Here is a 125,231-nt window from a genome sequence, read left to right as displayed (position 1 = left end):
TACAGACTTGGACTATAACTTACACCATCAGCTTTCCTGGTTGTCAGGCTTTTGGACTCAGATTGGAACTATACCATCAGCCTTCCTGGAACTCCAGCTTGCTGACTGCAGATCCTGAGATTTCTCAGCCTTCAAAACCAAATGAACCAATTCCCTATAATAAAATCTTAAAAAAAAATTTATACATAAAAATAGATATGTCCTACTGGTTCAGACTAATACATCCACATTAACAGGAAAACCTCTCTCTTCATTTTAATTGCTACATAAATTCCAATTACATGAGTAAATCAATGTATTCTGTTCCTCTTGTGAAAGATCACTGAGTGGCTTCCACTTTTTCCCTCTTATAAACAGCAGTGCAATGAATATCCTTGTACTAGTTTCTACAAAAGATGAATTACTAATTATTTAGCTTTTCTAGTTATCAAGTTGCTTTTCCAAAGTAGTTATGCCAGTGTTACTCTCATGGGCAACATTTCCTTATGCTGTTGGTGTAAAGTGGTTTCTATTTGTTTTAATTTACATATCATTCCAGTTAGGATGATCACATTTTTATTGATTATCCATTGGCATATTCACCTTCTAGGAATTACCTATTCATATCCTTTGCTCCCTCCCCCCTCCCCCTTTCTTGCTATTGGGTTGTGTTTGTCATTTCTTTAATTATACATACTCTGGATACTTGTATTTTGTTAGTTATACGTGCTGCAGTTTTGAGATAATCTTTTGGAATGTTTTTACTTGGTGGGGGTGGGGGTGGTGATGTAAGAATCCCACATTGTCTGCATCATCCTGTACAGGTCTTCCCAGCACAGTCACATAGATAATGGATCTGAGATCAATTCTCCTGCAAGTTCTTACCTGGGGATGGGGTTGGGGCTTGTGATGTTTCCCAGACCACACAGGAAGTATATACATTTAGGTTCTCAAATTCACATGGTGTGGGCCCAGGACTTGAAAAAATTCTCAAGAGCATCCTGACCCCACAAGCCCAAGCATTCAAACTTCTCTGCTTTCTCCTTTTGCCAAATGCATGAATTTTTGATGGTTCCCTCTTTTGCTGTTGCTCTTTCTGGGTCCCAGCTTTAACTGGAGGTCTCAGTTCCAGCTTTCTGCATGAGGCCACAGTCTTGTCTTTTGTCAGTGTTAAAACCCAAGTCCTTAGGTTATATTCTCCTTATCCCTTCAGTAATTGCATCAGTTGTTTTGCCTTCTGTTCTAGTTTTCAATTCCTTTGTGTCTTTTGTGTCCCTTTCTTGGAGGCTCAGCTGTGCACAGACAAAACCCACAACTTTATCCACCATTTCTAGATGTTTGTTTCAGGTTATTCTAGTCTGCATTAAGCCAGAACTGAGGGCTTTCATATACTCCCATCTCTTCTAAACATAACACCTTCCTGTTCCTGTTTTCCCGGGAAAGCTCTACTAATCTTTAATGGCCCAGTTCCACTTTCACGTTTTCCCCTACCTTGCCAAGAGTAATTTAGAACAGTTGTCATCACATTTTCCCCCCTTTCCTTACTGGGGTCTGAGCTCTCTGAAGTAGAAACCAGATCTTGTTCATCTTTGTGTCCCCAGCTTCTCTGCCACAGTGCCTATCGTAAAGTAGGCACTTAATAATGTTTTACTGAACTGAAAATATCTTCCTGCAGGCATGCTGGATCTAAAGTCTGAAGAACTTGGTTTAAAATCAGCATACTTTCACCCACTCACTAAACTCATATGATTATTTTTAGGATTGTGATAATGTGAAAGTTCATGACACATGATAGGCAATCTAAGATGTCTGTGTGTTTTGAACAACTTCTGTGACTCAAGTTTTCTCACTGTGGCAGACTGAATTTTTCAAAGGTGAATGCAACCATCCCTCCCATCCCTCATGCTCTTCTGCAGTTACCTTGCCACTCCTTCTAGAGGTAGAATCTATCTCACCATCCCCTTGTATCTAGGTGATTCCTTTGACTACTTGATCAACAGGATCCAGTGGAAGTAATGCATGCCAGTTCCAGTCAACATTCTCTCTCTCTTTTTTTTGGCCGTACCACACGGCTTGAGGGATCTTAGCTCCCCGACCAGGGATTGAACCTGGGCCACCACAGTGAAAGCACCAAGTCCTAACCACTGGACTGTCAGGGAATTCCCCCAGTCAACATTTTCAATTGGCCTAGCGACTTCTGCTGCCTTTTTTTTTTAAGATTTATTTTATTATTTATTTATTTTTGGCTGTATTGGGTCTTCGTTGCTCCACATGGGCTTTCTCTAGTTGTGGAGAGTGGGGGCTACTCTTCGTTGTGGTGCACAGGATTCTCATTGAGGTGGCTTCTCTTGTTGCAGAGTACAGTCTCTAGGCGTGAAGGCTTCAGTAGCTGTGGCACATGGGCTCAGTAGTTGTGGCACATGGGCTTAGGTGCTCTGTAGCATATGGGATCTTCCTGGACCAGAGCTCGAACCCGTGTCCCCTGCATTGGCAGGCGGATTCTTAACCACTGCACCACCAGGGATGCCACCGACCCCTTCCAGCATCATGGAATGCAACCACTTGAGCAAAGCCCAAGGCATGGAGAGGTCACGTTTAGGTATATTAGTTGACAGCCCCGACAGAGTTCCTAGGGAACAGCCAGCATTAACTTCTAGACAGACTAGTAAATCATCTTCAACATCCAGCTCAGTTGGGTCTTTACTCCATTTCAAGCTGCCATCTGACTGCAACCTCATGAGATATTTCTAACTGGGCTCATTCAACCAACCAAACCATGAGAAATAATAAATTGTTCCTTCAAGCCATTATATTTTCATGTGTTATGTAGTAATAGACAATCAGAACACTCACTGGGACTTCCCTGGTGGAGCGGTGGTTAAGAATCTGCCTGCCAATGCAGGGGACACAGGTTTGATCCCTGTTCTAGGAAGATCCCACATGCTGCAGAGCAGCTAAGCCTGTGCACCACCTACTGAGCCTGCGCTCTAAAGCCTTCGAGCCACAACCAATGAGCCCATGTGTCACAACTACTGAAGCCCGCACACCTAGAGCCTGTGCTCTGCAACAAGAGAAGCCACCTCAATGAGAATCCTGTGCACTGCGACGAAGAGAAGCCCCCAATCTCCACAACTAGAGAAAGCCCGTGTGGAGCAACGAAGACCCAACACAGCCAATAAATAAAAATAAATAAATAAAAAATAAATTAAAAAAAAAAAACCACTCACTAGTAATCCCTACTTTTACAGAAGTGTTCTGAAGTTCACTTTTTGATGTGAAATCATCTTCAAAGCAGTTAAGTACTATACAAACATTATCTTTTCAACAAATAATAAAGTTAAAACTTTTATAGTCAACTGAGGAGAGGTAATGCCTTGCTTCTCTTATAAATATTCCTAGTTCTCGGGTAAGGATGATGTGTCTGCATCTAACCTGCTCTCCACTGATTTGGGTCCCTCCTCTTAGGCATGAAACCCTCCCAGGCCATTTATCAAACTGGCCTCAGGACAGTCTTGCTGCCCCAGTTGACTATCATCTTCCAGCACTTATTGAAATTCCTAGCACCCTCTCTCTCACCTCCGGTTCTAGCTATATAGTTCCTCCTCAGAACAAGACCTTGTTCCTATAACTGACCCTAATCTCAATTCACTCATCCAAGGCTACTCTAATCAGTCTATGCCTCTGGCTACATGTTTCTTCCTCATCTGAAGTCTTGGGAAGTGTTACAGTATAGTGATTAGTAACAGAGACTCTGAGTTTGATTCTTTACTAGCTGTTTGAATTTAGGCAAGTTAACCTATTTTAATCATATGTAAAGTGCTTAATACAGTACCTGGCATGTCATAAAGAGCTATGTGTTAGCTATTATTATTTTAATTATTATATCACTTGGTTACATCTTTTGTCAGATTAACTGGGCCAACTAGTTCAGATCATATTTACAAAGCAATTGTTCAAATTTCAAAAGGCAATATACATATCTTGTCTGACTTTCAAAAGCATTTTCATTCATATTTCACAAATCCTAATCTACTCAACAACATGGCAAGTTGAGGAGCTAAATTTAAGAACTTAGTCTTTTAGTCTTCCTGACTAGCTCTGACCAAATAACTACATAAAATTTTTTAGAACTTAATTTTTCCATGCCCTATAGTAAGTCTTTAAAAAATCCAGCCACTCAGTAAGTTGTTTAGTAGGGTCAATATCCCAATGATTCAATGAACATCAAATGAGTATCTGATTCTTAGAACAATAACTTATTTCTTTCAATTTTTATCCACCTCCCTAACAATGAAGCATTCTACATGTCTTAATGTACAAAGAACATCTGGAAATATTTTGATAACCTGAATATTCACTAAATAAAAAACTATTCTAGGAGATGAATACTACTATTGGTAATTTTGCCTTGACCTCAACTAGAGAAAAATCTAGACTAGGAAGACTGTTTCTCCATGGGTTAAAAGAGAAAACAGAACTAAAAGAGAAAACATCTGCTTAGATTCATCGCAATCTTAAGATGTTAACTGGCAGTCTCTGTGTTCAATAAATGGGAAATACAGGAAATACTCAAGGTGTCTTAGCTTTTCAACCACAGCCTTTGTTGCTTCGGCAATATACATGCTTTTATTTGCTCAGCAATTTTTCTTATGATCACTACACATTTATTTTTTTCTTCAAATATAAAGCCCTAAAATGCAGGCACTCTCTTTCCAGCATGCACAGAAAGGAAAAACTTGGTGTCCAACAGCCTCTAGAATCAGACCTGGAAAAGTTCCTAATTAGATTATGGATTCAGGGAACTAGGGATAGAGTCACGAAAGAGGTTGAGACAGTAGATGAGGGTTGAAGCACTTTTAATCACTGAAGAGTAAACAACAGTATAAACCGTTAACAGCTCACCCAGTGGCTGTTGTCTTCCAGCCGTCAGCTCACCTGCTCCTCCCACCCCCTACTCCCTGCGTACCACTGAATAAAGAGCAGGGTATCAGCAGCTGTCCCTGTCACTACCAGGTGGCAGGAAGGGGATCTAGCTAGGGGCCACAGCAATCCTGGCCACCCATTCATGGTTGTCTGTTTCTATACAACTTCACGTGAAATATTCCAGCTCCAAAGGAGGAACAGTGCAGAAACCTGGAGCTGAACTTAGCTGCTCCATTCAGATGGCCAGAGCTTCAAGAAGCCATGGGCAACAAGGGAGCGGACACTCTGGAGCCAGCATAATTCAAGATGCAGCCAAATCTGGGATTGAGGTGGGTTCAGAGGGGACCAGGCAAGGCCTAATGGTCCCAGTCCAGAATTGTGCCCCAACCTAGGCAACAAAACTCACACATATGCACAAATGCACATGCACTCGCGCACACACACACACACACACACACACACACACGCACACACGCACACACAGCAAATAACATTACTGAAACAACCTGGAGGCTATTAAATACAAAATGGCAGATTAAAAAAAAAAAAAGTGAAAATATTTGCTTCTTTGAGTCTCCTCAGTGCCCTGCACACCCCCTGGTCACAGGACTGTAAATGTGTGAAGGCCCAAGAGGGGCAGGTTGCCAGCGGCCCTACAAGTCCATTTATGCTGAAGTCCCCATACCAACCACCTTATTCTTCAGCCCAGTAGCTGCCTCCCATGTGACCATTCACCCGATTGGCACCATTGCTGGGGCTGTGGCCACAGGGGCCTTTTGTGCTGGTGGTCATATCTTCTTCTTCTGAGCTGCTCTCCACGTCACTGCGATCATCCTTAGATACCTGGGTGGGATGGGGCCAAAAGCAGAAAAGGTAAGGATAGAACTTTTCTAGAATTGTAAGACAGAGAAAGCCCACAGAGCCCATGTCTGGGCCCTGTTTCCAATGTGGCCTACTTTCTGGTGGCACCTGACTCAAAATACTATCTGGATCATAGAGACAGTTGTGAATATCCTTTGCCTGCTTTCTGGGTTTCTCTCTCATCATCTCTAATTCTATTCTCAGTGGAATAAGTAGCCATCTTGGTAGAGGAGTTTATCTTTCGGGACCAGCCTAAAAGAGCTGAAATCATTCACCCAGTGCTGGTTCAGGTTTGAAGGAAACTCCACAGACACGCTTTATCCTCTTCTACCTCAAAAAAAGAAAAGGCCAACACAAACTATACATATGGCTGTCATCACTGCTTCTATCTTCTGGGGGTTGTAGCCACTGCAGTTTCGGTTATCCAGAGTTTTGCTTTATCCTGAAAGCTGTTCCACAACCGGGCCTTTTTAGTTGTTCTACTCTTCTTAGGCTCAACTATCAACACCCTATGACACTGTTTCTCCAATCTTCTCCCTTTTCCTGGTAGCAAGATTACTTCTCTTGAGCAACTTTAGCATCCCCAAGATACACAGTATGGTGAAAAGAAAAGTAGACCGGCAGTTAGCGAGAAAAGAATCTCAGTCCCAATCACGGTACTCTCTGCAAATCTTTACCTTTCAACCTCAGCTTTTCATTCTATCTTTTCAAATGAAGGATTTGGATTAGAGCAGCGTTTTCTAATCTAAACTATCCAGCATACTAAGCAAAGTATTTTAAATTCTCTACTGTGGACCATAAAAAAGTAAAGCAGAGAAACCCCGTGAGACAGACTATATCAGACTATTGCCCTCCAGAACTAAAGGATGATAAATGTGTGCTTTTTTTTTTTTGAAAGTAACTAAGAGAAGAGGGTGAGAAGAAAACACACTACAATTGCTGTTGCCAAGGGGTGGAGTACTTGCTTTGGTTAGCTCCAAGATTCTCTGGTTTATTATAGCTATTGACCTCTGAACCCAGATAACGAATTGATTATCTGATCTTTAGGAAATTTCCAGCAGAGGGCAGTGTGTCTATATTTGAGGTAAAGGGAGGCTCAAAAAGGATGGGCGGGGTGGGGGGGGGAGCGGGAAGGAAAGGAAAAATAGAAAAGGAAAAAAAAAAAACCAGAGTAGACTCTACTCTTGCCTCAATTTAGGAAAAAGAATCTGGTAACTTGAGCTCCATTCAACAATGGCCCCACAAGGTCAGGAGAGAGGGCATGCTCTGATACAACACAGGGAAACAGAAAGGAAAGCAGCAAGGAAGAGAAACACATTCAGACAGACATGCTTCACTGAACACTAGAAGCACAGATACACTTACATGCAAGAGATGAAACTGTCCAGCTCCCACCAGGCATAGAAAAAAGGAAGGAGGTGAGAAAAGAGTGGAGAGTACAGAGTCTGGGTCTAATCCTTCCTGGATAGGTCACCTGGTCAGGAAAGAAAAGCAGGGGAGAGGAGAGATGTCCCGTAGCTACAGCAAGATGCACAGGCACACTGAGCAAGTTCTGAAATCAATTGCAGCCATAAGGAACAGTGATACAAAAGATCATATATTCCTGGGAAACATTCCATCCCTTTGTCCTGAAGTCAGTGTATCCTCTACCAGAGCCTCTCCCCTTGGGATTGTATATTACTGAAGGCTGAATCTCTAGCCCCAAGGCTAATCACAGTCTGACTGCTTCAGAATTTGCAAAATTCAGTTATGAGTTTTACTGAATGACACCTTTCTTTGTACTTTTGGGTTCTTGGCATAAGAGAGGTATTTGAAACCCTAAAGACCCATCTCACTGAAGACCCCTGCCTCATACAACAGGAAGGCGAGGCTGGTACTTAGTCCCTTACATTAACCGTATCTTGAACATCACAGTGTGGCCCTCTTGGGGTGGCTTGTGAATTACCATACCACTCTTAGGCAACCTAACCTCTCTGCTTTTATACAGTTTATACCTTGGAACTCTGCATATGATTTCCTTTGAAAAAAGGCTCCCATGCTAAAAACAAAATAATGAAATCCACGAAGTAGGTACGTAAGGGGTAGGAAATGGTTGCGGTCATCTCCAAAACCTAATCCTGTTTATTATTAAACAACAGTCATTCCTAAGGGACAGGAAGAAGGCAGATCTTCCCTCTGACATCTAAGTCATGTTTTAGATGGCTAAACACTCATACTTAAAGAAAAGATGAAAACTTTGGAGCCCTAGGCTCTTTGCTGGGTAATACCTCTCTTCCCACCCAGCCCCAAAGAAAGAAGTCATCTTTCATCCTCACCTTTCCTCGGATCAAGGCTTTGAAAGCAATTCGTGCAATTAGGTAGGACCAGATGACATGCAGAATCTGTAGGATCAGGAGAAGGCCATTGAAGAGCCACCAGGAGGGATAGGGCCCGATCATCTCCCAACTCTCAAAGAGGGTCGTGTTCAGAATCCTATAAGAGGGAGGCCAATGGTCAGATTCTAGAGTCAAAGCCAGACAGAAAGAGATGAAGCTGAATTCCCTGGAAAGCAGAACCTTGTATTTTCTTCCCATACCTTCTATCAGCTGAAGTTTCAGGGATGTTCATCCACAGTGAGAAAGGAATAAAAGAAAGGGGCCCATGGAGTTTTCTATATTTAGGAATAAGGAAAGATATAGAAATCTTTGCAACTGATAGAATCAGTCATATCATCAATCACTTAAAATATGCAGAGTTTCCAGAAAGAGAAAAACAAATATCATATATTAACACATATATGCAGAATATAGAAAAATGGTACAAATCAACCGGTTCGCAAGGCGGAAAAAGAGACATTGAAGTAGAGAACAAACATATGGACACCAAGTGGGGAAAGCGGGCGGGGGTGGGGGGGATGTTGGGGTGGAATGAATTGGGAGATTGGGATTGCCATATATACATTACTAATAAGAAAAAAAATATCAAATTGTATGCTTCAAATATATCCAGTTTATTGTACGTCAATTGTATCTCAATAAAAGTTCTTGAAAAAAAAATAAAGTACTATATATGTTTGATCTCAATTTAAAAAAAAATGCAGAGTTTCACAAATGTGGGAAACCAATCTTAATCTAATCCTAGGAATTACTCAGATCCTCAGGCACATATAGGACAAGCTGGTAACTGATTCCCTCAGACTAAGAAGATTCTCCAACCCACAGAGTCAATGACTTTGTACAATAAAGTAGTGAGTGTAGAAGTGAGAGTGGTGTGTGTATGTTGGTTAGGGTGGGAGAGAGGGTAGAAAGCAGGAAAACAAGTAAGAGCCTGAAAATTTTGTAATTAGTGAAAAAGAAGCAAAAGGAATTACTTAGGCATAAAATGAAGACTGTTCCTTAGAGATGAGTCAGGAGAGCCACAGCTAAGTGAGTTAGATGTCTCAGTCCAGATCACAGCTCACCAGAAATATTGTGCAAGGGAAATGAGGTCCTTTGAGAGTCTATAAATGGTCAGGTTAGGTCGAGGAAAAAGCAGAGCAGACCTTGGTGGTCTGTTCCCTAAACTGGTAAAAGGCATCACATTTATAGCTACATATCTACCACAGCTCCACAGCCGTTAACACTTACCAGAATGGATAGATTCCTAGACGAGTCACGACAAAAACAGCACTGAAGATCACAAAAAGAGTGTCACAGAGACGTTGATACTTGGCATAATTGGCCAGCTTGGCTGCCTGGGGGAAAGGGAGATAAGAATTGAGTTGGGGAGAAAGCCAGTTCTCAGAGAGAAAGAAAAGGAAAGAAAGAGGAATAGTGAGGAAAGAGGGGTTTGAGTCTTACCTCCAGCAAGAAGTCTGAGGCATCATGTAGACACATGACCAGAGTTCCCACTCGAACCATGTTGTTGATGTAGGAGAAGGTAATGAGCCCAATGGTGGCCAAGTGATGCACAAACATGATCAGAAAGTCCTAGGAAGGAATGGAAATAGAAGAGGCAGGTAAAGGCAAGTCCATAGAGCTGCTAGCGAACTCAATGCCCTGCACTGTTCTCAAAAGGCCTTATCCCACCCCTTCGAAGTTCCATTTTGTTCAAATTCTCCCTCAGGGAGCTGCCTAACATTTGACCCAAAACTCTCTACATCAGTGACTGACCCATAACCTACATTAATATAGCTCAAAGCACAGAAAACAGAATTTTCTTTGGTAGTTGCAGAACATGAATAGTGTGGATGCTGAGCTGACACTTGGAAATAATTCCGCAGGGGGTAGTAAGCCATACAAGCCTTAGATATCTCAGATATCCTTGAGAGTCTAAGACTCTTCCGCTTTGATGAAGGAAATTTCAACCAAAGGGACCTAACAGAAAGGGGAGGTTTGTGGAGGGGCAAAGCTAAATTATTTCAAAACATTTCAGAGAAATGCTAAACAACCCATCTTAATATAAGCACTTCCTGCTTTCAGACTTAAAGATCTAATTTCCTCCTGGGTTCAAATGCTAAGGTCAGACCCAGAGAAATCTCTAAATACCTGAGTTGTTAGACATATCTTACAAATACTTCTCAGCCTAGTGAGGGAGAGAGGGTGGAAGAAAGCAGGTAAATCTGCATCAGAGAAGCAAGGATATAAAGTCTGTGCTCTCCACATAGGTAGACACAATGCTATGTTTAGCTCTTGAGCTGGGGATGAGTTCATGTACATAGTTTAGAATATTTTAAAACCTACATATAATATTACAAACTTTTTTATATGTGTCGTGTGTTAAAATAAAATTTTAGGAAGACCTGTGTCTCCTAACCGTAGTAGGGTGAAACACATCTGAATTGTGTATCAAGCTTCTAGGTTACAAAACAACTAATAACCCAGATTAATTTCAATCCATTCCCACAAATGCTAACTCTGATTTTCCTTACCAAAGATAACCACGAGTTAGTGACAGATGGGGGTCACAGCTGCTGGAACTGCATTATGTCAGGTGGATACCAATAAAAGGTGAAGATTCTGCCCTTTCTCTCTGCTTATAAAAAACTTAAGTCATTTCCAACTTTGCCACTCTGTAGGCAAGTCAGCTCACTTCTCTGAATCTTTGTTTCCTAAACAATAGCAAGAAAAGGGTAAACTAAATCATCTAAAACCCCTTGCAATTAACATTCTTTAAGTAAGTGGGGTCACCAAGAAGGGAGAACAGAGAGGGAACAAGGGCCCCGACTGCCAAACAAAAGCCAGATCTAGCTCTTCTGGAATCGAGGCTTTTCTTGGATCAGGGCTTACTATCCCTAAGTTCTGCCTAAGTTTCCTGAGCTTTATATATGTAAGAACCTTGGAGAAAAACAAGGAAAAGGGTATGCTTCTTAGCTGGTTAACTGTTTTCATCTTGGGCTGCCCTGAGTACCTCAAATATACTTCACCATTAGTTAGGTCTCACTTCTGAGAACATTACAAAGAGCTAAAAGTCCCATTAAACCTACTTTCTCCCTCTTTTGTGGTCCCAATGAGGGCAGAGAATCCATTCAATGACAATAATGATAGCTGCTGCAAAGGAGGATGCAGTAAGTCAGGGAGTTGAGGGAGCCAATGTCCTTACCTTTCTTTTAATGTCTGTAAACTGAGAAAACATAAGAGACCAATAGAAAGCCAATTCCATGATATAATAGTAATAAAGCCCACTTGTGAGAGGCTGGAAGAGAGAAAGAAGTAGTTAGAATACCAGCTAGTCAAACTCATTCCAACTCCCCAAGCGTCTGTCTCAGAGGACCTATACCCCAAATTATTAAATATCCTTCCTCTCCATCATCCTGCAAGATGTGCAATAGCTAACAGACTTTGGATTGCTGTGGAGGCTTAAACCTCTTCCCTTCCACATACACATCTTCAGCTGTCATCTTTCAGAGATCAGATAAGGTTAACATATACTATAGTGCAATCAAATCAGTGTGTCTAGAATTCTGGGCAATCAGTGCTTTTCAGAGGATTAAATACACTGAGGCCTTTCCCTCTTCTACCCTGTTAGCAGCCCCCTGATATTTTTATACTATAGGCTAGAACCAAGATGCTCTTGAGGGATCCAAAAGGGAAACCTGAACCAGAAAGCACTTCATTAAGTGCCAGGAAGCTGCTTTTCTTTCCAGCCCAGAGTGAATATAGGAACCTGGAACAAACAGGTCACTGGATTCAACTGCTTATAGGGACCCCAAAAATAGATACCCTGAATATATGACTTAAAGAGACTCAGTCCCGAATCCCTCAAGAATCACAAGGAAATGTGCCATCTGCCCTGGAACTGGCAATGCACTCTCCCCAACCCCATCTTACGCACACACATAAGGCCCCTGTCTTGAAAGGGCTCAGCCCCTACCTGATGAGGGTAACTGTGCCAGCACTGTCGGGTGTCCCAGAACCAAGGTGACTAAGAGAAAAACAGATAATTCAAGTCAGCCTTCAGAATTCTCCCCTTGCTCATCTATATAATCCCTTCCTCTCTATGCTTGGGACAAAAGAGATGGGAAAGAAAAAAGAATCCCTCTTGACAGAATATAAGGAATCCTTAAAGGGTAAACAGATGGCTAGACTTTTCTTCTAGAACAAGAAAGTGTAATTACAAAGAGAGAAACCATGCTTTGAGGTACATAAGAGCATAGAGCTCTAGGACAGTTTTTGGAAACATCACAACCTGGAATACACAGGGAATTGGGAGGCAGGAAGACAATGATTTCATTTAATAACTGAGACAGCGAGATCTCCATGGCAAAGATTCAAAAGTCAAAAGCAATCCTCTCTAATGGAGTTTCAATTAAGTCCATTTCATCTAAGTTGTTGTATTTATTACTACTAAATCATTCATAATATTGTCTTACTCTTTCAATGTGTACAGGATCTATAGTGATAGCCTCTTTTTCTCCCTGATATTGATAATTTGTTTTCTTGTTTTTTTCCCAAGGGTTTATCAATTTTAATTAAACCTTTCAAAGAACCAACTTTAGGCTTTATTGATTTTCTCCGTTATTTGTCTAATGCCTATTTTACCAATTTTTGCTTTTTTTTTTTCTTTCCTTTAACTTACTTTGCTCTTCTTTTTCTGGATCTAAAAGTGAAAACTTAGATCACTGATATTTATTTATTTATCTATCTATCTATTATCTATCTATGTGGCTGCATTGGGTCTTAGTTGCGGCACACAGGATCTTCCTTGCGGCACACTGGATTTTTTGTTGTGACGCATGGGCTCTTTGTTGCGACACATGGCCTCCAGAGCCCACAGGCTCAGTAGCTGTGGCACATGGGCTCTCTAGTTGTGGCAAGCGCATGCTCTGTAGTTGTGGCATGCAGGCTCTATAGCATGTGGGCTTAGTTGCTCCATGGCATGTGGGATCTTAGTTCCCTGACCAGGGATCAAACCCACATCCCCTGTAATGGATGGTAGATTCTTAACCACTGGACTGCCAGGGAAGTCCCTAGATCATTGATTTTAAAGCTTTCTTCTTTTCTAATATAAACATTTAAAGTTATAAATTTCCTCTTAAGTATGCTTTAGTTGCATCCCACAAATTTTGGTATGTTGTATTTTCAGCATCATTCAATTCAAAATATTTTCTAATTTCCCTTGTGATTTATTTGATCTTCAGGTTATTCAGAAGAGTTTTTTAACTTCCAAATATTTCCTAGCTATCTTTTTATTACTGATTTTATTTCTATTTTAATTCCATAATGGTCAGAGAACATATTTTGTAAGATTTCAACATTTTAAAATTTGCCAAGACTAATTTTATGGCCTAGCATATGGTCTATCTGAGCTGATATTCCACATGCACTTGAAAATAATATCTATTCTTCAGTTGTTGGTATAGTGCCCTATAAATGTTAGTTAGGCCAAATTGGCTGATTGTGTTGTTCAAATCTTTTACATCCTCAAGAGATTTTTTTTATCTAGTGATTTAGTCAATTACAAAGAGTATTAAAACCTCCAAATATGATTGTATATTTGTGTAGTCTCTTCCTTAAGTTAGGACTCTTTATGTTTCATGTATTTTGAAGCCTCAATTATTGCATTTAAAGGAAAATAGCGTGGTACAGTGAAAAAAAAAAACGACTCATGAATCAAAAAGCCTGAAATTCTTCCTTGAAGATTAACTGAAAAGCAGGAATAATAACTTGTTTTACCCACTTTAATGAGTTACTGACTTCATTTCTGTAACTATCTCCTCCTTGAAAAAAGAGGACTTTTGTCAAGTGCTTTGTAAACCATCACGTACTATGATGATTTAATTAATACTATTATTATTAACATTATTTAGGGGAGAAACAGTAGAGTCATGAGGTCACTGATGTCGGGCCCCAAACAGAAGACAATCTATTTAGCTTATAAACCTGGGCTCTAGGCATCACAAAGGAAAAAAAAATGGGGGAGTGGGGGACAAAGATCTAAAGGTATTTAATTCTTATCTCTAGGGATATAGGCATGATTATAACCCAAAAGAGAACCAGAGAAAGTTCAGACTCACCGACCAGAGAAATCTAATTCCGTAGCAGAATATACATAAATAAAAAGTGAATCTCCACCTGGATGGGCAAGGAGTAGTAGTTAGATAAATTTTCATTCAAAAGAAAGTCTTTGAGCTGAGGAAGTCAAGATAGCAGATTTGGGGATAAGACAGTTACTAGTAAGAAATTAAGTTCCCATAATAGGGATAAATACTGTTACCTAAAAAGGCAGAGATAAAAATCTTCCAGCCTCTGTTTAAAATAGATTCCCACAAGTGTATACTGGCTTTAGCGAACTTTTCTTCCATATCAGACTCCCTGATGATAGTGTCTATTTTTTTCTTTTTTGTATGACAATGAGAAATACAGTGCTCAGTGTCCAGAGGATAATCAGTAAAAACCCAGTGAAATACTATAGTATGTCCAGAAAAGGGATGCTTCCCACTAAGATGTCAATTTAGAGCAAGCTGGTTCTATCTCTACCAAGGTGTACAAGGGTGTGCATATCTACCTACGTAAGCGCAGGTACAGGAATTCAGTTCCAATTTATTTGGGAAAGAGGAACAAAATGGAACTACATCTTGCTTAGGGGCAAGCACATCCAAGAAACTAAGGGTGACCAGGCTTCCAGTTCTCTTCTTTCCAGCCTATAACAGAGTTAGCCTTTCACATCCATTGACTGTTATCCTAATAAGAGAAGTGATTTCCAAAAAGGAAACCTTAGTCCAGTCATACTCCACCCTTCTCCTCACTCCCCACACCTACTCCCCACACCCTTCCCTTTACTCCCATACCTCCTTCTGCACACCTACATGCTTTCACAGAATTTAGTGAGCGTTGGGGGCTTGTCTTGATTCCTCCGATGGCGAAACCAGCATTGGATTTTTCGGACATCCCAGTCCAGTTGCTTTGACAGGCCCTCCAGCCTTTTCTCATCAGGATACTGCAGAAGTATGATCAGAGTCAGAACATCCCCCTTTCTTCAAACCTCTCATTAAGTCCCTTTGATTAGTTGAGTGGCAAAGGGGTGATAACTATAGGGACTTAAGCAATGTTTTTCTTTCCAGGTTTCATCCCCAAAGTCATTTGCAGTAAGAAGTACTATTTTACACATCAAGGATCTTTACCATTCATCTATACACATCCTTGTTTGGTCTTCTACCTCCAGTCCAAGCTGAGTAAAAAAAAGATATTAAAAACCCACCTTCAAAGTCTATCAGAACCATCTCTATCTTGATTATGCAACTAGGTAATGAGACGAGCTGGAGCAAGGGAAAACAAAATCAAAATATAATGTATGCATGGGGAGAAGGGGTGGTGGCGGCTTTTAGGCCTAAAATGCAAATGTAAACTTCACTTATTTAAGGGATCCTGGCCCAAAGGTATTTCCCTGAGTGGATAAAGCTCTCCTAATAGCTCTATGGACTACCCAAATATGAAAGATCATCCCATCCTATACTTACCCTTGGAAATACTTGCTCTCTATCCTCCCCTGCCCTATGGAATAGACCCCCACACGAATCTTCCTGTTTCTTTGCCCACTTACCTTGGTAATAGATAAGAACACCTTTTCAAGGATGGCATTAGGTTGGGCTTCATAAGGATCACTGTCCTGGATGCCAACATGGAGCGCACAGGGTTTGGCAATAAACCTGTAACAGAGAAAACCCAAAAACCAATTCTGAAAAGGGTTTGCTAAGCAGGAAGCAAAGATCTGATTAGGGTACCTATAAGAGGAAAAAGGGGGAACACTTGGCTGGGAGCCAGGACTTTTTGATTTAGTCTTGGATTCTGCCACTGACTCATTTGAGAAGTGACCTTTTTAAGAAATACTGGAAAATAAGCTCTCTTTCCATTTTCCCCTGGCTTCACTTATCACATCTTGAGCTTCAGAGTCAGTAAGACCTAGATCAAATCACTAGTCTACCATTTACTGCCTGTATGAACTTGGGCAACTTATTTAATCTCACTAAACCTCAGTTTTTTCATATATAAGATGAAGATAATATCAACATTCTTGCTACTCATCATAAGGCCAACAGATAAACAGCATTACTGGCTTTTTTTAGAAGCTTTTTAGAAATGCAGAATCTTGAACCCCATCTAAGACCAGCAAAATCAGAATCTGTACTAACAAGATTCCCAGGGGACTCATATTCCCATTAAAATGTTAGAAGTGGGTCTACTTTACATGAATCTTGCAGGTACAATGACATAACATATATGAAGATCCTGACACAAGGAAAGTGCTTAATAAATGGTAGTTTTCCTTATAGCAAATGATCAAGAAGCTCTTAATTGGAGGGAAAAGTAGAACTGAGACTAAGCTCTTCCTGAACACAAATATCCTGGGTCATGGTCACCTTCCTGCCTAATCAAAAGATTATGGAAATACTTAGAACTTTCAGGAGCTCTGAAGAAAGAAACTGGGAAACTACAAAGAGTGGTAAGAGAGAATTACCTATTAGTTCTCAATTCTAGTCCCAGATCTATCACTAATAAGTCACGTAAACTTGGTCAAGTCACTTAATTCTTGGATTTTGGTTTTGTCATCTAAAAGAAGTTATATGAGATGATGTATAAGATTTTTTCTGTTTCTAAGATTTCATGGTGATATCATTGATTATAATTAATTTATAATTATAGATAATTTAGATCTTTGAAAATTGAGGAATTATTCCTTGATTTTTAAAGAAAGATCTCCCTCTTCTTCACAACCATAGATTTTTTATGAGCCTCAGCTCTAGGAAAAGCTTTATGTAGTCACTTTCAGAATAAATCAAAACCAGTTCTAGCTCTCTTAGCATTTTAGGGAGTCTCACGATAAAACCATAACTGCGAGGCATAAGATAGAGTGCTCTTGACCTATTTTCTTGAAATCCATCTGAATCCAGAACTTATCTCTAAGGGAGGGACTGAAAATAAGAAGTTTTGTTTATTATCCTTCTCTATGAAAACTTCTTTTACCTTTATCACCAAAGTTCCTGAGCCATGGGGAAACACTGATTCAGAGCACAAAGTAAGCCACATCTGTAACCCATTCTCTTCTCTCTTTTACAGAGGCGGTATAAAAGTTTCATTCAAATGCCAATGCTAATAGATACTTTAATTTACATTTCCTGGTATATAATTCGGTGTACAAATACTTTAAACCCCCATTCATGTTTAAACTCCTTGTGAACACAGAGAATACTGCTTTTGTATTTACCAAGGTTCTGTGCTCAGTAGTTGCTCAGTAATTGACAAGTGACAGCTCTAGCAAATTCCACTCGTGCTCTGTCGGAGCTCAGTTTGGACCCAGTAATGATCAGCACCCAGAGAGTAATTAAGGCAGCCATTCTTGGGACTTCCCTAGCAGTCCAGTGGTTAGGACTCTGTGCTTCCACTGCAGGGGGTGTGGGTTCAATCCCTGGTCAGGGAACTAAGATCCCACATGCTGTGCAGTGTGGCCAGAAAAAAAGGAAGAAAAAAAAAAAGGCAGCTCTTCTTTGTTGTTGAGTTGGTGCCATGTCAGACAGAAGCACTAAATCATTTCTCCCTGTCTCTTCTCACCTACATTAGTTGGATGAAGAGGTAGATCCAAGAACAAAAAAGTCTTTCCAATTCCTACCCTTACTCCCTGATCCAGGCCTCTTCCTCCATCCAGTCAGGTGACAAAAGGCCCTGGGGTTAGACAGATTTTACCAGCTAAGAGAATTTGTGAAAGCTACTCACCTACAGAATAAGAATAATAATATCTGCTTCACAGGGTTATTTTAAAGATGAAATAACATGATGCATGCCTAATCCTGTACCTGACACTTCGTAAACATTCATTAAAAGGCATCTATTATTATTTGTACTAGAAACAGATCAGTGTGCTCCCCGATGGTACCTCCAGCAAAGTGAGAAAAGCAAGAAACGCTCTTTTACACAACAGGGACAGGTTTGTACTCTGATCACTTGAGTGAAGCCAAGATAATTTTTTTATTATCTAGACTTTGAAGCAGACTTAATATCCTAGAGTTGTCATAAGCTCACATTCTGCTCTCATTAGTTCAGAGGTTCAATGAAAGACATAAAGCTACTGGCATCAAGTCAATGACAGCTGTACACCCTAAGAAAATTTATTTGACAAATATTTATTGGGCACTGATTTTGTGCTATAACATGAAGCACAAAACCACAAATAAGAACTTATGTTTGGAAAAAGTTTTTTTCTGTGACAAAAAAATTCAAATCAGGGGACTTCTCTGGTGGTCCAGTAGTTAAGATTGCGCTTCTACTGCAGGGAGCGAAGGTTGGATCCCTGGTTGAGGAACTGAGATCCCACATGCAGTGTGGAGTGGCCAAAAAAAAAAAAGAAAGAAAAGAAAAAAATTCACATCAGAACTTTGAGAAAGTTCAGACCTAGTCATATCGTCATTCCACATCACTCGCCTGGCATTTAGTTTAACTTATAAAATAGGTATCTAGGTTGGTCAAACTCCAAAGAGCCTAGCATTAGCAATCATCCTTTCTGTTAGATGGGCACTTCTCCAAGCATGGAGACCTCTTTGAGAAGAGAGGTCTTCTTCTCTGCCTGGAGACCTCTGAGACCTTTTTCAGGAGCTCTGCAAGGTCAAAATTATTCTCATAATAATTCTATAGTTTCATAATAATTCTTTTCTCATTCTCTAACGAGTGTACAGTGGAATTTTCACAGCTTATATGACATATAGCAACAGACTGAATGCAGATCTAATATGAGAATATAGCTGCCAGATACTAAAGAGACTCACAAAAAAGTAAAATAATGCTATTCTCACATTTTTTTTTTGCTGTTTTGGAAAAGTAATTTTTCATAAAATGTTAGTTATATTACCAATACAATCACTGTATTATTATTTATAAGTGAATTAATAAATACAATTTTGAAAATTTTCTATTTTAATTTCTAAAACAGTACATATTGATAGATATTATCCACACAAACAAAAACTCTCTGGGGTTCTTGATAATTTTTAATAGTGTAAAGGACTCCTGACACCATAGTTTGAAAACTGCTGTGCTGGATGACACTAAGTACTCAAAGTTATCCTGTGATCTTCTGTCTTCTCCAGGATCAATCTGTTGCCCAAGTTTTAAAATAATTTGTAGGGCCAGACTACCCTTTGCCTGCACATCTGAATAAGTAGGCATTTAGTGGTCTATAATGGTAAACTACTCCTTTCCACCGGTCACTCCATGAACATGAGTCTAGTGACCCAACCTGATTGTAATACATCTGTCCTGCTCTACAGAGATCATTTCATTCTGCCCCTTTCCTGCCCTCCAGATTCATGGCAGCAGCTGACCTAAGCCTGGGTTAATTAAGATGAAATTACTCACTGCTTTGCTTTTTCATATGAAAGATAGGAGCTATACCAACAATTCTATCTTCGTGACCCACTGCAACATCATTGACGGACATGAACTATACATAAATATATTTGAAAGCCTAGAAAGGGTTTCTCAACTAGTCTATCATGGGAAATAGATGGGCTAACTTACGTTGAGATACTGTTCTTAGCTGTCAGGGTAGTCCATGGGCTGGGGGTGGGTGGTAGCCAGAAACCCTGTCTATAGCCTTTGGCCTCATATACTCCACTGTGCATGCACTTATTATTTTCTATGTGTGCAGCAACATGATTGGGATGGGAAGCACTGGCTTAGATCAATTTCTGGAAAAACATGAAAATGTCAAAATTGATAGATGAAAAAGAAAAAACCATCAAAGAAATTAAAATAGAAAACAAGATGAAGAGGGAAAAAAATACAATAAAAGAGAAAGGTCTTATACAGATTGATGAAGATGGTATTATCATAAGGTGAAGAGTATTAAGTAACTAAATATTTTGAACCTGAATGCTCCCCAACCACTCTCCACACTCAAGAGACAGACAGACAGACAGACAGACACACACACGGAAAGAAGATAGCTGAGATATTTAGAGGCAAATGCGGAGTTCCATAGAAAACAGATTCAGAAAGTCCTTTCCCTTTACAATTAAATTCTTTTATTTTCCTTCCTTCCTTCCTTCCTTCCTTTCTCTGCACCACTTGGCTTGTGGGATCTTAGTTCCCCCACCAGAGACTGAACCTGCGCCCTTGGCAGTGAAAGCGTGGAGTCCTAACCACTGCACCTCCAGGGAATTCCCTACAATTGAATTCTTAATAAACCAATCACATTAAAAATCTGAGTACCTTCTATAGAGTTGAAAGAGAAGGAGAAAGTAAAAAGGACAGGCAGGCAGAGGGAACAGCATATACTAAAGCAAAGAGATAAGAAAGGGCTCAGAGAACTATGCAATGTACAAACTGGGGGTGGGGGTGGTGACAACGACAGCGGAAAAAACTACACAAGTAGTTAGGGGCCAGGTCACAGGTGTCTTAACACATGTTATGCTAAGCTTGAACTTCATCCTATATTTGATGGAGAGTCACTGAAAGGCTTTAGGCTATTGTAAAGAATCCATGCTATAAGTAATAAAGCACTGAACTAATGCTATAGAAATGGAAAGGCAAGGCTGGATTCAAAAGATGGCAAGAAACTGAAATTGATAGAACTTGGTGACTGGATAGATGTAGGAGGCAAAAGAAAAGGAAAAATCAAGGGTGCCTTCTATGTTTCTGGATTGGGAAACTAAGTTGATTACGGGGGCTCAACCAAGTAGAGAATTAGATAAGAAAAGCAAATCTGGGCGTGAAAGATAAGCTGTGTGTATGCTGAATTTGAAGTACCCATGGAACACTGAAATGAACCAGTCTAGTAGGCAAATAAACTTGGAAAGGGGCTTACGACGCACACATAGACACACACAGACACACACACACACAGATACAAAGATATTAGAAAGAAAAAAGAGAAAGAAAGAGAGTGAGAATGAGAATATAGGTGGTAACTAAAATTGTGAGGGTGGATGTGACTGCCTAAGAAAGGAATATAAACTAAAAAGAGAACCAAGGTCAGAATACTGGGAAACACCAAAATAAAGGGGGAATTTAGGGGGCAGGAAGGTCAGAAGTGGAGTCGTATCAAATGAGGCAGAGATCAAGTAAGACAAGGATTTCAGTATCCACTGGCTTTGGCAATTTGGAGACCAGTGGTAACCTTCACCAAAGAAATTCCAGTAAAATGGAGACTCTAAAAGATAGAAGTGAGTTATAGCAGTGAAAGATACAAAGAGGAGGAAGAAAGAAGTGGAAATAGCTAAGACTCTCAAGAATCTTGTTTGAGAAGAGAAGGGAATGCCTTTACTTCCTGCATCAGAAACACTTAATCTAAAACTAATATCCTGGGACTTCCCTAGTGGCACAGTGGATAAGAACTTGCCTGCCAATGCAGAGGACACAGGTTTGAGCCCTGGTCCGGGAGGATCCCATATGCCACTGAGCAACTAAGCCCACGTGCCACAGCTACTGAAGCCGGCATGCCTAGAGACCATGCTCCACAACAAGAGAGGCCACCGCAATGAGAAGCCCACGCACTGCAACAAAGAGTAGCTCCCGCCCATCAAAACTGGAGAAAGCCCGGGCACAGCAACAAAAACCCTACACAGCCAATAAAAAAATAAATAAAAATAAATTTAAAAAAATAAAAAATAAAACTAATATCCTTGTGCTGCTTTAGATCCATTCTCTTCCTGATCAGAAATTTCATCCTATTTATTTCTTTTTTTCTATTATCTTCAGCTTCATTCTCTACTTGTTTCTTCTCATCAGACCTTGAACATGCTCAAGTTTTCCCATCTCAGAACAGCTCTTCCTGTCCCTCACACTCTCTGGCTCTCATCCACCTCACAACTAAAGTTCTTGAAAAAGTTTTCTCCTCATGACTTCTAACTCCCACTCATTCCTCAACCCTCCTCTCTCTCTCTCTCTCATCTGGCTTCTGTCCCTATACTCCACTGAAGCTGCTCTTGCCAAAGTCATCAATGATCTCTTTATTGTGAAATCAAATGGATGCTTTTCAGGCCTGTATCTTACCTGACCGCTCAGTGCCATCTGACACTACTGAGCATGCTTTCCACCTTGAAATGCTCTTTTTCTCTTAGATTCCTTTCTGTAATACTTTTCCTAGTTTTCTCCCTCTATCTTTCTGGCAGAACTAGACTTCTTGGTATGCACTGCTAGTTCAGTCACCTTGCACAAGTTACTTAACTTTCTCTTTGCTTCAGTTTTCTCATCTGTAAAATGAGGATAACAACAGTATCTACCTACTTCATAAAGTTACTATGAAGGGACTTCCCTGGTGGCACAGTGGTTAAGAATTCACCTGCCAATGCAGGGGACATGGGTTTGATCCTTGGTCCAGGAAGATCCCACATGCTGAGGAGCAATGAAACTCATGTGCCACAACTACTGAGCCTGCGCTCTAAAGCCCATGTGCCACAGCTACCGAAACCCAAGCACCTAGAGCCCGTGTTCCACAACAAGAGAGGCTACTGCGCTGAGGAGCCAGTGCACCACAATGAAGGGTAGCCCCCGCTTTCTGCAACTAGAGAAAGCCCACACACAGCAACGAAGACCCAATGCAGCCAAATAAACAAATAAGCCATAAAAAAGTTATTTAAAAAAATAAGCTAGGAAAAAAAAAGCTACTATGAAGATTCAATATTTAGTACTTAGAACAGTGCCTGGAACAAAGTAAGTACTTATTAAATGCTAACTACTGATATTATCAAATACAGTATGGCTGTCATACCTCTTATCTTCTTTCGAGTTTCTTTCTTTTTTTGTTTTAATTAATTAATTACTTAATTTAGGCTGTTCCGGGTCTTAGTTGCAGCATGCGGTCTCTTAGTTGCAGCATGCATGCAGGATCTAGTTCCCTGACCAGGGATTGAACTCAGGCCCCCTGCATTGGGAGTGCAGAGTCTTACCCACTGGACCACCAGGGAGGTCCCTGGGTTTCTTTTTCCTCTGCCTTTTCCTAAAACATAATGTTTCCTCTGGGTTCTATGCAGATTCTCACCTTACTCTACACACTCACCCAGGTGATCTCATTCAATTATGGCAGAGGGTCTGTATGGTCCACAGACCCCAGAGCATCCCTGAGATACTCTCTGGGGGCTCATAAAGTCAAAACCATTTTTATAATAATATTAAGACATTTTTGCCTTTGTTATGGTGTTGACATTTGCAGTTATGATGCAAAAAAAGCAATGGGGGGTAAACTTATGGAACCTGAACACAAATCAGAGCAGTGGCAACAAACTGTAGTGGTAGTTGCTATTGTAGTCTTTCTTGCTATAGCCTTAGCTAACAACAACGACAACAAAAAAGCCAGTTTCACTAAAAAATGCCCTTGATTAAGCAATACAAATGATTAATTTTATTAAATGCCAACCCTTGAGTACATTTTTAAAAGGTATGCTGTGATAAAATGGGAAGTACACAGAAAGCAGTTTTATTGCATAGCAAAGGATATGGTTGTCTCAAGGAAATGCACTTGTTTGACTGAGCTGTATGCTGAACTAAATCACTTCTTTCAAAGAACACCATTTTTACCCGAAAGAATGACTGACAAACTATGGTTATTCAGGAACTGCGTAATTAAGAGACATTTTCTAAAACATGAATGAAATAAGCCTGTCACTTCAAAAAAAAAACATTCTTGCCATTGATAAAATTCAAGCTTTCGAAGTGAAAATTAGAATTTCAGAGACTTTATATCTGTCTTTGAGCTTGACAACGTCCCAATACTTCAAGGCTTTTCTGATGAGATTGTTACAATGAGATTAACTATATGATTTTTTAATACTGTATAATGTACTGTATTGACATTGAGGAGATCTGTATAACTTAGTGAAGCAGTATTTTCCAAGTGGCCAATACATGATATCCATTCAAAGTGTACACTAGACCAGTGGATTTTAACATGAATGAAAAGCTTATTGATATGGTTTCAGATTCCACAATACAATCAGCCTTTGAGAAACTACTCTTTATGTTCTGGTATAGTATCAAAGATAAAATACTTCCCCTTTCCAATAACATATCTATGTGAAGTCAGCTTTTAATTTATATACTTCAATCAAAATAACATATCACAAGGGATTGAATGTAGAAGCCAGCGAGGAGAATCCAGCTATCTTCTATTAAGTAAGACATTAAAGAGATCTGCAAAAAATCAATTTTTTCTCACTAAATATTTTTTTGTTTGGAAAATTATCTTTCAAAAACATGTTATTTATGTTAACGTGATAGGCTTATTTTTGTTATTTTTAATGAAATAATAAATACATTTCTTAAATTTCTCAATTTTAATTTCAAACATAGGGACTTCCCTGGTGGCACGGTGGTTATCCACCTGCCAAAGCAGGGGAAACAGGTTCGGTCCCCGGTCGGGGAAGATCCCACATGCTGAGGAACAACTAAGCCCGTGTGCCACAACTATTGAGCCTGTGTGCCAAAACTAAAGTCCGCGCATCTAGAGCCCGTGCTCTGCAACAAGAGAAGCCACTGCACTGAGAAGCCCACACACTGCAAGGAAGAGTAGCCCCCGCTCTCCACTAGAAAAAGCCCAAGCACAGCAACAAAGACCCAATGCAGCCAAAAAAAAAAAGAAATGCTTCACAGACACAAACTAATTTAAGACTAAGTTGTAGTTTTATTATACAGTAGCTAATGCATATTTTACTTGCTATAGAGCAGCAGTTCTCAAGGTATGGCTGGAGAACAGTTGGAGGTCCCTAGGACTCTCATTGTTTAAGAACTCCTCTCTTTTCCAACTACATACATACGTTTCTTTCATTAAACATTTATCCTCTTTTAAATGGGTAATTATACTACTTAAAACATTTGCTTAAACTAGAAACACACAAATGCATGCATGTCAAATAAGAGATGGATTAGATAAAAAGGTTAACAAAAAGCTCTTTCTTAAGAAGTTGTTACCATCCTTCACAATTCAAGAAACAAGTGTTTGCTAGTGGGACATTCAAAGCCTACATTTCAGTTAATAACTGTTAAAAGGAACTGAATCCACCTCTTCCAAATGACCATGACTTAACCTTGTGCATGCATTCATTACACTCTTACTTTAACCACTGGTTTCCTTGCCGTTTCTGCAGGTAGACACCATGACTTACTTTTTTACCCTTTGATATCTAGCACATACTAAGCTCTCAATAAACAATTGTTGAAGAATGAACAGCTGAACAAACGGGTAAAAACTTAATTCTCAACAAAAAGGTAAAGTGTTTCAAGGAAATGTGCCACCTGTCCTCCTGGGTCATCAGATAACCTACTAGCTCCACGTAGGAGGTCACTGATTTCTGGAGAATCAGTAGAAATTCACGTTAACTAATTTCAGTCTATAACTGGAGATATCCCCAAGTATTAAACATAATCACAACAATCTGATTTAGTTTGAGACCCTTTGTGTCTATAGCTGAGACTCCTTACAAATGCTTACACTACCCCAGAGCTAAAGACTGTAAGACACACCCGTTTTAAGAAACTCAATAGTTTTCAGAAGTATATTATACTGTGATTATTCTCATTGCCCTTTCAGGGCTGTGTAGCACCTCAAGTACAACTGAGAAGATATATGAGGAAAAACAAAACTACAGAGCAATGCTTGGCTAAAAGGCACTGTTGATCGAGAATTACTCAAAATAGACTATAGTCATTTAAAGCATTCAGAAAATGATTTATATTTTAAAAATCCCATTAGTACTGTAAGTTTTTAGAAAGCCCCATTGTTTAAAGCCTGGTCCAATATACTCAGGACTTATCACCTTCTGGTGCTAAAAAACTAAATCAAATATGTATCTACATTAAAATTCTCTTCTTGGTTATTAATACTTGTTTGAACCACTATCATCAACACTGCTCAATAGAAACATGAGCCACATATGTAATTTAAAATTTTCTGGGGACTTCCCTGAGTCTAGCGGTCAAGACCCTGTGCTCCCAATGCAGGGGGCCTGGGATCGAACCCTGGTCAGGGAACGGGATCCCATATGCTGCAACGAAGATCTCGCACACAGCAATGCAAATCCCGTGCGCCGCAACAAAGATCCGGCAAAGCCAAGTAGATAAATAGTTAAAAATAGTAAAATAAAATATTCTAATAGCCACATTTATTTATTTAAATTAATTAATTAATTTATTGGCTGCTCTGGATCTTCGTTGCTGCGCACAGGCTTTCTCTAGTTGTGGCAAGTTGGGGCTACTTTTCATACGGAATGTGGTTTCTCATTGCAGTGGCTTCTCTTGTTGCGGAGCATGGGCGCTAGGCTGGAGGGTTTCAGTAGTTGTTGCACGCGGGGTCTAGAGTGCAGGCTCAGTAGTTGCGGCACACCAGGATTAGCAGCTCTACGGCATGTGGGATCTTCCCTGACCAGGGCTCGAACCTGTGTCCCGTGCATTGGCAGGCAGATTCTTAACCACTGTGCCACCAGGGAAGTCCCTCTAAGAGCCACTTTAAAAAAAAAGTAAAAATAAAACAGGTGAAATTAATTTTGATAATATACTGTTCAACTCCATATATCTAAAATACTATCACGTCAATGTTAAAAACTGAGATAATTTACTTTTTTTTCCCCCAGCACTGTCTTCAAAATCCTGTGTGTATTTTATACTTAGAACACAGCTCCACACTGACCAGTCACGTTTGAAATCCCCAAAAGCTAGTAGCTACTGTAATAGCTAGCGGCCACTATACTGGAAATCACAGTACTAGATAATTTAGAGAGAATTCTTCATATCTAGGAACACTGCCTTTGTATCTAGGAAAACTGATTTCAGCTTTTGTTTTAGTTAGAAGTGACTATGGTTAACTCCTTTTCCAGAAACACCTCAATTAACGTCCCCAAAAATACGGTAGGAGTGGATTCAAGCACAAAGAGCCCAAAACTCAGTGAATTCTTTAGAAGGTAGTTTTATCTGCCTAAAACTACCTCTGGTAAGGAAGCCAAAATAGGTATATCTCCGCCTCCCCACTCTATAAGGAAGGTACAAACTTCACTTGATGGCTCCTCTTCTCTTCATTAATTTCTTCTTTATCCACCTAGGAGACCCTAATTTTCTGAATCAGGAAGTGGCTAAAGCAAAAATATCTGACATGTTTCTTTTCTGTGACAAATATAGTGTCTCCAGGGATAAGCCAGTAACCTGACCTCAATCATGACAGTATTCAGGACTGTCTGCAGAGCATCAACACCCACTGCACAGAAAGGGCTGGGGAAAAGCTTTCCAAGAGAGGAGGAACACATAAGGCTTCTTGATCATCTGGAGCTTAATAAGAGGTGGATTCTTAGATAAGGGCAGAGCCATGCGACCATCTTTTTCAATCTCACTTTGCGGCATCTGCAAACCTGATTTAATTCTGCGATTTACAATTCAATAAGGCCCAATAGAATACCTTCAGGGATGTAGTGGAACGGCAATCTTCCTTACAACCCAGTCAGCAGCTATGTCCATTCCTCCCAAAGCCTCTCTCCAGTCTGGAGGGGCTACTAATATTTGGTCACAATGTTGTGACACGACGTAGACTTAGGAGGAGGGCAGTAGGTCTGTCAGGAAGAGGAAAATGTTCTTCCTCCACCTGGCAGTAGAGGGGAAGAACAGGAAAAAAAAGAAAGAAAGAAAGAAAAAAAAAGGCAGCATGCAGCAGAGGTAGCAAGGCTTACAAAAGAAAGATGAAATGAGTGGTTAAGAATGTGCACAAAACAGTGAGTCAATGCTCTTGTTTCCAGTTACAGTGAGTCTGTTTAGTCCCCTGTGCCAGAGAAGGGTACTGAAAAAGTTCCTTAGACATGCCAGTGAGGTTGCCTTGGAAGTAATAGGAGAGAAGAGGGAATTGGAATAATGAATGAGCAGCAAGGAGAGCTCTAATCTATCTCCTGTATAATTCACAAAACAATTTTCTCCTGGCAACATTAGGCTCCAGTTGCAACACATATTCAAAATAAATGAGCCTATGTAGCTCTGATGGTATCAACATTAAGACTCAAGCCTACACTTGATCTCAAGGAATAAGTGCTCAGGGACCAGATATTAAATTTCAAACAATTTTATCTTTAAGATCCAATTTAAATAAGACATGGCAGACCTAGCTTGGAGTATTCATTCCCTCAGGTCTCAATCATCAATGTAATATTAAAAAGTTTTAAAGAACAGGTGGAAGAGTTTCTTATCTCTCTTTTGATAGAGTATAGGGTAGCATGAGTGTGTGCATGGTGGGGGTGGGGGGGAGACGTGGTGAAAAAGAAAAAGAAACTGCAGAGGGCTTCCTAGGTGGCGCAGTGGTTGAGAATCTGCCTGCCAATGCAGAGAACATGGATTTGATCCCTGCTCCAGGAAGATCCCACATGCTGCGGAGCAACTAAGCCCGTGAGCCACAACTATTGAGCCTGTGCTTTAGAGCCCGTGAGCCACAACTATTGAGCCCATGTGCTGCAACTACTGAAGCCCATGCGCCTAGAGCCCGTGCTCCACAACAAGAGAAGCCACAGCAGTGAGGAGCCCACGCACCACAACGAAGAGTAGCCCCCACTCACCGCAACTAAAAAGAAAGCCCGTGCACAGCAAAAGAGACCCAACACAGCCAATAAAATAAATAAATAAATAAATAAATAAAAGAAACTGCGGAAAGGTGTACAACAACAAATATAGTATGGTGAAATTTAACAACAGAAACAAAGGAATTATCTTTTTACAGTTTTGTCTCTCTCAGTCAAGCCAAACATCTATTTCATGTTGAAGATCTAGACTCCAGTTACTCCTTTGGGCATCTGAGTAGATGAGGGTGGACTCTTCTCAAACATTCAATTAGTATTTACTGACCACATGCCACATCTAAGGTATTTTGCAAGGTGCAGGCTACTGCAATGCAACCACTCAGCAGAGGCCCACAAAGGAAAGCCTCTATTCTTGGGTAGGTAATAATCTCCTATCTGCAGTTCTTTAGTGAAATAGCTAGATACATTTATTTATGGTCAGGTGGGTTTTCAAATCATCCCTATCAGATGAGGCTGCAGCTCTCCAGGAAATGTGGCAACTTAAAAAATAAATGCTCAGTAGTTAATGAGAAGAAAGAGAAAGTAATAATAAACTGTAAACTCTATATTTTTTTCTTTAGGATATTCTTAAAACAACACATAGATAATTTATCAAAGGGCACAGTGTAAGACATTAAAATATGCAGAACAATTTGAAGCAAAAAACGCAAAGTTTAAGTTAAACACATTATATTAAATAACCAAGAATAAGATGAACATGGATTTGTTCTCCAAATCCTAGAATACTAGGAACAGCAGGTTAAATCTTAACTCTTGAAAGGGCACTTAAGGAATAGGAAAAGTGGCCACATCATACAGTGGAAAGTGAATGGGGCTGGCGAAAACCATCTGGATCTTGCTTCTACCTCCTCCCCCAGGTGAGAACCCAACCTCTGAAAAGCCGCAAAATGTTTCTAAGCCTTAGTTTACTGTTTATTTAAAAGGAGGTTGGAGTTCTAGCTCTTACAGTCTATGATTATTATATGAATCACTTTCAGAAACTAAGTAGTTAGAATTTGAGAAAGGAGAAAATGTAGGAAAGAGACTAAGTGAACCAATATTTCTGATGTATCTTTTTCTATACTCTAAGTGGCTTCTATTACCTTTATGGAAGACCAGCATAGTAAGAAAGGAACTGGTAATCCAGCTGTATTGCTAACTAAAGTGGTAGGTCTTAAAGAGAAACAAAATAGCAAGACTGCTTCTAGGGTTAAACTTTCCTAAGATTAATCGTGAGATGAGCACATTACCTGTCCTTACAGCCAAGGAATATCATACTAGAATGCTTTCACATCAGTACTCCCACCCACCCCTTCTCCCCTGACACTGGAGCACCATATAAACACAGAATCCCACAGGTGAAAAGGATCCTTCCCAGTCGCTGTGCCAGGGGATATGTACGTCTTCACAGTCACCTGGGAGAACTCTGGAAATTTGAAGATACATGCAAGTTTATATAACATGAGTGTTTATAAGCAACAAGCTATTTCCTCTTAGCACTAACTTGGGGTAATTTCCATATTAGTGTATATTTATATGAAAAGCAGAGAATCTTTTCCTAGGACAATCGACTTTTTTTTTCTCTCCTGAATTGTGTATTTTCCTTTTCAGTCATTATACTGGCTTTCTCTTTTTTTAGCTCTCATACACAGATACTAAGGTGAAGAGTACCTGGACCTAGGTTACTCCTAAGAGGGACAAGTGGTTTGTGCCTCCACCCCAAGAATACTTAATGCATTGACTATACTTAAAAACCTGCAAAACCTAGTTCCTGAGGACCCAAAAAAGGCATTTAGATCTTTTGGTTTCATTTGCTTCAGTTAAGAGCGTCTTTATTTTTTACACTTGAACGTCTGGCAAAGCACTTTGATGACAATACATAAACACTGTGAATAAATGGATGAATGGTGGGAAACATATAACATATTTTTTGGGAAAGATTTTTGTGTCAGAAATAGTAGGCAATCAAAGAAGTAATCCAAAACAGATAATATTAATTTTTCAGACAGTAGCAGAGTAGTCCATCTGCAATATATTCCCATCCTTGAAAGGGCATTTCTGCTCTAGATATAGGCCAAAGGAACAAAAGATGTCAAAGTGCCACCCTCATTACCTGAGACCTATGCAGAAAGAGGTCCCCTTTCCCGGGGTTTGAGTAGACTTGATGGAAATCACCCATAGCTATTAAGTGCACATTGTAAAATCACCACCTCAAGTCCTCAGTGAATAGCTTTATCTTAGCAGACAGGAGCCGCTCACTCAAAGAGAAGTGAAAACACTTGTCAAGAACACACGGTGACTTAGAAGCTGGCTCAATACAGCTGTTGTCTTATAAATTATAAGCCCTAAGGCTCTCCATCCTTTCAACATGATCACTCCTCCTTCCATTTCAGGCCTCCAAAGCCTGTTCTGCAACTAATGCGACACCTTTCCGTACTCTGGAAGCGTTAGACTCCACCACACCCTATCTCTACCAGCTTTCTACTCTCTTACGGGCTCTGGCAGAATTTTATTGAAACACACACACGTCCATGAGCTGACTAACCAAGGCTTAGGGCCTAACTAATCCTGAGCCCCGCGACTCTAAGAAACTGAAGTGTCCTCACAGGTTAAGCGCCTTTGGCTTGGAATGTCTGGCTCTTGCGTTGACCCTTGAGCTTCCACGGCCCCAACAAGTTCTCGTTCTCTTACCCCTTTCTTGTTTCCCGCCTCGGGTTCTCGACCGCAGCTCACACTCAACCTGTTTCCTGGTCTGCAGAATCCTTGGAGACTGGGGAGAGGCCTGTGAGACACTACACCCCCCCCCCAACGTAGTGACCTCGGGGCTCTAAAACTGAATGGGTCCAGCGTCCCCTTCGACTTTCACTCTTTCAACGTTCAAGCCCCAAACCCCGTCTTTACCTAGGCTCCACGACTACCTCGGCCACCCTCCGAGCATCCCGCGCGCGGCCCAGGCTCTCCCAGCGCCCTGCTTCCGGGCTTTCCCTGCAGTTCGTCTTCCGGTCCTCGACCTCCGCCTCTCCCTACCCGGCCGGCTTCACCAGCCCGAGCCCCCGGCCCTACGCGCCGCTCGCCCGCGGGCTCTCACCGCTCGAAGAGCAGCCTCACAGAGAACACGCCCGCCGCCAGTGGGAACACCGAGAGGATGTGCCGGGCCCGCGGGTAGCCGTCGCCGTCGCCCGGCCCCTCGAGGTCGGCCCAGCTCACGTTCTGGGGCAGCCAGAAGCGCTCGTTCCATAGCCAGCCCCACAGCAGGCCCAGGGCTCCCGCCGCCGCTGTCGCCATCTTACGCCCGCCCCGCGGCCACCGCCGCCACAGCTTCAGCGGCCGCCACAGCCTACGGAACCCGCGGGGAGGCGGCCCCGGGGAGGGGCGGGGCCGGACCGGCGGCCACCCCCTTCCGGCCCCTTCTTGTCCCAGGCACGTCTCAGCCCGCCTCCTCTGAGGGGCCGGGCCTCTTCACCGCCCATCTTTCCTCCCCGCCCACCTCCCTCCCCACCGCCTTCCCGGAGGCCTGTCCCCGGGACCCCGCCCCTGCCCCCAGCCACGCCCCCTCGCTTTCCCGCCCCGCCTCCACCCAGCCCTGGCCCCACCCCCCACAGGCCCTCAACTCGGGCCCCGCCCCTTTGTGCTACTGGTTTCTGTCGAGCCTTTCCTCCTCTCTCACTCTCCCGTGCAGCGGCGGCTACACCCTTTATTTCAGGCATATCTCCCTTATGGGGACAGTCTTCTCAGTTCAGCCAGCTTAAAGCTGTTCCTGCTCCCTGGAAGGCCATGCCGCTCTGTCTCTGTCTCTCTCCATCCCCGCCACCGCGCCCCGCCAGCCCCCATCTCTCTCTAGGGTTTATTTGCCGTCTCAGCTGGTCCCGCCAACTAGCAGCGTTCTTTTTGCTCCCCACCCTTTTTCTCCCTTCGTGCCCGTCCATGATCTCAATCCTTTTTCACTGTGTATCCCTCAAAATGGAATTTAAAAATCCTTTTATTCTTCTCGTGGGGAAAAGGAAATGGAAGATATCCGAATGAAAATATACAGGAAAAAGCAAAGTAGACGATGGCCAATGTTTAGTGAGGTTTACTATATGCCAGGTACTGCCCTGAACATTTTACACACATTATTTAACTTCCTCATTCTATGAAGTAGGCGTTTTCTTTACTATTTTATGGATGAGTAAACTGAGGTCCAGAGAGCACCTTGCCCAAGGTTATACCAACAAGTGGTAGAGCTGAGCTTAACTAGAAAGTCTTTACATTCCAAAACCCTGAGGCTTTATCCTATAAACCTCATTAATTTTAGATTTCCACACTGAACTCTCTTGTGGGTCTACACAAACAGGGAGGGGAGCCATAGACAAGAAACCCTCAAAATACTAAACTCTAAATTGTCCCTCAACTGCTGGAGAACAATTAACCCTGGGTGCCATCCGTTCAAATCTGGCTACAAGGTTAATTTCCACAGGCTACCTAGAATGATCTGAAAAAAGATTAAAGAACTAATCTTATTCAAGGACAGATAGAGATTCTTTACACTAGTAGGCATGCTTGCAGCAGAAGATAAGAGTTTCAAAGGGAGAGAAAGAAGGAAAAATAGGAGCCATCTTAAGGAGTAGATGAGTAGGTTTGCTTTAGTTCAGTGGTTCTCAGACTTTAGTGTGCCACAGCTCAGCCATTAGCTTGTCCCATCTCCCACATGGAGAGTTTGCTAAGTTTTCTGGGCTCCATCCAAAGAGATTCTGGTTCAGGAGGTTCAGGGTAGCCCCATGAATGTGCATTTCTCATTTCCAGCAAATTCAGAAGTCACGCTGCTGCTGTTGGTCAGAGAACCACTGCCTTGAAGCCATTTTTGTCCAAACCCAGAATAACTACCTGATATTCAAGATACTGATACATTTTAAAAGAAGTAAACTCACCGGACTTACCTGGCTGTCCAGCGGTTAAAACTCTGCGCCCCCACTGCAGGGGGCACGGGTTTGATCCCTGGCTGGTGAACTAAGATCCCCCATGCCCTGTGGTATGGCCAAAATAAATAAATAAAAGTAAACTCTCCCTGATCCCATGGGAATTCAAATCAGAGCCCCAAGGAACAAAGAACATGCTAACTTGGCATGCAGGGATCAACATACAATGATCTTGGTCTCAAGATTTATTCTCAGAAAAACACATTTGTACCATTTCTCAGTCTCTTGACTGTTGGAAAACATATTACTGATGAAATATGTAATGAAAGCAGACTTAGTACAGGTTTCACTTTGGCGAAAAGTGATCTGACCAGCAAGCTGGTAAAAGTACTAAGTTGGTCCCTGTAGCAGTCATGAACAGTCTCCTTAACCATCTCAAATCCCAAGCTGGCCCCTCTTCCTGCTTCACCAACAGAAAAATTCACATCATCCTATTGTCAACACTGACATAGTCCAACACTTTGCCTTCGTTGAGAGAGCTGAGAGAATAAATGACAGGCACTTTTTGTTTGGCTGTAGGTTCCTTTGTTTTCTAAGAATGTTTAGTGTTATCCGGTAATTAGATAAGAATATCCTTTTATTATATTGATTATGGAACTAGTTCTTGTCTCTACTCTCTGTACCTATGTCTATCTTAGCCCTTGAAAGGCACAGAAAAGAGTTCTTCCAAGGGTAATCTCAGTCCCCATGAACCTGATATATGGTGACATATGCAACTGATACCCATAAGTGCCAGCCATAGGCACTCAGACTTTTTGTATAAGGTTAGTAGATATGGTGAGTGCCATGTGGATGGGTTAGAGCAGCAGTGAGTCACAGAGTGAAGGTAGCTAAACTCAAGCCAGGATTGGGTATTTTATAAATGTCAGCAGTAACTTCTGGATTAACTGTTCAGTGAACAGGGCTTTCTAAATGACTTCAGCCTGTGTTGGGGTCAAACGCAGATAGTAGTACCCGGTCATCCACTTAGAAGACCAGGCAAGACCCTGGAACACACAATGACCCTGGAAAATGTTAACAGATGACTCAAAAAGGATTTCTATCTCCAAGGAAATCTACACTCCCATTAAAAAAAAGCACCTTAATAACTGGGGCAGTTGCCTCTGCAAGCAAGGAAATCAAACAACCAACTATGCCTCTGCCCAGAGTAGAAAACAAGTCCATTTTCAGCTGAGGCATTTGGAAATTCCATTTAGCATTTAGGCATAACTGTAAGGTAAATTATTAAATGCGGAATACAATTAACAATAAAAAACAACCACTGCATTTTGAATTGGTAAAACAAACAGCTTGTTTTGAACGTACACAATAATTCTCTGGCCAAGCTGCTTTCAGTTTTCAAGAAAAATTTGTCTTCTAGGATGAAAGCCTAAGATTAGCCCAATAGCACCATCTAGTGGTGAGAGGTATACATAGCGCTTCTCTTCTCTTGAAACCCATCAGACCCACTTGCCTTTTCTACCCACACTGCTAAGGTAAAAGCATGTGCTGAGAGACTGTAACAATGTAAAATAACAATGGAAAAGAAACACTGAAGAGTTCAAATGTAAATTAAAAGCTTTATTGAATAAAAATGTTTCAAAGTAAGCAAGACTGTAAGAAAGCAGAATATTTTACATCTCTAAAAAATATCAGAGCTAAATCTCTAAAAATGCAGTATAAAGAAAAGCCTATACCTTAAAAGCCCTGTCTCCCCCTGCATACAATTTGGAATATCAATGACGTACAACAAATGTACTCAAGTTTATATTGTTCCAAAACCTTAATACTAGAAAACCATCTCCCAAAAAAGGCCTCTAATTGGTTTAATTGCACCCTAGGAATACTGTCTGCCATAAAAATCAATCCATTTCAGAGCTTATAAGTATTAAAAAACTAGTGTTCCAGAAAGGGGATATCAGAAGTAAAATATAGGGTTTGGTGATCTGAGTTTAAGTGGTTTAAGGCATTTTTTTTTTCATTATTCCTTCTAAATGCATTACTTTGCTCTAATATGCAACATGGCAAATGGCAATACAAAAGATCTTATAAAAATATTGCAGCTTTCAGTAAATTATGAGAAGCACAGATACCACCAGAGAAGAAAGCAATCACTTGGGGTATAGTCAAACTCACTGGCAAATACCATAGCTTATTTGGGACACAATGAATCTCTCCAAGCACCAAGGGTGCTCAAAAGGTGCTCCAAAAAGATGGTTGTGCTATATCTCAATAATCCAGTTCAGGAGGTGGTTTAGAAAGCAGGATGCAATAAGTTCCCCATATACATCAGAGTAAGAAAATTAACCTAAATTTTTTTTAAAAGACTAAACATTTGATCTCTTAACAGAATACTAAACAATAAATTGGTATTCATGTAGAAATATACAAACTGTGCCCTTTATACTAAAGTGCATTCAGTCATAATGTTTAGGCCCCTAAATCCCTTCTGCGTGTTTCATAATTCCATACTTGAATTTTTAGTGTAACAATGTACAGCTAATCATCTATTTTCATGTTGTCTTTTGGGAATACAGTGGAATCTGGACCATATCAGTTGGAATATCTCCCCCCCCAAGACACACACACACACTCCCACCCCCAAAAGACCTTAAAGCAGTTGTGTATATCATCATTGCTAAAATAGAGATTTAAGTAATGTTAGCTCTAGCATTGAGAATTGGTTCACTTAAGCTGCAGTATGGGATTTTTATGAAGCAAGATCTCTTTTCCAAAGTTACTTCCACATAAATTACAGTTCATGCTAAGACAGCTGCCTGCGTGCATCACTTTGATAAAGGGCAGCGGCTCACTAACACTAACACAAATGGAAGGCCCAGCATCACTGCAATTTGTTATTCCTCATCTTCATCCTCATCATAGTACCGATTTCTCTTTATCTGTTCCTCCACAGACAGCTCTTTGACTACTTCTCCTTCCCAGAATTCCACATCCTGGGATTTCTGATTCTGAGTAGTGAATTCTCTAGTGGAGGTGTTGTCTGCAAAGCTAGACCAATTTTTGGACTTGGGTTCTAGTGGAGACTGCTGTTTGAGAAGGTTTCTATCACCTTCATCTAAGTTTGCACCATTTTCTATAAGATTTTCACTCCCTATCTCAAAACTGTGAACTTCCTTACTTCTCCCTGCCTCTCCTCCTTTAGATCCCTTTGACCAGGTTGTTTTTCCCACACTCTCATTCTTCTCGGAGTTGCTGGCATTTTCCATGTGTTTCCTTTCTGCTTCTACACCTCCTCCAAACTCCTCACTCTGCTCTGACATGCTCCAGCCTTTCCTGATAGGCGGGGACAAGGTTTTTGGGCTCTTGACTGAAGAGGTTCGAAATGAAGCTGCTACAGTGAATGGCCGACTTCTCTCCCTCAGTGAAGAAGATCGTCTTAGCTTCTTCAGATCCAGATCTACATCCTCAGGAGCTTCAGGCTTGCTGATTTCCTCCTCAGGAGGCCATTTAGGCTTCGATACTTTGATCCCTTCCTCCAAGGCACTTCCTGAACTGCCAAGTTCAGTGGGGGGCGGCCAAGCGATCCTCAACTTCTTAGTTTCAGCTGGCTTGTCTTCTTTCTCCAATGGGGAGGAGGCCTTGGCTTCCATACTTGCAGTCAGCAAACCCACCTTAGCAATGGGGGCATCTTCCACCCCTGGGCTCTGAGGGGTCTCCCCTGCATTTGGCAGCGGGGCCGGTCTCTCCAAAGTCTCTTCGTTTTCATTTTTGCTTGCCCACAGATCCTTGTGTGGTCTGTGTCCAAAGCCTTCATCATAGTTGCCTTTAGATTTAAAGAGTTGATTGAAGTGAGGCTTGCAATAGATTCTCCCATGTAAAGAGGCATATGTTCCTAGACTGTTGTTTTTTTTTTTTTAAAAAAAGAGCATAGAGTTAAAAAATCTGTATACGCTTATTTACACCAGTAGGCTGAAACCTGGCAACTCCAGTATTTTCAGAAGATGCTAAGCACATTCCCCCTTTTAAGCACATTTGTTTTATTATCCTTGTAAAAAACATGCTCACTTCCAGGCCCAAACCCTCACAAGACATTCTTCCACCTCGTACATGTTCCCATTTTCAAGTGATTTCACTCCCCTCTGTCAAAACTGTTGAAAAAATTACTTCTTCCACGAAGTCTTCCCTAGGTAATCCCACCTAGCTCTGACCATTCATATATTTCCCAAGTATTTATTACCTATAACTATTTTTAATGATATTCCTTTGTAAAAAGCTGCATCTTGTACCCTCCTAGTTTCCCATCTGTGTTATAATTTAAAAGCATGTTTTTGCAGGAATGGGTATAGTGCTCTGTCAACGGTTGGTGCTCAGTAGACACCAGTGATGGAATAAAGGAAAACTATGGTCAATAGAAGAATGGTGAGCACTAGCCAGACGTCGGTCTACCCCAACAAGAGTGCTGGACGGGCCTTTAGGACATCTGGTGTCTCTCACAGGGTAACACATTTTTAAGGCGGGGTGAGGTATAAAAACAACAGCATTTCCACAGAATATAAAAATTCAAAAATTTAGAAAAATGTGCTCTGGGGAAAAAAATACAGTGGGCAGAAAAAGAACCACTAAGTGGAAGTTACAGAGGCACATTCTGGCTCAACAGAAGGGAAAGTTGTCGAGCTAGTGCTAACACTGGAACTAGCTGTAGTGGGGTATTAACCCCCACAGAAGTGCCACACAGGTGCCAGGACATCTTTCAACAGTATGCTGGAAGGGATGCTTGCTCTGGAAGGAAGGCTGGAGGAAATGACATCCTGATTACTTCCTCCTCCAAAGGTCTATGAATAAAATGAGTTAATATGGAATATTTCCCCAATTTACCACACTTATATCCATATTTTGAGTTACTTGAAAGAAATGATACATAATGATTTTCTCATAAAATAAAACAATATACAGAAAAATATATGCTCTTTAGGATCTATTATTATTGCTATTTGTACCATTTATACAGTCCTTAGGATAATTCAAAGGGCTTTAACAAGTATCCTCCTGAGATTTCCTAACTATGATTCTACGATACCAAGGGAAAACATTCTACTAAATTAGGTCACAGGGGCAGTTACCTGCAATCTATATGATTTAAGCTTCAGTCTTACCATGTAAATTAACATGTGCGCATACCAAGAAGTTCTAAACACCATTACTATTTGATATAAAATGCCTGCCATTAAATGGTACCTTTTACTTTTTTCAAAGGCCCTCAACAGCACACACTATTAGCACCACAGACTCCCTCTGGAGGTCCAACTATACAGAGAGATGGCTTGTTTTGGGCTGGCTTACCTAAGTTTGTTGTTACAATAGGAACAACGGAAGCAGCTGATGTGAAACACCTGCTTGTTGGCCAGGAGACGCTCCATTGAGTAGACTGTTTTCTGACATTCCACGCAGGTCTCTCTTGCAGGTGCCTGAAACTTCTAGGAAAAGGAAAAGGACAACATTAGCTAGCAAAGGCAGCGATGGGTTACACTCTGCTGAGGTGGGCCCTGGGATTTACTTTGTTTTCTAAGGGCTCCCTTACCTGGTCTGTCAATTCTCAGAGAAACACTAAGCCTGCTCAGTTCTATCAGATGACTCTTTAAAGCCAAGAGGCTCTCCTAAATTCTTTACCCAGATTGTCTTGCTGCCCTAAGTGCAGCAGCCACTGAGGATGGGTGGAGGTAGGGCTGGAGTGCAGAGAAAGGCTTAGACAAACCACCACACACACACAAGTAGACACAAAAGGATTCTGCGGACAGGAAATGAGGAGAAAACGTCATCACACACAGAAAAAGAAGTTTGGTTGTTTGAGTCAAGTGCCAAGTAAGAAACAGGACAGATTTTTTAAAGAAGAGATTCTGAAGGGGGTAACTTTCAAGGAGAGAAAGAGCATTTGGCTTTGGGAAGTAGGAAAAGACACTTTTTTAAAAAAATTATTTTTTAATCTTTTTTTTTTTTTGAAGTATAGTTGATTTACAATGTTGTGCTAATCTATGCTGTACAGCAGAGTGACTCAGTGACACTCATATAGACATTCTCTTTTCTATATTCGGAAACGACACTTTGATAAAGCATCTCTTAGTCCCCTCTGCATGGTATCTTGACTTGCTCAATCCACTAGACATAATATTTTTAAATAAAGCAAAACTGACACATAAATGGAACATTTTAAGAGACACAAACTATTTTATTAGGACTCCAGAAGAAAGCCTAGCCCAATAAAGCAGTAGGTTCTATAATCTTTTTAAAAAACCAAATGGAAAATAAAACTAATGTACTGGGAGGGGGCGGGATCATAACAGGGAATTCATGAACTGTTCATAAAGCGTGGACCACATGCGGGGTGAGCACAGCTGTTGCTGGTAAACTCAATCCTAAACCACATGAAGTCATTTGTATTCTAGCACTGATGAAAGCTAGAATTCCAAAACTGTATGTTTTCACGCGATAAGAAGTAGTTACATGGCCACTAGGGGTGGGGGTAACAAGTCCCTAGGTGTGTGTGACCCTTGACTTGTCCCAACAGAAACACCGCAACCAGTAAATGCAGCAGCAACTTAGTTAAGGTGGCCCGGAAGCTCTCTCAGGCACCTTGGTGGCCTCTTGGCCTCCAAGTCCAGTGTGGTGGTAAATAATACAATTTAGTCCCAAAGCCCAGGGCCTGAATGGTTAAGGTAAGCCTAAAATAAAGCAGCTTATGGGTAAGATAGAATTTTGATTAAAAAACCCAAAACAGACCCATAAAAACAATTCAGGCTGCTGGTTCACTTGCCACATGATTCACTAGGAGGTAAAAAGCAAAAGTAGGAATGGTTTTCCAAGTAGACTTGGACAGGAAATGAGAGTAGAAAATGGGCATAACATAGAAGTAAAGGTTAAAATCTATAAAAGGGAGTAATAAAATTAGTGCTCCCAAACAGCACCAAAGGATTTAAAAATGAGGGAGGAGGGCGGAGGGTTAACAGCAGCCCCTCCATTCCTAGAGGGGATTAGAGTTGAAAAGAAAAACTTAAAGAATCAAAGACCACAGCAACAACTTTAGGTTACCAAGTATAAGGGAGGAATTTAAATACGATCAAATGTATGGAATGCTGTTGGCAGATATTAGGGCATTATTTGGAATTTTTTAAAAATTTATTTCATTGAAGTAAAGTTGATTTACAATGCTGTGCTGGTTTCTGGTGTACAGCAAAGTGATTCAGTTTTACATATATATAGTCTTTTTCATATTCTTTTCCATTATGGTTTATTACAGGATATTGAGCATACTTCCCTGTGCAATACAGTAGGACTTCATTGTAGAATTGCTTTTCTTTCTCTCTCTCTTTTTTTTTGGCCACAATACACGGCTTGTGAGATTGAACCCGGGCCCTCAGCAGTGAGAGCTCAGAGTCCTAACCACTGGATTGCCAGGGAATTCCCAAATTGTTTTTTCTTACATGGACGTGTCTAACAAGATTGGACCAAAGTGGAGATGTCCTTACATAATTTAATTAGGTTTCTCTAAAAGGCCTAGGTCCTTATCTAGCAAGCAGGAAACATGTTAAAAGGCAGAATAAAATTTGGGTATAATAGTCCAACTGGAGCCATTGGAGAGCACCTGTACAAATCACAATTCAGACAATGTAAAAGTAATAGGCTAAATGTATTTACTTATCAGATTGAAATCTTTTTCAGCTGCCTGCAGGATGAATGCTGTATGTTAATACTTAGGAGAATAAGTACTCATTCTGGGTGGTAAAGACAGAGCAGGAGACAAATTTCCCATGGTAGAGGAGGAAATGGGTATTATTCTGCTAAAGAGGACTGGAGCCTACAGGGTACACCTCTGTTACACACACACACACACACACACACACACACACACACACACGGAGAACACATGGTAGGAGAAGTGTGCAGCCCAGTGAATAGAAAGGAAAACCTGAGAGAAAGCTGCAAGTTGAGCTCACGTTAGGAGGAAAGTGGAAGGCAGGAGCAGAAATTAGGTACCAGGAGCAGGAAGCAGAAGCTGGAAGAGACAAACAGGAACCTTCAATGAATACACAGCATTTGTGTGCCCTAGAGTGCTTTTTACTGCAGCTGAGCTGAAACTCAGCTACAGACTCAGATCCAAGAATAAGACCATATTTTCTTTCTTTTTCAAGTCACTCTGCTAATGGTGGCAAAATCAGCCTCACTCATATCTACCTGAGGCTAGATCAGAGTACCAGCTCCGGAGAGAGAGCTTCTATGAACCTTTGCCCACACAAGCAGTGTCTCATCAATAATTCTTCAGTGTCTTTCTGCCTCCCACACCTGACCCGCAGGGGCTCTCTCTTGAATGGAGTCTCACCCACTACAAGTGAAAAGGCATTCCTCTCCTTAACATCAAATTAATAGACTGCTAGCTCGCATATCTGACTAACCACAAGCTTCAAACTAGCCAGACCTACCAGATTCCCATTATTCCTATTCCTTTTTTACATACACTCTTTTCAATATTATTTAAGGTGGATGAGGCAGCTGCCCAAGGGCCCTTATAGCATCATAAAGACAAGAGGAACCCAACATGGTAATATGCCAAGTCAGAGTGGCTGCGGCTGTGCCTTCCCTTTATTTCCTCTGTCCTGGGCTCTCAGCCACTTTTCTGTAATTGCCCCCATGCCTATTCAGACAACAGGAAGCACAGTCACTGCCCAAAAATCTCTACCATTATGGTAGGCCTGGCATACATCCTGCCCATGCCTTCATGGCATGCTTGAACCTGGCACAGTTTAAAACACTGCCAATGTTAGAATGTTAGACATTTTTTATCTTTACAATATATTTTCAGTTAGTAGGATGTTTTTCCATCTCCCTTCTCTCACCATTTTTCACATGGAGAAACTAAAGCACCAGGATGTCAGGTGTCTTATTAGAGTTTGCACAGTCAGTAAAAGAATTAAAATTAAAACTCAGAATTCCTGACTCACAAACCAATAGAGGATTTTCTAAGTTGTCCTGGAATAAATTTCCATAACTAAAGGAAACTCTTTGGGGAAGAGAGCAGATGCTAACCCAAATGAACATAATTTCACCGCAGCATTTTGAACAAATGACAGTCTTCACTTTGTTTCAAATTAAAATATGTAGATAATATCTTTGAGATATTTAGGAATGAGTGAGGTAATATATAAATAATTGATGTCCCTAAAGACTGTCATGTCTTTCCCATCTGCGTGATGTTACAGGCCTTCTGTAGATCAGCATTTACTTATTTTTTCCAATAAATTTTTATGACTTCATCTACAATCTTTCACTCTCTTGTCTTACGTATATTTTATAGGCTAATGAAGGCTCCAGTTGGGGTACATGTCTGTGTGTGGGAGGGGGGCAGGCAACAGCTGGCCATAAGTGGTGAAGCTAACTAGCCGTTAGACAGTGAAATCAAAAGAAAATTCTGTATTGATGTCAGGCCTCCATTCTTCAGATAGAACACTGTAAAAGTCCTTTCATTTCCTCCTTCCTATTTATGCAAAATATCTGGGTAATTAAATTGAAATTCTTTACCATATAGTAAATGGTTGGGCTGGCTCTGTACAGCCTTAACCCTTCCCATAGCTTTCCGTGAAACTCTTTATGAAAGCATTTCGGAGATATTCACACCTTAAATAGATTGCTCTACATGTAGAGGAAAGGTTAGTGCTCTGAGAAAGCAGTAATGATGTAGGTAGTGAGAAAAGATTCTAGATGCCTTTCTAGCATAATTCTGATAGATCTGCAAAATAGCATAAAATGTCCTACCCTGTCCATGGAGGAAAGGACAGGGCCCAGAGGGTGCAGCCTCTCATGCAGGCTGCCTTGTTTTCTCTCCACATCCATCAGCAGGACCAGCCTAGGAACCTGGGGTGGGGCTATCCTAGACTAGCAGGTGTTCCCGGGGCCAGTCAAATCTCCTTCCTTATCCTCCCCCAGCACCTCCGGGAACATTAGGGAATAACATTTCAATGGGAGGACATAAAGCTTCAGAGACCTCTGGGTCTCTTGAGCTGAAAGGTTCTGATCCTTCTCACGGGGTTTACTGAGCTCGAGACCGAGAATATCTGTTTTGAGAAGGAACCTGCAGCTTCAACTTCACTAGTGCCAAGTCTCATCAACTGAACTACCTGGCCAGTGTTCAAAACAGACAAAATCCTTACTTTTAAAGTATCATTTGTGGGGTGTTTTTTGTTTTTTTACTTTATTAAGCTAAAATTTGAAATGAAGTGTCTTTACCTTAGATGTCCTATTTTCATTAACAGACAGGCACTAAGGAGCAGTTTTTCCAGGATGTGTGGGACCCAAAAATCTATTCTGAGCGAACAAGTTTATTCTTAGCTGTATGTAATTTCCCAGACTGGAGAAACAACTTCTGCTGCATGGTTTATAACCACAAGACCAGTTATGTCAGCAGGTCTTCCTATAAACACTAAAGTATCTATATACTTGCCTGTGGTATGTAAAGAGTAACTTTGAGGAAGAGAAAATAAATGGCTCTTAAATAAAGTGGAGATGTGATTGGGTACCACCCCGAGCTCTGTACACCATAACCCTTTGAGCTTTGGACCATGGGCAAACATAGGCAGTCAGGCCAGTTCACTGCAGTCTCTACACAATGTTCGAAACCTGAGGTGTATGTCTGGTGCAAGCAGGCCTGTCTGCATTCTACTGCTGAGTGACCAGAGCCAAAGAGGCAGGCATGAGTCCAGGTCTGGTGCAGAGGGACCTTTATCTCCATTTCCTCTCCCTGGTGTGCCAGGAAGACATGTGAGATGCACTCCTTCGCACACTGCTCATCAGCTCCGACCCAGGAGTATGAATTAGGAGAAGTCCCAAAGGTCCAACCCAGGACCAGGAGGTCTGGGCCAGCAGTTGAGGGAGGGAAGCAAGACTGGACTGAGAATTCAAATATACTTGAGAACAGATTTTAGTTCTTAGATCAGCCACAGAATTTCCCTGGTCCCTCAGTCACACAGAATCCATGGCCAAGTCAGCTTTGCTAGCTGTTTTTGGTCCAGAACCACAACCCAAGGACTCACATCTGGGCAGGGTTGCTGTTGGAGAGGAAATTAACCCCGTGGCATTTGCTACTTTGCTGGACTCCAGACACTGAAAAGAGAAAAGTGCTGATGGCAGCATGAGCAGAACTTCGAGGCCAGAAGAGAGGGTCATGTTGAGAACGTGTGCAGATTGCATCACGCAGCTCAGTTCTTTCTCCCTAATTTCCTTGCCTTTTCTTTTGCTACTTTCTTCACTTTTTGCTCCTTTCAATAAACCTTCCTCTCCTCTTACATCTCTGCTTCCTTTAAAATTTCCATGTTTACCTTCTTCCCCCCACCTCCCCTTTTTAATCTAGCCTTTAAATCCTGAATTTTCCCCTTTCCTCCCTTTGTTCCAAACCCGTACCTATGTCTTATCTGCATCCTTTCTTTCTTTTTTTTTTCAAATTAATTTTTACTGCTGTATAGTTGGTTTACAATGTTGTGTTAGTTTCAGGTGTGCAGCAAAGTGAATCAGTTACACGTATACGTATATCCACTTTTTCAGATTCTTTTCCCATATAGGTCATTACAGAGTATCTCCATCCTTTCTGTGCCTTAGAACTTTCATCAAGAGACCAATCATGCCCACAGCTGAGAGACAGAAACATGGCAGATGTGTGCACGAGGTTGAGGCAGTACAAACCACCTTAAAGCTAATTCTACCTATTGAGTTTCTCTCAAATGTTAAAACCTTTGAAACAAAACTGGGCTATTTAAGAGAGCACCGAGGAGGAAGACACTAAAGAAGTGTAAGATACGTTTGATTATTAATCCAAGTGGGTAAATCAGCACTGCATTAGCGAAGCATTCAATTAAAACAAGTTAGGTGATCAGCCTAAAAGAGGTGTTGGATGTTTTGGTAACTTTTGTTTATTTTTAATGGAGATATTTACTGGTTCACAGAAAGGGAAAAGACTGCTTTTAAAAATTAGTGAGTAAAAGGAGACCACAGATTGAGTAGCCTAGTAAAATTTTCCTGGGGTACAAACATTTTGTACATTCCTTAGCATCTAATATTATAATCTAGTGTAAGTGTTACTTGAATGGCCATTTTCATAGCAAATGGACTGGCCAACCCCCACTGGAATGTACACACTCTTTCTTTAAAGGCACTGACCACCAATCATGTAATGGTCAAGTTCCTGAGGCCAAGGAGCCACTAAATCTTTACGTTAACATTCCACATTCCCATGCAATGGGCTGATTTTAATTTAACAGATTTTTTGTATTGCTCTTTTTATAGGTTTTTACCCATTCATAGATTTACGAATTTGGACTTAAGAAAAAGAGTCAGGTTATTTTCTATAGCTTTGGGTTTTCTTTCATGAGCTTTCCAGATTTCAGACTGAGTGATACTAGTGAGCCTTCCCACTCCTGGCTCAAACACCTGAGCAAAACCAGCAAGATTTCCAAGGAAAGTGGCCAGCTCAAGTGTGCTCTTATTTGGCATTTTCATCCCCAGGAAAGCAAAAACAGGTTATAACGAACATAAAGATTAAAGAAGCAATGAGCTCTACTAGTAAACCCGTGTCTACAGGCTCCAAGAGAAATTGTCATCATACCTTCACTGCTTTGGGAGGAGAACTTTCAGAAAGGCTGGAGGCTCTGGCATCTGGACTTAGTGGTTTGGGATGCACAGGCTGCTGGACCTCACTCTTAACCTGGGAGTTACCTGCTTGAGTTACAAAACGAAGACATTTTATAGTATCTCAAGGGAAGGCTCAGAAAAGGTTCCTCCCCAAAGCAAAGTTAAGGCACCTCCACTAACAATAGGTCCTTCCAACACCAGGAAAAACACTGCTTTTCTGTTGAAGGATATCCTAACGCTAAAAACTGTGCTCTTAGGTTCTCTCACAAGTCAAGGTGTCAACTCAGAGGCTTTCTCACTCTTTGCCACACGCAGCAGGAATCCAAGTCACCCTACATGAGGAAACTTCTGCCCTGTAGCATTTATCATTTTTTAAGGCTATCTGTAGACTTTGATGGCTTTTAAAAAAATCAATTAATTAATTATATTTATTAATTGGCTGCATTGAGTCTTCATTGCTGCACACGGGCTTTCTCTAGTTGCTGCGACTGGGGGCTACTCTTCATTGTGGTGCGCAGGCTCCTCATTGTAGTGGCTTCTCTTGTTGTGGAGCACAGGCCCTAGGCGCGTGGGCTTCAACAGTTGCGGCACATGGGCTCAGTAGTTGTGGCTCACGGGCTCTAGAGCACAGGCTCAATAGTTGTGGCGCACAGGCTTAGTTGCTCTGTGGCATGTGGAATCTTCCCAGGGCAGGGCTCAAACCCGTGTCCCCTGCATTGGCAGGTGGATTCTTTACCACTGTGCCACCTCGGAAGTCCGATGATGGCTTTTTGGTAGTGAGCAACCCCAACAATTTCTTCTGGGGTGTTTCAACTGAACTTGGGAAAATGGGGGAATGTGAGGGCAGAAATTTCATAACACACGCTCATGTATATGTGCATGTGTAATTTGACACCATCTCTTTTGGTCAGTCCTATAGCAAATATCCATGGATGAAGATTATGGAAAAAGGCTCCATAAAGTTTTTTTCATAGTCATTGACGTCTCACTTGCATAAGTTAATTTCCTGCCAATATATTCGTTTTGTGGAAAACTCAGAAGAGGCACAGAGAAGTCATTCACACAGTTGCTAAGGAACCATAAAAGAATTCCCTAAAATCTAGAGCTATGTCAACAAAGTACTGAAAGATTAAGGCTTATTTTTCATAAAAATGTTTTGCAAACCTAGTCAAAACTCAGAAAAATTTCTAGTCCAAGCAAAATGACTGCAAAAGGAATGTTCTCGGATTCCAGCAGCAAGAGTTTCTCTCTAAAATTTTAAGGCAGGGTTTACTAGAGATCTGTTTAGCTAATACTTCTACTTCTTGCTGAGTTTTCAATGTCTAGTAAAATAATTAACCCGAGAAGCTAGAAATCCATATATATATTTAAAAAATAATACACTGACCATCAGAATCAAAAGTGATTCTGTAGTAAATTCATAGTAAATTAAAAAACAAAGGTTTCTGTCTTTGGGAGAAGAGAGGCTCAAAATGATTCCAAAATACAATGAAAAGGTGATCAAATTCAGTACCAACAGGAAAATCTCTGGAATCTAGCCAGAGGGAGGATTATAGTACATATTTAGATAAATAAGAAAAAGATATTTTTTAAAGGTTACTCAAATACCAATTCTTTATTCCTGTAAATGAATAAAGTCCTTCTTGACCAATCTTCTATTAAAACGAAACTTCAAAACTATATTTTTTACAGTGTTAACTTTCGAAAGGTTTGGTACAAAAGACAGGATAAGTTCAATGAGAGAAGCATCAAAAATATACAGTTTGCCACAAGTTAATCATATTTCATTGAATTCAACCTCTCTCTCAGCCCGGGGATGTGTGAAGGGTACTCAAGTATCAGTCCTTAAAACCAAATGAAAGCTCTGATCAGCTCCATTACTAGATTTAATATGTTGCACATTCTTAGCACTGACAGAACTGGGGATACCCCGCTGCAACCAAACAAGGGCTAGAGAACAAGACCCTCACCCTCCAGACCTAAGAATGAAAGCTTACGGGAATCATCTTCAGCAGGGGTGGAACGGGCTGCCAGGCTAGTCTCAGATGCAGAAACCTACAAAAAAAAAGGTGGGGGGATTAAGAATCACATTAAAAATAAAAGAGCAAACTGCTGTTAATGCCATAAAAACCTGCTGACTCCAGTCAGTCACTGGCTGCCTAGGGGAAATAAAGGCCCAGAACAGCTGAGCATTTAAACAAGAGGCAGCAAAATGTCTTTTACGAGGATATTAACATGCCTCTCAATTACAGAGTAACACGAATAACAGACTGCAAGCAACTGCCAAAAGTGTGCATTATCTTCCTTCATAAAAGAACTTCTAAACCATATTTCTACTCTCAAAAAAAAAGGGGTGTGTGTGCAAAACAAAACCCTCTATCAGGGAGAGCAAAGCTCCTCACCATAAACCACAATTCGTATAACTATACCTCACTCCAAGGCAAGATAAAGTCTTTACATACAGGAACCGTTCTTATTCTTTTATTTTCCTAACTCCTTATTTCCCAACCAAATACATTCTGCTGAAACAAGCTTGCTAGCACAGAAGATCTTTTGGTAGCTATAAAACAAATTTATCTAAAACCAACCTTTGGTATTATCTTCAAGGTTAGTGTTCCTTTTTAATTCCAGCCTCAAAATGGCAGTGTTTAACAAGATGGCAGAGCTTAACCACAGGTGATTATTTTCCCCATTAGGCATCAAATTTAAATAAAAGAACTTTCTACCAGCTTTCTCTCTCCTTTCTGCTGGTGCCTAGGGCTTCCAGTATCTTCCTCCACACTCAAAATCATGAAGGGTCAAGAGGTGACCCAATATGCACTCTTCATGGAATATTCTTTCATTCAGATGTCAGGGATTTCATGGGTGATGTTGAGTGTTTATATCAGGATGTCTGGTGTATGAATAAATTTATAATGGAGATTAAACTGTTGGCTGACTGCAACAATTTCAGCCTGGTCATTTTTTCTCTTTATTCTCTCTTCATTACAGGAGTTCTGACATGGTATAAAACAAACCAGTATAATAATATAATTTATAAAATGCTTACTATGTTCTAGGTATTAGAATGACCACTTTACATGCGCTATTTCATTTAATGACATGAAATAAATTTTCTGAAAGTTGTGTATGGCCATAAAAAGCTCTTCAATTCCTGCTAAATTAAGAGGTACATCTATCCCAGGATGTCCTTCTTTCACCTCCAATCTGGTCACCTTGAACCTGCAGGGTAAACTTAATGCCAATCATGACATCATTATACCCTCCCAACCAGATGACTTCACTGCAGGAACAGCCAGGAGAGACCCTGTGAGATTTTGCTCAAATATTTCATTAAAGAAAAACACAAATTCATTCACAAGAGGAGAAAGGGACGAACAATATCTTGACAAAATATTCTATTTCAGGCAAGTTTACCCTGGTATTAATGTCCTTTTGTAACAAACCAAAGTTCAAACAGTTCTTAGGTATTGGTTAACAAAAGCTAGGCAAACAGCCAAAAGGACAGCTGAAGCTCTGAAAAATTTTACGAATTTTAAGGCAGCCAAGGGTTCATGAACCTACAGTATATGCTTGAAGACTATGTACTATCTTTATCTCCCCTTTTCCCCACCCACTTCCCAATGTGTGATTCATTTGCACCGATGCCCTTTTAGGCTATAATTAAAATGTTCTGATCCTCCAGTTCAGCTCAGAGATCCAGATTCAAATCAATACGAAGACTATCAAGAAGGAAACATGAAATTGGATATACGGACAATCAAGCACAATTTTCCAGATGATCATTTCTCAAATTATGCTTCAATGACAGATAGGAAGATTTCAATGCTGGGAATATTTTTTTCTCTTAAACGTCTTTTTTATAGTATATAAGAAAAATTCCAAACATATTACTTATTTGTAAGACATAACCTCCCACTTAAAAAATGGGACAACCAGGCAGTCTAATGAGAGAACTCATTTGATACACGACATGTGACATGGAAGTAATGCCTGAACCCACTGTTGCAGGGATGTATGTGATTTCTTTTATGATTATGAAACACATGACTGCCAAGTATTTGTCTTATTATTTCAAAATACACCTGCTATATGGTTTTGTAAAATAAAGTGATTTAAATTTTTTTCTGTTCTATTCTTTGAGTCGAATTTTGTAGCCATTAATCTGAGACTGTTTTTCTGTGCTCCTACTTTGGTCCAAGTGTGTAGTGTATCTCAAGAGTTCCTGCTGGTATGCTGTCAACATATCTATTTTACCGTCTGTCATAGTCAAGTAAGTTTGAGAACTATTTCTCTTAACCCATTTTAATTATCTTCCCACCTTTGGTAGAATGGCCTCAAGGGTGTCAATATGTGTAACAGAAACAATGACTATACTCCTACAATCACTGTAATAGATTTGAAAGCTCTTTCTCCTCATCTAACTTAATATTTGATTATCATATTGACTGAAAGGCCAAAGAGACTGGGTAATAGACTGACAGAGAAAATGATAAATTCACCTGACATATATATTGTTATTTATTCCAACTAAGCCACGCATTTAATGATAAATGCATAAAACCTGATTTGCTTGAAACCTTCCCATGGCTTTTCTCCGCTGCAGGACTAGAGTCATACTGTTTGTTTGTTTTTTTGGTAAGTATGCTATTTTTTTTAATTCACAAAATGGAAAGGTCATAGAAAGTTATGTCTTACAGAACAAATTTTAATCAAATATAAGCACCACTTCTACCCCAAATATCTCCAAATTAGCATGGTCCCTTTAAATTTCTTTGAATTATAAAGAATATAGTATTCTAAAGGTCAACTTCTCTGCTGCTTTTCCTGCATTTCAAAGCCTAGCATGTCTTTATTAAACAAAAGGACTCCTACGAACATACTGAAAAAGTGTGTCAATTTTCCTTAGTTAAGTCAAACCATTAAGACTTGCTTAATTTTCTTGGTGAATTAATGTTTAATCACAGCATCTAGTTTAAGGAATATCTAAAATGCAATATCTAAAATTTAGTAACTAATATCTAAAGAATGTCTGTCTGGATTGGTGGGAAAATGGTCAAAATAAAACTCTTCCACGTTGTGCATTCATCGGTTGAGTGGGGTTCTGAACTCAGCTCCATGGTTCAATGGTGCTCCTTGGTCTGCAGGTATCCACTGGCTCATTTGCTTGTCATTCCAGATAGAATGGCGATACTACAGTTGGGAAGTGGGTCCAAAGTAACTTCTGCAAGTTCCTCCTGAATTCTTTTAGCACTAGTTGACAATTTAGGAGCTGTTTTGCTGGGTATTTTTCCCTCCTTTTTCTTGGGCTGAACTTGTTCTCTTTCTCGCTCTCACTGGACACTTTCATGCTGGTCTCCATCAGAACTTCCTCCACTAGTGCTTGAACTGTCATCAACTCTTTGTGCCTCAGTGGACATTTTAGATCCTGAGGGAGGGGCATCCACACAGGTCATGGGCTCGAGCCCCAGCCCAGGGAGAGGGGGCTGCAGAGGTGCGGGGGAAAGGGGCGCTGAGGAGGCCCCAGGGACAGGCTGTCCCCGTGGACCATCTGGTCACTGAACCCGGACCCGTGCACCGCACACTGGACTGCGCCTACAGCCATACTCTTAAGGGTTTTTTCAAGACCCGCCCTGGCCCTCTCCCTCCACCTGTCCCTTGCCGTTGCCTATAGGCACTTCATGCTCCAGCCAAGTCATCTTGGTTGGGTTCTCTGGTTTCCAAATCTCTGTTGTGTCTGCCTGGAATACCCTTCTCTTTCTTTACTCAACTTTCCCCTTATTCGCTTGGCCTATTTCCATACATCCTTCAAGACTTGGCTCAGATATCACCTTCTTGAAGGAAGTCAGGTTAAGTGTCCTTAGTGCAACCTTTCATGGCCCCACACAGCCCTTTCACGGCACTTGTTTCACTGTTTTACAATAGCCAGCCTGTTACTCATCTCCCTCCTACTATGTTCGCTTCCTTGAAGGTAAAGACCACAGGGAACCGTTTGTTCACATTTAGTTGTTAAGCTCAGCATTGCCTGTGCTTAGCATAGTGCCTAGCTTTCAAAATACTCTGAAGTGAAAGAATGACACTTCTTTACATAAAATGTGTTACATTAATAATATACAAATAACTTTGAAGATATCTCTATTCAAAACAGATTTTTAAAAATTACTTAAGCTCTACATCCTATGAGCATTTGCTGAGCAAAAGAATTTTCCATTGAAGGTTCATTATTTGGTCAGCTATAAGTTGCAGAACTCCCCAACCAAAATTATGTGACCTGAAAAAAAGACAATCTGTCCTGGCAGCTGTTACCAAATTCCCAGACACTCTACAGCCTAGAGTTAGAGTTGTTTCTAATTTTAAGCATCTAATTTAGAACACATGCTTCCCTGGCAAATGGACATCAGACTTTCAACCCACCTTTTCTCCATCCTGATGGGAGATGCGGACCTCAGGACCTGGGGGTACATTCTCCTTTTGCTCCAATTTATGAGTTTTGATTTCACCACCATTGGCTCTCAACTCATTCTACAAAATAAAAATAGTCTGTGAATTTTTTTAAAAAGCCTCACAATTCTCTTCATAGCACATCTATTAAATAAACTTGGAATGTTAAAAAAGAAATTCTTTTAAGAGGCTTCAAGTCAAATCAACCCCCTAACTCTCACAAGCAAAACCCATTGACTTGTGAAATGACAAAAGCAGCTTTGTGGACACATACCTCAGAGTTAAATATTTATACAACGAATCTAAAACTGGGTGCTCATTAGAATACAGACACATCAACGCGCGCACACACACACACACACACAGACCCGCATACAATGTTCTCGTGATTCACTCTTCTAGCAGCAGAGCTTGTGGGAATGCAAAGCTGGTGAGTTTTATCAGAAAAGACCATTCTGGAGCAGGGGAAAGGTGATGCCAAGTGCCAATAATTAAGAAAATATACTGACCATATATATATAAATGCCCGGCCTGGAAAGAGAGACAGGGATGATGTGTACATATAAAAATTGAAATTATACTTAATGATACCATAAAACAGCCTTTCTTTGTGAGACTTTCAAAAACATGTTTTTTTGCATAAAATTCATTCAGTATAGTAAAGACATACCTTATTCTACTTCTCATAATAGAGCTTCAACATAAAAAAAACAGGCATAAGGAGTCAAAAGGCGTAAGCATAATATTTGTTTTCCTTGCAAAGAACACTTGGGGCAAAATATTAAAATTGACTTTGTTACTAGATCCATGATCTATACACAGGTAGATGAATATGGACGTCTCCTACCTTTAGTCTGCTAGTAATCTAGTACCTTTCTGTTCGCTGTGATTTTTTAGGCATGGGGAGAAAACAAGGAATTTATGGCCACAGGGCCAATGAAAGGAGTGTGAGTGCGACTGACTGACTCAGGTGTGGAATTCCAGATTAAGGCCCAGAGCTCTGGTGGTGCATCTATGAGGAGGAGCTGGCAGCCAGCACTGCAGAACACAACAGTACAACTGCCTGAAACTCACTCCTGACCCCATCTCAAAGCCCAGCCTCCAGAATCACTGCCAGAGAATGTGTGCCTTGCTACAACCATGCTCTGAAAGGGACCTGAGAAATTCTTTGGGGATGAGATAAAACGTTGTTTTTTATAAGAATTCCTTAAGACTTTTCAACTCTTAAAATTTACAGAGCCAGCGAACCACATTGCAGAAACTCCTATTAGGAATTAAAAAAACAAAGTCACTGAACAGGTTTTTCCACTTAGGGAGTCACCTGGTTAGAATGTTTATAGCAGGAGGGCACTGCGAAGCAGCAAAATCCTGTAACAAAAAGGAATTAAGCTCCACAGATCATCTGTTTGCTGTATCTCCTGGCCTGCCTTTTAAGAGAAGTCTAAATCTGCTTATTTTTCACACTCCCAGTGAATAACAAGTCTGTGATGTTCCACTTTACTACTGACTTACACACATTATCTCTCCTTAAAACTATAGTGAAAAATCTAGATGAGATTACTCACTGCCCAGAGACACTTAGTCTACCAATAAATACTATTGGAAAATGCATACTTCATAATGTGCGGGAAAGAAGGCTCACTTCCTGGAATACACATTGTGATTTCTAACAGGCACTAGTTCAGTCTGCCTGGGAACAAATAAAAGTCAATACTGTTCTTCCAATTTTATTTAAAAATAACAATCAAGATATTAATAATTTGTCATTTGAAATCTTAGAAGGAACAACTTTTTGAAAGATATATATGTATGTGTACGTGTGTGTATATATATGTGTGTGTACTTATGAATAAATGGCATTTAAAAGGTAACTTCAAAGAAGCAGTTCTGCCACGTCCTCCTGCCAGTTAAGCCTAGGAAAGTATAAAGCGGAAAGACCCTCCATTCTATTTAGAATACCACATTTTTGTGCTTACTGAGTACGTCCTCTTCCTGTCATTTCGCCCCCTTTTTCCTATCCACTATTCTATTTCTTTAGAAAATGATTACATCGTAAGAAGTAAAGATTAAGTAGACCATATGTTGTATGATTTCATTTACATGAAATGTCCAGAACAGGAAAACCCATAAAGATAGAAATTAGATTAGGGGATGAGGGAAGTGGGGAATTGGGAGTCACTGCACAGGTACGGGGCTCTTTTTGGGGTGATGGGAAAGTTCTGGAATTAGACAGTGATGATGATTGCACAACCTTGTGAATATACTGAAAATCACCAAATTGCATATTTTAAAGTGGTGATTTTTATGTCAGGTGAATTGTATATTAACAAAACTTTCAAAAAAACACCCCATCCCACATTAATGTTGAATATATTCAATATTTCTCGCCAGTATTCTCCCTTTCTTCTCTCAAAAACAGAAATAAATGTTTATGTTAAAACTAATAAAATACTATCAATACTTCTTTAACAACAACAAGATTAAGTAAAAGAGACAGGAAAATTCTCAGCGACATTACTGGATGGTAACATCACATAAAAAAATGAGTGAGGTGGGAATGAGGGCTAGGAAAGCAAAGTGAGGATTAGAACATGGTAAGGATTACGAATGAAGCTAGGGTAGGATTTATGTGAAGAATGACTGGGGACCAGGAAGGAGCCAGGGCTCACAGGTCAGGGTCTGGGAGACACTTCTAGTTCCTGTGCTCAGTGACCATTTGCTGGATGAGTGAATGAATGAATGAAGCTGGACACATACTGTATAGTTGGTGGAACTGCTTTGTTTGGACACAGCTGCCTGGTACTTGGCCATTCGATCCTTTATGGAGGTTTCTGACAGGCGTGGGAACTCCAGATTTCGCCTACTCTCGCTTTTCTCCGAATTGAATGCTGAAGATGACAACTGACCTGCAAGCATGCAAACAATTGTGCTCTATTAAACGATAAAATACGATCTGAATGGTTTCAAGATTCTAAATTTTGGGCTATTGTGGTCTAATAGAATCAACCTCTTCTATTAAGAATACAAAGAAGGAAATCAGGATTAAAACTGTCATTTATAAGATAACATTCACTCACTTTCCCAACATTAAAAGGAGAACCCTTACCATCACTGTTATATATTTCAAAATTTTGGTTCATTTAACACGTGAAAAAATTAGACTGCAATGCCATTTTAATTTGCATTTCTTTGATTCTTAGGAGGCTGAAGATTTTCCTATATTAATTGATTCTATTTTTTCTTTTGTGAAGTGCCCTGTATATGCCCCCTTCAAAACATAATAATTCTGCTCTTAAGGTGTTATGTTAGCATCAGTAATACAGGATAACCAATCCTGACAGCGGATAACGCCCATCCACAGGAGCCTGAAAGCCCCAGATGACCATGGAGCCAAAACTGTCAGTACAGACGAATGGATAAAGAAGATGCGGCACATAGATACAGTGGAATGTTACTCAGCCATAAAAAGGAATGAAACTGAGTTATTTGTAGTGAGGTGGACGGACCTAGAGTTGGTCATACAGAGTGAAGTAAGTCAGAAAGAGAAAAACAAATACCGTATGCTAACGCATATATACGGAATCTAGAAAAATGGTACTGATGAATCTAGTGGTAGGGCAGGAATAAAGACGCAGACAATAGAGAAGGGACTTGAGGACACGGTGGGGGAAGGGGAGGCTGGGATGCAGTGAGAGAGAAGCATTGACATATATATACTACCAAATGTAAAATAGCTAGTGGGAAGCTGCTGCATAGCACAGGGAGATCAAGTTGGTGCTTTGTTATGTCCTTGAGAGGTGGGATAGGGAGGGTGGGAGGGAGGCTCAAGAGGGAGGGGATATGGTGATATATGTATACATATAGCTGATTTACTTTGTTGTACAATAGGAACTAACAGAACATTGTAAAGCAGTTATACTCCAATAAAGATGTATTAAAAAAACACAAACTGTCTGTAACAGCACTTCCCTTATAATCCCCGCAAAGTTACCCTTTGGTTAACACAGGTTATCACTGACAAAGATGGATTAAAAATACAAGAGACGTGGGCTTCCTAGGTGGCACAGTGGTTAAGAATCCACCTGCCAATGCACGGGACGCAGGTTCGATCCCTGCTCTAGGAAGATCCCACATACCGTGGATCAACTAAGCCCGTGAGCCACAACTATTGAGCCCATGTGCTGCAACTACTGAAGCACATGCATGTAGAGCCCATGCTCTGCAACAAGAGAAGCCACAGCAATGAGGAGCCCGGGCACCACAACGAAGAGTAGCCCTCACTCACCGCAACTAAAAGAAAGCCCGCGCACAGCAAAAAAGACCCAACACAGCCAATTAAGTAAAAAAAAAAACAAAAAAAAAACACTGCTTACTTTAAAAAAAAAAATACAAGAGAAGCTATTTGGAGGGACGGACCTAGAGTCTGTCATACAATCCCAATGAGATCTGGGAATGGCTTGTATCTAACAGCCTTCCTTTTTTCTTTAAAAAACAAACAAACAAAAATATTTATTTATTTATTGGCTGTGTTGGGTCTTTGTTGCTGTAAGCAGGCTTTCTCTAGTTGGGGCAAGCGGGGGCTACTCTTCCTTGTGGTGTGAGGGCTTCTCCTTGCAGTGGCTTCTCTTGTTGCCAAGCACGGGCTCTAGGCACACGGGCTTCAGTAGTTGTGGCATGTGGGCTCAGTAATTGTGGCTCGTGGGCTCTAGAGCATAGCAACAGTCTTCCTTTTAATTTGTACCACTCTTCCTTTAAAAGCATCAGCTTTGAGGTCAAAAGATATTGCTACTAATGAGTACTTCCTCGAAAACTTCCCACACATGGAACTCTCTACTTACTTGGGCCTACTTCCAAGTCATCCAGAGAATAGCTGTTTTCAGAGATCTTCCTTCCACCTGCACTTCGGCTTTGGGCCCAAAGAATCTGTTTGGAAAACAAAACCCAGTAATAAGTTTTGCAGCGAGGATGGGAAATCTTGATGCAATGTTCAAAGAGGAGGTCTACAAATCTCCTTTATAGATAAAATCCAGAAGAGGTTAGATTTTATATTAGTTTTTATATACCACAGAATGTGTTTTTACTATTATAAATATCAAGCACTACATATTCACAGGTGCCCAGGGGAAAATAAGTAACTCTATATAGGTAATGCTTTTTGAGAAAGATCACTGCCTAACCACCTTAACCAGAAAGCCCCAGAATTTAACAGTCATTGGAGTGGAATCCTCAGGTCCCAGATGAAAATGACATGTCTCTTCAAACTGCCAAGTCCTGATGGCAGCATCTACTGTTGGCCTTCTCTGTCCCATTTAACCCCTGCTCTTGCTGCCTGGTTCATGTCTTCATCATCTTTTCCCTGGACGACTGCATTACCTTTCCAATTGGTTCTTCTGCCTTCCAATCAAGTCTCTATGATGCTGCCATTATCCCAAGTAAAACAAAATAACTATCCCCAAATATAAATCTATGTTATTTTCTTGTTCAAAATTCTTTAAGGATTCCTAACGACTCCTTGAATTGAATCTAAAATGCTTAGTATGTCACAGAAGACCAGTTCCAGATCTGGTCCCTTCCTACCCCTCTTGGGTATTCTCTTCCTTACCTTTACCCTCCAGGAAAAGCAAATCTCTGGGAGGTCCATGATATTGTAAATAAGCTCCCTCCATCTGAATTACTCTTTCATCCTACTGTTGTCTAACAGTGCCTGTTCCTTTAAGACTCAGTGTAAAGCTAAGCAACATTCCCTCTGCCTCTGCCCTACCTCTCTTCCATAAATCTAAGTAGCCCTTTCTCTGTTCCCAAGGACCTGGTCACACTTCCATTACAGTGTTTATCAAATTGTTGGGCACCCCTATACTGGACTGGAAGCTTCCTGAGGGCAGCGACCATGCTTTTCTTTTTTAAATAGAAAAGTGGAAGGTACAGATTTTTTAAATAAAGTATTCCTCCGATTCCTCTAAATTACTCCATTTATATCTCTCAAATTTAGGTCAGATCGCTAATGAAAGTTCCAAATTATAATTTTAAGACTGGAAAAGTAATTCAAGAGAAAGCCATTTAGTATCAGAGGACATTCCCAGACATAACACACGGAGAGTATGTCATATTTATTCAGCTTGCCATGAGAGCCTTCAAGCAGATCCTATCATTGAAATCTCAGGTTATTTCCAGATAAGTTGATATTGGGAAAGATATATGAAATCCAGTATGACAGGAGACAAGAGTAAAACATTTAGCACCGTTTTGAATTCAACACTAGTAAATAATTATTAAATATTTAAGTTCAATGGACTAATCAACCAACAGTAAAGTTTAAGACAGTGAACTATCCCTTTTTCAAGTACCCCCCGCCCTTTCTCTCCCCTTGAAGATAGAAAATATGCCACTTCAGAAATCAGAGCCAAGGATTTGGTTTGCTTGTACCCGACCAAAAAGAGTACAGTGTCTTGCAAATTCAATATATATTTAATGTACTTCATCTCCAGTCAACTTTGCTATTTACATTATTGGTTGAATCTATTTGTAAAAAACAAAACAAAACAAAAACTAAAATAAGCTGTAGCAATTCTAACCTTGACACATCATACTCAAGTCAACATCAATCACATCCACATGACTCCTATGATGCAACACATTCTTGCTCTGGGAGCAGCCCACCACTTGGAAATGAAGATCATCAGGCAAAGAGAAAAGATGTTTGGCAGAATACCCTCCATCCACATTTTTTTGTTTTTAAAACATTTCTCATTTGCAGATAGTTAGAGTAAAGGAAATTCCAAAGATTTATTCCAAATGCTGCTGCACTGTAAGATGATCATTACAAAAACTGAAATTTTCAGGGCTCACAAAGGGAGAAAGCCTGGAAATACACTTTTTTTTTTTTTTTTTAACCCAAAGGGAATGGGTTCTGCATTCTTAACACTGGAGCAATATTTCAAATATTTACATTCTGTCAAAGAAAGTTCAAGCACAATTTCAAGAGTATGTGTTACATGTTGCAACCTGCTAGGAGTTCAGTTTTCTGTTTGTGCTTGAAGTTCCTGCACTGGTATTATTGAGAACAAGAACATTCAGAACCAGAAAACATGCCCTGCTAGGTTCTTTGGTTTTAGATGTATAAAATTTCCCATCTTTGCTAGCTTTTTATTTAAATCTTTGGGTTAAAGTAAGAGCCATCTCCCCCCCTGCCCCCCCCAAAAGACTTCTTGTTCATGAGGGTTTCAATACTCTTTATTATTTTCTTCCAACTACTAAAAAAGTGAATATGCAAAGTCATTTGGCCTTAGAGAAAAACAGAAAAACATCTCTGGAAATCAAAGTTATACTGACATTGGTTCTGAGGAGGAATACAGCTCAGAGATGAGATGGCTTTTAATGAGCTCCTGGGTGAAGCATTAAGCATTCCTTTCAATACCCTTCCACCTCCAAACCACTCAAATATAAAGAATGACAAGATCTCTGTATACTTAAAATGAACACAATATTGTAAATCAACTATACTTCAAAAAAGCAAAACAAAACAGAAAACCCCAAAACCCCAAGATCTCAAATGCATTTACTATTAATCTGTGATCCTCATTTTACAAGTGGTAATCTGAGGTTCAGGAAGAAGGAGGGGTTTCCTCCAATATTTCTCAAGGAAAGCAGAGAAGGACAAAAACAAAAAAACAGAAACCAAAAAACCAAAAAAACAACCACACCAGGAATTCTGATACTGAAATACTCCTCTCTGTAACACATTTTTATTACATTTCAGTCTTTTTTATTCAGATGTCTGAGAGAACCTTAATCATCTTAATCTGCTAAGAGAAGAGAGAGAAGATAAGACACTTTAAGACTTTCTGGAATTTCCTAAGGCTTGGCCTCACCCCACCCCACAAGTGCTCCTTCCTGTCAGCTGACTGCAGTAACTCTCATTAGTGTGACCACCGCTTAAATATTTTCTTTGAATCCATAAACGAAACGCAGCAACATTTACCAGTAAGAAAATAAGAGTCTGGGGCTCTTGGCCAGTAGTCTGTAGAATTTCTTTTCTCTGGAAAGTTTTCTTTAAGAAATAAAGTAAGTTAGGTCCCAAATGTCAAGTCAAAAGTAGGATTTCCTGTCCTGTGTACCCCTATTTTAAGGAAAAATTCTCTTTAAAAGCTGATTCTCAACACTTTAATTTACTGAGCCACTTCCTTCGACCTTTCAACCTTGACCTTCCTTCAGACTCTTTCATCCCTTCAAAGTCAAGGGTGGAAGAAGGATGACTTTTAAGGAAAAATGGGACTTTGCTGAACTATGCATGGAGATCATAGGGTGTAGATAAAACCTGACCTTAATTTCTCAAAATACTGAGAGATAAACATTTCCTTCTCCAGGGATCCTTGTAGAAAAAAATACAGTTCATTTAAGTAAAAAATACACACAGAAGGAGCACTTACCTTGAGGCACAGGGCTTTCTCTATATAGTTTGCACTTTTTTTTTTCTTTTTCTTTTCTTTTGGCCCCACCACATAGCTTGAGAATCTCAGTTCCCCAACCAGATTGAACCTGGCCACGGAAATGAAAGCCCCGCATCCTAACCACTAGGCCACCAGGGAACTCCCATATTTTGTATTTCTAAGTATTCTATAAAAATTATGTGTTACTCTTACAATTAGGAAAAAAAAGAAAAGGAAGGAGAGGTAATACTTCATATTTATTAAGTTAATACAAATAGGTAAGAATGATAAAACCAAATGCTGATGAGGAACTGGTGGGGAATTAAGTACATCCTTAGATTGTGCTAGCAGTTTTATAAAATAGTATAATCTTTGAGAATAAGCTGAAAATATGTAAGAAGAATGTTCAGTGAATTATGTCTTTTGACCACAATAACATCATTCAGTAATATAGCACCCCCTGCCACCCCATAACTAAAAATAAAAAGTTTCTGCCAAGATGCTTAGTGCTTTTTTATTAGGCTGGAAGAGAATCTAATTACTGGGGAATGATCAAAAAGTATAATAAGATAACATATTGCCATAAAAGGATAACTACATGAACTAGGAAGACACAAAGGAAGGTCTACATAAAAAAGACCAAACCAAACATAAAGCACATAAAACAGTGAGCACACAGTACCTAAAACCACGTAAAATCTAGTCATGCAACAGTAAGAATATCATTGTGCACAGCTGGTAAAGGTTACTCTTTTTCCAGGTTTACTTGGCTTTTTCTGGTTTACTGTGTTGTGTGTGTGCATGCGTGTGTGTGTACGTGTGATTGTTCAGATGACTAATTTATATAAGAAAAAAAAAAACCTCCCAAACCCACAAGCTTCTAACTCAAGTCTTAGTACAAATCTCTTGCATTCCAATGTACTTCTCTTCATTGCCCTGATGTTTTTTATTCAGTAAAAAAGACTATAAAATGTAGGAAGAGGACAATAGGAGCTAAAGTCTTTGAGAAGACAGCTATAAATGTTTTAATTTTTTCCTGGTTTCCTTAGATTTCAAAAATATGTAAGGCCAGATGTGTTTATCTAATAAGTAGCTATTATAATATCCATGAAGATAGTGTTTGCGGTAGACAGGGTACTACATAATTTCAGTTCTTGTTCTGATATTAATTAGCCACATGACATTGGGCGTATCAGTTAATTTCTCTGACGTCAGCTGTTTCCACCTGTAAAATAGGGATTTTAACATCCTACGTGCCTAAGAACAATGAGCTGAATTAAATAATCTTTACAATCACTTACAGTTCTAGGATTTATGTCAACGATCTTGATAGGGATTTCTCACTCGTTGTAACTCATCAATGAATTAGAAGGCTAAAGGAAATGACTAATAAATTCATCTGGATATACACCTATGTTATTTAATCCAGGAGTGAGTCCAATAGCAGAAAGAAAAGTTGATTTGAGGGGGCAAATGTCTTTCTGGCCCCTCCAAACTCTAATGTAGTCAACATTGCTTAGAAAATATTCCAGTCCTCTGATATTACTCTTCAACATATTTTATTTTAATGGGACCAGATAGAAACGAGTAAGTAGTTTATTGGCATGAAAGTAAGCAAAAAAAAAAGATGACTGGTCTCTAACTGACATATCAAGGACAGCCACTTAGGGCAACAAACAGAAAGATCAGGATTCCCTGACTGGCATCTTTACACCCAGATCCATTATTATCGTACCACAAAAGACCAAAGATGTACTCAGAGTTACTAAGTAAGGGTAAATAAAACTTAATTTATACTAATAGGTCTTTATGAGAAATGTACCACTATAGAGCGGTCAATCAAAATAACACTGAGAACTTAAGAGTTCATCAACAGATGAATGGATAAACAAGATGTGGGATACACACACACACACACACACACACACACACACACACACACACATATATGGAATACTACTCAGCCACAAAAAAGAACAAAATTTTGCCATGTGCAGCAACATGGATGGACTTGGGGGGTATTATGCTAAATGAAATAAGTCAGATGGAGAAAGACAAATACTGTATGATATCACTTACATGTAGACTCTAAAAAACACAACAAAACAAGTGAATATAACAAAAAAGAAGCAGACTCACAGATATAGAAAGCAAACTAGTGGTTACCAGCAGCGAGAAGGAAGGGGAAAGAGGCAATATAGGGGTATGGGAGTAAGAGGTACAAACTATTAGATATAAAATAAGATATAAAGATGTATTGTAACACACAGGGAATATAGACAATATTTTATAATAACTCTAAGTGGAGTATAACCTTTAAAAATTGTGAATCACTATATCGTACACCTGTAACTTATACTGTATAGTAACTATACTTCAATCTTTAAAAAAAAAACAAAAAAAAACTTATACTAAAGAAAAAATCTGGGGGGGGAACAACACTGAGAGCAAAATCACATTTTGAAATTACAAGCTATCAACTGTAGGTAAATATAATAAATCAGCCAAAAATTAGTCTTAGTAGGATATATGAGAAAGACAGCATTGATAGAAAAACAAAGATAATACTTGTATTTATTTAACAAAACCAGTTATCCATATTCAAAGCACTAGCAATGTATCACTGATAAGCAAGTTAAAGATATACTCCCCTACACTAGGATGACTATATGAGACCCCACAGTGATACTGAATTAGCTATTCAAATCCCTTTCCTCACCTAAGCCCATCTTAAAATAATAACAGCAATATGCAATTAATACCAATTATGAACCTCCTCAGAATTGTATTCTTCTTGGAATATAATTCCAAATAATTTAAGACACGAACAAAGGAGAAGAAAAGTATTATTAAGATAACATTAAGTAGATAAGAGAACATATGCAATTATTAGCCAAGAGAGGAGAAAATAAAACATGATGGATACTTTTTATAACAATGTAGGGATTCCCTATGGACAACTACCCATTCTTTGAGAAGACAAATATAAACTGTTTCTCTAATGTAGATTACAGATTAGTTGGCTATGGATAAAACAGCTGATGAACACAGATCAGACTTGAGTAGGGATGACTTATTTTCTCAAGGGCTCACTCCACCGCATCAACACGTATGCACTGCTATGTACCATTGTTACATAAAACTAAACAAAACACAAGTGTCACTTTCAGGAACTTAGAAGAAGAGAAACCACAAGAATGTTGGACTGTCTGAAGAAAGATGGTTTTACTCTCACAAGTGCAGCTTTTGTTGGCATTCTGATGCTAGCCATACGCAGAATGATCCTGGTGATAAGAAGAACAGAAATTGTAAGGGAAGTCGAAGGGTTTAGGAGTCTCAGGAGTGAAAGAGCAAAGAAGTGAAAAGGTTGATGGGACAAGGGAAAAGTTCATTTTAATTAAGATACTTCTATTTTAGCTATCTTTTTTTTTTTAATTTTTAATTTTTTACAATAAACTGCATATATTTAGTGTGTACAATTTGGTATCCCAATCTCCCAATTCATTCCCCCCTCAACCCTCCCCGCTTTCCCCACTTGGTATCCGTATGTTTGTTCTCTACATCTGTGTCTCTATTTCTGCCTTGCAAACGAGTTGATTTATACCATTTTTCTATAGTCCACATATATGTGTTAATATACGATATATGTTTTCCTCTTTCTGACTCACTTCACTCTGTATGACAGTCTCTAGGTCCATCCATGTCTCTAAAAATGTCCCAGTTTCATTGCTTTTTACAGCTGAGTAATATTCCATCGTGTATATGTACCACATCTTCTTTATCCATTCATCTGTTGATGGACATTTAGGTTAGCTGTCTTATCCTTGTAGTACAAAACAACAAAATTAATTGGAAGCATTAAAATATACCATGAATAATAGGGAAAAGAGGATAAAGAAAATATTTTTTTTTCTTAATGATTTTAATTCTATTCACTTATAGACACACTTATCATTACTTTCTCTCTCTTTCTCCCTCTCTTTTCTTTTTTGGTTGCGCAGCCTGTGGGTTCCCTAACCAGGGATCAAACCCGTGGCCCCTGCAGTAGAAGCGCAGAATCTTAACCACTGGACTGCCTGGGAAGTTCCCATCATTACTTTTTCATTACTACCTCCTATCCTTGGTTAGTCCCCAAAGAGTGAATGGATGAGTATGTTTATGTGTTCTAGAAAATAGAGATTTTTGGTGAGGAGGCATTCTGTCTTTTCCGCTCTTCTTTTCTTTACCTAATTCCTCTCCTAGAAGATGGAAACAGTGCAAGGAAGAAGCAGTAGTCAGAACCTGTGTAAAAGAATCAAGGGATATCCATATTCCAGCCTGATTTTCTTGCATTACAACTCATTGCTTTAATCCCGACCCAAGCAAAAGACAATACTTTAAGCAGGTTATGAAGGTAGAAATATACCTTCCAAATATTTTGTCTTTATTCTCCTATCCAAGGATTTGTGTGAACCAAATAAGTTAGGAACCAAACAGAAAGAATTGAGACTTAAGGAGCCTGTCACATGCTCCCTACATTGTTTGGTGATTTGAATAAATGCATCGTAGCCTTTGAAGATTATGGATTCAAATGTCAGCATGATGATAACTGAATGTTGGTGATAACTGTTTGATCAGCTTTCTCATAAAAAGATGCCCAGAATAGTTACCTTGGCTACCTAAAACCCAGATCAACATATACATGGAGTTAGGGATGCTAAGCCACCTTCAATGTATGTCATTGGTAGGGTGGAGGGGGAGCTTCTTTTTTCCTCATACTGATAGGTTACATTAATCCACCCACTGCTCATTTGCTCATAGGAACTAGAACTCCCATGTTCAACTAAACCATCTGACCTGAATAAGCTATCTATTCGCCAAAGGTAGAGGATAAGTGAGGAATAGCCTTTAATCAGTTCTCATTATTTATAAGTTATTTGAGTTCTAAGCTTCTTTTCTCGTTTTTATTAAATAAACACTAAGAGCCAAGTCATTGTGCTGACCACTGGGAGATAAAATTATCATTACTTTGAAAGAATTATAGACTGGGGAGTGTACAAATTCATACATGACTATAAAAGAAAGCATGATGTAAGTGGCAAAAGAGAAGTAAAAAGAAAGTTCTATAGGAGGGTCAGGAGGGTGAAGGTAATTTCATCTGGGAAAAAACTGAGGTAAGGTCTCACAGTCTTGACAGACCTTGAGGAGTAAGATTTCAAAAGGTAGGGATTAGGGAAAAGACATGATTAATTTAAAATGAGGAGTAATCCAGGGTTTGAGTATGAGATTAGCTATGAGACTGGAAAAGTAGGTTGAGCTCAGGCTGTAGGAGACCCAAATATTAAATGTGGATTAATTTTGAGACACCCAAAGTTTCTGATCAAGGGAATGACATAATTGACAACTATGTTTAGAAAAATAAATAGCAACAGTGTGGAGGATGGAAGAAAAAAAATGAGAAGCCAATAGGAAAGGTTGCAGCAATACCACAAGGCAAGATGTAATAAGGCTAAACCACAGAATTAGATGTGGGACCTCTTGAAGAGAATGGCCGAGACTTGAGAGATGTGTAGACTTATTTAGATGGCTTAGTAAGTGACTGATCAAGAGGCAGGCGGAAAGAAGAACTGATCCCAAGCTTTATAGACCAGGAGATGTGGTGAATGGTGATGCACTAAGGGACACCAGGGGTAAAGCAGGTTTTGGTTGGAAAGATAATGGATTCTTTTTTAGCCTTCTTGAATTTGAGTGTTTAAGGGATATTCACAAAGAGATGTGTGATCTAGTAGGCAACCACAAAATTGGGGCTGAAGCTTGGGTTAAGAATTCAAGATTAGAATCTAGCTTGGGGATCCACCTCTTGGAGTCCTGGAAAGAGATGAGACTACACAGAGAGAGAGACAAAAACAGGACCTCAGAGAAGAGATCAGGAAGAAAAGTGGACAAGAACAGAAACCATCTCAGACAAAAGGGAGCAAGAGAGACTAAGAAAAGTAGAACTCAAGCCAATTATCTTGGCCTCCTGTAAATACCTCTGATAAAAAGATTTAGGAGATAAAAAGATTTTGATCATGCATTTCCATTATCTATGTGCTCCCCGACCCTGCCCAGCTAGTTAGTTGAGATTCAGTCCAGTTCTTTAAAACTCAATTATGGATTGAATTATGGATTCAATTAAAGATTCATACTTTAAATACATGCAGTTTATTGTATGTCAATTGTATCTCAATAAAAGTTCTTAAAAAAGATTCACATGATATGTACCTAATATATGCATTTGTCTCACGGAAGTACTAATTTTTTAGCTCTCAGGTAATCATTCTTACTTGCATACTCTTGCTCCTAAAAGGATTGCTAGTATCTACCATATTTCTCAGAGCTTCTTTCCAAAGATGCAATCATGTAACTTCCTGATTAAAGCCTAATCCATGTTAAAGCTGAAATTATGTTAACAATAACCATAACCTAGTTTCAAACTGATTAGTTATTCATTAAACTAATGTAGACAAAACTTTTTTTTAACAGTTTTATTGAAATATTAGACAAACATTTTTAAAGTAATCTAGACTATTCCCAACATGGGTAATGATGCTTATTTAGAAGCAGCTATAAAACCAAGGGCAGTTGTGTTTTACATTCCCTAAGCAGCCCATTAAATGACAAATGACTACTTAATCAGGAAGTTTAAAAAGGACTCCCCCGCCCCTCTAAAAGCCCAGGTCAATCTTAGAACCCTTCCATCTTCCTAGACCGTCAGCAATCAGGCTGAGTGCCAGTCTGATCTGGTAGGATCTTTATATGAGAATTTTTTTCTGTTTTGACCAGCCACAAAGAGACAGGCTTGTTCTGACCCATCTTTCACCAGACATTTACAAGAAAAAACTCTCTCACCAGATCCTTATACATAATCAGCATTTTGTTTGCTGCAGTCCCAGTCATTTCCTACCTTAGGCCAGTTTTGACATGTACCAGCCTTCTGCACTGAATCTACATTGTGTGTGCTGCCATGACATCAGCCGTCCTGCCCCTAACAGGGTCTGAGAGGAGGAGACTTACAATGGTGCTTTGACTCACAACAAAGCCCCTTCCTCTCTATTTAGGATTTCTGACATTTTTTCCTTCCATTTAAAATTCTTCTTCCCATTTAAATTTTTTTTAAGTTTTTTTCTTTCTTTTTTTTTTTTTTATTAAGCCCATAAAGGGGAAAGAGGGAGTTGGCAGGCCTAGAGGACTCAAAATTGAGAGGGATGATAGTTTAAGAAAAGTCATAAAATGCTTTGTGGTTACATCTCTTGCCAACTGGTTTCAGTGTTAAAACAGAGTTAAAACTCATGCAGAGAAAAGGGTTCTAGCTTTGTAAACCTTTAAAAATTCTTTCTACATCCTCAAACATGACTGCCGAACACTAAAGAACTTTTCTAGGTAGAAAAGCAACAGGCACTGCAACATACAAGAAGAGATGGCTAAATCACACCAAACATAACTGAAGATTCTAGGGTGAGTTATCTAATTTTTACTTCAGAAGAAATGCTTCATACCATTACTTCACAAATGTAGAAATTTGGGCCAAATACTTAGCTGAAAAAAATCCGCTTTCCATCTAGACGAAATCTAGAGTATATGATGGCTTTACTCCCCATCAGATCTGTTTATTTCATTATAATGACTGTTGTAACAAACCAACCCCATGTACAAAGCCAGATATGCAGGAAAGTATGAGAAAACTGGAAAAATTTACCAGCTCTGCTGCCCCTGGATTGTGTTATAAGTCACCAGCATATGTAACTCATTTTCTAGTTAAGTAATTCCCTCTGGGGACCTGGTCTGCACTCCACATGAAGGATCAAATTTCATTAGCAGTTGTAGGAAAATGCAACCCTGTGCATTTGCAAGTCAAAACTCCTGAAGGCTATAGCTAGTCTGGCTATCTTCATTGATTTTTCCTGGGATAGGATTTTAGCTGATAGAAAGCATTTGTTGGAAGGCACAGATGAGGAAGTTGAGAAGAAGAGAAAGGATTCAGCTAGCAAGGAGACAACTAAGCCTCAGTCTTCATGTTAAACTCTGGCCTTAACACTCAGCCTGCAGCTGTGTCCAGGCAGAGAGAAATTCAGCAGTAATTCCACCCCTCCAAGCTACAAATGACAAAAGACTCAGGAAGACAAATTAAAAGGGCAAGCGTACAAAAACACATAACCTAATTGGCATTAAACTCATTTCATTTCTAGATATCGACCTGAATCCCAGTGTGCACTTGATTTCATATGAAATTGGGTCACAGACACAAATCTTAGCATCTCTGTAAATAATTCATTTGAGACTTTTTATTAACTACTCGTCTAACTGGAATCAAAAGACATACTGATCCCATACTCGCCACGACACAAACCGTCTAGACTAGAAAAACAGCTTTGTTTAGTTATTTGAATTGGCTTTTTCAAGTTTTAAACCCGCCCAATCCTTACCTTGGTTTGAGCTGGTTCACCTTTCTCAAACATCATCTTAAGCCTGTTCAGCGGAACATTGTATTTCTCTATTTTGTTTGCAGCTTCTGCGTTTTCACTCATTTCGGGTTTTCCCACTTCATGCCTGGATTCTCCCAGACAATTTTCCATTTTTTCACTTTCTGCTGAGTGGTCTTTAAGAGGCTCACTATCCTCGATGCGGGGGTACGGATATTGAATGAGAGCTTCAGGAGGCGATCTGATTCTAGGTCTGGGGTGGACTCGCTCCTCTTGGTTGGCCTCAACCCCAGAGCCAGAGCTGTTTGCCACTTCAGCAGGAGGAGGGTCGCCTCTGTGCCTGACCTCCGTGCTGCTGTTTCGCACAGAGTCTGGGAGAGAGCCTGCTCCCAGCGCTGGGTTCTCCCACTTCTTCTTTAACACGGTCAGGTTCCCCCTTCTAAAATGCTGGGGGAGATTTTCAGTGTTCTAGAAGAACAAAAAGTGAATGCCAGTTATAACTTGCCTGCTGAAACATTCAAACATGTTGTTCTTTGTAAAATGAAAGTTAAAACTCCAAGCTGCTCCTGGTCCACTGGCGTTTCAGACAGCTGTGAACAGTTACAGCCCTGCCACATGGAGAAAGCATCCACCCCAGGAGAGGGAGAGGGGAAGAGAGAAAAAGTCAGGAGCTAAAGCAGGAAGTGATAAAACAGGATAGCCTTATAAGGACAAAATGCGAAGAAAGGAGAGCCCAGATCTAATGATAGTTACATTGGAGACAAGGGATTTTTATCCAGAGATTAATGAGGAAGACAGAAAGAAAAAGCAAAAGATCAGTTACTTTAAATCCTGTAAATATGCACTAATAAAAGTTCATCATTACATGCCACAAAATTACATGGTGAATCCTGCTGGGTTTTTTTCTTTTAAGTGAGACAAAGATGCAGTATAGCTTAAACTACACAATACCAATAATTGTGGATAGTAGCATCAAGAATTGAAACTGTGGAAATTTAAAGCAGCCACCAGACTTTTACGTGTATATATCATCATATCCGACAGAATTTACATGAACCGTCAAATGTTAGTTTTACATAAGAACCTAGTCCTTTTCCCCCTCTGTTGTTCTCTACATGTTTGTCCATGTATAAATTCTCAGTTATCAGAAAATTTACTATTTTACAGATCCTTTGGTTGAAAAATATCCAGGCTTCATATGAAACACTACTACCACCCCCTCTTCATGGTCTAAGAGAACATCTAAGACTGTTCTCTTTCAGCCTGGGTCAAACTGGAATTAATTTCTACATATAAGACCGATTGAAAACAACCTGGAAATTGTCAACGTAGTTCCGCAATAATAGAGGGAACACGCTCGGTGAAGTCAAATTCAACGTCCCAGACTTTGAAAGCACTCCTAAGTAAATTAAGCAGCAGCACCTTCCCAACAAAGCACAAACTCCAGTACCTTCTTGCCCTCCATTCCTGTAGTTTCGACTCACGGGTCTTTAAACTAAGAAAGGACAAACCACCTAGGACTGAAAGACTCTGGGGAATTAAACAGGATTAGCAGCTATATTGGGAATTAAGTCTCTCACCCTATTACTCTTCTCAATATACTCGGAGAGCCACTTTATCAAGCAGCACCAAGGCTTGGAAAAAAGAAAGTTACAGAAGAACAACTGCTTGATATTTGTGTTTAAATCTTAGCTGACAAGTTGTTTCACTGGGGGAAGCATGTATGGATCAGAAATATAAGCAGCATGAAAAGTTTTCTTGTTGGAAAAGAGAGAATTAAAAAACAAGTCCGGAAGCTGGTGCTACCTTAACTGCCAGCAGCACTCTTGGCTCTGTGCTCCCTCTTGAGACACAATGGATGAGTCATCTGGGTCTCTAACTTCACCTGCCCTGCCCAAACAGGAGCCCTGAGAATCAAAGTGGCATTTTGCCTTGGTAACTGGACACTACTTTTCCCAGAGACAAATAGTGTGATCGAAGTATATTTATTGACATCCAAAGATGCTCATAAGATACTTTTGAGTGAATAAAGCTACCTATAAGACAGCATACGGAATTCCCTGGCAGTCCAGTGGTTAGGACTCAGTGCTTTCACTGCCACGGGCCCAGGGTTCAATCCCTGGTTGGGGAATTAAGAGCCCACAAGCCACAGCCAAACATTAAAAAATGAAAAACAAAAAAGCATGATCCTGTTTTATAACACACATATATGTTTATAAATATAAACATAGAAAAGTGGTCTGGAAGAAAAGACATCAGGATGTTAACAGGTTGCCTCGGGCATTTGTATTTTCTTCTTTTTACAATAAATGTGCTTTCATTGTGTAATAAAAATGAATACAAAAATAAAATTATGCATCAACTTCACATCACACAAAAAAAGGTTCTATGGAATATCAAATACTTTCGATACTTGTAAACAGCCTGAAAGCTGTCATTTCTATTTTACTTGTCATGACCTGGAAGAGAGGGATTTGTGTGATGCAGTACCAGCAAGTCCCAAACAAGAACCTGGGTGGAGGACATTGCTTGGGGGGCATTTTAACAGAGGAGTAAATGTGCTCTTTTATTAAAAGGAACTCTTAAGGATACAAGTTCAAAAGTGCTGGGGTGGGGGGGACAAGTAGGGGAGGGGTAGGGCTATAAGGTCTGATGGCATTAAAGGCCCCAAATCCTGCCATCGCTCCTGGCAGCACCACCCAGGCCATGCCAGTTTTCCAGGCCTTTAGAGCTTGAGGAAAGCAAAGATGGGGCAGAAGCAGTGGCTACAGTCTTTCTGGGGAAGAAAGAGAAGCAAGAAGGCACAGAACAAAAGCAAGAGCTGAAAGCAGACCAGCCAACACAATGAAAAGAGTACCGGACTGAGACAGCCTGCGTTATCTTTGGATAGTGGATCACGGGCCACTTATATTTTCTTCTCTTTCTTTATCTGTATTTTCTTTCTAATTGAAGTATAGTTGATTTACAATATTGTGTGAGTTTCAGGTGTACAGCAAAGTGATTCAGTGATTTTTTTTTTAGATATTCCATTATAGGTTATTACAAGATATTGAATATAATTCCCTGTGCTATACAGTACATCCCTGTTGCTTATCTATTTTAGGCATAGTATCTGTATTTCCTGCAATGAACATTACTTATATAATCTAGCTCCATCCAGCCAAATGACCCTGGGCAAGTTTCTTTTTTTTTTTTGTAGTTTTTTTTTTTGGGGGGGGGTACATCAAGTTCAATCATCTGTTTTTATACACTTATCCCCATATTCCCTCCCTCCCTCAACCCCCCCCCCCCTCGAGTCCCCACCACCCTCCCCGCCCCAGTCCTCTAAGGCATCTTGGGCAAGTTTCTTAATTTCTGGAAACTGCCATACAGGGCTACTGTGGAGAATAAATGAGACTATATTAAAGCACATAGGATAGTATTTGACCAGTAGTGGTGACTATTATTAAATGGGTGGCCCTCCCCTCTCCTCCAGCCACACCTCACAGTGGTGATCAACCACAGTATCCAGTCAACGCTCAAATCCTGAACTTGGGTTACAGTGTCTTACTTTTCTTTCTACTCTCTCTACAGTGTCTGCTGTTTCAGAGAAGGGGCAGGGGGCTGCAAAATAAGGTGAAATTTTAGTCGATGTTATTTGTGTGAGGGTTTTAATTTTTTCCCAAGTATTTTCCTCAAATAAGGCAGTGGAAGTCAAGGAGGGTGCAAGTTTTCAAGGGCCCCATTGGTTGCTAGACTACCACATCCTCCTTTCTCAAGGGGACTCCAGCACGCTGCTCATCCTACCCCGCAAGGCTGAGAATCTCTGCAGACATTGCCTCTGGACCATAACTGGCTACCTAAATCTGGAGCAGGCACACTCAGGAGATGCAACACAGTGTCCTTGCTGTAGGAGCATTCAACTTGGAAGGGCCCTGAGATAAGTCCCTTCCCCTCTTTGGGTCCGTTATTGTACCTGCAAAATGAAGAGGCTGGGTCCAATGAGCTTTCATGTTGAAGTCTTGGCAGGGGAATCTTCGTCTTAAGAGCAGGAGGATGTTTGGTAGGATACAGCAGTAAGGCTGGAAACATGGATTACCTAGATGTACAGCCTCCAAGGAAGGGAAGAAATTCCCAGGCCAAGAGCTTCTCAGAAAAGCCGTAGCTAGTCATTATGGAGATGAATGCCCAAACAGCACAGATTTCAAGACGTGGCATATCCCATGCTTAAAAGGAACCTGAAAATATAACTGATGGTCATATTAATGATCTGTGTTTCTGTGTCCTAGATGTGAGTGGAAGAGGAAGAGAAAAGGAGGGATAAATTTCTGGGAATCCAAGCTATCACGCAACTTGATCCCAGTATTTGCTAAAGGAACAAATTTACTCACTTGCCCCTGAATGTTTCTCTACCTTGCTTTCCATGAATGTAAGTATTCTTTCACCTGGACAGTCACCTCTGTAAATTTATATGTACAATTCGCCCTGTTCTTCAGGAGACAAATTAGGCCTCTTACGGGTCTAGTGGATCTTAAAAGCAACTGTCTGTCATTAATGGAAAAACTGGCAAGATTTGAATAAAGCCTGTAGTTTAGCTGATAGCATTGACCGATATTAATTTCTCAGTTTTAGTAAATGCACCATAGTTACAGAAGATGTTAACATTAGGAGAGGCTAGGTGGAGGGGTATGGGAGCTCTCTGTGCTATTTTAATAACTCTAGTGTAAATCCAAACTTATTTCAAAATAAAAAATGTGTTAAAAAAAAAGTAACCATCCTTAAACTTTGTTTTCTTCCAGCTATTTCTGTCTCCCACGTTTCATAATTAAGGGTCTTAAAAGCACGGTCTTGTGTAGTTGCTATTTCCACTGGACCACTTTCCATTCCCTCTAATTCTACTACCAAAACACTTCTGAAGTAGCACCAATCAGGATCACCAATTACCTCTTTACATTTTTCATTTCATTATCTTATTTTTAACTTATTACTTTTCTCAATTACAAAAGTAATTTAAAAAACTTGTTGGGTGGGGAAGTCATAGTCAATACAGGAATATGCCTTGAATTTATGCTTTAATTTTCCCTATTTGATGCCTGCACTCCTCCCAACCAAGATAACCACTGTCAGCAGTTTGGTGCACATGCTCTCAATTTTTTCCTTATTTTTATACACTATCTGTATTTTTTCTACAAAATTATACTATAGTTACTATTCTGCACCTTGCTTTAATCATTTAATGTGCTTTTGAGATCTTTCCATGTTACACAAAATCTTAACCACATAGTATATCATATATAACATTATATACGATATATTACTATGCTGGATGTAGGTACCATAATTTACTATTCCCCCACTGATGAATATCTGCATTATTTCAAATGTTTCAGTATTATAAAGAAGCCTGCAATAAATATCCTTTTGCACTTATTTTATTTCACTTGTGAGCTTTTCTCAACGATCATTCCTAGAAGTAGAATTGCAAGATCAATGGGTACTAAACATATTTAATATTTTAATTGTCATTGCCTAATTGACTTTTCACTAACAGTGGATGAGAATATTCCTCATACCAAATATTATCGATCAAAAAAATCTGCCAGTTGTTTAGGTTACAATTTATATCTCGCGGTTACTTTACTCTACACTTCTTTGATTGTTAGTGAGGCTAAGCATTTTTTTGTATGTTTGTTGTTTCTTTAATTACCTGCTCACACCCTTTTACGTTTTAACTGCCAATTGCAGTGGACACTTCTGCTTTATTTTATTTATTCTCTCTATTGCATCTGATGTTACTAACCACTCCCCCCTTTTAAAAAATTCCTTGCTTCCATGGTTTCTGTGACATCCCTCTTTCCTAGATTTCTTCCCATTTCTCTAGCCGCTCTTCAGGTTTTTTTTAATAGGTTTCTCTTCCTCAGTCCCTTCCTTATATGGTGGGGTCTCTCACGGTTCTGCCTTAGGTCATCTTCTTTACTCACTTTACGTATTTTTCTATATATGATGTCCTCTACCTTCTGGTTTCACCCACCATGTGTCTGTTGATGACCCATGCCCTATTAACTCTAGCCACATAGCTCTCCTTACCCATCAGTTCTACCTGGAAATCCCATAGACATCTTCAATTCATCCTTGTCCAAAGCTGAAGTCTCCCCCTCCTCCCTTCATTCCTCACTCTGTTCTGTTTCTTTTCCTGAATTCTCCATCTTGGTGGATGGGACAATTATCTTCTCAGCTGCCAAATGTGCCTGTTCTCTTAGGCCTCCATGCTGTGCACGTGCTGCCTCCTCTGCCACTCCTTTGCCCCTTTGCTTAGCTAATTCTTAGTCATCTTTCAGGCTCAGTCAGGCACCACTTCTTCTGGGAAGTCTTCCTTGACATGTCATAGTCCAGGTTATGAGTCCCTCTTAAATTCTTCCCCAGCACCTTGAATATTTCTTGAATATGGTACTTATCACACTGGGATTATAAATTCTACTTTCCAAACTCTAAGCAGTTTCTTGAAGGCAGGGACCACATCTTATTCCTCTTTGTGCCTTCAGCACCTGGCACATAAAAGATGCTCCACAGATGTTTATCTATACTTGTGGTATCAACTTTTGTCATCCCACTGTCTTGAACCTAGTCCAATCAGGCCTTCATCCTATCACTCCCAAATAGCACAAAGTGACCAATGACCTTCATGTTGCCAAATCTGATGGTCAATCCTTAGCCTATCTGTGTGTTTGACTCTGTTGATAATACGTCTTTTAGAAACACTTTCTCCACTGGACACCTGCCACCCCATTCTCTTATTTCCACTGCTATCTCACCAGCTGCCCCCTCTCACTTTCTTTGCTGGTTCTTCCTTCTCTCTCCAACCTTTAAACACAAGGTGCCCCTGAGCTCAGTACTCAGACCTCTTTTCTAGCTGCACTCACTCCCCAGGTGATCTCATGCATCTCTTGTCTTTACAAACTGCTGGTATTTTTTTTTTTTTTTTCTTTTTGGCACACGGGCTTAGTTGCTCCGCAGCATGTGGGATCTTCCTGGAGCTGGGATCACACCCGTGACCTCTGCATTGGCAGGCGGATTCTTAACCACTGCGCCACCTAGGAAGCCCCAAACTGCTGGTATTTTAACACACACACACCTCATCTCCAGCCTGGATCTCTCCCAATTCCAGATTTGTGCATCTAGGTTCCTATCTGACATTTCCACTCGGACGTCTTAATAAAGAATTTTACACTTAACATGTCCAAAACTGAGCTTCTAATAAATATTTCCCCTTCTCTAGACCTGTTTTTACTGCCATCTTCCTCATCTCAGTGGCATGTTTCCTGGTGTTTGGGCCAAAAGCATTGCTGTCATTCTTTTTCCTCTACCTTCAGTATAAATCCCGACCACTTCTCATCACCTATATAGCTACCATTCCAGTCCAATCCATTATCCTCTTTTGCCTAAATCACTGCAATTGTCTCACAATTGGTCTTCATGCTTCTGCCATTGTTCCTCTACTCTCTTCCTTCTCTTTTTAAAATTTTAGTCAGATCACGTTGCTCCTTTGCACACAAACCCTCCAAAGGCCCTCAATCAGAGTTAAGGTCTAAGGACACTCAATGGCACTACATGACATTTCTCTTCCTATTCCTCAAATACCTGTAGAATGTTCTTGCCTTGAGACATTTGCACATGCTCTTATCTTCTGCCTGAATTATTTTTCTCCCCAGCTCATGTCCTCAGATCTCTGCTCAAATGTCTCCTTGACCACCATACTCATCCTTCTTACCTGCTTCATGTTGTTACCTGACACATCTTTATTGTCTGTCTCTCCCACCAGAATATAAACTCCATGGTGGCAGAGATGTAACCTGTATTAGTGCCTAACGCAGCGCTTGGCATGTAGTGGGTGCTCTATGAATACTTGCTAAATGAATGAGTGAAAGGAAAAAAAGAAGGAAGAAAAGAGAAAGGGGAAAACTAACAGGCAAGAAAGAGAAGGAGGAAAGAAATGAAACCTGCAGCTGAGTGAAATGTTAAGTTTTCTTACAGCACACCAGAGGGGATCTATTGGCGAACTGTGGGAAAATTAAGTCAAAGACCAGTCAGCATTGCCTCCTTAGAGAAAACAAAGTGACAGGGGCATGTTATGTTCTAATTTAAATAGGTTAGGTACTGAAAACTGCCAGGAGGATGTTTTTGTAATGCCAGCCAAATTAAAGAATTCTTGCCCAAATATGTGAGGCTTTTTTCCTCATGCCATTAAATCAAATAAGATTTCAAAAGAAAAACACTATCCAGCCCTGCTGGAAGTTAGCCAGCGGGAGAGTACAAATGGGTATGAGCTCAGAGCTGGTTCTGAGGTTTTCACCTTTGGTGGATCCTGCAGCTGAGAAACTTGCTAACTACACTGGGTCAAGAAGTTTGCTTCAAACAAAGAACCCAGGGGATGACAACAGCTGCACAGCTGCTACCAGTTAAATGCAGAGAGACATTCCGGTTGTTTGATTTGGAAAAAAGGAAACAGCCTGGGAAGCCCTGTATCCTAATTTGAGCAGAAGTAGTAGGCCATTTTACAACCACAAGCAAGGTACTTGGCCTTGCTATCCTTCACTCAACTCAGGAAAGAAAAAGTGGCTCAAAAGGAGAATCTTGGGGAAAAAATAAGATTCTCTGCACCTGAGCCAAGTTCTCCTGAGCAAATGATTCACCAATCAGACCAGCTGGCACAAATGCCTGGCTCAGCTGACATGGAGCCCATGCCCTGCAGAGGCTGCAGGTGGCTGGGCCACGTGGGTTCTGCCTGCGAAGTTCCACACGTCCCACGACTTCCAAATACTTACACTTCTTCTCTTTTCTATGTTTGCTTCTTCAGCTGCTTTCTGGTACCTTCAGAGAAGAGCAGGAAAAAAAAAGAGAATGTCTTTAATTAAACTTATACTTTTACTCTTTCAAACTTTAAAAAAACCACTTCTGTACACCTATCTCTGCCAAGGATTATCTTTAATCAACTCTATCAGAAGAGGCAGAGAATCAGAGCTGCCCTCACTTCCTGCACTGTTGCAATCACCCACTCTAAAGGAAAGATCCAAGACAGTGAGGTCAAATGCTGGTAAACAACTGGATAGAGCAGAAAGCCTGGGGTTTTTTCTGTTTGTTTTAATATTTATTTATTTGGCTGCACAACCAAATAAATAAAACCAATTTATTTATTTGGTTGCAGCCCATGGGATCTTTAGTTCTGGCATGTGGGATTTTCTTTTTTTTTTTTTTAGTTGTGGCACACAGGATCTAGTTCCCTGACCAGGGATTGAACCCAGGCCCCCTGCATTAGCAGCATGGAGTCTTAACCACTGGACCACCAGGGAAGTCCCAAGCCTGAGGTTTTAAAGTCCCACTTCATCACTTATTCACTGTGATCTCAGGCAAGTCAACCTTTCTAAGCCTGTTTCCTTATCTAGAAAATGATCTACTATAAAGCTGGAAAGATTAAACAAGGTTACATGTATAAAAATGTTTTGGAATTAGTCAAATGATATAGAACTGCATTAATCCTAGACTGCACATTTCCCCCACATTAATGCTTCTGAAATCTTACAATTCCTGTTGGCCAAATGATTGGGAGGTAGTCATACTGCCTGTAAGCGTGTAAACTTAGTCTAAGCTGTTGGTACCGCTGCTTTTGCTTAGTTAAATGTATTTGATGATACCATACATGTTTTAAATGCCACTTAAGTGTCTTTAAAGAGATTACACTATGATTGACCATTTAAAGAAAAATTGTTTTACTTTTTTTTAATGTATGCCACTTGTCACTGCCTTAAGGTAGAATTTCAGAATTCTAAGAGTGGTGTGTGAGAAAAGTTTCTGTGCTAAACAAGCATTGGTCCTTTTAAGTAGCAGTATTTTTTCCTTAGTGGTGCATAAAATAATGGCCCAGGCTACAGTCACTGGCATCTTAGAGTTGATAAACAGGCTTATATAATTTTATTATTTTAATTTTATTATTACTTTCATCATTTTATTTTATAATTTTTTTTTACTTGCTCAAAAGATCCCTGAGAAACAACTGAAGTCTCAGGACTTTTCAGGAGGGATCAGGTTTTCTCCATTTGAAGACAAAGAAGTCTTGGGAGGTCCAGGCTACAGCAACTCTCCAGACCACTCAGAACCATTTTAACCTGGCTTCCTCAGAGCCTCTGAGTCAAACACTGAAGGCAGCACCATCACTTGGAGAATCCCCACCACGTGCCTTCCTTGGGCATGTATCCCTAGAATTCACCAACCCAACCCTAGCAAAGGGCGTGGTCAATGGGCCACTTGTCACTGCCTTAAGGTGGAATTTCAGAATGTGCAAGGCATTTGGGCAAGGAAAAGGAGATGAGACAAAAAGATGAAGAGCAGTATGGGAAAGGGCCCACTCCTCTACCGAAACCAACAGTCAACTCATAAATACCTGCGCAAGCTCAGACTTTCTTAGTGTGTGTGTTCAACAGAACAACCTCATCCGAAACGGAAGCCAGAGGAAGGTTCTGGACCTGGCACCACTGCTTACCTGCCATATAACCCGAGTTACAGCACTTCATTTACTTGGGCCTCACGGATGAAACTAAGTGTATGTGAGAGGATTTCTAAGCTCTCTTCCAGTCTTATTACTATTTAAATTTTAACAATCAGATATCAGTGTCTCATTCACCAGGCTGGGTAATACTCTGAAACTGAGCAGAGCTTTCTTATAGGGTAGAGTGAAAGGAATTCCAAAAATTTCCGGGATTTCATTGACCACAGTTTACAGAAAAAAATGGGATTAGAACCACTACAAATCAAATGACAAGCTAGAAATATATTTGAAACTTACATTACAGACAAAAGGCTAATTTCCCTAAAATACAAAGAACTCTTACAAATCAATAAGAAACTGACAAACAATAGAAAATTGGGCATGAACATAAAGATACAGTTAACAGAAAATATCAAACGACTCAAACAAAAAATAAGAATGTTCAGCCTCAAGGGACTGCCCTGGTGGTGCAGTGGCTAAGAATCCACCTGTCAATGCAGGGGACACGGGTTCCATCCCTGGTCCGGGAAGATCCCACATGCTGAGCAGCAATGAAGCTCATGTGCCACAACTACTGAGCCTGTGCTCTGGAGCCCACGAGGCACAACTACTGAGTCCACGTGCTGCAACTACTGAAGCCCGCTCACCTAAAGCCTGTGCTCCACCAGAGAAGCCACCACACTGAGAAGCCCATGCACCTCAACAAAGAGTAGCCCCTGCTCGCTGCAACTAGAGAAAGCTCACACACAACAACAAAGACCCAACGCAGCCAAAAATAAAAATTAATTAATTAAAAAAAATGTTCAGCCTCAAAATAAAAATTCAAGCAACATTAAGAACATTTTTCATCTACCAAGTAGAAAAATACTGAGGGTATATTAATATACTGAGGGTAAATTAATAAAACCTCCATGTAAGGCATTTTGTCAATTTTACAAAAATTACAAAATTACAAAAGCACAAATGTTATGATTCACCAATTCTGTTTCCAGAATTTATCTTACAGGTATACTTACACAAGCAAAAATGACTTTTACATTAGATTATTTGTCATAGCATTAAATGTAACAGCAAATGACTGAAAACAACTTGAATGTCCATTAGCAGAAGACTAGTAAATAAATCATAATGTATTCATGCAACAGAATACTATGCAGGTACATAAAGAACAAAAGCATGGTGGTAATGGTTGCACAACAATGTGAATGTACAGTAAGTTCAATCCCTGGTCCAGCAAGATCCCACATGCCTCGCAGCGACCCCCACTCACCACAACTAGAGAAAGCCCATGGGCAGCAATGAAGACCCAATGCAGCCAAAATAATAATTAATTAATTAATTAATTAAAAAAAAAGAAATATGTTCTAGGGAACTTCCTGGTGTTCCAGTGGTTAGGACTTGGCACTTTCACTGCCTTGGCCCAGGTTCCATCCCTGGTTGAGGAACTAAGATCCCACAAGCCTTGGGGCATGGCCAAAAAAGTTCTAAGCACTAGAGAAAAAGCAGTGAAAGAAATAACCAAAAGAGTTCCCGCTCTCAGACAGCTTATAGTTTACATATTAAACACATACATACACACAGAAGCGCATACACACATACATATACACATTCATACACACACATATATAGGGTAAATCCTTCAAAGAAATAGAACAGAGTATTATTGAACTACCTAACAAAGGAACCAAACTGAGAAGGCGGGTGTGTGTGTGTGTGTGTGTGAAGGAAAGTCTTGCTGAGGAAATGACCTTTCCGCTGAGATCTGAAGTTTGATCAGAAGGAGTTAGCCAGGCAAAACAAAGCAAGAAAAGCATTCCAGGCACAGAAGAAGAGCACACACAAAGTCCCCAAGGCAAGACGGTGTCTCATGTGTATAAGATACACAAAGAACTCCAATGTTGCTGAAGTATATTGAGAAAGGCTGAGGTCAGGAGATGATGCTGAGAGGCAAGGGCTTTGCAGGCTATGCTAAGGATTTTGAATGTAATCTTAGGCACAATGAATGGTCACTGACCCAAGCCATGCTTTTAAAAGAGCAGTGGATGCTGTGTGGAGAATGGGCTGGAGGGAGCTGAGAACGGAGGTGGGGCAATAGTGAGAGATGATGCTGGCTTGGGTCCAGGATGGTGGCACTAGAGAAAAGGTGAAGAGATCTGAGGTGTATCTCAGAATCAACAGGATTGGTAATGAGGAATAAGTCAAGAATGACTCCCAGGTTTTTGGCAGCTGCGTCAATGGAAGGAGCGAAGTGGGGACGGGGAAGAGCTCCGCGTTAGCCGTGCTAAAACTAAAACGTCCACTTGGTGATGGTAGTGATTAGATGCGTGTGTCTAGAGCTCAAAACGGAGATCTGAGCTAAAATATACATTTAGGGCTTGTCTGTCCACAGATGGTATTACAGCCATGGAAATATATGATATCATCTATGAAGAGTGCATAGTGGAAGAAAAAGCCCCAAACTCAGTCCTGGAGACTTTAACATTTAGCAGTCAGAACATGAAGAAGCGGTGATAATAGAGAACGGGAAGGAACAGAGGTAACAGAAAAACCAAGAGACTCCCAAAGAAGCCAAGAGAAGAAAAATGTGGGAAGAAGTGGCAAGAGGTCATCTGAAATGAAGGCTAACAAACATCTCCTTGATTTAGCAACACAGAAGCCTTTGGTAACCCTGGCAATCCTCTTCCGTTATAAATATAATTTATTCAACCACAGTCTTTTTAATAGGCATTTGGATTATTTCCAGTTATCCAACATTACAAACAGTGCTTTGGTGAATGGCCCTGTACATGTATGTTTTTCCCCACTTGTACTACTATATCTGTCTGAGAGTCCCTAAAAATGGAAATGCAGAAACACAGTGGCTTATGACTAGAAAGGAACTGAGAACTGGCCTTGAACTTATGTTTCCACACCCCTTGGGTAATCATCTACAGTATATTACAGCAATAATACAATATATGAGAGCTGGAGCCAATCAGCAGACAGGTTAATTCTTAGCCAATTGTTCTCCAAGGCAAGGAGAACAATTTACACTGTGGTTAGCTGGTTAAATAAGCTCAGAGGTTCCCTTCCCTTTACTGTCTTAAGAGAAACATATATTTAAAGAAAGATCAAAGCAGTTTTCATCTTTAGTCCTGTCCTTCTAGCACTGAGGCATCTGTAAGATACAGGTGTATACACCCATGGCTGTCCTGAATTGTCTTTAAACTCCCACTCAAATATCACTACCCTTTATTTGTAATGAAGTACTTGCTTAATAGTAGATACACAGGGGGAAAGCTTCCACACCACTGCTTTCTTCCAAGTTAGGTCCTTGGTATTTTTACATTTTGACTCTCAGAATGCTAAGAGAGGTACAATCCTTCCAAATTAAGAATTAGATCAGAATTCAGGCCTTAGACTTTCCTCAAAGACACTCAGAGCAACTAGCATTATTCTGACACAAAATGTGAAGGTCACTGGATAAGGGCAGGCGTGAAGGCATTTTAAAGATCCAAATGTGAGGGGGAAAATATTTGCCATGAGATTTCTATAATTAAAATCTTATCCCTCTTCCCGTTCCAGATTTTCTTGTCCTCTAGTCTCCTCCTCATCCTATACAGAATTTAATCTTGCAACTGTTCATTAATGCTCAGCTGTGAGGCAGGCAGCTAGCTGATGGAAGATGCTAAAATTATCTGGGGAGTCATAACAGTGTCTCAAACTTTTCTACGACCAGAAAACAGAGTTCCTGAGCCATGACTCTTGCTTGTATGCCTTCAAATAGAGCAAAGGTCTCACTGAGCCAAAAAAGGAAAATGGAAACTCCCAAGTATTAGGAAATTAGAAAATACATTAGGTAATGTATTTTGTTCTGGAATAATTTCACCACTAGATGTTACAGAGAAGCAAAGAAGTTATCCAGGGAGATCTGAGGGTCAAATGTTTTCTTAATGAAGGAAGAATGGTCACAGAAAACTAAATATAAACCCTCTTCTTTCTTGGGATTGTAGAATGGATAAAGTTACAACAAGAGTGGGAGAGGCAGTGACAGGAGGGCATGCACGGTGGTGGGGGGATTAAGTGTCCTGGATTAAACTCTGCCACTAACTTGGCGTGTGATCTTCAGTCATAATTGCTGGACCTCAAGTTCCTTACTTGTCAGAGGAATAGAATAAAAGTTAGCCAGATCAATAGTTCTTTTGCTGGAGAATCCTCTTTTCAAATGATAACTTAGAACCTCATATATAAAAGGGATCAAAGCAGGACCGCTGAGTTGGAAGGTCACAGGCTTGGCCCTCTAGATCTTCCCATCTTCCCAGAACTGGCCCCTGAGGTTCCTCTGAAGAACTCAAATAAGACAGTTTGAAAACCACTGGGCTAGATTCTCTTCAACTCCAAAAATATATGAGTCAAAGAGGAATCTTCTGCAAAGAAACCAAATTCTACCAAAAGAGTCAAATTTTAATCAAGCAAAGAATTATGCTACACTGAAGTCATTGGTGAGTGAAATCAAAGCTAGCTGTTCAAACTGACCCATCAAGAGCACCCTCCTTACTCAAATGTAATGCTTTATATAGTATGGAGGTTTAGGAAAAGAGCACCCTCCTTACTCAAATGTAATGCTTTACATAGTATGGAGATTTAGTAAAAGAAATGTCTCAAGTTATAAAGCACTCATGAGATACAAGCTATGATGCTAGAAAAATCATGCATGTACATATCCATGTAAAACATTATTAACAATTAGAAAGTAAAGCCCAGGGACTTCCCTGGTGGCGCAGTGGTTTAGAATCTGCCTGCCAATGCAGGGGACATGGGTTCGATCCCTGGTCCAGGAAGATCTCACATGCCGTGGAGCAACTAAGCCCTTGAGCCAACAACTACTGAGCCTGCGTGCCACAACTACTGAAGCCCATGTGCCTAGAGCCTGTGCTTCGCAACAAGAGAAGCCACCGCACTGAGAAGCCCGTGCACTGCAATGAAGAGTAGCCCCCACTCACCACAACTAGAGAAAGCCTGTGCGCAGCAATGAAGACCCAACGCAGCCAATAAGTAAACAAATTAATTCATTAAAAAAAAGTAAAGCCCAGCTAATCCTACAAACAGCAGCCAGATTAAGCTTCCCCCAAATACCATTTTTATATTAGTCTCTGATCACAAACCTCCCAAGGTTTCCTAGAGTCTCTTAACCAGGCTTGTATAGGATTTACTAATTCCAAACGCCATAACAGAAATTATTTCAAAACAAGAGAAAATCAGTACTGTGAGAAGCAGAAATTAATGTATGCTCTGTGGAAAACAGTCCTGCAATCTGCTTTAGGAACCTACTGTGAGTGAATCCTCAAAGCCTTAAGCAGTATCAGCAATACGTCTCCACTGAGTACGAAACCTGGAGAAGAAATCCAGGCTGATTCTCTGGTTTTCACTGTCTTAAGTGCACATCATGCCCTGTCCCATTTCTGTGTCTTACCTCCTATCATGCCCCTTCCTCTGCAATGTCACCACCATCTTCCCAGCCTACCAAATAAAATTCAATTCATCCTTCCAAACCAGTTCAATAGTAGAATCTATGCATCAGAAGAAAAATACTAGACAGAAACAAATCAAAATATTAACTTGGGCAGGTTACTCTCCACACCTCAGTGCTCTCAACTATAAAACAGGGATAACGTCCCCTCCTCATATAGTTTTTTTTTTGTTTTGTTTTTGGCCACACCACATGGCATATGGGATCTTAATTCCCCAACAAGGAATCAAACCTGCGTCTGCTGCAGTGGAAGTGTGGAGTCTTAACCCCTGGATGGCCAGGGAAGTCTCTCCCTCCTATAGCTTTTATTAGGATTAGAAATAGTATCGATTTCCATCAAGAGTCTAGCATAGTACCTGGCACACTGATTCTGATTAATGGGTTCACGATTTATAGTTTTGCATAACTGCCACTTGCCCTTATAACCTTTGTGGAGAAAAGACAGTCACCCTACTATGCTATGGGAAGGTGGTCTCTAAGATCCCTTTGCACTTTCTTTCTACAAGATTAAGAAGCCCCTAAAATGAGCAGCTTTTTCCAACTTCTCATCAGTGCTACTACAGGACCCAAATCCTCTATCTTGAGAATTCTCTAGAATGGACAATGACAGAATAAAACAGTGGGATGGGAACTGAGGAAGGAGTGAGAGTTTCACTGAAGTGACCGACTGAGGCAGGGAAGGAAGTGAAACCAGGAAGGGGACTGACATCCATGGCCTGGGTGTCCCAGTTTGGCCAAAGAGGAGGGTCAGTGGGAATAAGAAAGTAGAACAAGTGGAACAGGAGGCTCTAATCAGAGAGTAGGTTTTCCAAATGCACATTTCAGAGATGGATTCTGGGTGATGCAAAGGTTAGAACTAAATGCAGAGGCATGGGAGACAACGTGCAGGTTGAAGGTGAAGGGAAAATCAAGAAAAAAATGAGTCCATGGGAATTCCCTGGTGGTCCAGCGGTTAGGCCTTGGTGCTTTTACTGCCAGGGCCTGGGTTCAGTTCCTGGTTAGGCAACTAAGATCCCAGAAGCCGTGTGGTGTGGCAGATAGATAGATAGATAGATAGACAGATAGACAGACAGACAGACAGACAGACAGACAGACAGACAGACAGACAGATAGACAGATATGAGCCCAAGTATCAGACAGGCCATCTATGTGGACCAGTGATTCTACACTGGGGGCACTACCGGCTGGGACATTTGGATATGTGTGGGAATCTCATTGGGGTTTCTCTACCCCCCCACCCTTTTTTTGTGGTTGCCACAATATCATGAGGTACTACTAGCATTTGGAGGAAGGCAAGATGATGAACATCCTGCACGAGGAAGATCTGCCTAATCCCCAATGCTAATAGCATCCCCAGTGAGACACACTGAGGAGAAAATGAAGCTGGAAGCTAGTGTCCCCAGTGAAAGCAAGGGGCTTGGCACACCACTGTCATGAAGGGGAGGATAAGAATACCAAGATTAGATGTGAGCTCAAAGCACACGTTTACAACCTCAGAACAAGGCAAAAAAAAAAAAAAAACAATGGATGGGAAACAGTAGTGGAGATGTCAGCACCCCTGACGCCTGGCCCCAGAATATTTCAGGGAAGCATGTACTGAAAGAGCAGTCACTACTCAGACACAGAATGCATGTTGAGGGAAAGCCAAGTTCATTGAAAGAGAGGTGGGGCTAGGAAGGGTGAAAAGGGTAAGAATGTGGAGAAGTTTCTCTGCAGAATAGGGAGTTTCCAAGTCCCATTAATCACATCTCAACACTGTCTCAAACCCTTCCCTTCCTTTCCACTCCTCCTGCCCGCCACCCTCAACAGCTTTCACTTGGGTTCTCAGGAGAGCCTCAGAATTTGTCTCCATGCTATCAATTTGGCACCTTCCCAATATACCTTTTACATTATTGCCAGAAGCATCTTCTAAATACAAGCCTGATCAGGGCTTCCCTAGAGGTCCAGTGGTTAAGACTCTGTGCTTCCACTGCAGGGAGCACTGGTTTGATCCCTGGTCGGAGAACTAAGATCTCTCACGCCAAGGGTGCGGCCCCCCAAAAAAGGACACTAAATACAAGCCTGATCATAAAAACTTTCCATTGTTTCTGTTGTTTATCTAACTTAGCATGGCACTCAAGGCCTTCCAGCATCTGGCCCTGCACTGTACCTGTCCCTTCTCTCTTCTGTATTTCTCCAGGCTTGACTGACTGCTTGCTTTCCCGTTGCCTTTATTAATGTTCAGCTTCCACAATCCTTTACTTGAACCTTTACTTGAACAAATAAACCTTATTTGTTCTGCTTTATGTTCAAGTTCACGGCTTTGAGTCCAAAAGCCTATTTCTTCCATTACCAGTGCTTCTTAAACTTCCCTGAAGGTAAAAATCACTAGGACACTTGTTAAAAACACAAATTCCTGGGCCCCATCCCAAATACATCAAATCAGAATCTTTAAGGGAGGAGCCTGAGAAGCCATATAGGATGGTTTTAAAACAAATCTTTGACATTTCTCCCACCAAAATATAGAGTCAAGTTCCCCTCCCTCTAATATGAGCCAGCTTTAGTGACTCGGTCCTCGTGAAGAGAATGTGGCAAAAGCGATACTGTATAACTTCTGAGGCTGGGTCATAAAAGGCTACACGCCCTGACTCCCTTCCTTCTTTGTTCCCTCCTTCCCTCCCTCTCTGGATGCTTGCCCTTGGAACCTAGCCAAGCCAGCCAAGCAGCCATATGGAAGAGCCACGTGTAGGTGATCTGACCACGGCCCCAGCGAAGATCCCAGATGACTGCCAGCATCCACCGCCTGACTCGGGAGTGAGTAAGCCTTTAGATGACTATGGCCCACAGTTCGGAGACACTGGGGATGGTGAGGGGAACAGAGGCAAGTCCTGCCCAAATTAGAAATTCACAGTAAAATAAATATTGTCATTATTTCAAGCCACTAAATTTTGAAGATTTTTTTTTTCCCATGTAGCAATAACTGGAACACCATATTATTTTTTTTTCCTTTTGGCTGCTCCACTTGGCTTGTGGGAACTCAGTTCCCCGATCAGGGACTAAAGCCGGGCCATGGAGTGAAAGCCTGGGATTCTAACCACTAGGCAACCAGGGAACTTCCTGGAACACCATATTATTAACAGGTACCTCATGTGATTCTTAAGATGAAGGAAGTTTGGGGACTTCCTCTACTAATACAAATTATACTAAACTATACTGTTACATTCCTTGAGGTCAGGAATTAAGCCTTAATAGCTTTCCAGAGCTTGGTCCGTTTTTTCTGAAATATCTTTATTGATTTTCTTTTTTTAAGAATAATACATGTTTGACATAAAAATTACAGCAATATAACATATGTAACGTAGAAGGTAAAAGGGCTATGTGGTCTCACTCCACCTTCACTCCATCTTAAGTGATAACCACGGTCAACAGGTTGGAAGGGCAGTGTTTTCCACAGAGCAGGTGGTTGATGGATTTGTCATTGAGGAAAAGGTGACAGCGCAGATTACAGAAACTTCCCACTGGTATTTAGCTGTATCTAGATATAGCTCCCAGAATCACTTTCTTCAAATCTTTACCATCTTTCTTCTCTTAAATGTATCACAGCTTAAATGTATCATAGTGAGATAAACCTACCATCTGCCCTAAGCTCTATGGCATCTCTATCTGAGTGAAGTTAATGTGCTTACCATCTCTGGCATATTATCGGCTTATACCATTCCCTCAACATTTCTTGAGTGCCTACTATGTTCTAATCACCATGCTACACACTAGGGATATAAAATATGCAGGAAAGGGGCCTTCATATCAAAGAACTCATGGTCCAGAGCAGGGGTCAGCAAACTTTTTCTTAAAGAGCCAGATAGCAAATATATTAGACTCTGACGGCCATATGGTCTCTGCTGCAACTCTGCTGTTGGAGCATGAAAGCAGCCACAGACAATACACAGAAGGACCTGGCTGTGTTCCAATAAACTTGTTTTCACTAAAATAGTCTACCTACCTAGTTTGTACTGTTCAACAGAACCTTATGCAATGGTGAAATGTGTCTGTGATGTCCAATATGGTAGCCGCCAACTACATGTAGCCTTTGGCACTTGAAATGTGGCTAGTGCAGCTGATGAACTGCATTTTAAATGTCTTTCATTTTGATTAATTTACATTTAAACAGCCACCTATGTAGTGGCTACCCTACTGGACAATGTAGCTATAGAGTGCACCTACGACTTCCTTCAACTAAAACCTTGCCTCAAAACTCATCTCAACCAGAGAGCCTTCCTGACTAGCTTCTGTCTGTGGTGGTCACTCTCTCTCTCTCTTATTCTATATCTAGTCCTTATTCCTGTTCATTTTGGACTTGCTGACATTTTGCTTAATAATTATGTGTTTTATAATTATCTTCTGTGTTTATAACTCTTTCTTTCCCCAACTGAACAAAAATTGAAGTACAGAGAAGGTGTCTCCTGATTATTACCGTCTTCCTTTCCCACAGAGCCTTGTGTGGGACTCAAAATCCACAAGGTGCTCAGAAAAGCCATTTTACACCACGCGCTTCCTTTACCGACCTCCCTGACAGGTGGCAATGTTTGCTCAAGACAGATGGTCCTTTTGGACCAGGATCAGAACTTACTTGGAGAATATTTCTACGATAGCCGATGACTTGTTCTTGTTGACAAGAGAAAGTTCTTTGGCCGTAACCCTCAACGATAGTGAAGTCCATTGCCGTCTATTAAATGGAGCTGATTCCATCTTGTCTACAGACACTGAAATACCTATGTGATAAAGAAAGTCAGAATGTTAGACACAGGAAAGGATTCTCCAGCATCCAAGGACCGGCAGCGGTGTGGTGTAAGTGAGAGAGCAAAGAGCCCTGGGTCAGCAGACTGTACTCCTCTACAGGTTCTCTCAAAAACCGTAACCTTGGTCAGATGACTGAATTTGGGTTGTAGTTTCCTGTAAAATGAGAAGGTTAGATTAGGTGATCTCTAAGGTCCCTTTCAGTTTCCATCATTTTATGACTGACCCCACTGTGCAAATAGCCATTGGCCTTTCCCTGAACTTAAGCCTGTTCCAAAGTCACATTTGGAGTGAAATGTTCCACTCTTCTGAGTTACATCCCAGGGGAAGTACAATTGGCATCTCCGTAGAGTCAGGTCCAATGACGTTCCACCTACCTACCTTGGATGTATCCGAGTTTTTTTGGTTGCCCTCTCTCCCCAAGCTCTGTAGCACTGACCCCTTGGTGCTGGGGAGAGAGCTGCAGATGCCGTACAGAGTAACACAAAGAGCGCGGGCTTTCAGGCAAGGTAGACTTCAAATGAAATCATCATTTTGTAATCTTGAGCAAATTATATAATCTTTTCAGTTTTAGTTACCTCGCTGAATGAGGGTAATACCTACCTTTATAGGGTTTTTGATGTGGGTTTTAAGGAGATAATGTATTTAAAATACTAGGCATATTATGGTAGTATTAAGAACATTTTAAGCGTAATATATTAGTATTGGCTTCAAGTCAAAGAATACATAAAGCCATGCCCTTGACATCACCTAGACCTGATCCATTAACTGGATTATTTGGTTTTGCCCTAGTAATTATCAAAGTTACAACCTCTGTTCTAAAGAGGTGAGATTAGGAACGAGTCAATAGTTTCCTTATTTGAAGAGTGAACAATATAGATGAAAGTCCTACTTGCAGCTCTCCTGACAACCACAGAGCATAACTGATCTGGTAGCATGTATGGTGCGTCAGGTACTGCTTCTAACAGCCTTGACAACAGCAGAACACACAGTGTGCTTAACCAAGCAACATGGGCTGCCGTTTCACACTAAACGTCCTGTGATGCAAAGTAAGCGTTAAGCAATTCCAAAACACCACACTACTTTCCCTAGGTAGTACCTGTTCTCCCCACTAAAGCCTCGCCTGAAAACACTGCTAGTTTTGTTGTTTTTGTTTGTTTGTTTAAATCCCCATGTTGGAAGGCAACATAGAACCCTCTCGCGGAAAGGAGCTCTGGTGTCAAGAGACACAGGCACTAAATGGGAGTGTTGGCCCCATCACTTAAAGCTGTGTGTCCTTCCCTAAAACTTAGATTTCTCATCCATAACAACAGTACTTACTTCATAGTATTTTTAAGAGGAATAAATAAGATAAAGAAAAAAAGATCCTGACATAGAATAAGTAGGCAATAAATGTTAGTTTTTTGTATGATCTCTTCTCCCTGAATAAAATAACCTTAACTCTATACATGTTCTTTGAAATAAACCTGCATGTGTCAAATAATATATGATATTTGTCTATCTGCTTTCCAATTTGTAACTGACAGACCTACCAGACATCGTCAGGCCTTTCTCTAACAAGAAAAAGACACAGCTGTTTATTCACCTAAATGTAATTATGTAAAACCACAATAATGACCCTTTAAGCCAAGTCCAGGAAATATCGACCAACACTTTAAGACATTATTTGGTACAATCATGCTTCCAATGTAAGTATAGGAACAAATGTTGTCAGTTCTAAAGGGATCAATTCTGGATCAAAAAAAAAATACAAAAGATATATTCTCATATTTGTTTATTAAAAAAGGAAAAGCAGGGGACTTCCTAGGTGGCGCAGTGGGTGGGAGTCCGCCTGCCAATGCAGGGGACATGGGTTCGATCCCTGCCCCAGGAAGATACCACATGCCACGGAGCAACTAAGCCTGTGTGCCACAACTATTGAGCCTGCGCTCTGGAGGCTATGAGCCACAACTCTTGAGCCCATGTGCCGCAACTACAGAAACCCACGCACCTAGAGTAGCCCCAACTCACCGCAACTAGAGAAAGCCTGTGTGCAGCAATGAAGACCCAACACAGCCAATAAAATAAATAAAATTTAAAAAAAAAAAAAAAAAAGGAAAAGCATTAATTCTCTGAGGGAGTGAATGTGATAAAGAAAAAGGATTTTAATTCCCAAGTCCAATTCCGTGGTTTTGATTAGTCTCAGTCAAAAAGCCGAGAAAAGTCAGAACAACCATCTTGGTATAAGGCTAGGATATACACTTTATACTCAAAGAATGAGGCGGCTTACACCTTGACCACATCTTCACAAAAGCATACTGTTATCTCTTAGCAATGTAAGTAGCACCCTGTGAAACACACAAAGGTAAGAATCAGTACATGATTTTTGAGAGACTCTGGTACCAGGTTACTGACTAACTAATTCCTACAAGGTATAGGGACAGGGCCCTGCCCAAACAGTGTATATAATCTATCAGGCTTGCTAACACACACAAATAATTATAGCACAAGACAGAAAGTGGTTAGAGGCAATGCATGGTCTAGGAGTGCAGGACTTGATTTTTCTGGCATGCTGGGAGAGAAGGGAGGACTTGAGACTTACAGAACTGGCAGAATTTCATCAAGTGAGGGCAGAAGGAGGAAAGTGCATCTCAGATGGGGGAACAGCATTACACTGGTAGGGAAATGAAACAGCAAAAGATACTTTAATGGAGTTAGACTGCAGATGCAAGAGAAGTTAAAGTAAGAAAAGACAGAATGAGGACAGACTTGGAAGAGCCTTGAAAACCATGCTAATGGGAATTCCCTGGTGGTCCAGTGGATAGGACTCCTTGCTTTCACTGCCATGGGCCTGGGTTCAATCCCTAATCAGGAAACTAAGATCCCATAAGCTGAGTAGCATGACCGACCAACAACAACAACAACAACAACAAAGAAAACCATGCTAAGGAATTTGGACAATAGTCTAATTGTGGGAAGAACTAGCCTGTGGAGGAGCAGAGATGAGATCTAGTTGTAAGGTGTCACTTCCTAGCACCTGCGTGACCTTTATGGCAAAGGAAAAAAATAATTTCTCTGAGCCTCAATATTCACATCTGTAAGAAACGACCTCTGTTGTGGATTATCCAGTTTCAGTGGCAGAACACTGGGAGTTCCTGAAAAAGCAAGTAACGCAATAAGAGCCATGTTTTAAAAGCTGATTCTGCAGCAGTGTGTAACTTGATAAAAGAGGAAAAGATTGGAGTCTTAATTACTAGTCAAGAAGATCCTGAAACTGTCTGAGTGAAAGGCAACCAAGGTTTAAATTAGCATAGGAATGGAAAAGTGAGAAGAAAAAATTGAGAGTTCTTAGAATAAAATGGACTTAGGGTGAGAGAAGGAATCAAAGGTGGCATCATCAAACTTGAACAATTAGAAGGTTGTTGATGCCATTGAGAGAGTAAATAGAGGAAGAAGAGGGGGAATGAGTGTTGCCTTACACATGTTGAGATCTATGCGTCAGCAAGAAAAATCCTAGTGATACACAACAGGAAGCTAAAAGGTTAAAAATCAGACCTTTAGAAGGAAATGAACATTTTAAAACATCTAAAAATATCTACTTATGCAAAGAACATGTCTCAATCCTCACAATGACTTTAAAAGGTTGGTTTTATTATCTTACATTTATGATGAAGAGACTGAGGTTCAGAGATATTAAATAATTTTACAGTGATCACTTAGCTATAAAGTTGCAGAGCTGGGATTCAAATCCATATTCTGTTTGATTCCAAAGTCAATTTTCTTTCCGCTACGAGTATGAGTCATGAATAAGACCACCACCTTTAATCAAGGTCGAAACTGGGCAGCAAAATCTCTGAACCCACCTAGCTGCAAACCCACACAAATTATCTTTCAGTAAGAGTGTGGTGGCAAGAATCTTCCCAGAATGGTTAGCATCAGACATGATAATCATTCTTTCAGAGGAACTTAAAGTTACCTTGGGCCTGCTTGAAATACTCTCCCATTGTGAACATCTCGGCTTTCTGGGCTTACATGAAATGTGTGATATCTCCCCCAACTCACCCACTTTGACTCAGATGAGTGTCCCATTCTCAGACTTCAGGACAACTTCCTTAATCCTAGAAATCCTGTTAAGAGTGAAAAGGGCATGTACAACACCTAAAAAAAAAAAAAAAACCAAACCCTTCCAAAAGGATGTATTCAGTTTGGGCTACAACATCCTGGACTGTTTTTTCCAGAGGCCCATGGATGTTAAGATCCAACCCAGGGCATCGTCATATACAAATAAAAACAGCAGCTACCACCTATTGGGCACTTACTAACTCTAATTCTTACAACAACCCTGGAGATCGACTATTTCCATTAAAGACAACAACAACAACAAAACAACTGTGGTTTATTGAGATTGAATAATTTGCCTAAGGTCACATAGCTAACATACGGCCCAGTTCAGACTCCAAAACCCAAGCTTCAACTGTGAAGGAAGAACTGCTGGATTGGTGGAGCTTTGTGCAACAGTTAAAGGAAACGGATATAACAAAAATAACTCTTAAGATTTTTAGCCTTAGAGACTGGGACAGTAGTAAAGCAAATAATAATGGGATACATAGAAAGGGGAACTATTTGCTAAGAGGAAGATGTCTTCAGTGTTAGATGCATATGGCAGATTTTTACATCAAGAGGGAAGCTTACAAATCAAGTAACCAAATCCCCCTTTTTACAGTAAGGGAATTAAGCCACATAAACACCCAATAACCTTCCCACACTCATCAGCTAGTCAGTTTGAGAGCTAGAGCTATTCTTAGTTCAAATTTCTTTTATCACACCAGGTAAACCCTTTGGGTGAGCTATAGCCTGGATATAAAGATCTCTGAACAAAGGCCCTTGAAAATAAAGGGCTGGGCAATGACTCATGGGGAAATTTGGCCCCAGGTATCTGCTTCCTCAAGAGATTGCTTAGGGTGAGGCCTGTTAGCTGCTTGGGAAACCAACTCTAATAAATTCATTTACAGCTTTATCTAACCAAGTGAACTGTCTCCCAGAAACAAGGCTGGGACAAAAGCAAATGAGCTGCCACTAATAAAATCCTGTTCTTAAAAATCCAGTCTCATGGGATTGACATATATACACTACCATGTGCAAAATAGACAGCCAGTGGGAACCTACTATATAGCACAGGGAGCTCAGCTCAGTGCTCTGTGGTGACCTAGATGGGTGGGACGGGGATGGAGGTCCAGGAAGGAGGGGATATATGTATACATATAGCTGATTCACTTTGTTGTACAGCAGAAAGTAACACAACATTGTAAAGCAACTATACCCCAATTAAAAAAAAAAATCCAATTTCAGTCATATCTTTCTTGCTACTTTTTTTCTTTGCTACCAAGATGGTTGCTTGTGCAAGAGGCATAGTTGCATGAATATAACCTCAAAATAGAGAACTAAGTACAAACTTACTTGTTAAGAAAAAAATGTTATCTTTTAAGATACAGATGTAGAGAACAAATATATGGACACCAAGTGGGGAAAGTGGGGAGGGTTGGGGGGGGAATGAATTGGGAGATTGGGATTGCCATTATTACCAATAAGAAAAAAAATACCAAATTGTACACTCTAAATATATGCAGTTTATTGCATGTCAACTCAACAAAAGTTCTTAAAAAAAAAGAAAAAAATGTTATCTTTTAGAAATAGATTACAGACATAATTAAAAGAAAAAAATCAATCTAAAAAACTTTAAGGTGCAAAGGGAAATTTTAAGCAAAAGCAACATGAAATGTATTCCCACATAATGTTTTTTTAGAATATGAATTACATTTATTTCTAAGGGTATATTTTCGTACAAAAAATAGTGACTAAATTCACCTGGGCTGTGAGGCATGTGGGATCTTAGTTCCCTGACCAGGGATAGAACCTGTGTCCCCTGCAGTGAAAGCTCAGAGTCTTAACCACTGGACTGGCAGGGAAGTGCAATGTTGAAATAATTTTAGATTTACACAGGAGTTACAAAGATAGTAAAAAGTTTCCATATACTTTTTTTTAATATAAATTTATTTATTTACTTATTGGCTGCATTGGGTCTTTGTTGCTGCACATGGGCTTTCTCTAGTTGCAGCAAGTGGGGGCTACTCTTCATTGTGGTGCACGGGCTTCTCACTGTGGTGGCTTCTCTTGTTGTGGGCATGCGGGCTTCAGTAGTTGTGGTACATGGGCTCAATAGCTGTGGCTGACTGGGCTCTAGAGTGCAGGCTCAATAGTTGTGGCACATGGGCTTAGTTGTCCGTGGCATGTGGTATCTTCCAGGGGCAGAGATCGAACCCGTGTCCCTTGCATTGGCAGGCAGATTCTTAACCACTGCGCCACCTAGGAAATCCCTCCATATACTTTTCATCTAGCTTTATCTTATATTACCACAGTATAATTATCAAAATTAAGAAATTAACATTGGTACAATACTACCAAATAAACTATAAACTTTATTCAAATTTTACCAGTTTTTCCATTAATGTCTTTTTTCTATTCTAGGACCTTATACTGCACTTAGCTGTTGTGCCTCCTTAAGGCTCCTCCAATCTCTGACAGTTCCTCTGTTTTTCCTTGCCTGGAATGGCCTTGAAACACTGAAGAGTACTGGTAGATATTATGTAGACTGTCCCTAATTTGGGTTTCTTGGTTTCTCCAATAAAAAGAACCAGGGTTCCTTGCAGAAGTGGTTGATTCCAGAGCTGGGGCAGGGCAAATACAAGATAAACCTGGACAGGGAACTATCTTTAATATCTAATAATAATCTATAAGGGAAAAGAATGTGAAGAAGAATCAATATTATATATATATATATATATGTATAACTGAATCACTGCGCTGTACACCTGAAACTAATACAACATTGTAAATCAACTATACTTCAATTAAAAAAAAAGAGATAAAGGACTTCCCTGGTGGTCCAGTGGTTAAGAATCTGCCTTCCAATGCCGGGGACTCAGGTTCGATCCCTGGTCGAAGAACTAACATACCACAAGCCGTGGGGTAACTAAGCCTGCGAACCACAACTACTGAGCCCACACGCTCTGGAGCCCACATGCCACAAGTAGAGAGAAGCCCACAAGCTGCAACAAAAGATCCCACATGCCGCAACTAAGACCTGATACAGCCAAATATATAATAAATAAATATATTTTTTAAAAAGTGATAAAACAAAACAAGATAAGCCTGGAACATCTCTCAACGCTCAAAAAAAAGTGTTTTTTAAAAAAATATGATGTTTTCTCAGATTAGATTGAGGTTATAGAATCTGGGGAAGAATTCTACAGAGCTGATATGCCGCCTCAGTGCATCATAACAGAGGGTACATGATTTTGATATCTTATTATTGATGATGTTAACCTTGATCACTTGGTTAAGGTGGTGTCTGTCAGGTTTCTCCACTGTAAAGTGACTATTTTCTTTCCTTTATATCCCATAGTTCCCTGACCAGGGATAGAATCTGCGCCCCCTGCAGTGGAAGCACGGAGTCTTAACCACTGGAGCACCAGGTAGGTCCCATACTACGGTGTTCTAACAGTGATTTTCTATTACCCTCATTCTTTCTACATTTATTAATTGGAATTCTTCTATAAAGAAGAATTATCCTATCTCCCTCATTTATTTATTCAATCATTTACTTACACCTTCTACTCCCTATAGTTTCTACTCCCTTGATACACCATCTATTTTTTCTTTCCACTTGGAATGTTATCCCTTCCTCCATCTATTCACCTTTCAAGACTCAAGTGAAGGACTTCCCTGGTGGCACAGTGGTTCAGAATCCACTTGCCAATGCAGGGGACACAGGTTCGATCCCTGGTGCAGGAAGATCCCACATGCTGTGGAGCAACTAGGCCCGTGTGCCACAGCTACTGAGCCCACATGTTGCAACTACTGAAGCCCGCACACCTAGAGCCCATGCTCCACAACAAGAGAAGCCATTGCAATGAGAAGCCCATGCACCGCAACAAAGAGTAGCCCCCGCTCACCACAACTAGAGAAAGCCTGTGCACAGCAGTGAAGACCCAATGCAGCCAAAAATAAATAAATAAATAAATAGTTAAAAAAAAAGACAAGTGAAAAGACTACCTCCTCAGAGGACCCTTTCCTGAACTGCCCTAGCCTTATCTGCAATCAGCATAGGTCTCCTCCTCTGCCTTCTAATAATTTTACAAGTCATACTTGATAGAGTCTTGAGGTGAGAGACAGATCTGCTTTGCCTCTTGCCCTCCTAGTACCTAGTAAATTGCTTTTTAAATAGAAGGAACTCTATAAATATGTCTTGAATAAAACTGTATGAAAGTTTAAATTTTATTCAAAACACGATCAGTACAAAAAAATGAATTCCTCTTATACAGTCCTAAGACAAGTTATTGAGATGGTAAATATCATTTTTCAGAACTGTGAATTACTAATTTTAGCTTATTCAAACTCTGAGATAAACTCAAATGATGTGAAAAAAAATGGAACCACTAAATAACTTCAAATACTATACATAAAAGGCTCACTACTCTATTATTCAGCAACATGGTGACAGACAAGTCTGTAGCATGTTAGAATAATCACTGCTACTGTTCTTGGAAAAGCTTCAGCCAGGTCTCTGTAGAAACATATATTCTAGATGATGGGGAAATTGTAACAGTGACCGAATTCCCAGGGGTCAGGAAGGATGCAGATATTTGCATCAGGACAGAGTCACTTCAATAACATTTGCCTCTTTTTTATCTCCTCTGTAAGAATATCTTGTTCTTCAAAACATGAAGATCCAGAGCGAGAGTAACAAAAATAGAAGTTGTATATCTGAGAAGCAATTTTACTTCTGGAAACTGCTCACCAAAGAATCAGAGCAATCTTCACTAGGCACTTACAAATATTCACCGTAAGCAATTCACATGTTACCATTCCAGAGATAAAAGAAGAAGAAAAGAAAGTACCCTCAGATATAATCTTTCCCCCTGCCTGGCCTGCATCAGGAGAAAAATAAGTGTCACAATACTGACTCTTGTATCTTCCCCAGACCGTAACTCAACCTCCACCCTAACTTAAACTTCACTTCTGACTTTGCTGTAAAAATATGCTCACATTTCTCGGTGTGTGTGTGTGTGTGTGTGTGTGTGTGTGTACATATTTGAAATCTGTATATATGGATTAAAGAAATAATTTTTTTCTCTCTTAAACACTTTCCCCCCTCAAACTACCACCTCAATTGCTCCCACCTTTAGAACCTTAGGTTTCAGGCCCTCATTGTTTCCACTTCATCTTCCATTCATCCCTCTGCCCACTTGGGTGTGGCTTCCACTCCCACCATCATGCTGAATTATTCTCCTGAAGATCTGTTACTATCAAATCTAAAGACCATGCCTCAGTTTTTTATTATTCTCTGTTGCCATTTAAGTTGTTGGTTAGTCTCTCATTTTTGAAATTGTATTTCCGCTTGTTTTTCCTTAAATGGAACTCTCCTGCTTTCTTTCCTATCTTTTAAACCATTAATGATTTTCTCATGGACTCTCCCCCCCCCACCCCCACCCCACCAGCCACCCCTGTTGCTAAGCATTACTCAAGGGCCAGTATCTCTCCCCTCTCTGGGTAAGCTCACCTATGCTCAGGTCATCAAAGGTCACTTACACCAAATGATTCCTAAAACTGTATCATAAGCCCTAACCTTCTTGACTTTCCATTGCATGATAGATAGCTTCATATGTCACATAAATACATAGCATAATACAGCCTAAATCATATGTATCATCCATTTACCTTTACCTGTCAAATTAAATTTTCTTAACCACAGATAATTTTTCTCCAAAGATGAGCTGGCATATAAATTTTTGCTTATATAAAATAAAATAATACAACATGAAAGTATGATGGTAACAAAATGTGTATAAATGTGTCTGAAGTCAAAAAGAGGACTTCCAGGGTCTCACTCTGCTTCTTTATAATTGTGTTGACCACAGGCAATCAATTCACCTCTCTGAAGAGTATATCATCATTTACCTTAGCTCACCATAAATTCTATGTAAAATGTCTAACATGTGACACATAGTGAAGAGAGAATGGCATAGAGGCTAAGAGCATAGTTTGGATCTAGCTGTTTAAATCTCACAATATTCACAAGCTGTGTGATCTATGGCAAGTTATTTTACTCTATCTCAGTTTCCTCATCTGTAAATCGGGGGGAAAGAACATATCTCACACCATTGCTTTGACTACTCTTCTTTTTTTAAAAATTTATTTATTCTATTTATTTAGCTGCATTGGGTCTTAGTTGTGGCATGCAAGATCTTCATTGCGGCATGTGGGATCTTTTGTTGCCATGCACGGGCTCCAGAGTACGTGGGCTCAGTAGTTGCCCCGCAGTATGTTGGATCTTAGTTCCTCAACCAGGGATCAAACCTCCGTCCCATGCACTGGAAGGTGGATTCTTAACCACTGGACCACCAGGGAAGTTCCCACAGCATGGTTTTGAGAATTAAATTCCTAAACATCAAGTATGTACAACACTATGTAGCATCTCATATATGCTCAGTAAATGTTTATTATTTTATTATTATTAATCAGTAAGTATTATTTCACACACTCCCTTTATCTTCTTTTACATGTGGACTTTGTACAAACTTCTTCGCATATCTTCAGGAGGGCCCAACTTCTCTCTCTTGATCCTGGGCCTTCCGCTGTACATGCTGTTCCCTCTGTCTGAAAATACTTTAGACCCTTCCTGGCCGTGTGATAAAGGTCCCAACTTAGATGACACTTTCCTCTGGATGTCTTCCCTAAGCCCAAGCCTGGGCTAAGAGGCTCCTCTTAAGTTTCCAAAGGACTAGACCTACCCTAACACTGATCACATTGCATTTTTTGGATCACAATGTATTTTAACTCTCAGAACAGTGCCTGGCACATGGTGAGTACTCAAGTATTTGTTAAATGAAGGGAAGTTTACCAGATATCTGAAATCATTTGTTGAATTCATCTATTGTTATAAACTAGTACTTTGCAGAAAAGAAAGTAAAACAAAACAGTGAGTTATATTTGTTTATTCTGAGATAAATCATTCCAAATATTGGAAAGCAGTGGATATAGCCACCAAAAAAATGGTCTCTAGCATTAAACTCAGGTAGAATAAAACTGAACCTTATCAATACAGATTGTTTTAGTTAACTCCCTCTGTTGGCATAATTCAGGTATTTTCTTACAAATGCTATTTCTTACAAACAACTATTTGGCTCTTCAGGTTCTAAAGCTAAACAGTAATTCTAGAAACCAGAAGAGAGCTAAGATGAGAAAGAGGGGGTGAGGCAATTCAGTAGGTCCCACACCTGAGTGTTCATACGAAGCACCCAGGAAGCTCGTTTAAAATACAGATTTCCAGGTCCCACGTCACAATCCTGATTCATTAGGTCTGGAGCAGGGCCCAGGAAAACCATATTTTAACAAGAACCCTGAAGTGATTCTAGTGTTGGAAGCCTCTCCCCATCATATGCTGGAAAACATTGAAATAAAAAGATCTAAGACCTATACGTATTCCAAGAAAAATGGAAAAACAGCAGCATAAAATGTTTTTACATCGTTCATTTTGAATTTTACATTGTCATTCAAATTTGGCAGAGTAAGAAAAATGGCTGCCCTTCAAAGGTAAACTGAGGTTTGGACAAAAATGAACTTGGGTCACTGAACTGATACATTTGTTGCCCATTATTTAGGTTCACCTAGAAACTTCCCTGCCCAGATGGCACAAAATTATTATGCAAGGACTTCCCTGGTGGTCCAGTGGGTAAGACTCTGTGCTCCCAATACAGGGGGCCCAGGTTGGATCCCTGGTTGGGGAACTAGATCCCACATGCATGCTGCAACTAAGGCGCCCAGGTGCTGCAAGTGGGACCCGGCACAGCATAATAAATACATATAAAAAAAAATTATGGTGCAGACAAATGACTTATGATGATAAAATTGAGGTTTTCTTTTTTTAATGGTTGAATTATATATTTATTTATTTATTGGCTGCACCTCGAGGCTTGTGGCATCTTAGATCCCCTACCAGGGATTGAAGCCAGGCCCTCAGCAGTGAAAATGCAGAGTCCTAACCACTGGACCACCAGGGACTTCCCAAAGTTGAATTCTTTCTACTCTTCTTTTCTCTAGATTGGTTTGTTGCTGAATTTAAAATGTTGCTTGAGAAAAATACACATGGTTAAAAAAACGGTAACTGAATAGAAATTCCAATTTATTTTTATCTACTGAATATGAGGGTAATTAAAATTTATTGATATGTTAAAGCAGGAAGCCAACAGGCTTGAGCTCTAATCTTTATTTAATTTGCCACTAATTAGCACTATCATCTGCTTAACAAGTCATCTCTCAGGGCCTCAATTTCCTCTTGGGTAAAATGAAGGGGTTAAAGTAGCCTAGTGTTTTATCTAACTGCAGCTCACAATTAATGAGTTGTGAAATCAATTTCAGTGAGTCAGAACCAGCATGTTTGTTTGTTTATGTTAATGAAAAACAGAATGACCCAAAAAATGTTAACAGTGCACCACACATGGTAGAGGTAAATGTTCTTTTATAAAGTTTTTGTTTCAGTTTGTGTGTGTATAAACTGGGTAAGAATATAAAATAGTTCTTACTATGGCATGTGGTTAAAAAAATTATAATTTGACAAGTGTTGGCGAGGATGTAGAGAAACTGACACCCTCACACATTGCTGATGGGAATGTAAAATAGTGCAGTTGCTTTGGAAAAGAGCTGGCAGTTCCGCAAAAGGTTAAGTATATAATTATCATATGACCTAGTGAGTCCACAATTCCACTCCTAGGTATGTATGTGTATGTATGTGTGTATCTCCAAGAGAAATGAAAATACGTATCCACATATAAACTTATACACGGATATTCATGACAGCCCCAAAGTGGAAACTTTCCAAATGTTCATCAACCGATGAACAGATAAACAAAATGTGGTTTATCCATATGAAGGTATATCATTCAGCCATGAAAAGGAAATCCTGATACATGCTACAACATGGATGAACCTTGAAAAAAATTATACCAAGTGAAAGAAACCGGTCACAATAGATTACATATTGTATGACTCCATTTATATCAGATGCCTAGAAGAGGCAAATCTATAGAAACAGAAAGCAGATGATTGGTGGCCTAGCACTTGGGAGTGGGGAGAAGGGACTGGCTGCATTAGCAGTGATGAAAACGTCGTAAAATGAATTGTGGTGATGGCTGCACAAATCTTCGAATTGCACACCTTAAATAGGTAAATTGTAGGGTATATGAATTATGTTTCAATAAAACTGTTATTTCAAAAAATTATAGTTTGAAAGTCACTAGACTAGATGACAGATAATCACTAAGGTCCCTGAGAATTCTAAATGTACCCCCCAAACAGGGCTCATTTTACCCATCCTCCCACAATGGTTATTTGGAGGCAGGGCAGTTAAGTATCATGGAAACATCAGCTGACTCCAGTTCTGATTCCAGTGCTAATCAGATGCATGGTGACCTCTCTGTACTACCCTTTTCGTCTACATAAAATGAGGATGATAACCTACCCTACGGCGTTGTTCTAAACAGAAAAGGAAATAATAAATGCATACCATGCCTGGCACATTGCTTGAGGTCACAGACAGATCTTATCAGTCTCCGTATGCCTCTGTGTCTAAGACATATTCAATAAACATTATTCCAAAGGTTTTGTTAACAGGATAACATACTTGGGCTTAGCTTAGTTTATGTCTTATTGTCTTCACAAGGCCTATGTCATTAGACTCTGATAAAAAATAATTCATAAATGTAATTTTTGCTTTAGTTGACTTTTTTAGTGCAAAAATTACTCTCTTTAGAATATTGTATAATGGAAAGAAATTAGTGGTCTCTTTAAAACACTGAAATTTAATTTCATGATTATTAGAAACACTACCCACCTTTTCTTAAATGTTTGTTTTGGGCACTTTAAGCAATTTCTTTTTGTAGTTTCTATTCAGAAGTCAAATTAGGGGAATTCCCTGGCGGTCCAGTGGTTAGGATTCCGTGCTTCCACTGCAAGGGGTGAGCGTTCGATCCCTGGTTGGGGAACTAAGATCTCACAAGCCTCGAGAAGCAGCCAAAAAAAAAAAAGTCTATTGAGCACTTGAAATGTGGCTAGTTTGTATTGAGATGTTCTGTAAGTGTAAAATACATACCAGATTTTATTTAACAACCTAAATGGGAAAAGAATTTGAAAAAGAATAGATACAGGTATATGCATAACTGAATTACTTTGCTGTACACCTGAAACTAACACAACATGGTTAATCAACTATACTCCAATATAAAATTAAAAGTTAAAAAAGAGTCAGATTAAACATTATTTACTTTTTTAGTATAAACGTAACTAAACTGCAAAAAGGATAAGTCCGTATATAAATGTTGGCATGTGCAATCAAAATTTTTTTCTTAATTAGGTCAGTGATTTTCAAAAATATTGGGTTGGCCAAAAAGTTCGTTTGGGTTTTTCCAATACATCTTATGGAAAAACACGAACAAACTTTTTGGCCAACACAACAGCTCCAGCAGCCAGGGTGTAATCCATCAGCATCCCTCCCATTTCCCCACACTGCCACCCTCCTTCATCCTCCTCCTTCCTTTTGGGGAACCTCTCCTCCACTGGTCTCAACAAACACTCCAAGCTGCCATTTTCTTCACTGTCTAGCTTCCCTGGTCAGAGTGATTGGTCAACGGATGAGCCTGCTTATCAAAAACGATTAGGCAGAAATATACAAGCCACGAAACAGGAGTCTCTTTCTGCTCTTGTCCACCCCTTTTCCCAAGGCAATTCTAATTCCCAAAGGTAACCTCTGTCACAGTTTGGAATTAAGATTTTCTGATATTGCCTATACGTGATAACAACATCAAACACATAGTACTGTGTGTCAGTCACTGTTCTAAGCATTTGATACACATCGTCTCATTTTATCTTCACAACAGCTCATGAGAAAGCTATTATCATGATGCCTATTTTACAAATGAGAAAACTGAGACAGAGAAGTTAACACACATCACAGGTGAACACACATTTTTTAAAACTATAATGGTTTTCTGTTAATGTGCTCTTCAGTAATTATTTCTTCTTGGACATCTTCCCACATTAGGATATACAGATCCACTTCAGCCCTCAGTGCCACATACTATTTCATTCTGCAATAGTTTATGACGTATTTAATGAGGCCCGTGTCAATGAACACTTATGTTGTTTTAGGTTCTTCATTATTAAGAACAAGACTGCAATGGACATGCTTCTACTATTGTCTGCTTGGAAGTGTGCATCTATGGTGTAAATTCCTAAGACAGCATTTCTAGTTCAAAAGACCTACATATTAAAATTTTTAATAGACATTTCCAAATGTTCCTCAAAAAAAAAAAAGCTGTATCCATTTATATATATATATTTCCATCCATGTATATTTGAACAAATAGCTATATGAGAAAGCCTATTCTCTAAACCCTTATCAATATTGAGCATAATTAATCACTTTAATTTTTTCCAATCTGCTAGATATGTGAAAAATGGTACATTAACGTTTTTGTTTTTATTCTTTTAATCATAAGGAAGGTTGAGCATGTTTTTAAATGTGCATTGGCCACTTAATGCACTTACTTTGTGAAACTACATTTATTTTTAAAAGGTCATTTATAAATTGTTTATTATCTGTACAACTTAATTACTTTTTAAATGTGCGCAAGGACCTCTGAATATCATGTGTAACTCCTTGTACCATTCAAATTGCCTCTCACAGCAGCTGTCTTTCCTGGTGTCTGATTCCTATCCAGATCTCATTAATATTCTTCCCAAATAGAAATGTTGTTCACTATAGAGATGAGATCTTCTTTTCTGCAGAGTTCTCTTCTGTAGGGCACCCACCCCTTGACCGCTTATCAATATTCCCACCACAGCACAACCCTGTGAGAAGCCTGACTGACATTATGCTACAATCCAGGCATTAAGATCACTCTCTGTTGGCTGCGCTTCTGCCACCCTCAGCTCCCAGTCTCAGGCTTCTTAGTCATGTGGGGGGAAGGGCGCTGTGAATATCAGGATCGTCTTTGGAATATTAAACTCTCATGCGGAGTCCAAACACGTCTAATTTTTCTGAAAAGGGTCCCCTATGATTCCAGTGTAAAGACAGCTTTGGGCGTGTAGTTTTGGCTTGATCCCAAGGTCATTAGGCCGGAGCAGGGAGGCAGACATAGGCCCTGATCACTCGCCGTCTAGATGGTCTGTGTCAGAATCAAGTAAAAGTTTGAGCCACCTTAGCATAAGCCTGGGGATCAGTTATATGCAAAATGATTCATTCCATTTGATCTTATTCACGTAATCCTTAATGATACCATGAAGTAAATGCTATTCTCGTCTTTCGGAGGAAGAAAGAGGCTCAGAGAGGTTAAACAACTTGCTCAAGGTAACACAGCTAGCAAGTGGCAGAGCCAGGATTTGAAACAGTCTGACAGACCCTATGTCCACGCTCCAATGACTTACTGCAAATCACATCCTCCCTGTATCTGCGGGTGGTCTGAGCCAGTCTCAAAATGTTTCAAAACTATAAATGGAAAGGGCTGGGCCACATACCCCAGCCTGTTCCACCTCTACGTGAACTCTGCCCCAGTTCCTTTTAACTCAGGTCCACATCTTGAGTCTACCATTTATTTATTTATTTATTTATTTATTTATTTACTTACTTACTTACTTACTTATTTGCCACACCACTCAGCTTATCGGATCTTAGTTCCCCAACCAGGGAATGAATCCGGGCCCACTGGCAGTGAAAGCACTGAGTCCTAACCACTGGACCACCAAGAATTTCCAACCACTTATCTATTAAGTAAAATTAGGAAAATCACTCTAAGCCTCAGTCTCTTCATCTCTAAGATGTTCTTTCAGCTTAGTGCTAAAATAAGTGCTTAATAAATAATGACAGTGGTGGTGGTAATAAAAATAGCTAACATTTATTGAACATTTAACGTGTACTAGATACTGTTTTGTTTTGAAAATATAAATTTATTAATCCTCAGAGTAACACACTCAGAATAGTACTGTCCCACTTTACAGATGACGAAACTGAGGCTCACAGAGGTTAAATAAATCTTAGGTCTTATTCACTTTTTAGAAGGCTAGGATGGAATCAAACTGACCTCAAGTACAAAGGATAAACCAGAAATGTAGTTCCAATGCACCCTGTACTTCACGGTCAACTTCTTTTTGTTACATCAGCACTTTAAAAAAACAGCATCTCTGATGTTGTCTCTGAGAAACTGGTAGTGACAACCAGGAAAACTACAGCCACTCAAAACCCTAACACCATTTCTCTGCACCAAAAAGTCTAAATCTCTGTCAAATTATACCTTGAAAGGGCCAAATTTTAGGTGCTCTCAACACCTCTGCAAAAACTCTACGTTGACGATGATATAATTATCATTTTCCTACATGCTTCTATTACTTTATTCATTCATTCGAATATCTTATCTTCTTGTACTTTTGAAACCCACATTAGCTTTTTATATAATTGTGGTAATCTTCACAAAGCTTATTTAGACAGGTAAAAGAGTAACCTCCAATTACAGCCTTTACAAACTGACGGCAGTCTAAAATTTTTAGGTCCTGAAGAACCAGCCAAGAACCTTTCTAAACTTTTTTTTTCTTTAAATCAAGGAATTACCAGATCTAATCTAAGTTTAATTCTACCTCTTCTCTCAAATCTAATTTGTTATTTATTCACTAGGTTCTTCTTCCCTCGTCCCACCAGTTGATAATTAACTCACTGTAAGGACAAACATAGTCCAATGCAGTGAGGTTTTTTTCCAGTTTTTTTTCACACATAGCAAGGAAAATCTCTCTCAGTAAGTAAAAAAAAACCAAAAACCAAAAACAAAAAAACAAAAACCCACCAAAAACCCAAAAAACAAAATAAAACAAAAACCCCACAGATAATGAAGTCAAAAACTTCAAATTTAAAGTGAAAAGTAGAGAAAAGTACAGTTAACTGGAAAAAGAAAGTAGAAATTTAGAGTTGACTAAGGCCTTTACACAAAACATAGATTTACTCTGCCTGTTTCTTCTTTAACTTTTGTACCATTTCATACTTTAATATCAGATGCATCAAATATCAGTTCCTGGTACAGTGTAGGGGCTCAATAAATATCTGTTATATGAATGAAAAACAATATTATGCTAGTTCTCAGTTGCCACATATCTTAGCAAAGGCCCACCTACATAACTGAATATCTGCCTATAAACTACATACTCCCAGGTCTTGCCAATTACATGCTAATTAACACAAAGTGGCTAATTAAAGCCTTCTTTGAAATGTCAAAGCAGAAGAAATATATACACTTATTTAAGAAGACTGCTTCTGTTAAAGATATAACCTCCTTATACCAGTTCTTTGCCCTTAATAATTAATCAAGTTTTCTCCAAATACAGGGCTTCTTAGTTTCACTCCTGGCCATTTCCAGGAAGGGCCTGGCTTCCATTCTTCTTATCTGAAATTTTAGATGATGTATTTTTTTCAGGACTTGCTCAATCTGAAAAGCCAGTTCAGATCAATTTAACCAATCCCTTCAAGCAGGAGAATTGAAACAGGTTTACTGAAAAGTGACTCTTCTCTAGGCAAGTTCTCTAATCTTTCCTTTATGTAAAAATCTGAAACGCTAACCCAGGACAATGCTTTAATCAAGGACAAGCATAGCCAAGGCTGGTCACATAGAGAATTACCAAAACACAATCAAGGAAGTGATAAAATTTTGCCACTTATATGAACCAATGCTATGCATCATATTTCTTAAGATTGGTTACAAACATATTAATGTTAATGATTTAATTACATTTTAATGTTTACCATCTAAAATTACATCAAGTTATGGTGCTGTTTTTCAAAAGCCATTGAGAGGCATTTATTGAGTAGTGGTCTCTTAGTTGCCATGGAAAAGTCAATCAGCTTCTTTGTGTAGGTCTCACTTTCCTCATCTCAAAAACAGATAATAATTCACAAGGGATGGTTATGAGGATTAAAAGAGAAAATAAAAGTAAAACTACTTTGAAAAGTATAAATTGCTATAAAAACTATTATAATTTTTGATAAAATTTCAAGCCAGTTTCAAGAAAAAAAATGGAATTAAAAATTACTCTACCCAATGAAGAGAAATTGGAAAAAAATTAGAACTGATTCGTTACATTGTCTGGTTTGGCTAGATGTTAACAAGAAACCCCTTGTTTAATTAAGACCTTTGCTTTAACTAGACCTTTTCTAGTCAATACACTGTCCTATTTCAGGGCATGTAGTAAGTATAATGAAAATAATTTCCTCCTTCCTTGACGATTCTAGGTAGCTTTCTTATTTTTCTCCTAGAGAAGGAAAGCAGAAGAAAATTTCTGGTTGCTTGAGGATTCTAGTCAGTTGGTTCTAGTTTTGCTATACTTGCTTTTAAAAATGTAATGAGAGCTAATAGACCAGTATTGGTCAGCAGTAATAATCCTGAAAGTAGATGCTGACAGTGGTAGTAAAATAGTGGCCTGGATCCTCGGAACACCTTGGAAAACCTGCACTCAGATGGAACTGAATCCTGCCTATCACAGTATCCAAACCTTTGTCCTGCTACCTTCAGAAATCCTCAGAGACTGCTACCTGATTTGAACCCTGATGGAAATACCTCAGCTGTTGTCTATTTAAAACAACAACAAAAAACAAAGCAAAACCGCACCAAAACTTTGGACTGCAAACCAAAACAAGACTTGTTAAAACGAGGTCTGTTTTCAAGGCTTATTCGCTCATTCAACAAATATTTGAGCACTTACCATGTGTCAAGCAGTGCTCTATTTGCTCAGGATATAACTTTAAAAGTGACAGACAAGGTCTCTGCTCTCATGAAGCTTCCATTCCGCTGGGGAAGCTGGACAATTAAACACTGTGATTAGTGCTGTGAAGGAAATACAAAGCGAGTAACTGGAGTGGTGGTAGGAAAGGGGGCAGATACTTTAGATAGCAGTCAGGGAAGGCCTCTTCCAGTGAATGGCATTTGAACTGAAACCTGAATGATGGGGAGGAGACAGGCTGCCAGCCAGGTGAAGAGAAGAGATGAGAGAGTTTTCCTGGCAAGGAAATAGCAAATGCAAAGGCCCTGAGGCAGGAATAATATGGCTAGGGAGTGAGTGAGAAGTATGAAACAAGGACAGAGCCAGTTTAAATAAGGACTTACAAGGAGTGGTAGAAGATTTTAATTTTATTCTAAGTGTGACATGAAGTCAAACATTGTTAGATAATAGTGTTTGCAAGATGAGATATTTAATGTATTCTATGAGTATTTAATTGCTTACTACGTGTATAACGGCTACAAAATGAAAAGGAAAGGCAAGGTTCTCACACTTAGAAAGTTTACAATCTTTTAAGGAAGCAATAATTCATAAACAGTGACAGCACTAAGGTAAAAAATGAAGTAAAAATAAAGTGCCAGCTGAAGGCCAGGGAGGGAGCCACTGATTCAAACAGAAGACTCGAAAAGACTTCATTTTTTTTAAAGTAGCATTTTATTTGAGCTCTTAAGGAAAAAGGATTTAGGCAGGAGTGGGGGGAGGGGGGGAGTCTGAGGCTGTGGGAACTGCATGAGCAAAGGCACAGAGGCAGGAAAGGACAGGGTGGGTCCAGGAAACTGTGAATCATTGTATGGCTACAGTGCCAGGTGGGTGGGCAGTGATGTGGGAGATCAGCCTGGAAAAATAGGCTGTCAGGGTGTGGGAGCTGGGGTCTTGAATGGCATGCAGAGAAATTTAGACTTGGTTTACTTGGGCTTTGATTCCCCTTAAGTATGTAAAAGAATCTCTTTGGGGACTTGTTAAAGTTGCAGATTCCCAGGCCCCATCCCTCCAGATACACTGATTTGTAAGCCTAGGTGGGACCTAAGCATCTCCTTTTTAAACCAACACCCAAGGTGATTCTGAAACAGATAAGCAGGAAACCATACTTGGAAAATCAGTGTTTTATTTTTTTTTATGACAAGTCGGGACTGAAAGGGAAAAGCTGAAGCCAACCCCAAGGATTGCTCAAGGACTCTTACAAAAAAGGGGGATCTGAACTAGAAGACTGATAAAAGAGCCATTATCACTGCTGTGATAATGTTGGTGATTAAATGTGGGAGCAGAGGAGGACTGAAGTATTCAAGACAATTCTAGCCTTGTCCTTAGAGAAATTAGGTGGATGCAGGTGCCTGGTGCAGAACGACCGCTGACATGGTCTACCAGGTGTTGGAAATATGGACCTGGGGCTCAGAAGATATGTAAAGGCATTAAACTTACTGGTTAGGTACTCCAAAGTAAATTCAAGACAAATTAAAGAATGTAAAGAGTAAAACCATAAAATTTAGAAGGAAATCGAAATGAATACCTAACCCATCTCTGAATAGAAAAAGCCTTCTAAACATAAAAGCAACAACAAAAATCCCAAAGAGAAAGATCTATAGATAATAATACACCACATACAAAATTAAAATAATTAAACATTTGACCGTAGAACAAAGAATTAATATATGGTAATTCCCTGGTGGTCCAGTGGTTAGGACTCAGCACTTTCACTGCTGGGTCCTGGGTTCAATCCCTGGTCAGAGGGGAGGGAGGGAATACGGGGATATGTGTATAAAAACAGATGATTGAACTTGGTGTACCCCCCAAAAAATAAAAAAAATAAAAAAATAAATCCCTGGTCAGAGAACTAAGAGGTCAAAACAAACAAACAAACAAAAAACCTGAAGAGCTTATACAAATCACACAGAAAAAAAACACTAAGAATAGTTTCTGTATGGAATAGTGGAAGTTATTAAATAACGTGGCTTGGCAGCTTAAACATCTTGTCATAAAGAGATTTGCTCTATATGCTCTAGAGATGATCAGGCTTTGTGGCATAGATCAGCAGGGCGCTTTCAGTGTCCTTTACCAGGTTGTCAAGTGTCAATCTATGGGAGTGCCTAAAAATATGCATTGTTGTAACTTCCACTGTCTTGAGGGTACAAATACATTATATTGCCCCCAAGCTCCACTGAGCCTTGCTGCCCTTAAGGAAACTGCCTTTATTGCATCCAGTTTTTCTTTGGCCTCTATATATTTAAAATGTGTGTAGGGTTAGGGATGGGACAGAAAATAGTTTCACAATGTCTAGTGAGCAGTGGTTCATAAGTCATCCTTTTGGCACAGAGGTTGTATGGACTTTGGGATCAATAACTCAACCCTCTCATTTCACAGATGAGGTTCAGAGAGGATAAATGACTTGCCCAAGCTCACCTAAGTGGTTGGTTCCCAACGCCAAGCTGGGAATCCTGACTCTTAAGCCATCACCCTTTCCATTTTGAAGTGCAGCTCCATCCATCACAAGCTCTGGATTCTCAAAATAATGGACATTTAAAACACCATAATTTCAACTTCTATACGCTTTCCACTTTATCACTCCACTCATTCAGTGTGGCCTAATAAAAACCTGTACTCCCTCCCCCCAAAGCCCCAAATAAACGAAAGAAATAAAACAAATAAAGAATATAATTAAAATGTTAAGACATTTACAAATGGGAACTGATTAACCAAAAGACAATTCACAGAAATGGAAATGAAGGTATGAAAAATGTTCACTGTCACTAGTAATTAGAGAAATACAAATTAAATCACTTTTGCTTATCAAATTAGTAAAGATAGAAAAACAAAATTCAGTATTATGAAGGATGCACTAAGGCCCTCACAATCACTACAGGTAAGAATATTAATCTAGTCTTTATGAAAACACAATTTGACAGCAGTATTTTTTAATTTTCATGCCCTTTGATCCAGTAATTAAACTTCTGGGAATCTAACCTAAGGAAATAATGAGTGATATGTACACAGATTTATGCATAAATTTGTTTTCAATTTTTTCACTTATTAATAATCGTGTAAAAAAAATACCCAAGTACAGTTAAATTTTACAACATCAATACAATAGGGTATTAAACATCCATTAAAATTGTTTTCAAATAATTTTGATGCCATGGAAAATCATGACATAATGTAAAGTGGAAAAGCAGATACAAAAGTATCTACTGTAATAAAATGAACCCAATTACCTGTGTGTTTATCTGAGTGTGTTTGTGTGTATCAAAGGAAAAAAGACAAAAAGACAAAAAGACTAAAAGGAAATACATCAAATAGTACTTCTCTCCAGAACAGATTATGGACTATTTTGTCTCCTTCATAATTTATTTTTTTCCCAGGTTTTCTATAATTAGCATATATTATTCTTATTTTCAAAATATGTATGGATGTTTGTATAGATGAAAATAAGAATTATATGTATAATATGAAAAGAGGTTTCAAAGATGATTAATCTGTAAATCACTCACATGCAGGTGTCTGTTGAAGTCATGGAAATAGATCAGAATTCTTGGAAAGAAAGTATAAGGAGAACAGGATGCTAGACAGGACCATGGCAAACACGCATATTTAAAAGGCAAAAAGACTGTAAATTAGTGAAGGAGGAGGGAAGGAAGTGGTTAGATGGAGAACTAGGTAGAGTCACATCAAGAAAGCCACATGAAAGGAAGAATCAGAAAAGTTGTCTACTTGGTCAAATGTTGCCAAGTGGTGAAGACAACAGTGACAGGGCCATTAGAGGGAAATCACTGGGTACTACGCACGGACAGATCCGTTTCCTCTAGTGCTGGTGGTGGAAACCAAATCTGAGCAAATGTTACCTGTTCAATAAAATTGACTGTGAGGAAAAGAACTCCTATGCTTAAACTTATTTGCTTAAGCTTCAGTTTATGGGGAAAAAAGATTGTGGAAATCTAAAACCAAGTAAAAGTATATGAGGATGAGTAATCTATGGGTAATGAAACAAAAATTGGCAATACTTTGGTGAACAAGAAAAAACGCGTTTGAGAGATTGTAAAGTTTCCATATAGTGAGCTCATTGTAGGATAAATAAGGGGAAAAAAACCAGCTCCACATTTGTTATCAGAAGTACAAAAAAAACTGTTATCTTTCTTCCCTAAAGATGCACGTTCTTAGTTTCAGAGCAGTATTAAGAAATTCTTTAAAAATAAAAATAACGTAAAATTTCATAGTATCATGTTAACTTTTTTTTTTTTGGCCAAGCTGCAAGGCTTGTGGGATCTTAGTCCCCCAACCAGATACTGAAGCCGGGCCCTTCACAGTGAGAATGCAGAGCCAGGGAATTCCCCATGTTAACTTCTGATGACTGGACATGTGAAGTTTCTAGAAACATTTTCAAATATAAAGAAATCATTTGCCATGCTAAATAATGGATTTCTTGTTGGGTCAAACCTCCTCCTGTTTATGAAAAGAGATCTGCATTAGCACAACTTGACTGAGTCTCAAGGACTTTCCATCCAGTCACAGAATAAACACATTAGTATGACTCTATCAAGAGTACCATTTACCATAGAATCTCAATTCCACAACCATTAAGTAGAAACTACTCAATTTACAACCACTCATTTGTTACTAAAGAACCTTGAGAGTCTGTGTTAAGTAATTTAACATTACCTGGAGATTACTGTACACAATCCAAAATAAAGTACTCTAACTTCCTATCAAAAAAACATACAGTGAAAGGCCACAGCAACCTTAAAAAAAAAAAAAGTCTTATGGAAATTCCTGATTTAGGAACTAGGGCACACTTTTTCCTGTCTGCAGAAAGAGTACAATTCCAATCTCAGTGAAAGTCACCTATTTATGAGTGTATGGAATTCAGAATGTCTGAAAACTAGTTTTGCTGTCAACATACATAATGACAAATTCTCCTAATTTGTGGTTGGGTGGCCTTTTATGGCAAAGATGTCTAATGATCTCCCACACTCTCAACATTCTTTTGTGTCTGTGTTATATATATGTCTTTGATGAACCTTTCTGGTACAGAGGCTCTGAGTTAAATGTTGAAAAACACCAGAGGAAATCCAGATATTTGAAACCCTAAGAGGAAAATAATTAAAGTGTGTACTTGAAAACATAAGTAAACAACAAAATCATTGTAGATACACAAAATACATGCAAATACCTACTGCCTTTCCAAAAACTCCTGGTGGGGACACTTTCTTAGAGTGTGAACAGAAAGAAAGGAGGAAAATAATGTCAAAGGAGGTACCAAATGTATTCATCAAGTACCATGGCTCAAATTGCCAAGTGAAACCACTATCAGCTGTATTATTAACTCAAAATCCCTATTTTAAAAATGAAAAACATAATCACACAGAAGGGATTGTGGCATGTTCATCCTTTATATATTAGAACACTGGCACACACACAGTAGGAAGTTACTAAATGCCTGCAGCTTTATCAAGAACACTCAGGACTACCACAGACTTCAGATCATTAAAACTCTGCAAAGAATCTTCAAACATTTATTACCCTTTCCTCCTCCACCCTGTCCCCTGCTCCAAAAAAAAAAAAAAAAAAGAGAGAAAAAGAAAAGAAAAAGAGAAGAAAAGAAAAAGACATTTTGTGGGTACCTTAGCAAGAAAAATTATCCTCTGTCATCAAGATGTGCTGTTAATAGAATTGTTTTCACTTCTGAAGCTTTCTTTTCTCAGAATTATTAAAAGGTTAAAATTTGGCCCAACTTTAACCAGAATCTGGAACAAAACTTGAATGTACCTAGTTAAAGTTACAAATGGACCAATTTTTACAAAATGGCACTGCTTTGCTAGTGGTGCCAATACACTATTCTCTTCCCAGAGGCTCTGGAGTTCAGGGACTATGTGGTAACAAACGACACTTCCAGGCCCAATACAAGGACTGTGAAAATAGCTCCACCAACTATTTACTGAACTGCACAGAATTAATGACAAGTCCTAATCTCATTATCAAAAGGACATAACGTTGACAGAACACAAGGTAAGGAATATGACCGACACAAATACACGGACTGAAGAGAATCACTCACTATTGCTCAAAAGGTTTTGTTGCTGTTCTTTAATGTGTTTTGTGTTCAAGGAAAAGTAGAAGAGGGAATTTTTTTAAAACTGTATTATCTATGTTCCTATAGCACTCTGGGTTGATCTCTAGTATAGCACTGACCTCACTAATACTCTAAGTTGTATCTATTGACCTGCATAACCCATTTGATTTTAAGCTATTTTAGAGTAAACATTTAGAACTTTGAATCCACAGGACTGACAACACAAGAGGCGCTCAATAAATGTTTGTCCAAAAAAATGAAATGAGTTCTTAATGTGATTACCTAGTATCATGTTATGTGTTGTTCTATCAATGCAAAACAAAGAAGTACATATATGCACACACTCCTTTTTGAAGGTCTACCTAAAACATGATCATCCTTCATCCAGGCTATAACTCCACAGGAACTCAGGAAATGCTTGCTGAGGGTCATGTTCTTTTGTATCTACATCAGATCTCAGAAGAAATTATTTCATGGTTCCTAAAACGCTTATCATTTGTGAATAGTATTAGTAACTATGCAGATGAAAAGTATTCCATTTAATCACTTAAATCAAGAGCAAAAGAAAGAATACCTAATGCAAAAGAAGACCTCTCCCCCTTTTAAAGGGTCACTGTCTTAAAGGCTGATGACTCCCTAAGTATCTTTGGCTAACCTGAAAAGTCAAGTTAACAGAACCATCTGGATTAGGCAGACTTTTGAAAGCTGGAATTAGCTGAAAGATAACAGTACTTCAAATATCTCTCACCAGGATTGTTAGCACCAGTAAGGAGGTAAGGAAGGGTGCCAGATGGTTAGCTCCTAGCACCTACAGCTTCAGGCTCGGTAGGTGTAGCCAGGGGTGTACAATTACCTTATATTCACACCCACGTATTGACAGGTGCCAGCGATATGTACACGATAGCGATTCTGGGGTGAGGCATCCAGCTGTAAGAACTGCTATATTATCAACTTATCTCAGCAGGGTGTAAGTACCTTAATGAGTTCAGCTGGCAGAACGGAAGGGGAGAAAAATCGAAGAGGGAGAGAATGGCTAAGAATGAAGAATGGAAAAGAGCAGTTTAATTATCAGAATATTACCCTGGGAGACTATTTTGAATTTTGATGAACTGCCGCCTCCCTCCACCACACCAAAAAAGTACATATTGTTATATATAGTTAGAAAGGAGTGTTCCTGATAGAAGGGGGGGGGGGGTCCCATCAGTTCCCGCCCTCAGGCAGCAAAGGCTCCGCTCTACTTAATTACTTCCAACCCCAGCGCAGCACCCAGAAGTGAGGACAGAGCAAAGATCAGCAGCTCCTCCACTCCCTTTCTCGACGGGGAGGGGTTCACGCTCCTTGTGTTCCCCCCACCCACAGAAGTCGCGGGAGAAAGAGGGCGTGGGGGAATCCGGGGTCTCCGCGCCCTCTCCGGCTGTGGAGGATGTGGAGAAAGAAGGCCCTTACCTGGCTAACAGCGGTCTCTTCTCTGCGCTGCTACCAGCCCCGCCACGGGTCCCTGGTGCTCTGCCTGGCGCACCTGTCGCGACCTAGCTGTAACACCTACAGCTCCCTGCAGCCCCGCCCCGATCAGGCTCAGAGCCCCGCCCCAGTCCCCGCCCACCGCCGCGCGGCCTCGGGGTGTGCGTGCGCGCTGCCGGCTGCGTGCGCCGTCCTCCCGGCTGCGCGCGTTGCTCTGCGGCGCGGCGTCGGCGTTGTGAGGGGCGTGGCTGCTTTTTCCAGGGATCGAGTCTAAGTCTTTGCTCTCTGAGGAGTCCACGCGCCTGCATTTCCTAGAGCTCTGGACTTCTGTACTTCGGCTTTAACCCGCTGACTCAGAGCTACCACAGTTTGACTCAAGAGCGCCTAGGAGGTTTGTCCTAGGTTCAAGTGTAGGCCAGTCACCAACCAGGTTCCTGGTGCTTTCGGGGTAAGTTCTCTGCAGGGAGGGTGCTTTAGAGGAGGCCGTGGGGTGTAGTGGGAAGAGCTGTAAGTTAATCCTGGCTCTACCGCTTGAAGTTCAAGGCGCTTCGCTTCATTAGAGCAGAGTTTCTTCATATAAATGAAGGAGTTGGGCAAGGGCATATCTCCAAGTTCTCCAGCAGCTCTAGCCGCTAATTATTCCTTCGCTTAGAGCTGTGCTCTAAAGGTTTAGAGTACGTCAGGAGGTCTAGCACTTGGCCATCCTTCCCCCAAATTTTGCCTCAGGTACGTGTGGCTGCATGAGTGCCCTTCCAGAATGTCCTTTCCTTTTCCTGCACCCCAAGTGTAGTAAGGTTTCAAACCACAAGTTTTCTGAAGCTTTGCAGAATTCTTGTAGCTTGATAAGTACTATCAGGGGCTCGTTGTGGTAAACACCTGTATTTACACTTCCTTAAAGCAGTTACGGAAGATTTCTAATTTCCAACGGCGGTTGATGGATAGACCAGTCAGTTCTCTTATTCCTGCAAATACCCAGCCCAGACTGATTCAATCAAGCATCAAGACTCTTACATTCCCATGCTGTCTGCCCGTTTTGTTAGAGACTCCTAGCAAATATATAGGATGGTTCCCAGGAAAATGCATTCTATTACATGTGGAGTTCCCTTAATATATGCTCGCTCCCCGTTTTTTTTTTTTTTTTAAACAAGCCAATAAAGGCCCTTATTCTCTGCTAAGAAGCCTAACTGGGGTCAGAATTTTGGACCTATATTTGAATCTTGACTCAGCCACTTGTCAATTAGGCAAATTCCTCCTTGCTTTCCCGCCCTCTTGAAAATAGTGCTAGCAGTACACCACAATTGGCTTTTACCAGTTTGCAAGGCTAATTGCTATTTTGGGGGGAGATTTTATGAGCTAGTTGTTAAGCATAACCACTACGGAAATCAAATTATAAAAATTAACAACCAAATATGTTAAAAACAGGTAATAAATGTTCAAAACGTCGCTTTTTTAAGCTTCATTTTACTAATTACTGTTAAGGTTGTCTATTGTATCTATAAGATGGAGTTACTATATAATGTTGTATGTGTTTCTACCCAACTCTTTTCACGTTTGTATATCACATTTGTATGTCACATTTGTAGCATGAAATTGGCTGCAGTAGGAGTATTTACACCATGGAAGTTGGCAAATGCTACAAATCAGGGTTTGGTTTATTGTTTTATTGATTTCCTAGACCAAGTGTTTGCAATTTTTTCTGTAAACAGCCAGTTAGTAAATAGTTAAGGCCTTCCAGTGCATATGGTCTTTGTCACAACTACTCAATTCTTACATTAAAAGTGGGCATGCACAGACATATATATACTACCAACTGTAAAATAGTCAGTGGGAAGTTGTTGTATAACAAAGGGAGTCCAACTCGAGGATGGAAGATGCCTTAGAGGACTGGGGCAGGGAGGGTGGGGGGGACTCGAAGGGGGGGAGTCAAGGAAGGGAGGGAATACGGGGATATGTGTATAAAAACAGATGATTGAAGCTGATGTACCCCCCCCAAAAAAAATAAAATTAAAAAAAAAAAAAGAGTTAAGGTCAGGAAGGGTGGATTTACAACTAGCATTGAAAAAGGAAAAAAAAAAAAAGTGGGCATGGCTATGTTTTAATAAAACTTTATTTATAAAAATAGGCAGTAGGCTAGTGGAGAAATAGTAACAATGCAGAACTGAACAGTGTATCACATCTGTGGCCTTGACATTGTGAGTAGCATAAAAAGTTAAAGTATTGTTCCAGGGACTTCCCTGATGTCGCAGTGGTTAAGAATCCGCCTGCCAATGCAGGGGACGATCCCTGGTGCGGGAAGGTCCCACATGCCATGGAGCAATTAAGCCTACTTAGTTGTAGCTAAGTGCACCACAACTACTGAGTTTGTGCTCTAGAGCCTGTGAGCCACAACTCTGAAGCCCACAGGCCTAGAGCCCATTCCCTGCAACAAGAGAAGTCCCTGCAATGAGAAGCCTGAGCATCACAACAAAGAGTAGTCCCCACACGCTGCAGCTAGAGAAAGCCCGCACAGCAATGGAGACCCAATGCAGCCAATAAATAAATAAAGTACTGTATGAAAAAAAAAGTGCTGTTCCAGTATTCAAAAACTATTATCCAATTCAGTAGAGAAGTTACTCATGGACTTCCTGGTGGCACAGTGGTTAGGAATCTGCCTGCCAACGCAGGGGACACAGGTTCAGTGCCTGCTCCAGGAAGATCCCACATGTCGAGGAGCAACTAAGCCAATGTGCTGCAACTATTGAGCCTGTGCTCTGGAGCCTGAGAGCCACAACTATTGAGCCCATGTGCTGCAACTACTGAAGCCCGCATGCCTAGAGCCCATGCTCCACAACAAGAGAAGTCACTGCAGTGAGAGACCATGCACCACAATGAAGAACAGCTTCCACTCACCACAACTAGAAAAAGCCCGTGCGCAGCACGAAGACCTAATGCAGCCAATAAATAAATAAATTTGTAAAAAAAAAAAAAAAGTTGCTCATGTCATTGACATATGAATGAAGCTCCAACAGTGAAGTTCACTGTTTTGCTTTTGTCTTACTAGTTAATTAAACAAAAATATCAGTCAGCATCCATGTCCAAACTACTCTTTAGCAGTGATGTGAGCATCTTTTTTGCTGAATCAAATCATAATCAAATATTTATTCATAGTCTGATTTTGTGAGATATTGTTGGAGAAAGAATTAAAGCTGATAGTAGATAGTCAAGAAATAGCAAGTCACACTGAAGGTATAGGTATAGACTGAAAAGCACACTTAGTATTTTAGCTTAAAATTCATGCTAAAGACTCCATTAAAAACAAACAAAAAAAGCTGTTAGAACTTATGAGTTCAGTAAAGTTGCAGGTTATAAAATTGATACACAAAGTCTGTTGTGTTTCTATACACTAGCAATGAACTATCAGAAAGAGAAATGACGAAAACAGTCCCATTTAAAACTGCATCAAAAAGAATAAAATACTTAGGAATGAATTTAATCAAGAAGGTGAAAAACCTATGTATTGAAAACTGTAAAACAGTAATGAAAGAAATGGAAAAAGACACAGATAAATGGAAAGATATTCTGTGCTCATGGATTGGAAGAATCAATATTGTTAAAATGTCCATAAAACCCAAACGAATCTACAGATTCAGTGCAATTCTTATAAAAATCCCAATAGCATTTTTCAAAGGAATAGAAATAATCCTAAAATTTGAATGGGACCACAACAACAAACAAACAAACAAACAAACAAAAAACCTGAATAGCCAAAGCAGTCCTGAGAAAGAGGAGCAAAGCTGGAGGCATCACACTCCCTAACTTTATATTATAAAGCTATTATAATTAAAACAGTTAATTGGCCTAAAAATAGACATGTAGATCAATGGAACAGAATAGAGAGCCCAGAAATAAACCTATGCATATATGGTCAATTGATATATTAAAAAGGTACCAAGAATATGTAATGGGGAAAGGATGGTCTCTTCAACAAATCGTGTTAGGGAAAGTGTCTTATACCATAAACAAAAATTAACACAAAGGGATTAAAGACTTGAACCTAAAATCTGAAACCATAAAGCTCCTACAAGAAAAAACACAGGCAGTAAGCTCCTTGACATAGGTCTGGTGATAATTTTTTTAATCTGACACCAAAAGCAAAAGCAACAAAAGGAAAAATAAGTAAGTGGGACTACATTGTACTGAAAAGCTTCTGCACAGTAAAGGATACCATCAACAAAATGAAAAGGGAACCTACTGAGTGGGAGATAACACATATCTGATAAGAAGGTAATATCCAAAGAATATGAAGAACTCATACAACTCAATAGCAAAAAAAAAAAAAAAATCCAATTAAAAAATGGGTAGAAGATTTGAATAGACATGTTTCAATAGAAGACATACAGAAGGTAAACAGGTACATGAAAAGATGCTCAATAGTGTTAATCATCAGGGAAGTGCAAATCAAAACCACAATGAGATATCAAAACCTCATACTTGTTAGAATGTCTGTTATCAAAAAGACAAGAAATAAGTGTCAGTGAGGATGTGGAGAAAAGGGAACCCTTGTACACTACTGGCGGGAATGTAAATTGGTGTAGCCACTGTGGAAAACAGTATGAAGATTCCTCAAAAAATTAAAAATAGACCTACTGTATATTACAGCAATTCCACCTTGGGATATTTATTCAAAGAAAATGAAAAAAAGGCATATGTAGGCCCATGTTTATTGCAGTATTATTTGCAAAAACCAAGATATGGAAACAGCCTAAGTGTGTATCAATGGATAAATGGATAAAGAAAATGTGGTATATATACAATGGAATATTATGCAGCTGTGAAAAAGAATGCCATCTTGCCATTTGTGAAGATATGGCTGGAACTTGAGGGCATTATTCTAAGTGAAATAAGACAGAGAAAGACAAATAATGTATGATCTCTCTTATATGTGTATCTTTAAGAAAACAAAAGACTTCATAGATACAGAGAACAGGTTGATGGTTGCCAGAGGCAGGGGTGGGGGACAAATGGGTAAACAGGGTCAAAAAATTAAAAATAAAAATTGATATAAAACAAACATGCATATTTATATATATGCATATTTTTATATATACTGATGTATATGACATATATATAAAAACACAGATACATACCTATTATTTCTAAAATAATGAGGATTTCCCTGGTGGCGCACTGGTTAAGAATCTGCCTGCCAATTCATGGTATGTGGGTTCAATCCTAGTGTGGGAGGATCCCACATGCTGTGGAGCATGTAAGCCCTCAAGCCACAACTGCTGAGCCCGTGTATGGCAACTACTGAAGCCTGCACACCTAGAGCCCATGCTCTGCAACAAGAGAAGCCACCACAATGAGAAGCCAGCACACCGCAACAAAGAGTAGCCCCCCACTCACTGCAACTAGAGAAACCCCGTGCAGCAACGAAGACCCAACACAGCCAAATAAAATATAAATAAAATGTTTAAAAAATTATAATTAAAATAAAATAATGGAAACAAAGTATCACATTATAAATCTTTTAGATGAAACCAAATATTAGCATATTCTTAGAAGTTTGCATTAAAAAAATTAATAGCAAAAGCTAAGGATACTATCTGTGACTTACTTTTACCTAGCTCTACATTTATAAGCAGGGTAGAAAATATTGGCTTAGCTAATTACAATGTAGTAAAAAATTTTTAATTAAAAACTAAAATTTATGCTATTTATGAAATCATTAAAATTATAACAAAAATTTTGTTAACCCCCAAGTAGTAGTGCAAATTTTACTAACTTGGTTATTTTTCAGATTCAGATCCCTAAAATGCCAGAGTAGCAGAATGACTTATTAAGTTTTTTAAATCTGATGAAGTTTAAAACAGACACAGAAAAACGATAGGAGTGAAAATTGTGGGATACCTAAGCTAATGAAAAAAAATTTCAAAGTTGTTGAACAACTAGTCATTGAAGAAACGCCATCATGGTTAGCAAAGGAAGTGGATAACCTTGTGCTTCCAGGTTGTTGGAATGAAAGACAAGTGTTTATGTTTTCAGAGCAGTACAAATTGCTTGAAATAAAAGAATATAAACTAGGACGTAAGGATTGTTTGCTATTTCAGCATTTAAGAGGGACAGCAGAAGAATATATTCATGTGTCCAAGGAATGGAGGGCATACAGCATAACCCCGAATGGTACTAATAAAACTACTAGGCAACCCTTTTCTGGAAAAACAAAACTAGGGAATATGGTTTTCCTAAGGACTGTACTAAAGTTCAAGATTTGTTAAAAGAATCACCTAATGACTCAATTTCCAATTTGGTGTATAAACTAATAAAAATATTGATACTATCATAGAAGCTTTTAATACTCTTCACAGTTTAGTAAAACAAAATAGGTCTTTATCTGATAGTGAGGGGAGCAATAAAGTTAAAAGAGGAAAATGGAATAGACATAGGCAGTTGTTAACATGCACAATACAATGCAACAAGAACATTAGACCATATTGCAAAAGAAATTATATGAAGATATTTAAGAATATTATAGAAGAGAATGCCAAATAGGTGCTATAATTAATCAGGCATCTGCACTTTGGAAGAAAAGCACCTAGTGATTTATCTCCAGTGCACAGTTGAATCAGTGTCTGTATTGGTAATGGTATTGGTTGCTTTAAAAGAATTCATGTCAGCCACAACAGAGTGTATTTCTAACACATTATTGTCTACTTTAAATGATTGTGGCTTTGATAATGTTTGAAAGCCAGCTTAATTGCATTTTGTTCTAATGGTGCTTACTTGTACAATAGTGGGAGGGAAGTCTGGAGTAGCTGCAAATTTGTTAGAAAATTTTCCTGAAGTCATTATTTGGCATTAAGTCATCAATTGCAATTCAGTATCTGAAATAAATCAATCGTTTAAAAATATTCTGGATAAAATTTATTCTATTTGTCACCAACCTAATAAAAATAAAATTGATTGGAAACTGTACCTAAAGAACTTGAAATTAAGGTGGGTGGCATGTAGTTTACAAACTGACACTGACATATGTCAGGCATATACTTCATTATATACGCATTTTTCTCATTTTCATTCTGGTTTGGTGAAGAGATTAGCTAACATTAATTTCTTGCAAGACCTTGTTTTTTATTGTGTGTGTGTGTATTTGTGTGTGTTTTAAATATTTATTTATTTATTTGGTTGTGCTGGGTCTTAGTTGTGGCAGGCAGTCTCCTTAGTTGCAGCTCAAGGGTGCCTTAGTTGTGGCTTGCTGGCTCCTTAGTTGTGGCATGCAGACTCTTAGTTGTGGCAGGTATGTGGAATCTAGTTCCGTGACCAGGGATTGAACCTGAGCCCCTGCATTGGGAGCGTGCAGTCTTAACCACTGTGCCACAAGGGAAGTCCCAAGACCTTGTTTTAATGATTGATATTCTTTGAGATTTTTTTT

General features: G+C 39.8%; 2 protein-coding genes and 1 pseudogene across 4 annotated transcripts; all 3 read right to left on the bottom strand.

The window, feature by feature from the left end:
• Positions 1–4,818: 4,818 nt before the first annotated feature.
• CERS5 (ceramide synthase 5) lies at positions 4,819–32,132 on the bottom strand. Of its 2 annotated transcripts, XM_057702780.1 has the most exons (11): positions 31,815–32,102; positions 15,763–15,868; positions 15,029–15,159; positions 14,237–14,294; positions 12,094–12,144; positions 11,323–11,415; positions 9,582–9,710; positions 9,369–9,475; positions 8,079–8,235; positions 7,129–7,237; positions 4,819–5,745 (listed from the first exon to the last, which is right to left on the bottom strand). In XM_057702780.1, exons 1-11 carry the CDS (start codon positions 32,009–32,011, stop codon positions 5,738–5,740), a joined length of 1,146 nt encoding a protein of 381 aa, XP_057558763.1. In that variant the 5' UTR covers positions 32,012–32,102; the 3' UTR covers positions 4,819–5,737. The 2 variants fall into 2 exon arrangements, with proteins under 2 accessions (XP_057558763.1, XP_057558764.1); XM_057702781.1 differs by lacking the exon at positions 7,129–7,237 and having other exon boundaries at positions 31,815–32,132.
• A 3,088-nt stretch (positions 32,133–35,220) lies between these two features.
• LIMA1 (LIM domain and actin binding 1) lies at positions 35,221–117,912 on the bottom strand. Of its 2 annotated transcripts, none has more exons than XM_057701877.1 (11): positions 117,806–117,912; positions 90,230–90,371; positions 78,397–78,442; positions 69,599–70,063; positions 57,567–57,651; positions 55,486–55,634; positions 52,702–52,809; positions 48,285–48,342; positions 46,262–46,374; positions 38,962–39,095; positions 35,221–37,518 (listed from the first exon to the last, which is right to left on the bottom strand). In XM_057701877.1, exons 2-11 carry the CDS (start codon positions 90,346–90,348, stop codon positions 36,516–36,518), a joined length of 2,280 nt encoding a protein of 759 aa, XP_057557860.1. In that variant the 5' UTR covers positions 90,349–90,371; positions 117,806–117,912; the 3' UTR covers positions 35,221–36,515. The 2 variants fall into 2 exon arrangements, with proteins under 2 accessions (XP_057557860.1, XP_057557861.1); XM_057701878.1 differs by having other exon boundaries at positions 46,262–46,371.
• LOC130832876 (ubiquitin-conjugating enzyme E2 E2-like) lies at positions 50,999–52,279 on the bottom strand (annotated as a pseudogene).
• Positions 117,913–125,231: the final 7,319 nt, after the last annotated feature.

This window comes from Hippopotamus amphibius, chromosome 12, assembly GCF_030028045.1.
Source record: "Hippopotamus amphibius kiboko isolate mHipAmp2 chromosome 12, mHipAmp2.hap2, whole genome shotgun sequence".
Taxonomy (NCBI): domain Eukaryota; kingdom Metazoa; phylum Chordata; class Mammalia; order Artiodactyla; family Hippopotamidae; genus Hippopotamus; species Hippopotamus amphibius.
This window is presented reverse-complemented; position numbering and strand designations above follow the sequence as displayed.

What these genes read in the sequence shown, in the direction of transcription:
- CERS5 (XM_057702781.1), bottom strand. Translation starts at nt 32,011, where the DNA reads ATGGCGACAGCGGCGGCGGGAGCCCTGGGCCTGCTGTGGGGCTGGCTA. An exon ending in ACTAAATTCTGTGAAAGCAT is followed by an intron (nt 14,295 to 15,028) that starts GTAGGTGTGCAG and finishes TTGCCCATCCAG; the next exon opens with GTGGAGATTCACTTTTTATT. An exon ending in AAGCCTTGATCCGAGGAAAG is followed by an intron (nt 5,746 to 8,078) that starts GTGAGGATGAAA and finishes CATCCCACCCAG; the next exon opens with GTATCTAAGGATGATCGCAG.
- LIMA1 (XM_057701877.1), bottom strand. Translation starts at nt 90,348, where the DNA reads ATGGAATCAGCTCCATTTAATAGACGGCAATGGACTTCACTATCGTTG. An exon ending in GTGAACCAGCTCAAACCAAG is followed by an intron (nt 57,652 to 69,598) that starts GTAAGGATTGGG and finishes TTTTCCAAACAG; the next exon opens with ATTCTTTGGGCCCAAAGCCG. An exon ending in GCAGTTCCACCAACTATACA is followed by an intron (nt 52,810 to 55,485) that starts GTATGTGTCCAG and finishes TTTATTTTGTAG; the next exon opens with AATGAGTTGAGAGCCAATGG.